Below are 121026 nucleotides of genomic sequence, written 5' to 3'. Positions count from 1 at the left end.
GGTGGTAGGAGGATTTAGTTACCTTTGGACCGAGCCAGGCAAGCTGTTTTCACCTGCTTCCAGTCTTTATGCTAAGCTAAGCTAACTGGCTTCTGGCTTTATCTTCACTAAGTTTCTTTCCCAAAATGTTGCTTTATTCCTTTAACAACTCAGACATGACAATGTAATATTTATCAATTGATTTGGGATTGACAGCTTGTTCTGATCCAGTGTTTTGAGTCTGGGGTGCATCTTTAAATGCCCAACAACACAGCTTCATATTAAACATGATGAGAAGTCCAGCATCCTCACTGTGCTGTGCCATGCATTTGAAATGAGTGTGGGAGCTCTTTCTCACCAACCCTGCCTTAAAGGGTGAGGCTGCATGATGTCACCCCCTCACATCAATAACAGCCTTATAATGGAAAACAATCTGCAGAGCTCCTATCTAAACGGGGCTGACTTCCTCCAACAAATGAGCCCCAGTCCACCGCCCACTACACAAGGACAGGACGTAACACTTTTTGCGAGCTGATTTACATCTGAATAAATACAGGCCTAGACGAAACAATGTGCGGACCCAAAAGAGGAACCGGCGTCTCTCCTCTGGGCACGTCCAATTTATATTGCCCGATCCAGCCAAGCTGCAGGGCACGATAAGACGGAGGGAGTTGAAGCATTGTACAGAAGTCAACTGCTCTGGTTTGCTGAACACAAAGAAACTATGGCAGAAGAATGAGGGGATGAAATAAGACTAATGCACAAAGAATAGTGCCTGTTGTCAAAACACGTATTTCTCCTCAATAAAATCTTTATTTGCGGTTGTTAACTGTAAATATTGTCATTTTCAGATTTAGCTTTTTGTTCATTTGAGACAATCTGTGGTCAATTAGATCCAGGACTTCTGCAACTTTCATGTGATAAATAAATGGAAAAGGAAAGAAGTTAAATAAAGTTCTTATAAACGACTTTTCTTTAATTAAATAAAAATATTAGGGGCAAATGTAACTGCTAACAACTCAAAGACATCAACCAGACAGATTTCTTTTTTGTGGGGGGGTCACACGACAAAAAGGTTCAGAACCACTGGTTTAAACTTTAACAATGCATTGTATTTAATAATCTTATCTTATGTTTTTATGTTAAATCTTGGTCTGAACAGTAACTATAGCTGTAAATAAATGTAGTGGAGTAAAAGTTACAATAACTTCTTCTGAAATGTAGTAGTATAAAGTAGCATAGAATGTAAATACTCAAGTAAAGTACCTCAAAATTGTACTTAAGTACAGTCCTAGAGTTAATGTACTTTACTTTCACCACTGTACATTGTACTTCATGGGACTGATTCAACACTAAAATTACAGCCGAGAATAAGGCAAGTGACCGTATGTAACTTACTGGCCGCAAGAGGACTACATCATTTCTGCTGGATGACAAGTTTAGTATTGTCTTTTACATACTATGTGAAACAGCCTCTGTATAACTCACGTCTTTGTGAACTTAAAAATGCATCTGAACCTCTTCAGCGGAACATAGTCAGCAGCAAAACTGTAAAACCTTTTTCTTTTCACGGTGGACTTTCCTGACAGCGATTCCTCTCCTGGGCCTCATTTGAGCATCACCAACAGAAAGGCCTCCAAAAGTCTTATCAGCTCCTCAGTCAGGTTCTGAGGCACCAGTAACGTGTTAATCCCATCCTTCCAGGAACACGCGCATGCAGGCTCCTCACAGTCACGGCCAATTACCGCCTGCAGGCGGCTAATGCAGGCCAGACTTCACCGGGCTTAGCTCAACTCCAAACCTGGAGCCTCCTAAAGCCACCAAACCTTTTTCTTCCTGTCTGTCCTGTTATGTCTTTTTATGTCTTACTGTCTCTTTTTTGAAATGATGTCCGTCAATCTCACTTTCATTTTTCTGCTCTTTTGTTTCATTAAATTATGACTTTTACAGTTATTTTACCACAGTTCAATACTTTTCAACTTGTTGGTATACAATCAGTCACACACTGTATATTACTTTAGCAACTTAGTTATTCATTATTAGGTGTGATACTTTTGGACTTTTTACAGTATATCAAACTTAGTCTGTTCTCCAAATTCCATCCTTGAATAATATGAATATGAATATAATAATAAATAATAATAATCCCCTAATGTCTGATGTAGATAAACTCTAATACAACATTTGGATGAGGATTATTCTTATTTTGGAAATTGGTTTCAGTGAAGTTATAGTGTTTGTTGTGTTTGGAGGCTGCGTTTCTTTGTGTGAATGCTGCTCAAGAAGAATACATTTGTGGAAGAAATGGACCAGAACCGCTTTACCTGTTGTGTGAAGAGATATTAATATATTATTAGAATAATAATGATATTGACTGATAAAAAAAAAGACAGTGCTGGGTAAAATGGAAAGAACATATGGGTTTTATGGCCCACACCATAGGCAATAGTAGCCCAAAGAACTATTAATGGTGTGGAAACTTTGTACTAACCCTTATTTTAAAGGGAAAACTCCCCAGTGGTCTATCCATAGCATAGTTTATCAGCCAGGGTCAAGCAGGGATTTGGGCCAGGAGCTCGGGGAATGCACTTAGCCAAGGTGGCTGATGTACCTCTGTTAGCAGGCTTGGGGTGTGGGTCAAGATGGCCGGTATCCACCCGTCCAGCAGTCTGGACGTTCAGCCGCCACTCGCCTTGTCCAGGAGACGCTCTTATATCCTCACATGCGAGCTTGGATTTCAAAATAGCGCCTTATGTCAAAGGAGCACTTGATAACGCAGCGCAGACATCTTGTGTGGTGGAGGTGTGTTGATGGAGGAATCATAGTGAAGACAGTAAGACACGATGGTGACGGTAGTCTACTTATCAAGTTCCACATTAACTGATCAGACATAAGGTATAACTTTGTGGCACATTTCAGTAAATGTTTTTGTCACAGACATTCAGAGTTGTAAACTTGGACGCGAGTCTGATTTTAGCTGGTTTTATGGCCTGCAAATTTACTGTTTTGGTTCACTCTCCCAGATCTCATGGACGTTGTTTCAGCAGGAAGCTGTTTTTAACAAAAAAAAGCTCTGATAAACTGAGGGAACGCTACCTGCTCATCACTAAACAGGACATACCGTGCCTAGAACGTTAGCAACTAGATGGCGAATGCAGTGAGACAACAGTGCTAACCACTGCACCACCGTGCCACCCAATATTTAAGAATGTGCATTGAAATGACTGACTATTAGCTATGTGAAAACACTATTACAGCTTTAAAAAATTACGTCATATGGCACATGTTCAGCATGCAGAAACCTGGAAGACTTTCAATTTGTTCGTGACAACTCGTGACTTGCCCCAAAAGATAAAAAATTTTGCTTGCAGTATTGTATATCAACTTTACTGTATCTTCATGAAAATGTTTGGCAATGATGGCAATGATCAATGCAAAAATCGGACCAAGAGAGCTGCATACAATACAGTTATACAGGTAAACAACACAGCCAGGTGTTTGGCACGTGGCTGGACTAGTCAGTTTCATCAGTACGTAGAAAAAGTGAAATCCCCTCCTCCTCCTCTTGCAAGATCCAACTCTCAAGGCCGTTGGAATGGAAACATTCCTCTGTCAGGCCCTTAGATTTTTAGTAATAAGCTATTATTGTTCTGTTCCCTTGTTGCTTTCGTGCCCCAGGATGTGTTCCCCCGAACGAGGTCAGAATTCCTGTTTTGTCATCATTATTCTGCTAGAGAATAGGCAACTCGCCCACAATGCTTTCTGGTCGCTGGGGTTCCTGGTACTTGTTTGCCTTCCATGGATACAAATAGACCTGAAATGGAATTCGGCCGAAACTAAGTAAAGCTATTGTGGCAGAGAATAGTTTGGATTCAGTCTAACTCAGCTGGAAGTTACACTGAAGTCTCTTGCTATAGATGGCGCAGCGGACAAAAAAGGAAGTTCTTTAAAATGAGTTTATAATGAAATAATGCAATAATATTGTTAATAATATTGTTAAGCTGCTTGTTAAGTTTTTTTTAGGGAGGATAACTGACAACTTGTACATATTTCATTTACAAACACAAAGCAATACATTATTAGAGTTTTTCAGATGTATTCAAGTTCTGCTGCCCTTTGACACGCCTATATGTATCAGGTATGCAAAGGTAGTGTTTTTGGATTGGCTGCAGTAAATGTATATTATCATACATGTTGATTAAGTGTATTTTATATGTCATACTTCATTTTTTAAATCATTTTCAACAGGTTTGAATGCTGTGTAACATTCTCTCTCCATATAGAAAAGCACGGAGTGAAGTGAATTAACTTAATTATCTTTTACATTAACACTTATTTTGTATTTCCCTCCCCTGCTGATGTGAGATGTAACATGTTCACACAAAAATGTAAAAAAACAACCGCTGGACTGGATGGGATGGGTTGTGAGGCTGCTGGGACCTTTGAATCTTGATACTATGGGACAGCTGCTGTGTCCCCCTGCTGAGAGGGAGCCTATTTTAACAAGGCAGACCTATTGTCTTTTCCCAAGAATGGCCAGAGAATGTGGCAACTTCTTGGGTCACATAGTCTTTACTTACGTGTGTGTGTGTGTGTGTGTGTGTGTGTGTGTGTGTGTTTGTGATTGGGGTGAGGGGTGGGACGTGGCTGTCATTCGCATCACTATAGGAGCACATGCCATCAGAGCTAATTATCTGCCTGGAAGGACCAATTAAGACGCCCTCTAATGCCCATTATCAAGGTAACATACAACAGAGGACTTATAGTAGTGCAGGATGGGAAGTGGGGAGGACTGATGAACAGGACAGTGGCATGAACAGTGACATTTGAAGTCAGCTGTGTAGAGACACGTCTCTGTTCGTCTCTGTTTCAGAATGCCAATGCACAGACAAATTAACACAAACATTTAATCTAATTGGGGGCGTCACCTTCACAGCAGAAAGTCTCCCATATTTCAGTACGCAATACTTTTTGTCAGTGGAGTAAAATGTTAAACATATAGTAATGCAGCAACATAAAGTAATATCAAATCCAAAAGTGTGTGCTCATCCAATGTCTTCGCATTGGTTCCATACTTTTTCCCACTTAAGAAGAGTGAAATGAAACCTTAATTTGAAAATATTCATTGAACTATTAAAAATGTTTTATTGCACTGAATTCTTAACTTCGTCACAAACCATTTCTTCTTAGATGATTTTCAATCAGGAACACTGGTCAGAGATTTAACCATTTATTGCAACAAGTGGAAACTATGTACAATTGTGCTTGGCGCTGATGTGAGGGAGTCATAATTAAAGGCCCTGACACACCAACCCGATTATCGGCCGTCGGACAGTCTGGCGAGGTCGGTGACCCGAGTCTGTTTGGTGTGTTCTGTGCCGTCCTCAGTCGGAGGAGCCGTTGGCATTCATTTGGGCCAATTTGACTTGAGCGTGACGAACGCCTCTCAAAATCTGACGAAAATCTTTTAAACTGACCTTTGTCGATCTGAAATGAAGACAGATTCAGCAACTGCACGGCCTATTTCTTGCTTAAAATGTTTTCAGAAACACGTTTCGGTGAACTATTTTCGTAAAATACGAGATCGTATTCCAAACGAGCCGCCATTATGGTCTGGCTTTGAAACTCGGGAGAAGCCAGACCCACGTGACGCGTTTGTCCAATCAGCTGCCGGTTTTCATTTTTTGGGCGACAATACAGATTAGGGCCGCCTGCTGTTATGGAGACGTATTACATCTCGCGCACATGCAGAACGTACGCTCAAGTCGATGTCGCTTCGGTGTGTTCCGAGGCACTTTTTGGACAAACTCGGGAAGACTGATCAGTCCGACTGCTTTTTCTGCCGACAGTCAGTCGTCGGGTTGGAGTGTCAGAGCCTTAAAAGGACCGCCTGGATGTGAGAATGGCTGTGATTGGTGTGTGTCTGATAGGAATGATAATACAATCAGTGGGCATATGACTTCAGTGTCCTGCATGAACGCTAATTAACTGTTTTCCCGTCATCTAAAACTGTATTTCTGGCATGAATAATGGTTTAAAATGAATGAGTAAAACAATTCACTTCATAATTTAAACCCCTGCCATTCTCCTGGGATAACTGTTTGTGCTGATCTCACATATAGTCTGATAAAAGAGGTCTTGAGAAAAGAAAAAGGCTTTTGAAAATCATCTGAAAGTTTGAAACCACTGGCCTCAGGAAACAGCACCTTTGCTCTTGACAAGGTATAAACAAGTTCCATGTAGCAAAGATTTATTGTTTTAATGGATAAAACTAAAATGTTCCCACCTCTGTGCTTCTCCAGATCTCCAGACTCCAGACTTAGATTATTCTATACATTTATTTAAAGTTGGTATCTGCAAGTTTTTTTTAAATGAAGCAATAAGGTAAGACAGTAGGTAAGACTTATAAAACTAACTTTCTGTCATATTTGCTGAAACTGACCCTATGTTAAAAGTAAAACTACATGAAGCAGGTAATAAAAAAAAAAATCCAGCTTCTCTGGCACCACCTACAGGCTGTAGTGCGATTTGCAAAAATCCACCGCTCCCTGTTCAGATTCACCAATCAGGGCCAGGGGGGGTGTCTAACTGCGTGTCAATCACTGCTCATCCACTCATCCGCCTTTATTCTCCCTTGTTGGGGGAGGGGCTTAGGAGACCGTTTTGGGCTTTAGCAGAAAGGGGGGAGGGACTGAGAAGTTGTCGATGTTCAAATTTTTGGGGTAAGTCCTGGATCTTCGCAATCCTACCTACAGCACCTTTAACAGGATGACACTAATTTCTCCCATTATAGAATACAGATTGGCCTATTGGATCACAACATTATCTGCTAAATAATGCCAATTAATCTGCTCAAAAACTACTTTTTTAATCAAAATCAACAGCATGAATCTAGTGGGATCGCACATTATGAACTGGCATATTTTCTATATATCCAGTGGCTGATTTAAATAAACAGTAGGCCTCCACTAACTCCAGTGTACCATGGGAATAGGCAGTTTCATTCTCATTCTCAGACCTCTTAGTGAAAGTATTATGTGTTGTAAATATACAGTAGTGCCTTAAGAATAAATCCATTGTGTTTTGGCTTCAATACAGCCCTTTCCTCTGGAGCTGCTGTGAAACTCAACACTTTGTTTAAACTGTGCTGCCTTTATCTTTTTTCTTACTGTATGAGTGAAGCTGTCACAGCTGGACTCCCAGCAGCACTGTGAGATAATTATGATAAGACATGGCTGAGTTGTTCTATTAACAAACATGGCTACCAAGGCCAGAGGATGGGAGGAACAATGAAGGCAAATTACTTCATGCTGGAGGTGTTGGCAGTCTGTCGTTGCAGTTACAGCAATGGCTGTTGGTTCACTGTTGAACTCTGACCTTCTTTAGTGAATGTTAATGAAAATCTGCTAATGAGCTTCTGCACATTCAGATGCTTCATTTGCTTCTTGCCCAAATATCTTCTGCAAATATTGGTTCATTTCCCAACTGAAAACCATATTTCATTTTTTACTAAGTGGACTATGGAGCATTGGTACCTATAGTCTTTTGTTTCTTTCTGTAATGTGTCATTGTCATTTTTTAAATAGAAATGTATATATATATATATATATATATATATATATATATATATATATATATATATATATATATATATATATATATATTGATAGTGGTTTGGCTCAGCAATGCAGACACTGTAAAATAACATTGATCCCAGAATGTAGCCTTGGGAGACCCCATGTTATATTTATATGGAAGTATAATGTCAACACCATTATTTAGGTCTCTAAATATTAAATCTTAGTTAATTATCCAAGCAGGACCTGCAGCTGAATGTTGGCGCTGCATGTCCTGTAATGAACCAAACATGTATCTCTCACGATCACATGTTGTTCCTCTAACATGTTATTCCATGATGATTCAATTGTGTTTGTTTTTAATGTATTATTTTCAAATGCAATCATAACATGGCGATGTAAAATTATGTTTATTTCTAGAAATGGAAAATAGTTCTTACTACTAGAACAAAGTGCACATGCTTTTCATTTCCCTTTCTTTATATCCAGCAGTGTGTCTGGCAGGTGGTCACGTTTGGACTTTAATACAAAGGAGCATGTTTCCATCTTTCAAAACCAATTCCTAATACCACCTTAAAGCTTCCCCTCCCTGCTGATGTCAGCGGATGACACTGATGAGGTTACTCAGGTGAAATACTGCTCCTGGATCTGTGGATAAACAGATTTGAACCAGGTTACCTGAGGCCAAATGTTCCCCTTTACAGAATTACACATTCGGAGCGTTGCCATCTAATTTCACCTAAATCACAATAAACTGTTACATTTGTCACTCAGAAAGGTGTTTTGTACGTGATGATGCATTTAATGTCAAGTGGATATTATCTTTACATTATTAGGCAATACACTAGTGTCTTAACTTATTTAACTTGGAGGGATTTTATTTCTTGTTTTATTCCATTTTTGGTTTCTTCTTTAGTTTGTGAATTTGTGTTTTGACTTTTTTGTATCCATCCTTCCAACAGCATGTTTATCTAATCCACACAGTCGATGTCATTTTGCAAGTCATTATTTAACTTTGTGCAGGGTTGAGATCATAGCTGTTTTACAGGTTTCAAAAGATTTTTTTTTTTAATTGTAGATGACAATAGCAGCATGGCTCTATGGATGGCAATCGATCGACCATCTTGACTGAAACTTTAACCAACTATTGGATGAATTGACATGAAATTGTGTACAGACATTCAGGCTTAGAGGATGAATCCTTCTAACTTTTGTGATCCCCTGACTTTTCCTCTAGCGCCACCATGAGGTTGATGTTTGGGGTTTTGAATAACATTTATTGTTGTAACTTTAATGGATTGCCACGAAAAATGTTCTTGTAATACTGACTGACTTGTGTTAACTTGAACTCTTTTCATCTAGCAGTATCATCAGATCAAGAACTTTAATATTTAGTCATAAAATATAATTTATGTCCAAATATCTAAGGACTAATTCCTATCTGCCTCATCTGTACTTTGTGTTTAGTCATCACTATGTTCCCAGGATCCCATATCTCTTGATATAAACTAACATTGTCAGAGATAGGTCAGGGTTAGCTTCGCAGTTCAAACTGCAAAAGAACGAATGGAGATGGACTCTTCAAATGCAGTTGGAATGGTAAAAATCTGTTTACCCACTGTGGAGATATCAATCTAAAGTCAAGAAAACAGTTTAGCACTAGTTAGCAAATGTTAGCATGCTAATTTGCTAAAAGAAAAAGCAAAAGAGATTAAACAGTCCCAATCCTCTTAAAATTATGTTTTCATTTATAAACTTTTCACTCTGATAAGTGCATTTTGATTGAGCTTTTTCTTATCAGACCAATAAAGTATTTTTTTTAAATGGGAAAGACTGACCCAACCACACAGAACCAATCTATTTGCAAAGACAAAAATTCAAAATATTTAATCACACAGAAAACATGACACCATTACTTCAACTGTACTCAACTGGAGTAAAAATTGAATAGCTATTTGTACTATTGTGTGACGATGAGCCAATGAATGATTCGGTTTCACATTTGTAAATAATGAAAAATCCTTCAATGGATCGATTGAAATGGAATTGAGTTGACCTCCAGGCTGAGGTCAGGTGACCCAAATGCCGCTTCAGCCAAACCTAACCCCCGCCTAGACACCCTGTGTGTCCTCTATCTGGTTTGACAGCAGCCGTTGTTCCTGGGGGAGGGACGGAGGAACTCGTGTCCCCTGACGGCTCACTCGAGGGTGACCGTTTGGAAAGTCCACTTTGACCTTTGACGTCGGGGCCACACACACACACACACCACACACACACACACACACACACACACACACACACACACACACACACACACACACACACACACACACACACACACACACACACACACATCTCAGAGGCTTGTCTCTGGCTGTTTGACCTTTCCAATGGCCTGTGGACACTGTCCATGTCAGTCATGCTTGGCTGTTGCCAATGAGCTTTGAACAGCAGCTAGATCTGCAGCTAAATAACATGAAGTTCATGTTGGTTATCTCAAGTCAGAGCCCAGTCTACACAGATGAGTTTTCTTTGTTTGATGCCGAGGTGCGTCACTGCTAAAGGATTACAAGGCTGTCTATTAGCCTTAAAATTTATGAAATGTTAAAAACACAAAAATGCAAAAGTTCACCTACGTAACCAAGCCTAATTTTCTCTGTTACTAAGCACCAAAATGCGCTACTCCACAAAAGTACGTGTCACTTGCAGCACTGTTTATTCTTACCTCAGAATTATACACTTTAAAATCTATATCCTACATTCAATCTATTATTATCCAGTAGTTCCTAAACTCAAGGTCAGGGGTCACAAAATGATTAAACAAATTAGGAAAGAAAATCTATATTTTTTGCACAAATTATGTCAATTTTTATCTGTTTTGCTTTTCTTTTCTTTTTTACCCATCAAATGAAACAATCTAAGCAGGAAAGAAACACTGGTCGCACTGCTCACGACTCATATCCACTATTAGGCCATTTTCTGAGACAAGGGGGTAAGTAGTAGCAGCAGCTAGTACTGCTTTGTTTTAAGGGCTCACAAACCATAGTGGGAATTGGAATTGGATATTTTTTATTTTACAGGCCCACAGCGCCCTCTAAAGCCTAACCAGAGTACAGCATTTGACACTGAAGGTGCATTTAATTGTTAATTTGTTAAGGTAAGGTTATGCTTAAATGACCATTTAAATGAGCTTACAAATACAACTTTCATCGTAAAAACCCACATTTTAAGTGTGACTTTAATTCTACTGTAAGATACACCCTATCTATGTTTTTGTTGCAGTACCCGATGAGCCAAAAAGTGTTTTTCTTGGCTCGTCTTTGGTTTATCCCTTTGAGATACAGAGATACATGCAATGGTAAATAATCCAATAAAGTTTCCAATGGAATGGTGTCAACTTGGTGGTTGTCATAGGAAAGAGTAGCAGCTACATGTAGAGTAGCATGTAGAGGAGTTAAAAACACTAAAGTTTGATGTAGAGCACACGTGTCAAACTCAAGGCCTGCGGGCCAAATCCGGCCCATTGCAGGTTTTGATCCGGCCCCGCATATCAATTAGGGTTCATAATAAATTTTGGCCCGCATAGTTTTTGTCGCTTTTTCAATGTTTTGCTGCTTTTTCTGAAGGTTTTTGTCACTTTTGCTGACGCATTTGGCGCTTTTTTTCAATGGTTTTGCCCCTTTTGAAGTTGCTTTTTGGCAAGTTTTCAGAAGTTTTTTTTCCCTCTGCTTTTTTCAACCTTTTTTGTTGCTTTTTTTCTTAGATGGCCAAGTTACTTTTTTGGGGCTTTATGTCAACCAAGCTGTAAGTGAAAAGACTATATGGGACATGCAATAATACAGTAAAAAATGTTTGACTTTTTCTATTAAATAAAGCATGTCAATAAACTCTACATGTCTGACCCTTGATGTGATTCTTAGTTTCCAGTGTGGCCCTTAGTGAAGTTGAGTTCGATACCCCTGATGTAGAGAATAATATTGCCAAACAGCCAATATCAAGTCAGGGGAGGTAATACCACTCTTAAAGCCCACTAGTCTCAACACTAACATTATCCGTTTCACATTCTGCAAATTGGTCTTTATTATTGATATTACTAAAACAGTTCAACCTACATGTTGCAACATGTAGACGAGCCGACTGAGAGACTACAGTATATGTGTGCATTAATCATCAGAAAAAATGCATCCTGGCAACACATTTAATATAAGCAAACAATGGCACACAAAAAGTTTCAAACTACATTTTTAAATGCAAGTACATTAATTTTATTTTCTAAAAATTTAAAGAAATCATAGGAACTGGCGTACTAGCATTATGAACAAAATATTTACATACGTTCAATACTGCACAAAGCTACAACAAAATGTGACTATACTATGTACACTGTAAGCAAAACGGAGTACTTTAACCATGTTCACCATCTGGAAGCGACTGTTAACTGCATAGTTTCTGCACTCGAGAGGTGAAAGACTGCGATTGATCTAATAAAGGCAGGACTCTCTGTGAGCGAGTCTGTCTGTCTCGCAAATGTGGTGACCCCCCCCCCCGCCGAAGATGTTATGATGTACGTTAGTAAACATGGAGGCAACTGTTCACCATCAGACATACTTTTGTGTGAATAAACTATGGCTGCCCCCTGAACTTGATATGTTCAATATAATAAACTGGAAATAAAACTAAGCAAACACAAGGACACCTGCACCTGCAGGGCTCAGGAAAACCGTTGATTTAATGTCACCAAGTATTTGTAACAAAATGCAAATTGTTAACAGGTGTAGTATCATAAACACACTGTGAAAGAAAAAAAAAGAAAAAAACAGTCTGGCAACCTGTACAGATTATTCATTTATTTTCTTTAAAGCCAGTTATGTGTTAAACTTTTTCCATTCATAATGTACAAAATTGTTTTTATTACAACCGATTGGAATAAAAATGTTGGTCTTAATAGAGCAGATTTTCATTCATCTTTTTGACGATCTTCGTCAGGAGGTTCTTGGATGGACTGAACGACGACACAATCTCCTCAATCTGTTGGACCCTGCCAATACATGAAAATATTTAATATTATTGTTTGTAATGAAACTGCAAACTGGGCACATTGTTTTTGTGTTTTAAAGTGCTTTAAAAAAAAAAATTGCATTTCCCTCTACCCAAAACCCAAGAAAGCACCACTCACGGATTTCTACTAAAAAAAGGTATTTTTGAGTGAAGCTTACGTTGTGTTTCCGATCATGTTTTTAAAGCTCTGCAACTGAAGGGCGTAGGGCTGGCCGATCAAACTGACCGAGAAGATCACCTCAAACTGGGAAAATGTCTTGAGACTGCTGAAGACAAAGTGCACTCTAGAAGAAGAAAAAAGAAAAGGATAATATTATATAATGTGGCTAACATTTTTTTTTTCTAGTTTTGAAAACAAAACTGGAATATTGTTTAAAATGAATGAAAGATTTGCCATCTTTTGTGATGTGGTTTTAATGAACTATACAGTTTCCATACAAATTAATTAAGTGCTAAAAAAAACTGCAAGCCCGAGCTATTCTTTGCGGGGAAGAGTTCTTACCGAGTGTCCACACAGCTCATGTTGAGAATGTTGAGCCTCACGCTTCCCCACGTTTTCAGCCGACGCAACTCCTCTCCCAGCAGACGACAGCGACTCACCACCAGGCTGACGTCATGGAGCAGCTACATCAACAGGAGACAGTGGAGAGTTTCAGTGTAACTAAAATGCAACAATCCAACAACTAGGGATGCACCGAATCCTGATTTTTGGGTATCGGCCGAAGACCGAATCCACTGGTTAAGACTCTGCTGAATCCGAATCCTAATCCCATCCTCAGTAAACACATTAATGAAGTAAAGAAATGGTTAACAAGTTTATAGCTGTGACTGTCTTATGCCGTACCTGAAGTTGCTGCATTTTGGCTGCTGTCTGGAGATTCCTTCACGCACAACTCGTATTCTTTTGGATGTTTCATACGCAAATGTTTCAACAGTGGCGATGTTGTGTATTATTTAGGGTCCTTGCCACCACGAGACAAATCGGCATTGCAAATTTAACATGTAGCTGGACTTTAATCACCTTCTTTTAGCTGAAAGTTCTGCCAAACAACACTTTCTGCTCACGAGTTCCATTTTCACTTTCCTCAGAGCCTGCTGCATTAAACGATCCACCTAGGTAAACACCTTCCCGTAATCAACGGCAGGGTCATTACGTCAACCAGTGTTGAAAAAATTCTAAAAAGGTTCGGCCGAACCCCGTCAAAAAGCCCAATATTGCTGGATTCGGTGCATCCCTACCAAGAACAAATTTGAGACCGAATGCTACGGGTCTACTGACTTATAAAACTTAAACACGTCTGACTATGAACAAGATAAGTATATAAGTACAACATGCAGCTGCACATGTGCCCCTCTGTCAATCAACACAACCTCTCCACTCACACCTACCTGGGGAACATGTCTGCTCGTTGGATATTTCTCCACCCAGTCAGGGACTCCCTCGATGTACCGAGAGAGCAGTTTGTGAACAAGGCGGGCATTACCCTGCGACTTTTCATCTAGTTAGAAACAAGAATGTACAGTAGTTGTTCAAATGCATTACCAGTTGCAAGAATATGCCCCATGCTCAAAATATAATTAATATTCATTTGACATCTAAGATTTGAGCTCATGATTATCTGAACACACAATGAGTCACAGATTCTGACAAAATGCCTACTCATGGCATACTACGTTTTGTAGTTTTTTTTTTCCCCTCACCGTCAAGTTGAAGCCTCAATGTGATGTGCGATATTTTCCTCTCAGACTGATTACCAGCATCATTTCCTTCAAAAACAAAAACGGGTAGATTCATTAATTGAAAATAAAAAAAATTTAAATAAATCAATCTTTGCAAAACCACCAAGTCTGAAAAGTACAACATGCTTCAAATTTTCCGCCTTAAGGCCTTTTTATGGTTCTGCGGAGGCTCCACGCAGAGCTTTCGCCGTAGCCTACGTAAGTGGCCTGATGTTTATACTTGTGCGCTGGTGTGTGCGTCAGGCCGGCGTGTGTGTGTGTGTGTGTGGGGAGTGGGTGATTGAGCGAGGGAGAAGTGAGAGAGTGACTGTGATTAGCTTTGGAGCTCTAGAGTCATAGCGAGAGAAACAAAGCGTCTCCCCTGTGCTTTCTGACCAACGTGGGAAATCTGTAGCAGGAAAAGTTAACCCTCTCCTTGATTTCATGTTTATGGAGAAGGAGAACCAGGAAATGAGCTGGAAATGCAACGCTACCAAGCCACGGCCGAGCGACGTGCGTCACTGTGACGTGTAGTTACATTATTCGAGAGGTGCGCGTCAGGCTACGGCGTAGGGTCCGGCGTAGACTAGACGCAGAGGGGTCTGCGGGGGTACGCCGTCGATTTGACGCACAACCATAAATAAAGGCCTTTAGAGCCCACCATGTAGAAGCCTTTGGAGCAGGTCGACTGTTACAGAACAATTCACTGCTTCCTCACTCTTTGGTGTCTGTTGAAGACCACTTACCATCGGATTTTTCATACACCAACTGTAGAATCAAGGTCTCATAGAGGAAAGTGTAGACACTGCAGTTGTCGTTCTTCTCCCCAAACTTCCATTCATTTACCCTGAGGTACGAAATGTACAAAAATAGGTTTTTACTTTAATATCTTTGTGTGAAAAAAATAAAAATTAAATTAAATTAAAAATGAGCTAAAAACAGAGCAATGCAATTTTATTTATTGTCAAGACTATTGACAAAAATAAACTACTGGCCCTCATTTAGTGACAGTTGAGAGTAACGGAGAAAACACTTTAAAAACAGTAAAATGATTAAAGGTTCAGCTTAAGCAGCTTTTTTGTTGGTAAATGAGGTCCTAGGTGTTTTGAAAGCAAGACTTAAAATCAGAAACTGACATGTGCAGTGCGGTGACGTGGCTCTCAAGGTTGCTCGTCTCCACTTTCAGCCTGCTCAGTTTATTTGAAGTCTGCTTCTTCTGCATCTCCAGTTCACATATTTGTCTGTGGCAGGATCAGAGAAAAAGAATAACAAACCTTTCTATAATTAAAGTGTCTAAACATGTAAAACACTATTCTCAACTCACCGGTTATTATCCTCCAAAGCCTCTGTGACTTTTTGCATTTCTGTAAAAACAACAAAAAGTCAATAACTTATTCAAGTCAAGCACATATACATGAATGAATAATTAAAATAATGAAGTGGTATTGCAAGTTACCTTTGCGACGTGATTTCAGACTTGGTTGGTCTTCGAAGCCTCTCTCTTCAACGGCAATAAGTTCTTAAGGGGAACAAAGAAGGTGTTAACCAGGCATGAAAACAGGTCAGGGGTGAAAAAGGTGAGAAGGATATTACCCCTGTAGGGGGTCCGGGGGCATGCTCCCCCGGAAGAAAATTTTAAATATTCCATATTTTAAAGCATCAATCTGATGCATTTTGAGATGCATTTTTTGCCAACCAACAATATTTCAATATGCACTCATTAAAGTTAATTTGACTGGCAAAACAGTTCAAGTTCTTCTGACATTACACAATAATAAAAGTCATAATTTTTAAAGACTAAAAAGTTTTGGATCAATTTTTACTTCTTCCAACCATATGTTAAATAAAGAGTCAATGTGGATTTACATATTGCCATAATATAATCCTACAATGAATCATTGTGAAAACAAATTTACTACTTTGGCCAGGTCATCATCAAAAAAGCAAATTAGTACATTCAAGATTTTGTCCATGTTGATATTAGCTGCTTTATTTACATTTATTAAAAACGTCGCATTGTTTATCTTTTCATATAGCTAGACGTCTAGACTCTGGGACAAGGCCGTTATGTTTAAATACCTGCCATGCTGAGTCCAAACAGACAGCTTTGTCAAGGCAGTTTGGGCTTCAGATAGCTTTTACAAATCATGTTCCGCTATGAACGTGCACACACGTATTGTTTGTATCACGGTCGGCGCAGTCGCAGTCGCAGTCTTAACAGTAGCGGTAACGTACTCGTATGACAGAGTGCACGGACCGAAGCTTTGTGACTAGCATCTAATGACTAGCAAGCACTGTCTTACCGCTGCTGCCGTCCAAAACATGCACTGCAGAAGCAAGCACCCAGCTCTCTCAAACTTAACTACTTTCTCAACTAAAGCTACAAGTTTGATAAACTTTGCCTACATTTTTTTTTAGCCGCGTTACCACGGAGAACACACCGGCACCGCACTCTGACATTTCGGCAAAGACCCGCCCTACTTTGCATCTGATTGGCTAGAATTAGTTTCATTGGTTGGTGGAAATTCGATGATTGGTTAAAGTGATGGTTCGGAGTAATTCACCCTAGGGTCCTTTGCACCATGAGCCAAACACCCCCCCAGAAGCTTTTTTCACCTGGGTCTAACATTGGGAGAGTTAGCTAGAGTAGCGTTATCAGCTGAATAGCTTAGCGTAGGGGCTAATGGACCCACGTTTGTATCTCGTAAGTTACCCCACTAATAATGCCCGAAATGATACCAAACGTCTACAAGTAGTACAAATAGGTTATGCTCTCATAAAACTATGGATTGGAAAGTTTGTAAGTACACCAGAAGTTTATGTAAATAACACTTGCCGGCTTGCTTCTGCTCTCTGCTGTTGTTGTTGCTGCTGTAAGACGGTGCTTAGGCCCGTCTACAAATTACAACACCCGAAAAAGATGCAACAAAAATATTTTTTAATTTAACTTTTTTTTTAAGTAAGTGCTGTAGTATAACTAGCAGGAGACAAGTAATAATTGAGGTAAGTTTGGAGACATTACCTTATTTAATCATTAAATTAATAAATATTTTTGTTGTTTTCGGTGTAGTAATTTGTAGACGGCCCTAAGCATTCGCCTAACTGCAGGTAGCAGCAGCAGTAGCAGCAACAGAGAGCTGAAGAGAGCAGGCAAGTGTTCATAAACTTCTGGTGTGTTTACAAACAACCCAATCGATCGTTTTATGAGTGCATAACCTATTTGTACTACTTGTAGACGTTTGGTATCATTACTCTAGCTAACTCTCCCAATGTTAGACCCAGGTGAAAAAAGCTTCTGGGGTGTTTGGCTCAAGGTCATGGTGCAAAGGACCCTAGGGTGAATTACTCCGAACCATCACTTTAAATCCATAGACAGTATGGTTAAATCCAGCGCATTAAAACAAATCCCATGTGGACTTTTTAATTTATTTATTTTTCTAAAATAGTCATACGCCAGAAATCGGGCACCAGGCCCGAGTACTTACACCCCACCCCTCTCCCCCCCTTAAACATTTTCTCATTGAATCTACACGATTCACGTAGGTCACCTATTTTGGTTTCAAATTGGCGAATTTCGCCGAAAGTTGAGTGATTTTCATGTCTGGTTAACAGCTGTTTCGCCTTCTACTCTCTCTCTGCCTGTCCCTTTATCAACACACCAACACAGCCTCATTTATCATGGGTCTGAATCATTTGCCTATTTATACAGACAAGGTGGTAACTGGAAAACCACGAGCCATTTTCCCCACAGTAGTCGTACCTGTTTCTAATTCACGAATACAGTCGTCCAAGCTTTTTATCATCCCATCTGCTTCCTCAATCATTCCTCTCGGCCTCTGTTGCTCCTTCTGAAAAGACGAAAAATGTCTTTAAAGCCTCTTAACACCCACACAGACACTTTACAGACAGAGTAGGTCTAGACCACACTATATCATTTGCAGAGAGCCAACAATTCCCCAAGAGAATGCATGCGGCAGAAACCTTGAACAGGTGGGCAGCCAGGGGTGGGAGAGAGATAGAGATGCACAGCAACTACAATAATACCCAACTATAATATTTATAGAAATATGACTATAAAATGTATAGGAGTGGGTATAATGTAATGACATGATACACAGTGGCAATTGTAGTAACCGTAAAGATAATAGAACTGTGACTTTAAAAAAAAAAAAAAAAGCTCGATGGGAGTTTATTAGGTTACAAATCTTCACCTACCAATAACAGGGTTTCTGCTAGTCAAATTTAAGACTTTAAAACATTTATGAAAGAAATTTAAGACCTATATCACGACATAAAAGTACAACGAAATGCAGTCACAACAGTACTTGCAAAAAAATAAAATTATTAAAACTGAATAAAAGCAACACAGAGTAATAATGATCTGTACATATATGGCAAATTATATTTAGACTAGTAAACCAAAGAACTGCAGAATATAAAGCAACATTTCAATGAGCATTAGAGGTAGCGTTACATGGTGGTAGGAAAATTTAAGACCGGTTTAAAATTATTGAAGACATAGAACACAATACCTTTGCAAATTTAAAGTGCTCATATTATGCTCATCTTCAGGTTCATAATTGTAGATAATTTAGACGTTATATCAGAATAGGTTTACACTGTTTAATTTTCAAAAAACACCATATTTTTCACCCTGTGTGTTGAGCTCTCCGTTTTAGCTACAGAGTGAGGCATCTCACTTCTATTCCATCTTTGTTGGGAGTCGCACATGTGCAGTAGCTAGGTAAGGACTACTAGCCAGTCAGAAGCAGAGTATGAGGGCATGCCATGCTAGCAGCTAGGTGAGCATTATAACGTGTGTTACAAAGTGACACGTTTGTCACGTAAGTAAAGGCTGTGCAGTGTTCTCTGTTGGAGATGGTAAGTCCCTTTGGGGTGGACTTTGGGCTTTTTCACTTTGTAAACCTATTACATGCACACAAAAAAGATATATAAACACAATAAAAGGAAAGGGAAAAAGCCAAAAAAGCATAATATGAGCTTTTAAAGACTTTTAAAAAGGCCTGAAATTTTGATTTTGAAATTTTAGACTTTTTAAGACCCCGCAGAAACCCTGAATATGAATGATGAAGGTGTAATTTGTCCTGCCCTAACAGGTGGAACAAAGCTAACAGGAGACTCAGGAAGATGTCTAATCAGCCAGATTAACAAAAAAAAATAAATACATAAAACTGTGGGTGTTCAGAACCTTTAACCTTACATGCTCTCAAAAGATCTCTGATGTTATCATCCAGTATTGCTGTGTGAAGGATCTTACCAGATTAGCCTGCACAAGATTGGAGTACAACACCTCCTTCATTTCATGCGACTGAACTTTGCTCAACTTTCTGAACAGGTTATGTCTCTCTTTTAGTTTGGCACCAAAAGATTTGAGCTGTGAATTCAAACAGACACAGTGAGGGTCAGGAATAAGATGCTACATCTACAGAATCAGCAAATGGCATCCGCTAAACTAAAAAACATGCTTTTTAATGCATCCTTTTAACAAAATGACAATCCTACTCAACAGGTCACATGAACATAGTCATCATGGTAACAAAGAAGAAAACAAATTGCAATTTGAAAAAATACATTGAGTTATCATTTTAATACCTCTTTCTCTGAATAATTTCTCACTTCTTCCCACAAAGGTCTATTAACAATCTTCAGTTGTTTGTCTAGGTCCCGCATTCGCTCCTTCAACCTGGGAAGAGAACAAAACAGGCCTGCTTTAGAACTTCAGTTGTAAGTAAGCACCTATTTTTTTTAAATTCTTATAACTTGGGTTGGGTACTGAAACCCGGTTCCACTATGGTACCGGTTCCTACGCAAACGGTAGTATTTGGACCGGATTAGAACGCGAATTTCGGTTACGACTGAAACTCTGTCGCTCCGGACAGCGGCAGACTCTCCCCCTTCTCCCTTACGTAAAAATATCACCCTCTCTCTGTAGTCTAACGTTAGCTAGCTACCGTAAATGAAGGCTACTTTTAAAATGGCCTATTTTCCCTCTGGGCTCACCAAAACGGACGTGAAAGCATATTAACCATTCACTGACTGCACGTGATCGCTAGTAAACATTACACTTACTCTGCTAGTCTATCGTTCAAGACAAGACCCTGTAGCCTGGTGGTGGGGGAGGCGAGACAGCCTCCCCAAATTGTCTGCCCTTTCAAACTCCTACCTGTGTGTGTACAGACCTCTTGGACAACGTCTGAGAGTTTTCTCCTATGCAGGACATGTCATAAGTCAGGGTAGGTGTCCTATCTTGCCAGAGAAGGCAAATATGGTCACTTTTCTGCAAAAGAACTGCTAGTTTGAAGCTGGTTGGCATACCAACTCAGCATCATTTATTTTGTTGTTACTTGTTAATAGTGTAACTGTTATTTGTTAAATTATTGTAGTTGTGCGTTAGGTTTTCTTATTATATATTTAAGTCCTTTAAAACGTTAATATATTGTCAAATTTAAATAATTTTCAATAAAAAAAAAGAAACTCCATAAAAAGCCTTTTTATGTCATTTTTCAGTTTTTCAAGAATCTGTTTAGGAATCGGAATCGTTTTAAAAGTACCGGTTCGGCATCGGAATCGTAAAAATCCAAACTTGATACTTTTGACAATTTTTTTTTATTATTATTTTTTTACCCCAGAAAAAAAAAAAATTATGCTTTTAATGCTTTCAAGATTATTTCTTTTTTTTTTTTTTATGTTTAACCCTCTCTTTTTTTTCCATGCTATTTTTTCAGCGTTTGTTCCGATGTTCTTTTTGGTGCTTTTGACGTTTTCTGTTTGTTTTCTTAACGCTTTTTTAAATTTTGGACTTTTAACGAAGTTGGATTTTTCCAACGTCTTAATCAATGTTTTTGACGCTTTTTCTTTCTTTCAAAAAAACTATTTGTATTGGGGCCAGTAAAAATTGACTTCGGGAAAGTACAATATTTTTTCCCTTGCCAGAAAGGACAAGTGAAAAAACAGCTTAACGTTAAACATCTGTAAATGTGTTAAACAATCTTGAGTGTACACACCCCTCCACCATCTCTGTAAGGTTGAGGACATCGGTCTCATACACCGTCTGTTTAGGACGGTTGATGTGCCTGTCTTTCAATAAATCCATCGGTGTGCGATCTGTGTCTGACAAAAGCTGCAAAAACAAAATAAAAAAGGCAAGTCACTACATTTGGTCAGTGTTTTTCATATATTCTTTAATATTAATGAAGATTAACCTACTCTGCCAGGAAGGATGCTTTGCCGAGGATTATGGATGACAAAGTCTATGTTGAAGAGTTGAAAGAACTCTAACAATGTAATGGTGCCATCATCGAGTTTCTGTAATCCAAACATTGAGGGCAATAAATAACCAGCGTAAAAAAAAAAAAAAAGAATATTTCAAAGATGTATTTTTAAAATATGTTAATAATATACCCTCTGAACATCATTGGCGTAGTCTTCCAGCTGGGATTCAAACAGGCTTTGTTTGTAAGCTGGAAAAAAAACAATAAAAACAATTGATTTTCCAGAATCTAGGGAAGCACAATTATGTCAGGACGGTACCACTAAACAAGGATCTTTATACTACACCAGAGTTTCTGAAGGTTACACCAAGTCAAATTTAAGACTTTTTAATTACTTTAAGACCATTACGAATTAAATTTAAGACCTTTCATCACAACATAAACTGAGCCCTAAATTAAAAAAAGAAAAAAAAGAAAAAGAAAAAAAAAGACGATTTTCAAACCAATCGCTAAACTTGCACTATCCCCAAAGCTGAAGAATAAAATCTGTTTTATGTCTATGGTACAATCCGAAAAAGACTTACGCCAATAACACAAAAGCTGATTGGCTGCAATATGTTGCAGGTTGGTCTCATTTGTAGTCGTAATACATCCATATTCTATTTGGACGAGCGAAAGAAAGAACTACAACACTAGGAAAAAATAAAAAAAATAAAAATAAAAAGCACATGCATGGATGTAGGAAAATTAAGACCGGTTTAAAAATTATTTAAGACATAGAACACACAACTTTCAGTGAATTTAAGGGGGCTTTCACACCTGAAAGTCCGGACCAAGGTTCATGTTTTTGTGACATTGTATACATTTGATCCGGTAAGTTTTGGTTTCACACTGCAGTTGTGCAAGCACATAAAAGATCTATACGTGACAAAACTACATCATGTACGTGAGCTGCGTCTCCAGATACTTATAATTGATTGGTTTGTAGACGGGCTTCCCTGTCCTCTCTTATTCTCTCTCTGTGTCGGAGATTTTTCAACCTACCGGACCATGGTTCAGTTTGATCCAGACCGAGACTACCTCTTTTGGTCGGACCAAATTTCGGTCGTTTGGTCCGGAGGGAGGTTTCACACCTGTAATTTTGGTTCGGATCAAACTGAAAAGTCCGAAGGTCCGGACCAAACAAGAAAGGTGTGAAAGTCCCCTAAAGACTTTTTGGGCCTAAAATTTTCATTTTGAAATTTTAAGTCCCCACGGAAACACTGTACAAGTGAGTTCATAACTTACTTGATTCAAATGTAGCTTCACATCTGATGCTGGCTGTGTGACTGCTGTTAGAGTAATCTGTGGTCTGTGTAGTCATGCTTGGAACTGTAGTAGCGTTGCTGTCACACTCCACAACATGAGACTGAAATCCCTGGCAACAAATAAAACAAAGGGGGAAAATAGAAAACAAATAACAAACCGTGATATAATATAAATTCTCAGATAAAAGTCGGTATTCAAGTGAAGAGCTGAACTACTGATTGTCTGCTTATGATATGGTAATAGATTAGTTTCTATCGGCATAGTACATGGTAAATACAGTCACAGCAAATGTCCCCTATATTTCCATTATATTCCTGTTAATTCCTGTGGAAATCTACTCTTTGTAAGTGTGGATGAGTTCCCATCAATTAATTTTTATTAAATAGACAAAACTGGTAATAGTTAATACAAACCAAATTTCTTCAAGAGAAGAAGAACTCAGAGTAGCAGATTGGTGAGAATAAGATGACTATGTATTAATGGAATCGGTGCTGAGGAAATGTACACAATCCTAAAATGATCAGGACCTCAGGTAAACATGGAGGAAGTATTGAGTTTGCATCAACAGGAAATTAAACCGTGAATAATAAATAAAAATAAATACATTTATCAGGAAACAGTGAGGTTTCTCACAAAAAAAATGTGATGAATATACTTTTAAATTAGGAAGATAAAGATTTAAAGCAACACTATGTAACTTTTCCCACTTCGGTCCCCCTACAGGTTGTCTCATTGGAACTACAGTTCGCGCTAAAGGTTACATAGTGTTGCTTTAAGGAATATTAAGATAAATAAAAAAAAAATAATAATAATAATAATAATTAAAAAAAAGGTAAATAAAGACCCTCTCATTATTTGAAAACATAAAATACTCTAACTTGACCTACCATTTCAACATCAGTGGTCGCCACGGTGGATACTTTCAGTCTCTTCTCATCCGCCACATTATTTTCATCTGCTGGCACAGGTCTCTTTTTTCCACTGACAGGACTAATAAAGTCCTTTTCAGATATATCTTGCTCTAAACACTCATCCATGTCTAACTCTTGGGAAGCAATCACTTTTTCAGTGGCTTTCTGAGGACTCATTATGTCCAAGGTTTCAGACATATCTTCATAGCTACCAAGCTCTTCATTGTAAATATCACTCATATCATCGACAAAGTTGCTCAGTTGATTAGTAACATTGACAGTGACTGTCCTTTGAGGTTTGTCCACAGAATTCCCATTCTTTGGATCATCCGGTTTGCTTTTTTGGGGGAGTTTTGCCTTAAAGGTTCCAATTGAGAGTCTGGACATAAGTTGTTTAGTTTTCAAGTTGAAAGGAGTTGTAGTAGCAGAGGGTTGCTCTCCTTGCAGAAGACATGGAGCTTGTGTATTTTCTTCTGTGTTTACCAAACCCATCTCAAGTTGAGGCTCTGTTACAGGCAGGGATTTGGTTTTGTCGTTTGAGGTTTTGTCCATGTCCCGTTCCAGGTGAGGCAAGGGTGCTGTGCGGCTGTCCATGGCAATAATATCAGGGGCTGTACTCACCATGTGACTCAAACGCCTTACTTTTGACTTAAGATCGGCTAAGCTCATCCGTTTGGACTTCCGTGAAGGCGCTGTATCAACATCATGGTCAACAGCACAAGGTGAATTCCCCATCTTCTGTGATAAAGTACAAGTCAGATTTTTTGATTTGGGTTCCTTACTGGTGCCAGTTTCATCTGAGTCAGGAGAATTGAGAAGGTTTGGGATTTCCACTCCGCCAGGGTTGGAGGATCCCAGTGCTTCATTTCTCTGTTGTGGAGCTGCCTCGGTTTTCTTCAAATGGTCAGGATTGGGGTACAAGTCCTGTGTGGAAGAAAGGCATTGAGGTGGCTCACCTGTATACGTTTGTCCCAAAATGGCGCCTGTTTGAGCTTCAGTCATATTCATTCTTACATCGTGCTCTGGACCGTCGGTCATGGTTTTATTCACTGGTCTCTCCAAGACAGCAGAAACAAAAGGTAAAGCTACCTTTTCAGTATCCACATCAGGCTTCTGTGTTTTAAGTTGGTCCAGTAAGCCATCTGTGTCTGGAGTTTCTTGAGGGGATGGTGCAGAAGGAGCCACTGCTCTGGCCCAGGGGTCACTCATCCTAGACAGGGAGTTTTTAAACCCTGGATCCAAAATGTGTGCAGATGAAGATTGGTTTCCGCGCGGACGATGGGTCTTCTTTGCAGATAAAGGAAAATCCACATCTTCATGGGTGAATAAAATATTAGAATCTCGGTGTGGAAGAAGTGAATCTGATACTGAATTGCTGGCAATATTTACAGTGAGACATTGGGTCACATCCATAGCTGCATCATTGTCAGTGAACCTCATTGTCTTCTCTCCACCAGCAGGTAAAATGTCCACATCTTGGTGTGACGGTGGTTCGAAATCAGTGGCAATGTTTACAGTGTGACTTCTTGTCACATCCATAGCTGCATCAGTTGTGTTAAATCTCATGGTCTTCTCTCCACCAGCAGCTAAGGAGTCCACATATTGGTATGGATGCAGTTTTAAATTAGTGGCAATGTTTACAGTGTGACTTCTTGTCACATCCATAGCTGCATCAGTTGTGTTGAATCTCATGGTCTTCTCTCCAAAAGCAGGGGAAAAGTCCAGATTTTGGTGTGGCTGCACTTTTAAATCAGTGGCAATGTTTACAGTGTGACTTCTTGTCACATCCATATCTGCATCAGTTGTGTTGAATCTCATTGTTTTCTCTCCACCAGCAGGTAAGGAGTCCACATATTGGTGTGGCTGCAGTTTTAAATCAGTGGCAATGTTTACAGTGTGACTTCTTGTCACATCCATAGCTGCATCAGTTGTGTTGAATCTCATGGTCTTCTCTCCAAAAGCAGGGGAAAAGTCCAGATTTTGGTGTGGCTGCAGTTTTAAATCAGTGGCAATGTTTACAGTGAGACTTCTTGTCACATCCATAGCTGCATCAGTTGTGTTGAATCTCATGGTCTTCTCTCCAAAAGCGGGGGAAAAGTCCAGATTTTGGTGTGGCTGCACTTTTAAATCAGTCGCAATGTTTACAGTGTGACTTCTTGTCATATCCATACAGGCATCGTCAGCAGTAAACTTCACCGTTTTCTCTATACGGAAGTCTTCAGCATCGAACTTGACCTGAGGAAAACAAATCGTAACTTTTATTAGGACACCGAGTTAAACATTATTTCATAATCAAAGCGGTTTGCTGTTTCAGTGCCACCATCCATAAAAGGTCCTCTATCCCTTTCTAAAGCAAATAAACTAGTAAGATCAGTTGTTCTTTACACCTTCAAAAAAAAAAAAAAAAAAAGGTATAGTGGAGGATTATCCCGAATTTTAGAAAGGAACCGCACTCTCCACTTTTTGAAAAAAATGCACATGCGCAACACTCTACCTGCTCCAGAGAGGGAACGCCTATTAAACGTGTGCACGAGAGTGCACCGTTTCCAAGTTGCTGTCGGCATGGCTCATACAAACCTACTTTCCCAAAGAAGATTTGCACTTTTTCACAAATGAAGAGGTTTACCGTGTCTGCGCGGTGCGTGACTTGTGCCAGGGCTAGCATCGCTAATCATAGCAACATCAACTTTTACTAGAAGTGATTTTAAATGGATTTCTCCAAATAGCATGCCAAACTTTACCTGTTGAGTAGAAACTTCGCGACTGAGGCATCAGTGGGAAGCCCAACCTGTGCTTTTAGCGCATGCCAGCGTGTGAAATATTCTCCCAAAAACACTCCGGTCTTGTTTCTTTCTTCAGAGGCCTTTCTCTTCTTGTCATACAATTTCTAGACACTTTTTCTCTTGCGACCCTCAGACATTTTGAAAAAACACGGTGAGAACGGCGAGCTTCAATGAATGGCTGAAACCGTAGCTCACTACCTATGCTCACCACACATATACACCTGAAAGTGCGCATGCGCAGAAAGCGAAAACTACATAGGGACGAGCACGTACGACGGCCTTACGTAAACATATCACCAGAATGATTGACAACTAGGAGGACCAATAGTCTTGATGATCCACCCGGAAAAAGAAAATCCTCCATAATACCTTTAACAAATGTGTTTATTTTGGGAGATGTGAATCAATTATCACTTAAGCGGGATTTATGCTTATGCGGAGGCTCTACGAGGAGCCAACGCCATAGCCTACATAAGTGGACTGAAGTCTAAAGATGCAGTATTCAGGACAAGTAGGCGGTATAGTTATTAATTCAGAACACAAATGCGCAAAAGATCAAATTAAGCTAAGGTTTAAGCTCACCTGATCTCTTTGCACCAATGAGGTATCCATACCTAAATGTGGAGATGGAAAATGAGTAAGAAGCAATTCTAACAAAGAAAAACTCAAGACGACTCCAATTCCAATATTTAAAGCATTATTAAACTGAATTGAAGCACTCAGTGGGTTTTTCTTATTTCGATCCTTACAATGGTTGTTCTCTGTTGCCTTCACTGTCAAAACATTTGAAGGGATTGGTGTTTCCATACCTTTACGGAACGTTCCCACTGTTTCATTGTGCTGCTGTCGTGAAGTCATCTCTGCTTTCTTCAAACTACCACTTTGGGGGTAAATGTCTTGTGTGGGGAAAAGACACTGAGGAGTATCATCTGTATCTGTGAGTCCTAAAATGCGGCCTGTTTGAGCTTCAGTCACATTTGCATCATCTTCTGGACAGATTGTCACTCCATTCGATGAGTCTCCCATGCTGTGTTGTGCAGCTGTAGGTGTCATCCTTTCGACCACAGGATTAACACTGGGCCCACTTGGTTTTGAGAGGCTCTTATTAAAGCTTGGATCCACACTGCGTGCTGATGAAGATCTGTTTCTAGGCAGACCACATGTCTCATCATCTTGTTTCTTCACAGGAAGAACTGATTCCGCAATATTTACAGTGAGGCACTTGGTCATATCCATAGAGGTATCATTTGCAGCGAGCCTAAATGTTTTCTCTCCACACATAGGCAAAACGTCTACATTTTGAAACGATTGCAGCTCGAAACCAGTGGCAATGTTGACAGTGTGACTTTGTGTCACATCCATACATGCATCATATGCAGAAAACCTCCCAGGTTTCTCTCTGCAGTCATCTTCCAGATCAAATTTGACCTGTGGAAAGAAAAAAAAAAAAAAAAAAAAAACACTGTTAGTGTACAGCTATATCACACTTCGATCTTGATGACATTTTTATCTAGCATTCCTAATTAATTATTACAACAAACCATTTCACCATGAAAATATTTGACATATATAATGTGACAACACATTACAAACCAAATGCAGCTCTAAAAACATAATGTCTTTAAGCTTACCGGATTTCTTTGCACCTTTGTCAAAGATGGCTTCAATGCAGTTTCCATACCTATAATGTGAAGGGGATTAAATAAAAAAGGGAAATTAGCTAAATCAATCATACCCAGATTCCACCATTTTAAATATAATGAACTAAATTAATGTTGTAAAATAGGTTTTTAAGTACATACATCATTCACATGATCAAAACAACAATTCTTTTTTTTGTTCAAATGTTTTGGTTAACGGTCTCATTTTAGTTTCTCTCACTCTAAGTTTTATAGACTACATTTGAGAAAATAAAAAAGGAAGGTTTGTAGTTTCCTTACCCGCACGGTTAGATGACCCTAGTGCTTCGCTGTTCTTCAGTCCTGAAGTCATCTCTTGTTTCTTCAGACCTTCACAGTGGGGGTACATGTCTTGTGTGGGAAAAAGAAACTGGAAAGGATCATCTGAGGCGGTGAACCCTATTATGCGGCCCGTCTGAGCTTCAGTCATATCCATGCTCACATCATTTTCAGGACAGATTGTACCTCCATTAAATGATTTTTCAAAGCTCCTGGATGTAATGAGGGACTGACGTCCTTTCCCAATATTACTTTGAAGCTGGGACAGGGAGCAGTTTGTGTCAACGGTTTCCTTAGAGGCTGGCTCCGTTCTGGCAATCGCAGGATTACCACTGGAGGCGCCTGGTTTAGAGAGACTTGAAAGGAAGTCTTCAAATCCTAGATCCAAAGCATTAGCTGACGAGCCAGGCGCACCACACGTCTCACGCTTTCTCTCCAGAGATGAAGCATTGTCCATTTTTCCACGAGTGTGAACAATGTCCAAGTTTTGGTTCGGAGGTGGTAATAAACTACTGGCAATGTTTACAGTGTGACTCTGAGTCATATTCATAAACTCATCACCTGCAGAGAACATTATCGTTTTCTCTTTGCAATCCTCTTCTGTATCAAGGTTGGCCTGAAGAAGAAAAGACATTAAAGAGCATTAAAACAACATTATCAAAACTAAACTCGTTAGTTTCAGTTCATGTCAGTACGGCATAAAAAGGATTATTTTCAAACTTAAAACTTTGGCAAGATAGGAAATTCACTAACAGAAAAGTAAACTAATTATAGAGCTGGGCAATATATCAATATTATATCCATATCGTGATATGAGACTAGATATCGTCGAGATTTTGGATATAGTTATATATAGTGATGTCATTTTCTGAACTTACCAGACTGTTGTAACTGTTCTATTATTTGCCTTTACCCACTTAGTCATTATATCCACATTACTAGTGATTATTTATCAAAAATCTCAATGTGTAAATATTTTGTGAAAGCACCAATAATCAGCACCACAATATCGGTGCAGTATCGATAGAGGTATTTGGTCAAAAATATTGCGATATTTGATTTTCTCCATATCGCCCAGCCCTAACTAATTATAAAACTCACCTTGCGTCTTTGATGAGAAGCATGTACAGCCGGATTCTTCAAGGATGCCATATCTAAATTTGGAAATTGAAATGTAATAAGATTAGGGTTGCAAAGGGTTGGACATTTTCCAGTAAATTTATTGGAAATATTGGAAACATTCCAATTTGGAAACTTTCATGGGAATTAATGGAAATTAGGATGGGATGTAGTCCTTGGGCTTAAATGCAGTACTGTCTCCAATCAGCTGCTGAATGTTGGATTCTAGAAATGATCTGTGCAGCAGGTGTGGCCTCAATAGCCCTGCAATAGGCTAAAGTAGTAGCCCAAACCACTGACCTTTAGCTTAACATATGAAGGCTGCTTCATATTTACTATGGTTATGTTATATGCGTGCTAAGGTAACCATCAGCACTGTCTATTGTTTCCAGCCTATCAAGAACAAGTGGGCTATACAATTAACACACATAGGTTAATAGCAATGGGTTATGTATTACTACCTGTTCCCGTTAATTCCCATGGAAAGTTTCCAACTTTGAAAATTCCCGGAATTTAGCAACCCTAAATAAGATGCTACTTGAACTACATTCAATCATAAGTTGTAAAATAATATCTGCATCCCCAAAACGCACAAGACATTAAAAGGAACACGCCGACTTATTGGGAATTTAGCTTATTCACCGTAACCCCCAGAGTAAGACAAGTCGATACATACCCTTCTCATCTCCGTGCGTGCTGTAACGTCTGACAGCTCCAGCATTAGCTTAGCCCAGCACAGATCCTGCAGGTAACTGGTTCCAACTAGCCTACTGCTCCGAATTGTGACAAAATAACGCCAACATGTTCCTATTTCCATGTTGTGATTTGTAGAGTCACAGCGTGTACAAAAAAAAAAACGTAACATGAGACACAGCCATCTTCTTTCTCATTCTCAGACAGGCTTGCTGCGAGCATATCACTCCGCCCAAGCACTATATTCTGCCGCCTGTGAATATAGTTCCCGGTTTGTTTACGCTTAGAAGATGGCTGTGTCTCATGTTACGTTGTTTTTTGTACACGCTGTGACTCTACAAATCACAATCTGTAAATAGGAACATGTTGGCGTTATTTTGACACTTATTCGGAGCAGTAGGATTGCTGGAACCATTCACCTGCATGTTCTGCTGGCCTGATGTCACTGGAGCCGTCGGACAGCTTTACAGCACGCACGGAGATGAGAAGGGTATGTATCGACTTGTCTTACTCTGGGGGTTACAGTGAATAAGCTAAATTCACAATAAGTCGGCGTGTTCCTTTAAGTATTATTGAGTCAAAGTCAATAATCAGTTAGTTAGTTGATACAAAATTAAATACCTTTAGGGTTGAATGATGCCAGTGTTTTACTGCTTTTCTGTGGTTGTTTGGGCTTCTGTGCTGTCTGTGACACTTTGTTGTCAAAGCAGGAATACATTTCTTGTGTGGGAAAAAGACACTGAAAGGGATCATCATCAGCGAATCCCAGCATGCAGTCCGTCTGATCTTTAGTCATATCCATGCTTAAATCATCTTCTGGACAGAGTGCACTTCCATAAGATAATTCACCAATCTTCCTGGATGTATTGAAAGACTTCTCCATCACAGCTGAAACTGAAGTTGGAGCCTGATTTTCTTTATCCACATCAGCCCTTTGTGTTTTAATCTGGGCCAGAGAGCGGTTTGCTTCTTCAGAGGATGTGCCAGAAGCAGGCTTTGTTCTGGTGATGACCGGACTAGAGCTGGGGCCACTTTGTTTAGAGTGACTTGCGAGGAATTTTTCAAATTCAGGATCCAAAGAAGGAACCGATGAGGATATGTTTCTCGCCATGGATGCATTATTCACAGTGAACATCTCAGTTTTCTCTCTTCTAGAGGGTAAAGGGTCATAGTTCTGGAGGGAAATATCTGCAAGTAATTCTGCATCACCGGCAATGTTTATTGTGTGACTGTGGGTCATGTCCATGAATTCATCATTTGCAGAAAACATCACGGTTTTCTCCCCTAAGTCACCCACAGTATCAAAGTTGACCTGGGGAAGAGAAGTAGCTTTATGTCAACGAACCGTACACAACTATCAGGTTTTACAATCAAAATCCTCTCATGAACATTATGATGAAACATTCTAATAATATATTACATATAGTCATAAGAAAGCATTTTAACAAAAGAGATTTCAAGCTCACCTTTTGCCCTTGTTGAGAAGCATGTAGAGGAGCATTCAATAGAGTTTCCATTCCTGAATTTCAAGATTTGAATTTAGTAAGTCATCCTACACTGTAACAGATAATGTTGAGCATGGGTTAATAGTGGTCTGAAGTTAAAAAAACAATTATCCCTACCTGTAATTTGTTGAATCCCATCTTCAGTGACTGCCACCTGGACCCTTATGAAAGGAAATGCACACATTTTCAGTTAATACAGAAAATTTTTGACTGGTTTGGTGAAAATACAAGTCAAAGATAAGAATCTAAAATCAACGATTTTTCGGTCCATGCTAGGGAGGTCAAAAGCTAAATATGTAGTACTTGAAAGGATCAAGTCACCATACCTATTTATTGTGGCTGCCGCTGCTGTGGAATAACAGAGGATAAATATTACAAGGCTTTCCTATATATTTTTTTAAATCACATAGTTATATGTACTAACATTACATACTTACTTGTTATTAACTCTTGTAAAGGACTTTTGGCAGGCGAGGCATTTTTTCCATCCCTGGAAAAGATAAAATACTGATTAGGTTTAAAAGGCCAGTGTCCTTGTGGAAAACAAAGCCGGACTGGTTTTCTAGTGTCTCACTTTGAGAACAGGAGAACATTGTTGGCAGGGGCAAAACTGACTCTTCTTGAATTCCTCTTTTCCACTGGTTTGGCACATTCCACCTAAGTGAAAATAAAAAAAGTGTAAAAATCAAACCATGAACAGATGTATTACCACTGAATTATATCCTTAGGGTGAGAATGTATACTTAAAAAATATAGTATGTTTGGAGCTTACATTTAAATTACATTAAAAATCCCCAATTTTACATATTAAATGTTTAAGCAATCCAGTTACCACATTTTCCTGTTGCACTGGTTCAGAGAATTTCATTGATGATCTCTGTGGAGCTTTCAAAATCTAAAAATGAAAAATCGCAGACATTATGGTTCAGGTCAACCATAATTTTTTTTTCTCTTTTTAAAGTATAACTACTTTGTCCATAAAATAATTTTTAGCACAGACCGAAGAAATGCGGCGCTTGGTGAATCCACTGCCTTCACTGTAACAGAGAGGATGAAACACAGTATTCAGCTCCGGTGTATGTGCATGTACGATGTTTATTATTATAAACAATGTAAATACAGTCAACCATCAGAATCCCCAAATTAATGTTAATGTCAGGTCTATGGATGGCCTTTAGGTAATATGTAGTCTGCTTTGAGGTTCAGGCACTGCTTTCTCACAACATACAGTATAACATAATTGTCACTCACTCATTCTTGGCAGGATCCAGAGGCTCCATTTTCAACTGTGAACACAGGAAAGCAGAGCTTAGTACAGAAACTCACAGATTCTGCCATATATGATTCAATTCAAGCCTTTTCAGTGACATATATGAAACATTTGCCTGACCTTTCTTCATATTTAGCTTGAGCATTCAATTAACAACCAAAGATATGATTTTTTAGGTGGAATAACTGAAGAAACTAGAAATTACTGGCCTCTAAAGTAGCCACTATAGTAGCCATCAGTTAAGCTTATGGATTTACTGCTTGATATTAAAACATGATGATATATGAAAATGTAAATTATTATTGTTTTAATAGCTTAGTATTGCAGGGCACCACCAAAGGGTATGTGTATAAACTTAAGGCCAACCTACACGGTATTGTAGGCCCAGTTTATTATGCAACTCAATTTTATACAATATATGTATTGGGGGGTCACTGCTCGTCTCTTTCAGGTTAGGGGTCCTCGGCCTAAATAACGTTGAGACCCCTGACTAAGATTATTCTTCAGAAGCCATGATAAGCTTGTTTGTTTGTTTGTTTATTTTAAGAAGGGACAACAATGCACATTAATTAACATGAGCATGTATGGAACCCCCTCGAAAACGAGATGATACATCTCAAGGGGTTTATCCTAATAAAAAAAATGTATTATACCAATATGTAAATGATCCAGATTTAGCCATACAGGCTCATTTTTATCCGCAATCACTGGCAGGTTGATGACATTAAAATAAAACACAAGAGCACGTAAACACAGATTCATATGCAGAACACACAAGAGCACAATCGAAGCTTACAAAAGTTTTAACTTCATAAACATTCGCCGCAAGGTATTCTATATTTGCACAATAAGTGATAGGATCGACACACAACTGAAATTATCAGCTAATAATTGCGATGTTGGCTGTACATGGATATCCCCTTTAACAGCTAACGTAAACTAACGTTAGAAGCTTGACGCTTCTTGCACCGCTTATTGTATTTGAAAAATCGCACCATACTTCATTCAAAAAAATCGGTCAATTTAAGCGAAATAGCAAATAGACGTTAGCTGGATATGCATTTCCTTTTTGTCAACAAAACAGCTTTCCTCCAAAATATTTAATTACTTCCTATTTATTTTAATTCATTACAGAAAACAAACTGACCTCGCTAGAAAGGATGAAAACATGAATCTGTGTGTAGCTAGCTAACGGTAACGTTAACATTTCTTATTTCACCACAGTTAACGCTAACGTCTGTCTGCCATTGACAATACACGAACATGAAAAATAACTAGCTATACACCAAAGAAGCATACGGTACATACCTTGTAGTTGTAGCTATTTGTAATGAGCTTAATTAGCTACTCGTGTTTTACCACGGATACGGTTGTGTTTTTCTTAATTTACGTTAACTTAAAATACTTTTCATGTCGATTATGTTTAGCTCGGTCGATGTGCGAACCTGCAAGCTCCAGCTAACGTCAACGAGCCTCGGTCAGATGTAATGCTAACGTCTTTAGTTTTGAATTTAGCCGCCTCCACGCATGCGCATTCCACTATTCTACTTTCTCGATTCCGCTGCTTCAGTTAGCTAGCCAGTGCAGTAAAGCCGGAGACGGTTTAGAGGATTTTTGGTAAAGTTAACTCAACATATCCACAATCAAAAAATAATACATACAACGATTAGCTCGACTTTATCAAGAAATACAAACCTCCTGACGACCAGTGAAACGTAGTTTTCTTCATACAGGAAATAGCGTATTTAAACCGGAATTGATCATAGAGGGCGGGACGTTTTTAAATTGAGGATCGGTTTTGACTGTTGACAAATCTCGCATTCAACTTATCCATAAAGGTAGGTAGTTGATGTTGTGTTATTGAACCATTTCACATATATTTTTATGTTTCAGGTATGTTGAACGTTTAACTAGCACCTAAGATCAGCTGATTAGACGCTTGATATGTTACTTTATTTGGAAAGAAGCACCAAACTCCATTCAAAATCCGTCCATTTTTATGTTCCGCGTAATATCACATATATATAGGGTTCGGTAATCCATGATTAAGCTCTTGAATCTTTAGAATACCCATAAACAGAACATGTTTGAAATTGTAGTTAAACAGCTGCTGGTTCATTAAAGATTTCCATGAATGACTAAACGATAGTAAATCAGATTATTTTTTCATACAGGTGCCTTTGGGGATTGTTCTGCCTTTCTGGCATTGTATTAACAGCACAACAGATTGTCAGCAAATTGAGCAATGTCTTCAAAAATCCCAAGAGGTGAGCATATTAGCTGGATTTTTTTGGCGCTTTATTGGTGATTATATTAATGTGTATCTTAATTTTATATAGTCAAACAAACCTGATGTCTGATTAACAAGATTCTGTTATTTTCCAGGTGTGCAGTTACCTGCAGGAACGAAAAAAATCGGTCATAAACCTGAATCCAGAGACACAGCAACTGTATCTGCATCAGCAAATGCTGCCCAAAAATCAGATGGCATCCTTAAACCTCAAAATGAAAACGTGCCAAAGTGAGACATTTCTTAACAACACTATACTGTGTTTGCTTTACAGTTAACGTTATTGAATTGCATTTTTCACTTTTGTCTTCCAGACATGTTTTTGCTCCAAAGGTTCACAAAGGGTAAGACATATATTTTATTGCATATCCTGAACATATTGTGGGCTCTTTTTTTTTTTTTTTTTCACAACTTTATGTTGCACCTGTCTGTAGGATCTCCAACAGGTATGGGCAACAGGCAGAGCTCAAAGAGCAAAATCAGCATCTGATGGCTACCAATGAGGAGCTGCAGAAAAACCTCACAGAGACACAGGTGCAGGGATGGATTTTGATAAAAATGTGTGGGATTGTAACGTAACAAAGTATTTTTGTTTATACTCCTCCTGGCAGGAGATGTTCACTTGTCTTTGTTCACTGCAATTTTACATAATTTCTTTCCTTGTTATATTGCAGCAAAGAGTAGCTGAGTTGGAGCTGCAGTACAGGGACCTTGAAAAAGAGAATACAGAGGTACAGAAAAACCTGAAGGACTGTCACATACTCCTCGTCTCAGCCAATATAGACCCAGGTGAATATGTAACACCATTTTCATTATTCTTTTTTTTTTTTTCTTGGCTTAAGTTCATTTGTTGCTTGATGGAAAACATTGTTTTTAGTTTTAGGAAAAATGGTTGGAGAAGCTTCACGAAACAATGAAGATCAAAGAAAAGAAGTTATGGTGCGTACATTTTATTTCAGTTTACTTGATGTTATAAGCACAGTCATGTTTTATTTATCATATACTTTATCAAACTCACACAAATAACTACAAACATGCACTTGTTATATGCCATAAAACCACACAATTAAAGACAAGTGACAAATGTTACTTGTTTTAAAATTTAAATATAGACTATACTTGAATCCTACACAAAGGGTTACAGTCTTTTGGCTATCATAGGCAGTGCCAACTATTAAACACATATTTTATTGTCTCCATTTCAGAGTGTCTCCACAGACCTGCTGAATGAATTAAAAGCGTTTGGAGACACTGCATCACAGCAACGTGCTCGGCTAGAGGTGAGTCACACTCCTTCGTATATTGGCCAATGTAACTTTGCGATTTCTTGTAGTAAATTTAAGGTATGGTTGGACTGTGTTTTTTGTTTTTGTTTTTTTAAATAAATGTTCCTCATTTTACACACTTCTAGGAAATCCAAGTAACAATGACAGAACTCGCTAAAGCACGGCAACATATGAAGCAGGAAAGGGAGAACTTTTCCCTGGAGGCTGCCGAAATGGAACAAGCTCTCAAGGAAGCAGAATCTCTCTTGTTGTAGAAGTAATAATTTCTCAACTTAAAATGAGTTTAAAAAAATAAATAAAAATAGTGTATGATACATAATGTATGTTTTAATGTTTGTGTAACTAAATAAAGGATTCTTATTTCCTCACGTTCCATCTTTTCATATTTCGAAGAGTTAAAACGTGCTTTTAAACACTGCAAGTTCTAATGGGTGGAACAGGTAATCTATCCACAACTATAGATATTTTGGATATATGTGGAAGATCAGAGGGCCCTGAACAAGTACTTAATCATTCAAAAGCATTTCATTTAAAAAATCTGTCAAAAATAATTACAATGAACTTTTGCATTACAAAAAGGTCTCAAAAGTAATTAATTAAACTGCATGACACACCCTTTTATGAGCCTTACTGAATGAAATTGTTAAAACCAAATTCTGATCCTAAGATAACCTAAACAAGGAGTAATATGTAGTATTGAAGCAATTTCCCTATATACACTGACTATCATATGTCAGGAAAGATGCATTTTACAAAGTCATAAAACCATACCTGTCCAGTTAATGTTTAGTACTTGCTTGTAGTCTCAAGTTACTTCAAGCTGACCTTTTTCATCGCTCTTTGGTCCCCATTTGGCTTTCAGGGATTTTTATTTCTTTTCTGGCGGATCAGTGTAGGGGTTCTCAAAGCTGCTCAGGCTGGTTTTAATAGTGTTGGTGCTGTTTGAGTTTTTATGACCGCTCGCACCGCTGGTTAGGTCTCCTGTGTGGCTGGTGTTATAGTAGTAGATGAACAGGAAGAAACCTGCCGGGCAAAGACGGATGGTCACTCATAGGGAAAGTTTGAGCCTAGGAAATATAATGCATTTTTAGTTAATCGCTAGTTTACACTCATTGCTCATGTAGTTGGGTTTTATTTTCACAGTTATCCATCCTTTTACTCCCATTGAATATGCCTTAATATGCTTCTCAGGTTTAAATGCAGTTAGTGGTGGAATGATACTGCTGTAGCCATCAAATGTTTTTTGCCATCAAAAGTATTGTACTTTTGTGCCCCCATTAGTTACCCTGCATTTATTTTTACACCAAGGAGATACAGAGCAACATTAACATTCACTTGGAGTTGTGTCTCTGGCTACCTTGTGAATTAAGTCCAATGTTCACATTCTTTCCCCTAAAGCTGCTAAGCGCTACATTATTTTTTACAAGCTAGTCTCTTTTTGTTGTCCGTCTGCCATTTGGTGCTGAGCAGGTAGCAATCGGTGAATTAATGAGCATTTCGTTTAAAAAAACATCTGCCAGCTGCAGCCAGAAATGATGCTAATGAGAGCTGTAAGAGTCAACCAAAACAGTAAAGTTGCAAACCATAAATTATGGCAGATTCAGGTGAAAAATAACTTTGTCACTACGAGTGATCCCTTTCGCATACAAATGCACATTTACACTCAGTGTCCAAATTATTAGGTAAACCTGTACAATCTAACGCAATTAAATGCAAAAGCTCTGCCATAAATTCTACCTTGACGAAGATTATGATGTTCAGTTTTTCTTGACATTGTCGGGAATGTGTAAATTATGTGTTGAGGTTGTAGTTTGCGATTGTGTTGTAATTGACAAAATCATATTGAGGTGTTTCTATTTTTTTGTCCCCTATTCCTATACATGAGGGGGGGGCAGAATATTAGAAACACCTCTCAGTATAATGCAGTCCGGTACAATAACACCACTATGACCTCAATGCTAAAAAATATAATGAAATAACACCTCCAGTGTCAAAAAAGCCTGAACATTATAAGCATCATAAAAGTAAACTTAACTGCAGAAAACAGTTGGATTGTACAGGTGTACCTCAAAGTGGCCACTGAGTGTAAATACATACATATATTTGACATACACAGAATAAGATAATCTGTATGAAGATATTAATTATCCTGTGAGTAAAAATGTACTTACATGAGCAGTGAGTAAAAAAATGGGATTAAGTTATTTAAAAAGATACAGATTAATACATTTCAAAATTATTATGACAACTGTGGAAACCTTGGAAAGAATTGAGGACTGTGAAAATGTAGTAGGAGGGGATCCGGAGGGCACCGTAGGCGAAGAAGGCAAAACCCCAAGTGATACCCAGCATGCAACAGAGTCCCAGGATGATTACAATCTTTTTGCCATGTGTGCTCGTTTGTCCGGTTCTTGTTCTCTTGAGAAAGAACAGCCAGGACAGTATGATGATGAAGGTAGTGAAGGTGAAGATGAAGACCAAAACATAGTAGCCTATGTTAACAACGTAGTGCACCAAATTGTCTGTTATCCAGCACCTTTGGAACAGAAAGACATGTCAGTAAAGGACAGGAAATGTCTCTATTGTATGATTCTATATATTAAATATGTAATACACAGACTCACATGGCCACGGTTTTTTCACTGTCACTAGTGTGAATGACTTGTTCACCATATTTTCCTAAAATGAGCAGTACAATCACAACTACACTTGGTAGTACTGTGAATGGGAAAAAAGAAAATTGACCAACCAACCACAGACTTTCAAATGTCATTTCTGCATTCAGATCAAACAGCAGAAAATAATGACATGTACTGTACTCACCCCAACTGACAATGGAGACTTTGAGTATGTAGCGACTGATTACAATCTGGCCCCCGGTGTATATCTGCAAGCAGAGGTGGAAGGCCTGCACAGCAAACCAAGTGAAAGTGGCCAACATGGAGTAGTGCATGAGAGCCGCCATGATCTTACAAGCCACAGAGCTATTCAGATTTGCCACAACGTTGTTGATTAGGAAAGTGAAATTAAGCAGGAACATGGCTGAAACCAGGTGGATGAGAATCCTTGTGGCATTGCTGGCCTTGGTCCTCCTGTTAGGAGAGATGCACAGAGAAGTCATGCTATGTTATATATATTTTTTTTGGGTGCCCATACCTTAATGATTGTAAATAGACAAATTATCATATTTTATATATTTTGAACAAAGAATCAGGCATTTAGTTGAATGACATAATATGGATTTGATAATTAGTACATTGTTTAACTCATATCTTGCAAAATTCACTGGTAACAGCTTCTCAAACATGGTAATGTTCTGCTTTTTTTCTGCTTTATACAATTGTAAATTCAAGGTCTTTTTGGTTTGTGGACTGTCAGAAAAAAACACATTTGAGGTACTTGATTATTTACATTTCATGACACTTTACTCAACTGCACAATACCTTACTTACTTCCGGTATTGTACTTGTACTCCACTACTACTATTTTATTTATGCAGCACTTTTACTTGTGATTGATTTAGATTTAAGCTAAAGTAAAGACACTAATTACTTCCTCCACCTCTTTAGCCATTGCAATTTATCATTGTCTCATTATTTGATATAGTATTAATGGAAAAGGAGCGAGCTGATAATGTTAGTCAGAATTGTGATCACAGAAGTCTATTGATAATGCACTTGTAACACCTTGCAACAGATTTCACGTCAAATTCATCCTTTGATGCAGTGTTATATGCATAAGGCATATAAAATGCAAACTCCTAAACTCCAAACTTGAGTCATATAAGTAATATTTACATATTACATGATTGTATGTATATTTATATACATAAGCTTATAATCACTTCACTGGCCTCTAAACAGTGTTTAAATGCAAAGGTAATTGTAGCAGTGGCCTTAAATCGTCCCCGTAATCATACACCGTATGGAAAAAGACAGATGGGATCTTCTTTTATTTTCATAAGGCATTCATTGGGTAAATAACACAGTTGTTTCCATAGCACTCTTCCAATGAAGCAACTATTCAACAGTCTCATTTCCCTACTGTGAATGTTTGAAATAACCTACCACAGTGTTCTGCTGTTCTGGAAAGGAAGGATTATTTACATAAACTTTCTCTACATTAACCGCAGCCAAACAAAACACAAGTATCGACCAGAGATGTTTTTTCGTTTACTTGTATAGTATATACTTTGCAATACAGATACAAAGTTTGTATTAAAGTGCTCATATTATGCTCATTTCCAGGTTCATAAATGTATTTAGAGGTTATATCAGAATAGGTTTACATGATTTAATTTAAAAAAAACACCATATTTTTGTTGTACTGCACATTGCTGCAGCTCCTCTTTTCACCCTGTGTGTTGAGCTCTCTGTTTTAGCTACAGAGTGAGACATCTCAACTTCTGTTCCATCTTTGTTGGGAGTCGCACATGCACAGTAGCTAGGTAAGAACTGTTAGCTGATCAGAAGCAGAGTTTGTCTCTGAAGTAAAGGCTGGACTACAACAGAGCTCTTTGGAGCAGTTTGTGAACAGTGTCCCTTTGGGGTGGACTTTGGGATTTTTCACTTTGTAAACCTATAACATGCACAAACGTTAAAAACGGTGGATATTATTTAGTTAAGTCCAGTTTTTTAAAAACTATATTTAAATTGGACTCATTTTTGGCCAACCAACAATTACTTAATAGATAAATGATTTAGTAATTCTACGACAGAATATTATTCCAACATGTGAAGATTTTGAAACAGCATGTAGACTAGAAATAAAGGTAACACTTTATTCTACGTGGGCGTAATTTCCTGATAATTTCCTGGAAGTTTCTTGGGGGAAAAAATAAATATCTGAAACTAATTATGGAGACATGTTATAATTACCTCAGCAGGAAGTGCATGAAGAGGACTATGCAGAGGAAGAACATGGACAATCCACAGCCAACTTGGGTGATGATGGTGAGGTTGTTCAGGTCAGAACTAGATATGGTTTCATTAAGAGGACTCTGCAAAAAGCAAAAATGGAATACTTTATCACAGGGATTGGCATTGGTAATCAGGATGGTATGATGAATTTCATTACACAGGAGGGAAATAAAAAATTAAGTAGCAATCAAGACGGGTAATGCAGAGCAATTTCTACATATTTGTATTCCACTGGGAATGTCAATTGAAAGGATGAAGCTTAGTTTGTCATGATAATGTTACAAAAGACGTAAAACTCACCATTAAGACAGCAAAAAATGTCAAATGCGAACACTCGCAGGAAATGTTCTGTCCATCATGTATTGTCAGACATCCGTCATCGGTCCAGTTTGGTTGACTCCCTAGAAGACAGAAACAGAACATGCAAGTCGTGCAGAGCTGAAACTGGAGTGCATTTGAGTGAGAAACGACAACACGCTCCAGTCAGATTTAATCTCATTTTCCCCAATGTCAGCCAGAATTTCGCTGGTTAGATGGTTTGTACTGCTGATGAGAGTAATACCTTTCTTCTTATTCATTTTTAAAGATTATTAATTATTATTAAATATTTTGGTCTTTTTTGGCCTTTATTTGATAAGACAGTAAAGAGGGGAGAGAATGTGGTTGGCCACTGCAGTAAGGACTGACTAGACCTTTGATGTAAATTTACAGCTAAAGTCTAGCAGTATCTTACTGTTTTAATGTTATACAGGATCATACTGTAAATAGCAATGCATTCAAGCGAAGCTTGATAAAAATGTTTGCAGCCTTGTGCAGTGCCCCTTCAATATGCATTTAGGTGTCCTAATAATGATGCCTATTGCTGTTTATCTTGCAAGTTCAGCCATCATTCATTTAATTATTTACACCTGCCTGTGAAAAAGGTATATTCTAGGCTTCAGAGGAACAACCTTTTTACACTAACATTAATTTGCATGGAAGACAATGACTAATAAAATCATAGAGAGAAAGTTGCAAAGCTTTGAGGGATTTCTTATATCAACATGCAAATTGGCAAGTGGGGGGGAAAATACCTTCACCATTCCATGATTGACAAGATGGAATTCCTTTCTGTAAACAAAACAACGTATGCATTAAAACAAATCTGCTCTTGGATAATAAAATTTGGATAATAACATTTTGGATAATAACATTTTTTTTTTTTACTCACGTATGTCATGTTCCAAAAATTTATCTGCATTTTGTCTGTGAGATTGGTGATAGTGGTTCCCATTTCAATGGCTAAAACCTCATTACCTAAAACAGTGCTATTCTTCATATCCTGAAAAAAAATCGAACAAATACAAAATAGTAACATGATCCAATATGTAAGCCTATACTGTATCATTGAAGGTCAATTTGAGATATTTTTCTTACCGAAGCCAGATTGAGGAATCGGATAACACTTGCAAATGGTATGGTAACATTCAAACTAGCTTTAACGAACGCTTCTTTTGACACTGTGACAGATCTTGAAAATGTAGCCAGAGTCTCTTTGTTTTCAATAATCTGCGGGGAAGAGCACAACAGGTTTGTTGACAAAATCATGTACAGTGCAGTTTTAAAGAATTATTAAACTATTCACGTTTACAGGGTCTAATTATAATCCAGGAAATTACTTTGTATTTATTTTATTTTTTTTATTTAGGAAACTACTTTTTTAAATAATGAAACAAAACTTTCTGACCTACTTTTAAAGATTTCCATCTTTACAAACCGATTAGGTAAGTTGGAAAGTATTGAGGGACGCACTAACACATAGTTGGTTTTGATCTTTTCGTGTGGTATCCATCTTCCCATCAGCCTCAGCGATTTTTTCGTGTTTTGTTTTGTTTTTCATGTTTAATGCTAATTAGCAAAAGTTAACATGCTAACACGCTACACTACAGAAAGATGGTGAACATGGTATACATTTTACCTATTAAACATTAGCATTTTAGCAAAGTCACTTACATTAGCATTTAGCTCAAAGTACTGCTGTGCTTACAGCCTCACAGAGCTGCTAGCATGACGGCAGCCTCAGTCTTGTTACATTTGAACAGATTTAACAGCATGACACAACATTAATTAGTAAGTTTAAGAGTTTTTGAATATTTTTTGACGGAGACAGGAGTAATACCCCCTGCCTCTTTCTGCAGTCTTTCTGTTAAGGAGATTGGTTTTGATCCTTTCACCTCACTCTTGGACAGAAAGCAAATAAGAGAAAATGGCTGGATAACATATCCCTAAAGACCAATACTTAATCACTCTCAAGTTAGCAAGTGGCTGAGACAATCATCACATCCAAAAAATACTGTTTTTGTGAAGTCTGTACACAGCACAAATAAAAGTTCACCCACACTCATGCTGTCATTCGAAGACCTGTAAGCAATGGAGACTTCCTGTACGTCCGCGGGCTTTGTTTCTCTCACTACGACACCCGTAACTCCTTCTGCCACAGTCACTGCAGCTGAAGACCCCGTCATGGATGTGACCAGGCCGGACACTTTGTTCATGATTTTACTGTTGACAGAATATTCAATAGCCAACATTTACAATATAAGAGTTCACATACATTGTTTTATGGTCAAAATATTAATACATTATGAAAAGCATGTTTAAATGCCTAATACATGTGTTCATTCTTAAATGTTCAAAGGAAAAGTTCAAACTATTACAGAGTTGTCAGAGCTTGAGCAGGGAGGAGATTAGCTTAGCTTAGCTTAAAGACTGGAAAAATGGGGAAAAAGGCTTCTTGCACTGTCCAAAGTAAAAAAGAAGTTAATTCACTAATTAACACATTGTATCTTGTATGATTATGACTTCCCAGGATACTGTGAGGTCTCCATGCAAATTGCCATTTTTACATTTCTATTTGTGTATCAAACAAACAAGTTACAACATGTTGGTTAGTGAGCATCTGAGGTGTTGGAAGGCAGATTTTTAACCATTGGAAAGAACCAGGCAATCCCTCCCCCCACCCCCCCCCATGTTTCCCCAAATTTCCAACTGAATTTCCTTTAATAAATTCATGGAGCATGTCTTACGTAGCTTGGGCAGCATCGAGTTTGTCTCCTTTAATGTCAATTGTTACATTCAACTGAATTTTCTCATTGGGCTGTTTCACGGGATTGTTACAGTTGACACAGTTGTTTTTTGTTGCTGTTATGTTGATGATGTATCTGTCTGTGACCGGGAGAACTGAAAGGAAAGGAGTTTTATCATAAGCGTTAGCTAGCATCTGTAAGGTAAAATATGCAGGGGTATGTAACACTTTGTGCCACTTAAAGCCATCATCCTAAGCATTATATGCATTACATTGCGCAAAAAAGCCAGAAATTATTGTCTGGAGAGCTACAGAAGAAACATTTCAACTTTCATTCTTTATTTATCTGAAGGGAACTCACCTATTTCCCTGCAGTTGTTTTCATCAAACTTAGAATGTTGGCATACATTCGCTGTATCCAAACATCTAATCTGGCAAGAGTCTATTAATGGAAAACATTGTCAGAATCTAGTTCCCATCCACAGTAAAGAAGAAATATAAGCCAAGAGGAACAAAACTATACTATATTCAGAAAGTAAACATCTAGAATGATTTAACAATATTATTGAAATTACTCATTTGGGTTTATTGAATTGATGAAGTAAGAGTAGCTGACTATATGAGGGATGGTAAAAAAAAAAAAAAAGTGACTACGTTTAATTGTTTAACACATATATAATGACCAAAAGAGACTTGATGTCCTCATTTCTTATGTTAACTGCAGATGTAATTATATTTTTATTAGCTCTCTTTTTAATCACAAAATGAGAACTGAATTGTATAAGAAGTTGGTTTACCTGTGACAGTGTAATTGAAGACACACGTTAACACTCGAGACTGATTGTTGACCTCTGATGTTGGGGATACACACACACACACACACACACACACACACACACACACACACACACACACACACACACACACACACACACACACACACACACACACACACACACACACACACACACACACACACACACACACACACACACACACACACACAACAAATAAACAGATGTAATTGCCCTGGTACACTGGATAATAAATACAGTAAATGTGAATAGAATGTATTTTGGGATGCTATCAACATTGAAATTGACATTGAAAAAAACCCATAATGTAATAATAGTGTAATATCACCTTTGAAGCCTGATAAACTTGCATTGCACCTCCCTTCCAGGACATACAGATACAGATTCTGATTGATATGCCATTTTGAGATGCGCACAAAATAAGAAAATTGTTCTTTCATTATTTGAGGCCACTTCTGGGTTTCTGTAAATTAAAAACATTTATTTGTTTAAATACTGATGTAAATGTTTAAAAACAATCCAGTATTCTGTGACAAGTATACTATATTTCTATACTCTTGTTATATAAATATACTCACGGTTATACTTATTTTGTCGAGTTTCATTTTTCTGCAGAAACACTATGCAATCTGTTGCTGAAAGGTAAAGAATGCAGTCTTTTTATGTCACATGGTAATTTCATAATATTCTTCTAATAATTTCTTGCATACTTTCACACAACATTTTACAGCAGTAACCCAAAAGCAGAATTATTCACAAATAAAATGTAATATCTACAAAGGATACAATCTGAATCTCCATACTTAGTTCAATGGATGCACAAGGAATTTAACCTCGTCATTAAGTTTAGACTGAGGGCTCATAGGGGGTTGGAGCCCTTCCCAGTATGCACTGAGAGAGAGACAATTACACAGAGCACAGGTTACCAGTCTAGTGCACAGCTTAAGGCTGGGGTATGCTCAAAACAACTTAGTTTGTACGAACGGTCTTCAAAGCACGTGTGAAGTCAAATTTATTTACAGCCGCACTCATAATGCCTGTCCTCATAGAGGGACAAGACAAGATAATTGTTCGCTAATACTTAAAGTACTGCCCAAAAAATTACAGTGTAAATATTTTGTAAATACAGGGTACCAATTAAATACTTACCAGCTACCTATACTTGTACAGGTAAAGAAGCACAGGGAAGAAAGGGGAAACTCATTTGCATTTAGGAGGGACCTAGCAATAAGTTAACCTTTAAGGCAAGACACTTCCTTGCAAAAACTTTTTTTAAATTTTTTATTAACGCACTGATTAATCTTGGCAATTTTGCATCCATAACATGTCTTCTTTCAGACTAGTGGAAAGAAAACAATAAAAATACACATTTAGGTGTTTATTTTACTACATTGTGTCTATTTGTGTCTGTAGATTTCTCCTAAATTCACCAAGCTAGTATTAGATAATGCCTCATTAGAACTCTTGTAATACAAAGAAGTATTGTCTTGATGTAAGTAATCAACTGGGGAGGTTTCATGGTAATAGGTCTTAGTTAAATATTGATTTAATAGTATCACCTGTAGTGTCTTGCAAAATGTATCTCTACAATACACATCTTTAAAGGCTTTGCAGTTTTCTATTTATACTCTGGAGGAGTTTACAGGAGAGTTTGTCAAATCTAATTCATAGCCTAATTCATACAACATGTTATACCTCAACGTGCTTTATGGAGTGACAAAAAGAAATATCCAAAACTCCCTCTGTAAAACTCTCTTTTTGACTCTAATAAGTCAACAAAATTAAACCGGAATTTAGACCTGGCTTTAATCAAAAGGATGTAAAAAATATATTACTGTCTCACAGTACTTTATAATTCTAAAAACATAAATACTATTATATATCTGTAAAGGTGCACCATTCCTCCCGGACTTAGCATGATGTTTTGTTCGCAAGCAACAATCAACAACTACTGTAATTAAAATGTTCATTATAGTTTGGACTCACTCAGATTCGAATAGTTTTTTGCAGTGATGAAGCCATTGAAGTTATCAACAACAACAAAATTGGTCTTTTTGGTCGTCAGACATGTGTTCGGGTCATCGGAGGTCTTCTTGGCTAAATGACCTTAATCAAATCAGATCACAAGTTAAACAAAATGAATGTCAGTACTCTTATTTTAATGCTCAAAAATGTCATTTCTTAAGAGAAGAATATATCACATGCCATGTGATATGTACAGGCTACTAGACTTTAGTATTTGGAGATCGTGTCTACTTACAAAGTGGATAAATCCACAGAAGGCCAACAAACGAAACCCAAGTAATCCAGCCCATGTTCTTTTGATGACATTCAGGATGTGTGACCCATTCACTGCTACAGTAGGAAAATAACAACTATTATTCCAAAGTACTTTTCTATAGCAGATTATCAGCCAAAAGTATTTTATTTCTTACCTTTCTCTGATAGAACATACAAGCAGTGAACAGCAGCACTAAACAAAATGAACTGAACCTTTTGGACAGATGAAGATGTTTTCTTACTGACTTTGCATAGCTTGCCGCTGGATGAATTTTGTTTTGCAAATTCACAGTTCCTGAAAATGACCTTGTGCCTATGCAAAATAACCAAAAGAACATTGTGCTTAGATGAATATCTAGGGATGATGTATGTAACCAAATTCAAGGAATGAATGGGGGTTGTTGTGTTGTACTTCTTGTGTAAACAACAATATTTTCTGCTTAGTACCAGTAGCAAATAACCTTTGACAAAAACCTCCTCAAGAATACCTAATCATTTTTCAGACAAGGATCACGAGGAAATTTGACCTTACATACCACATGAATTCATGTGTTTCTAATAGTTCCAACAGAGCTGGAGCTGGCAAATGTGTTGGGGTATTTACAGTATAGCATCAAGCTTTTCTGCAGCCGTCTACATTATGCCTTTCATTTAACAAAAGAAACCGCTGATATATGATCATTTAAATAACTTACTTCTAACTTTCATAGGAAAAAAAACATTTCTCTATAATGACCACAGGACATAAAAGAAACCATCCAGCTTAGTCCCGATCATGCTTCATTACTTTTAAGGAAAAGTTCAACATTTTGCATAATAACGCTTAGAGGAGTAGTTAGTCTGTAGTAAGTTAGAGGAGAAGCCACGATACCACTCTCATCCTGGACTATGCACCTGCCCAATGCACATATAGGATATACTGTATTTTGCACATTCTGCACTCAATCCATTCAGCCTCTTTTATCTCATGTTAAACAGCTATTTTGTATATATTTGTTTCTGTATTTATTGTTTATTTCATATTAATATTCAATATGTCTGTTTGTTTGTTATGTATATGCACCAACCACCAAGGCAAATTCCTTGTAAGTGTTACTTACTTGGCAATAAAAACTACAGCTACTAATTAAGCCGCTTAAATTACTTTTGCCTCCATTGCATTAGAATGGAGACATATATCTAATAGGCAGACATTTAGGCTAATAAACTAGAACTTAACTACATGGTATGGACCTTTTTTCACAGCAGACATTTGACCCTTGTCATAGTAGGAAAATCACAGCTGAAATTGATAACCTTAACTATGGCTCAATTCCATGAAGTGTCCCAGTAAGCTATTTCAGTGAGTCAGCACAATGGACCTTTTTCACAGCAGACATTTTAATATTTCAGTGAGTCAGCATGCACAATACCAGGGCTTCTCCTAAGTGGAATACAGCCATCATTAATGGGTTTGAATGCACCTGTGCTATTCCTACTATGACAAGTCAAAATGTCTGCTGTGAAAAATGTCACTTTTTTAATTTGGCTGAACTGACCCTTTAATGGAGAAACGACGTACATTCCTTGTTCGTCCAGAAGAGGGCAGCGTCGTGGTTTTGCTGCATCTGTTCTGACTCAAATTAAATGAAGAAGTACATGGCGGAAGAAGGCACAATATATATGTCAATGCAACAGTCACCCTGAGATAGAGATAGTGGGAATATTGATGTACAGTGAGTAAATAGCACAACAATAGAAGATACATTTAGGGAAGTTATTTACTGGCGAGATTAGCGTGTATCTCTGATTTGCATTCATGTTTTAAACCCAGGAACTTCCTTCGTGTGTAATTGGAAAACAAGGTAATAATCTAGGACAACTTGTTTAAAGTGGCCGATAGTTTATTAATTCATATATGACATTGTTTTCACAACGTGAGGTCTACACTAAAACTCAACCAAGATAGCTGTAACCGTTTCTCTCGGTCAACACCAGACTCCCATTTAAAATCTTACAGTTTAATGTGTTACAGGTTAATTCCACACCCAGTGCAACACAATGCATTTATCGCTAGGCATGTTGTGAATTGTTGAGTTTTGCTGGTCAGTTCGGCATAACTTTACTGAACATTTAATTAAATGTTAGCTTTTAAAATCTGCTTGCAGTGGGCACTGCCGTCAGAATGTTTACCTGCAGACGCTTGTTAGTTTCCTTGTCAGAATGCCAGGGACACAGTGGACCCTGACGGTTTGAAGCATGTCTTATTTGTCATGTGTGTGCGGTGACAGATAGGAAAGGCGAACTTTAATTGGCCGATGTTTTAAAGGGAGGCTGGCCAGGCTGGATGCAGAAGAAACGGGAAAAATACTTCACAACTGTCTGGCTGTCGATGGATTGTGTTTATAAGTTTCAAACGAAATGCTACTAATGATGCAGAGATGAAAATGAACATAACATCCATTAAATCATTTTGCGATATCGGGTCTGCCTAGCCTGTAGAGTCAGATGATATATGACTGAATATTAGTGTCATACAGTACACCCAAAGAATTTCTAATAAGACCGGCTTTGGTACACCCAAAGGTGCCCCAACCCACATGGGCTTGCAAGACATTACTCACATTACCTACAGAGGCGAGAGAGAACTTAAGGAAATACATTTTTGAGAACAGTCATATACAGACATATAATATGCATTTCGTTTTCAATTGTGGCCTTTTCTGGATGTATGCTGTTTCACATAATCACATTAGGCAGCTCAATTGTCCTGTCTTTTATTTTTTTGGTATATATCTAGGATATGTCTGCAGGTTGTGTGAGGTGGATGCTGAGCCATACAGTGAGAGCTGTGTGTGGTAGCAGCAGCTGTGGCTACTGGACACCAGCATCAAGATTGACCATATGCAGTGAACGATCCAACATCATTGCTTCCTCCTGGAGATGGTCTCCATTCTCCACTGGCGGAGACGACACAGAACAGACTGCCGCTCCAAAGAAAAAAAAGCCAGATCCCCGAGGTCATGCCACAATCAGCGCAGTCGGCCGTAAGATCCCGCAGCGTGAGATACAGGTGATAAGCGAGACAGGCGAGAACCTGGGCATCATGCACCGCGCAGATGTGATCAGAGTCATGGACGAGCAGGGTCTCAAATTGGTGCTGCTCAGTGAACGCAAAGATCCTCCCGTCTACCGGCTGATGAGCGGCAAACAGATCCATGAAGAGCAGCTGAAACTGCGGGAGAAGCAGAAAGCAAAAGCAGGTATGTGATGTCCTGGCAGGGACCCCATCAGACCTTTAGTTTTACATACTGGTTCCCAGCCTGGGGGTCAGGATCAGGGTCACAAGATGATTTACAAGTTGGGAAGAAAGAAAGATATTTCTCATATCTTTGCTTTTTACTTGTTAAATGCCAGGAGGTTTCACTTCTTTAGGGCTCTAAAAGATATTCAGATTCAACAATCTGAGACGGTTAAAAAATCACTTTTTGCTTTAAATGCTCACAGCTCATAGAAGTAAACTTTAGGGTCACAGGTTGCAGGTTTTTCATTTCAAAGGGCCACACGCCAAAAAGGTTGGGAACCACTGTTTTATGAGATATACGTCACAACCTTGAACAAATAGTCTTTTGTCTCTTTTGTGTCACTTGAAACACCTAATTTTGTAAAGTTGTTAATAAATGTAGAGTACACCGATTGGGAGCTGTTTATAATACCTAGATTCAATTCAACATTCAGTCACATACAGAGCAATGTGTGAATGGAATTTACTCCCAAATAATATTAAAGAACAAAACATAGAAATAAAAAATTAAAACTTAAAGAATATTACCCACTAATTCTTTGTAGTGAGTCAGTTACATGGGCTTTTTTGTTATCACTTATTCTTTAAAAATAGATTAATTCAGAGTAGTGTAATGTCTTTTTTCTTTCTTAGTTTTTGTAATGTTGTAAATATATGAGTGGTATTTTGTGAAATGTTGTGTAATGTGAAGTAGTGTCTAATGTGTGTGTATTGTGTAGGGCTGCCACCTCTTAGTCGATTAGTTGACTAATCGGTCGTTTTGGTCTTAGTCGACTAAGATTTCTTTAGTTGATATGTCATTTTTTATGCTTATTCATGCTTAATTACTAATTTCCAAGAAACTTTTGAGCACATTTATGGTAAACACAAGATTTAAAGTGGTGCTGCTTTTTCAGGATTAATTGAGGAGAAACTCAGTTTTACAGATGGTTAATTAACTACATTTATATTGTGCTTTTCTAGTCTTAACCACCTCTCTAAGCGTACAGCTCTGTCAATTAAATCAACTAATCGATTAGTCGACAAAATCGTATAAGTGTTAGTCGACTAAGAATTTCTTTAGTTGAGGACAGCCCTAGTATTGTGTTTGATGTGATGATGTAAATTGTATTGTCACATAAAAAGACCGCAGGACCACAGTAAGACTAGCTTCTAACTTATGCTGACGCTAATGGGGATCCAAATAAAACAAACATAACAAACAAGCAATTTGCAGACCATACTCTTTGTCTAACAAACCAGATCTGAATCTAAATTTATTTTAGGAAATATACATTTAATAAAATCCTGATAACCGAGGCTACGCTCTGTTCTGTTGAGCATACAGATTCTTCTAGCTATTGGAGGTATTGATTAAATCATTTTCAATTGGGATCTAATCTAGTCAAAATTGTTGTTTAAACAAGGATCTAACTCTGAAGTAAGTCATTACCTTGCAACCTGATAATCTCAGTGACATCAGTATTGTGAAATGAAATGTAGCATATGTTCTCTCCACAGCCCCCGTGCAGGTGAAGGAGCTCACCTTTTCATCCGGCATCGCAGCTCATGATCTCTCAACCAAGATGAAACAAGTGGAGAGTTGGCTGGAGAAGAAGAACCATGTTAGAATTACTTTGCGATCAGGGCGCGGCGGACCTGCAGTCAACCTGGTGAGAATAACCCCTTTTTTGTCTTTTATTAAATAGTGACTGTAGACAGATAACAGAAAAGGAGGGGGGGGGGTCAGCAGGGTGCATGGTCAGCACCTTCACCCCAAGGACACCGGTGCACCTACAGTAGAACACTCACTAGTTGGGCGCCTGGGTAGCTCACCTGGTAGAGCGCACACCCATAAATGGAGGTTTACTCCTCGACGCAGCGGCCGCAGGTTCGACTCTGCCCTGCAGCCCTTTACTGCATGTCATTCCCCCTTCTCTCTCCCCTCTCATTTCTAAAAAGAACACTCCTTCCTCCACAGCGCTGCGGAGGAGGGTCTGGCTAGTCCACACAGCATTTCAAGATGGGAGAAAAACGTGCTCTGGTTTACTGGCATTTCTTTTAACCAATCACTATCGTCTTAGGCGGTGCTATGCGCTACAGAACTTGTTTTGGTGGAACATGTGTACGTTCAAAGGTAGTTTTAGTCGTGCAAACAGAAAACTCAGATTGGACAGATAGTCTAGCTAGCTGTCTGGATTTACCCTGCAGAGATCTGAGGAGCAGTTAACCATAGTTTAAAATGCCGAAAAAGCAGAATGTGACGGACATCCAGCCGAAATGAGGGACATCTGGCGGAATTTCAGGCGGCACCTGAACAATCCCGGAAATGAAACACTGTCGATATAGACTAAACACTCACAAATTAGTATAAACCGCAAATTCAATTGTTAGTCAACTCAGTATTAGTGTGAATTGCGACAAAATACGTCTGGTTATACAGCAGACGCGGATACAAGAATTTATCACATTCATAAACAATGTTGACCGAATAAAATCCATATGACCTTCTTTGAACATTTGTATTGTTATAAAAATAATCATTTTGTATGTCTGTTAGTACAACTATTCACGTGACAGACAACATGACACTTTCTGTTGTCTACTCCGTCCACTGCACCTCAAAACGGTGTATGTGCATTAGACTTGTGCATTCCCAAATGAAACATCTGCATGCGTGATATCACAGATTTAATGTATATGTCTGCCAGAAATTTACAAATAAAATTGCAGTACGGAAATGTGTCCACATTAAATAGTTTGTCCATCAGAGACTACTGGGAAGTTGGTATTTACTATTCTATAACCAAAAATAACCAAATTTAAAAAAACTTGTGTTAGAAAACAAATATTAGACTCGAAGTGCTTATCAGACTTTTTTCAACACTTTCAAATATCAAATCAGAATTTGCCGCCAGTGTTGTGCAGGCTCTAATATGGAATGAACTAGCACTTTCATAGTTGTATTTTCATGCTGTATAACATGTGTATGTTACATTTAGTGGGTGAGGTTTGTAACTGTTAATGTAATTCTCCCATTCCCTTGATGCCATTTTCCCAAACAGCACTATTGACTTTTACCTTATTGGCAAAGAGGATGAGGGGCAATTGTACAAATATCTTTTTATTTTATTTTAGTTTTTAAAGATTATTTTTTGGGCATTTCCGCCTTTAATGGATAGGACAGCTAGATATGAAAGGGGAGAGAGAGGGGGAAGACATGCAGGAAATTGTCAAAGGTCGGACTCTAACCCTGAAGCTTCTGCATCTAGGAATAAACCATACAAACCAATACACGTGCGCCTGCTCTACCAACTGAGCTAACCCGACCACACAAATATCTTTTCATGGTCACATTAGGCATGTATCCCCCCAAAATTGTTTTCCTAAAACAAGTTTTTTTTAATTGTCCACAGGACACAACTCTGGAGCAGATAGTGCAACAAATGGAGGTGATGGTGGGATTTGTTTCTAAGCCAAAAGCCATACGGGACGGTCAAGCAGCCATGTGCATCCTCCGACCACCTTCAGCAAAGGAACTGTCACAAAAAGGGAAGAACATGGCCGCAGCTGCGCAGTCCGACGACTCAAGTTCGAACGCCACCGAGAGCAAAACATCCATTCCTCCCGTTAGCAACTCGGACACAACAGAAGGGTCTATACAGCAGTGATCCCATGGAATATAAAACATTCTCATAAAAAACTAATTGAAGTCTGTTGCTAAAATCTCACATTTTGGTGTCAACTTGTAGTGTATTTAATAAAGCTTGGTGTATAATAATGATGCATCCAGCGAAATGGACTTACCATTAGTCCTCTGAAAGTTTCAACGGTGGCAGAGATACACTAGTCCCAAAACGTTGTGCATGTGCAGAGTGAAGTTTTTAATAATGTATTCACTTCTACTACATCTGTACTGAAACATATCACAGCCAATAATCTGCCAACTGGTCAGCTTGTTGCTTTAGCCTTTTACTTTCATTTTATAGTTACCTAAACACTGAATTGTATTCATAAGTGCAATTCATCATTCACAGGTTTCATTCTTGAAAAAAAAAATACCAGTCGGGTGCCATATTTCCTGTCGTCTCCACTAAAAACACAAAAGCACACAATCTTGTAGTACTGTACTTGTGAGGACATTGTTCTGACGTAGTGAGGTGTTGGGCCACCACAAACCTCAAAAAGTTTCAAAGCTCCTTTACAGATTCTCCAAATGTGTGGACCTGTAGTGGAGGAAAGAGACCATATAAATGTCTCATAATTTAGAATAAAGTCACTCAGACATCATGATCCAAAATTGAGATCCACTGGGCCTTAACAGACTTTTGTACATGTCACACAGTATGTGAGAAAAATTAACTGCTTCATTATATGATGCAGTACTTCTGTATGGAATCATCTGCATTTGTTAGGTTTCTCTAATCATTCAGCTTTTTGCTTAAATTTGTCCCGCCTGTAGTCTCGCATTGCCAGACCTTCCTCCACAGCGCTGCAGAGGAGGGTCTGGCTAGTCCACACAGCATTCTGGGATGGGAGAAAAAAAACATGCTCTGGTTTATTGGCATTTCTTTGACTAATGACCCTAGCAGTATACTATGAACAGGTTGACCGCACAGGAGATGTGGATTTTTTTTGTCCACCTACTTGTGACCATTTAAGACCAGCTAAAGGATGATGAGGATGATGATGATCAAGTAATAAAAGTTGCCGATCTGTGTGAGCACTTCAATAATATAAACCTGATGAGGATTTTTCACAATATGTCAAAATTGCGGGGAGGAAGGTTTTTGATGGGATGAAGATATCAAACCAACACCAACTCATATCTTTCTCTGCTTTATTCAAGACTCATCTTTATGTTTTTGGTAGAAAATTAAAATAAAAGCAAATTTTGGCATACAGATACATTCACTTGTCACAGATAAATGTGTTTGCTTGACTGATGTGTCAGTTCCACACTTTATCTACACCTTTCTCTAACAGCAGAGATATACTGTCTTGGAACTTATATATTTTTTTTTTATTTTTTTTTTAACTAGAATCATACTTTTTCCTATACTTACAAAAGAAACCAAAAGAGAGAAAACAAAATTACCTCATGGCACAAAAAAATAAAATCTTTCCTAGATTGTGTTAGAAAACAATTGAGAACAATAGCAGCTTAGCTAGCCTGCATGAACAGCATTTGTCAATAAGCTTCGAGTACTTTGTAGGAGGAGAAAGGTTTAACAAAGTGATAGTCCAGGTTGCCGCAGTGAGGGCATTGCTGGACGTTGCTGTACTCAGAGAAATACTGCATCCCGACTCGGACGTCCACCACCGGCTTCCCGCAGTGCTTACAGTTGAGACGAGCCTGCAGACACACAGGAAGGACGCAGGTCAGTTCACAGGACGTTGAATAACAACTATTTTGTACACATTTGTCTTTGTTTCAGCATTTATTGTTTATGCTTATTAATGTTTAATATGTTTGTTTGTATGTATGTGCCCAATCACCACGGCAAATTCCGTGTAGTAGTTCCACTACTGTGGCAATAAACTGCTTTCTGATTCTGAATTAAAGCTGCGCAAGATTCGAGCATGGAAATTCAGAAGATGGTCAACTCAAAAGGCCCACTCACTTTCAACTGCATCTCACAGTGTTCATTAACACTACACTGGTAAAACAGCAATGACCCTGGACCCGGGTTGCACCAGCTGTTCTTAAGTTCAAACGTAGCCTGTAGCATTTACCAACTTTATATTCGTTGGCTCAAGCCAAAGAAGTTAAAACTTAAAGCAAGACAGAGAATGTTTCTGACTGTCTTCTGTTTCAGTAGCATCTACAATTTATGAGGTTTTGAGTTCATATGGCGAACTTGTTCGCAAAAAGCTGGTTATTTATACATTCAGCATACGGAGCACCATTAGCTTTTATTTGGAATCATGTTTCCTGATATATGTAATGATACGTTGCAGTTAGACTGAAAAGTCGAAAATGTCAATTGGAATAACCCTTGAAGTCCGATTTCCGACTTGGAAAGTCGGGAGAACCTCACCCACCCCAACATCACAATCCAACATGGCTGCTCCGAGCATCAACAGTAGTGAAAGCTGTGTGGATATACTGTCTGTTGGCACTTTTGTCTCACATGTGTCTCGTTAAATCAGTCGTACACACAGTACTGTCCATCATCTATCTGTGGACATGTTGCTACAGTTTTTGCACACGCAAAATGCATTGCTATCAACTGGTAATGCTAACAACGGCTAACCTGGCTAGAGGCTCCCTACCCCTATTTTTCTGACTTTTAACTGGAAGGCAGTCAACTATGGTGTGACGTCAATCCCAGTTTCAACCTCTGACTTGAGTGGTAAATGGAATGCAGCATAATTCCAATATTCACTCTCTTCTGGCTCTCTTTTTGGCCTCTAACAACTCTTGAGGGGAAATATCTGTCTCTTTAGCTGCTAAATGCACACTAAAATGTTCCATGGAGCTACGATGAACTGCAAAGTTTGGGTTGTTGGTTTGACACCTCTCACACATACATAGTAATTTGACCCATTGTTAACATAAAACTGATTAGTGCCGATCTAACTGTGGTGAGTAACAGAATAACAAGAACATTGGAAGGCACCACCGTTTGATTTCACTGCTGATTTAGAGGAATATATATGTCATGGTAGTCAGAAAGATCTGTTCCTACCTGGCAGCACGGTGAAGCAGCCAGTATATCGTAGGTGTACATGGTGCCCAGTTGGTGCCAGCTCCCATCCCAGCGTGACTTGCACTTGATGCAGACAATCTTGTGGACGCCTTCTAGACAGTCCACACATATGGCGTAGAGGTGCATTAACCTGCCTGTTGGAAATAAAGAAATATAGTTAGGTATTACATTCACTAAAGAACAACTCAGTCAGCTTGTTTGTTAATCAGCCAGGGAAACTTCTGAATGCATCCTTGGCTCATTATCATGCTGTCAGACCAGAGCAGCCTGGGGGATTGAGCTACTGGATAGTAAAGCAAGCCTGTCCACACATAAAAGTTGACTATGACTGATTACCAGTCATAGTCATTTCATTTCATTTCTTAAAAGGACAGCCTGGCATGAACCAAAGTAAAACTTTCCCAGCACTGTACAACTTCTGTGTGATTGCCACAAAAAAAAAAAAATACATGGGAAAATAGTCACAAATCATTTTATTAGGCGTGTTATTTTTAAATCCATGCTATCCAAGCAGACCTTTAAACCTTATTAAACTGAAGCTATGGAGCAAAAACAATGCAGTTTACCATCCAAATCACACTATAAACATGAAGGCATTCTGTTGTTGGTGTGTTTTCTGTGTACTTGTGTTGCAAAATAAGTCCCTGTACACTTGCTTTACCCTCTTAAGACAAAAAAAGCCTCTTAACTACCGTTCGATAAACAAACTGACAAAACTGATTTTAATCAAACCTTGCTTTTTTATTTAATTTTTTGGGGCATTTCTGCCTTTATTGGACAGGAAAGCTGAGATATGAAAGGGGAGAGAGAGGGGGGAAGACATGCAGGAAAACCGTCACAGGTCAGATTCGAATCCTGGACCTTCTGCGTCGAGGAATAAACCTCTGCACATGTGCGCCCGCTCTACCAACTGAGCGAACCGACCACTAAACCTCGCTTTTTAACTGTACAGCATGATTCAACTGTTTCTCTTTCACCAACATTTATATTCTGCCTGCCACACAAAAGCATGCAAAACAGAATAAATAATCCTTTCATGCTGATGCGTATCAAGCACCATACACATCAAAGCTTGTGGGCCAGCACATCAAAGAGGGTCCATGCGGCCATGGTTCTAATTCACATTCATGTTGGACTGTGCAGAAGCCAGCAGAAAACCTTTTATGTCTGTATACACAGTTTGGATCAGGCTTATTGATGGATTAACCAGTCATAACCTGTCTTTATAGAAAGGAAAGGTTGGACTTTTTAAATAGAAAGTGAATATATATATATATATATAATTGAGCAGAATAACATATTAATGGTTGCAATTCATGTAAACACTAAATATGGTTTTTTTTCCCTGATTTGAAGCAATCCTGATGTCCTGCAGATCCAGAGCTTGATAACTTAATACTTGCTTCGTGATAGGTTTCTGTTGGTTTTCAGATTAAACACTGTACCTGCATTAAAAAAATAAACAAAGTGTGAATAGTATTAACGTGTTTTCTATAATTCACAGATGGTACTTGTTTTTGTTGTTTTAAGTTTCCTGTGAGGCTGTACTTAGGCACAGTGGTGCTTCAGTCTTAATGCTAACATCAGCGTGCGAACATGCTTCCAATAACAAAGCTTACATGCTGATGTTTGGCAGGTATAATGTTTACCACGTTCATTTTCTTTAGCCTGTTAGCATGCTAACATCTGCTGATTAGCTCTAAAAGCAGAGTATGAATGTCTGCACCTAATTTTGGCTTGAGGGCATTACAACCCCCAATAATTAAAACTGGCCAATGCACCCCACTGCCCCCCAAAACCTATTATAATTTTCTTTACATAAATAAGGACATTTGCACCATACATTGATGCTGAAAAGGCACAACTTGTTGCAGAAACGTTCACCAGGATGCAGGCAATGAAGAGTTTGATGCTCAAAATTTCAATTTTGTTCAAAAGTGGTGATCTCAACCCCCCCCTTCCAATGTTGAACCCAAAGTTACGCCATTGAAAGTGGAGAAATTGCATTAAAAAAACTAAAATGTCAACCTCATGGTGGTGCTAGAGGAAAAGTCAGAGGATCACCAAAGTCAGTAGGATTCATCCTCCAACATAATTTCATGTCAATTCATCAAATAGTTGTTGAGATATTTCAGTCTCGATCAAAGTGGTGGACCAACTGAACTTTTATCCTGTTATCATCCATAGAGCCACAGTGCTAACATGTCTAATGAAAAAAAATCTTAACTTGTAAGTGAAGATTAATGTATTAATGTAATAATATCTTCAAACAGACATTTCTTTGTTTAATAAGGTTATTCCAAGCTCTTGCTTTTTTTGTACAAAGGAAAATGTGTAACTTAAAGGTTAACTACCGTTTTTTTTCAACCTGGACCCTATTTCTTATGTTTTTGTGTTTAAGTGACTAATGGGAACAACGATCTTTTACACTGGTCCAGTATTAAGCAAGAATGCTGCTGTCGGCAGCGGCAAAACAGGTTAAGTTAAGAAGGCAATTGTCCAGCTTGTATTTACCTTCACCATTGACTGATTGACATTCTAAGTGTCTGACAACATTATGGAAATTATCCCTTCATCGATAGACCTTTAAACCCTCTTTGAGACCTTTTTTGTTTAACCAGAAACAGCTCTGAAGTCGCCAGCGCTAAACCCACCAGACTCCATTTAAAAAAGCAATGCTTTTAGCGTGTATAGAGCCAACGTATTTTCACATGTAAATCGGTAAACTATGTGTTTATTTCAACCAAAACTAGAATTGTGATGGTTGGAAAAGTGGAAAGACGACCCAAAACGGCTTTTCGTAGTTTTATTTTGTTTCTGTCGACTTTGAATGAAGTGTATTTTACGATGCTAAACTGTTTATTTACATGGAGTCTGGTGGGTTTAGCTAACGCGATTTCGCAGATGTTTTTATGTTTAAATAAAGGATCTTACTCTTTAACAGTAAGGTCGATCTCCTTAGAAATCCTTTCCATAATGTTGTCACACACTTAGAATATTAATCAGTGGCAAAACAGGCACTTTTGTGAAGGTAAATACATGCTGGACAATTGCCCTATTTACTTACATTGTAGCTTGTTTCGCAGCAGCCAACTCCAGCAATCTTGCTTAATACAGGACCTATTTTAAAGATCGTTGTTCCCATCAGTCACTTAGACACAAAAACATAGGAAAATAGTGTCCAGGTTGAAAAATTGGCTGGAATGCTGGAAGACTGTTTGTTATGTTTGGTGGTGCAGGTTGGCCAGTTTGTTTTTGTTAGCGTATGTGGAGCCTGGGCTGTCTACAGAGACCGTGTTTTTTTTACAGTGTGTTCAAGGGACAGGCAGCTCACGGATAGTGAGGACTGAGGAGATGTTTGCTGTATGTGACAAAAAATGTTGCAGCCTAAAAAACGTGTGACATCGCTTAGAGCACCTTTAAGCAAGAGGTTTGAACTCTTATTTTTCATGTGTTTTTTTCAAATATTTTTTTTTAATTTGTGAATCAAATGTTGAAATTATTTGCAATATTCTGAGCTACGTCAACTCCATACACTTGGTATATGTATATTATTATGATTTTGAAACAAAGTCTGACCTTGAAGGTGGCATGGGACGTCATACTCAATCTCGTCGTGGCGTGAAGGGCTGAGAAACAGGGTCCCGTCCACCAAAGGAAACTGTTCAAACACAGGCAGCGCTCTGTGGCACAGCGCACAGTTGACCACGTTTCTCTGGCTCGCACTGAGGGCTGACAGGATAAACCTACAGGACAACATGGACAAAAACAACTTTAGCAAGCCGGCCTAACCCCTGAAATGCTGCTTTAATCTTAAACACACACATGCACATTTTTACTTTTCTTTTACCAGGATTTTATGTTGATAAGGCAGCTTAACCTTACTGCACATATTATGACGACTATTATGATGTGTTGCACAACAGCAGTGTGCAATTTTGTTGGCAAGTGGCAGGCTCTGCATGCAACATGCAGAGTGATGCAACAGTCTGTGTGTACTTCATGTATGTGTGTATACACTATGTTGAATTTTATTAAACAGCAGATATTGTTTGTTTGTCCAAGAAAAATGTACCTGCGGGACAATAAAATCTTATCTAATCTTATTTTATCTTATCTTATTACACCGCCCTCTACACTGAAAGGTTCTGGCAAGATTTATGTGACATGCTTTGGTTTTATCAGAGTTGACTTTATAAACAAGTGAAGTTGTACTAAATCTATAGAATTAACCTGGGAGTAATTTTCTAGGCTGATACTAGTAACATTATAAAACTTAGACTAATAACTTGTGTGCCTCTAACATGATGGACCACAGCTCACTAATGCCAATAAATGTCAATTCACAGTCTAAATGTAGCCTATGCCTACCCCGGAAATCCAGAGTTCTCACGAGAACACAGTTTGAATTCGCTCAGCGAGTCACTCTGGCATTGAGTAAGTATGCTCATTAACTTGTAGCCGAGCTGCACCAATCACATCGGTGTATCTGATATAGGCGGGCCAGAGGCGAAGCTAAACAGATGACGACAGTTTAATCTACCAGTTAGCAGCTCGTATGGGGCTCTGGATACGTCACCCCGTGTATTGTTGTGATTAGTCGTAGTGTTATCCATTTGCGTGCAGTGAGATTTTCAAATGCATGCTCGAGTTGGGCCATTTTCATTACTCAATGCCAGACCCTTAATCTTTCGGATTTGGGTCTGAATTTCCAGGCTAGCCTATGCCTGAAAATGTATCTTTGTATTTATAGTTTTTATGTCTAGTGAGACAAATCATTCCAACATGACCATTAGGAAGAAAAAAAAAAAAACACCTGCTTTTCAGTGGATAGCTTTAGTGTCTTATGACGGTTTACAATTAATGCTGTTGTTGCCTATTACACATCCAGCGGATGCGGAGAAACATTAGCATTCATTTGGAGTCCTGTTTGTGTCCACCAGGCAAATGTAAGTCCATTATTTACTCTCCTAATTATTGAGGTTTATTTTATTACGTATTGATTTGATTTAAAAAGTCGATCAAACTACCCCAAGTGAAGTAATCACAGCTACGTTTCTCCTATTCTCTACAATATTTATAACATAAATAGTGAGGGAAAATACTGTTATGCATAAACAGTGTCCAAGTTCATCCCATTATGCTGGCTGGCCTTTTGCAACATCAAAGCCACCATGAATATGAGTGCTGGCACGGATATGAACTTCACATAGATAAAAAGGATTTAATTGACCTTTTATTTTAAGCAATTTAGGATTCAGAAAAACTTAAGTATCCATTTTTTATCTGTGATGTTTGATTTTTTACTTAACTTATGTGTCAAAGAGGTTTGTCTGCTTTCCGACAAGAATAATGTTTCATTTGTTAAATTACTAATATTTATGTTACATGGTCAGAGGTATGTATTTATGATTTGACAATTAACGGGCTGAGAAGCAGGCAAATCTGGTTTTATAATAACACGTTAACTTAACAAAGGCAATGAAACAATCAATTTCTTATTAGAATCATCTTTTTAAACAAGCATACCAAATCAAATGAAGAGGCCCTGCGCTGTAAAACATCTTACAATGTTTTGGAATCAACTAAAGTTCATTTGATTTAAACTTTCTAGTTTTTATTTTAAGACCAAATTCAGAACATATTATCATGAGTTGTTTTGAACTGTTGGTTAGACAAAACAAGCCATTTAAAACTATGTCACCTTGTCGTGTGGAAAATTGTGATCAGCATTTGTTCTATTTTCTAACCAAATTAAGTCTTTTGGCTTGACATGATGAGTTGAATGAATGCACTCAACTCATTAGATAAAGTTTCTAAAGTTTCTAATGACACCTGATGATGGTATTAGCAGACTTACCAGCAAGCATTGTTTGAGTGTTAAAAATCTCTAAAGAACCCATTGTTGTGTGGTGTGAAGAACCTGCTGTGTGTCATTATTTTACTTACATGTTAAGTTAAGTCATGGTTGTTTCTTTTCATAATAATGCAAACGACGTGAACCATGGAGGGTTAGTATCGATTTCAGTCTTTACCCCAGTTATACTTCAACATGGTGACCACTAACTCGGGTACCAAAGCAGCTCTCCAGCAGCAGCCACAGCTGTAAGTTCTAAATTCAAAACGGACTAAGAAAATGCCAAATGAAAGCAAGTCTGTCCGTACATTTTGTCAGTTGAATGAACATTTGTTGATTCGACTTAATAGATTAAGTATCTCAAACTTGTTTTTAACACTTAATTCAGCTAGTTTTACATTTTCAAAACTCACAAGACAACTTTGAACTAATTATTTAACTTTAAGTTCAATGAACTCACATATTCAGGCCGAGGGGAAACATGTTTTTACAGTGTACCTGCGCAGCTCTTCTCCCTGGCCTGCCTGGGCATCGTCCTCCATGCGGACGTGGTAGGTGTTGAGCTTATGTCGAGGGACGTGGGTGAGGAGCTCCGAGAGGTCCAGCCTCCTCAGGAACTGCACTGGGGGAGAGTGGGCGCCGTCACCCACACTGCCGGAGGTGAGCCGGTGGTGGAGCGGGAGGGCGAAGGACAGCGGCAGGGGGATTACAGACCCGGGGTCGAGGTGAGCTCCGCCGCCGGAGGCTCCCATCGAGCAGCCGCCGCCTCGACCGAGAGCTCCCCCGACCAGCAGGTGTTTCCTCTGCGGGTCCATGTGGACGGCTGATTTGAGGAACTCTCCCAGCTGACGGGAACCTCGCAAACCTGCTCCTCCTGCTGCTGCTCCGAGGACAGCGGTGGGGGAGAAAGGGAAGCCAGTTGGAGGAGACTGTCCCGGGGAGTCACATGGAGACTTCTGAGGAGGCCCCAGAGAAAAGGGTCCTCCTGCAGGGAATCCTCCTGCTGCTGCTCCTCTCTCTGTAGAGTTCTGACGGTCCATTGATTGTCTCCGAGGTAACTCCTGACTAGAGGCTCTGTGGGGTAGTTTACCTCCTCCTCCTCCTCCTCCTCCTGCTCCTGGTGGCTTGCTTCTCTTGGGCTCTTCAAAAAGCCCGTCCCCGGGCCCCGCAGCCCCTCCACTGGACCCATTCCTGCCCGTGCTCCTCTCAGATGGCTTCTTCTTGCGGTCATCCTGCGCTCGTTTCACCTGATACCAGTCGGTGTCTTTTTTTAGATGGCCCTGGCCGCAGCGGCAGGAGCAGAACCTGAAGGCCAGGTCGTAGCCCTTCTTGGTCCACATGTTCTGCCGGCACTGCTTCTCGTTCCAGGACCGCGCACGGCCGATGCAGTTGAACTGGACGAGGATGGAGCTCTCCCACTCGTAGAAACACTGCAGATGCATCCAGTTGCCGTAAGGGCAGAGCTCGCTGTTGCAGAGCACCCGCTGGTAGTCGTCCTTCTCCATGTTGATGGGGCGGACCAAGCTGCAGCCGAGTGGGGTCGCACACTGGACCTCTAGATGCGTAAAGACAGGGGGAGGGGGTTATTTTGTTGTGTTCTCATTACAATTTCCCACAAAAGCTAAAAAGCCTAAGAATTTTACTGACTTTAAGGCTCATTGTTCTAATAATAAGTAAATTACTTTTATATAACATAAAATTGTGGAGAAAAAAAAAACAAGTAGCATCTTTAAATTGCTAATTTTCTTAGTCCAAAGCAAAAAGGTATTCAATTTAGGGCTGCAACTAAAGATTATCTTCAATATTGATTACTTGGCCAATTCTTTCTCGAAAAATCGATTCATTGTTTGGTCTATTAAACAGATCATCATAAATAAAATACATAAAAATGTCCCTCACTGTCTCTTAGAGGCCAAGGTGATGTCTTCAAATGTCCAAACCCCAAAGATAATCAAATTTACTATGAAATAAGACAAAGAAATTCTTACATTTGAGAAGCTAGAAACATGAAATGTTTGACATGTTTTTGTTCTGTCTGAGACAACGGTAAGGTTACAGCGGTGTCTCCACCATATGTTACATTGTTTCTGCAGCACAGAATGAGGTGAAAATGTTAAAAGAGAGATACGAGTGTCCTTGCTGCCTCACCGCCATCGATTTATTAAATTCAACTAGGCCATTCAAGCCTGTGAGCGCCTCTATTCAAGCTCTGCCAACTGTCAAGTCTGGCAGTGAATCAAATGTGGGCACACAGTCTCTACAAGAAGTAGCTCATGATAATACACTGTGGGTGTGTGTGTGCGGGGGAGAGTTTCCTCCTTCCTTTTCCGGTAGAGACAGTGTCAGCACTTTTGTTTTCTCCCCTCGAAAGTCACCACAGTGGAGAAAAATACACTATCCAATGCATTTTTACCCCTGTTCATCATTTCAGTGGATACAACTGATAGAGTGCTACGCTGAGTTCAGCTTGGAGGAATCTTTAAATGAATCTTGCTTGGACACAGAAACCCAGAAATAAACAATAGCTCCATAAAGATGTTTTCTAAGTTGATTTTACTTATTTTATTGCCCTGAAAAGGTAATATACGTACATTTCGAGCTGCAGCTACAGATTTGTCCGCTGATTATTTTCTTGATTAATCGATTTATTTTTGGTCAATATAATGTATTCAAATTGCTTGATATGTTCAACCAACCAACAGTCCAAAACCCAAATATAATACGGTTTACTATAATTAAGGACAAGAAACACAGAAAATTGACATATTCAAGAACGCTTTTGTTTGGATTTTTACCTTTTTAGAGCAATACAGGTATAACAAGTCAGCTTTTATAGCAATGTAATAAAATGACTCAGATGATATTGTACCATTAATATATAGAGTGCAATAACCTGTTCTGGTCTGAGATGCTGTTTTTACAAACAAAATTGTATTTTAAAACAAACGTGTATAGGCCTACCACATGTAAAAGCCCAAGAAGCCAAGCTGGGTAACTTTTTCCATCTATTCTAAGTCTGTATGGGATGAAGTTGAACTTGAGTGCGCAGACAAGCGGTGAGGTGTTAGTATTACCCTCGATTAAGGCCACAACCAGATAGCCTACTGTGTGGTCAAGGTGTGCTTGAAGAAAAGGCAGCTGAGGCCTGCATAGTAACCTACACACCAAATGTAACAACAATCGATCAGTAACGTTGATGTAATGGAATTCAAATGCGTTCATTGTGTAATTAAGACTCGCCGAGTCAGCATTTGACAACAAGGAGTACTATTTTCACATGTGATAATGCTTATTTCCAATAAGAGCTCGAGGTGCAAAAATTCCATTCATAAGTCAGACAATTTTAACATTTCTAGCGTGTCGGGTACTACTTAAACATGTTGAAACGAGACTTAAGACTGATTACGAAAAACCAACAAGCGCTCTCCTAATCGGCTAACATCCAACACACCAAGCAACACCTGTCTCAACAACATTTCAACTTGTTTGCCTGCTGCTCCCACAATCTGCTCGCACCAAATCAAACCACGGTGGCCCTTAAAAATCAGCTAAACCAGTTACACAATCAAGATTTTCAGTGCAGTGGAGTAGGCTAACTTGCTGGTTCACATATACAACGACGACCCCCCAAAAAATCCACTCCATTAATAGAAGGCCTCGAGTCGTGATCGGCCAACATAGCCTATATGTGACGACAATCCAAAAAACTCATTAAATTGATACATTTTTAAATCGATGTTTGGCACGGTGTTCTCTCCAGAGTGGAAATAAGTAGAGGGGGGTTGGTAGAGCAATTTGTAACGTCGCAGTGCATGTATGTCACAGTCGCACAGACAAGACAGAGCTTTCCCCTGGCAGGAGGGGAGCATCACTAAACTTCTACATCTGTGTCCGTTTCCTCTCTTACCACTTGAGCGCTCGTGTCTGGGTGCAGCAGCCGCCGAGGCAGCGGCCGCGCCTCCTGTTGCGGCCGCACAGGCTCCATTTTCCTGCTCATCTCCGCTACTGTTAGTGCGTTTGCTTTTCTTTCCCTTGTTGTTCTTCTGGTTGGGCATTGTACAGGATTCGGATGTCAGTGTTATTTTCGACCTCTATCAACGCTGGCTGCTGTCAACACCACTGTCTGACATTTCTGTGGACTCCATTTCTGCAGTGGTGCTTTTTTTTTTTGCAGTTTTTTTTCTTTTTGTGTTGCCGTTTTTGGTGTCCTCGTGGAAGACAGGCAGGGTTTAGCGCAGCTCTGACAGAAGCAGTTAAAAAAGAATAAGCTGCTATAACCTTTAAGAACGAAGGCGTGTCCGTCTCTTGTTTTGATTCCTGCTCTGCTGTTTTCTTCCACCCCCTGACGTCACGGGACCCCGCCCCCCGCGTTCGCCGTCGGTTTATGCTGCGTTCAGGTGCTGTGAGAACGCTCGGATTTTACAGCATCAAATGCTCGTGTTAAACATCTAGAACTAAACAACACAAACATTTAATCGTTTTATTTTGTTTGTACATCACAAGCAATGATGGAAGGAAGAAAATAAAATGAGCCTTTATTGACACAAGGGTATATATAGTTCCTGTTTATACCTGCACACATCACAGTATACATGTAATTTTATTTTACTGCACATTCTAAAAATATACTGAGAGTGCTCAGTATGCAGAATGGCCCATTTTTTAGAAAGACATTCTATCAATGGATTATTATAACTGATACGTTCATGTGTATAATTTGTATGTCGCAGCTGCTAAAGGTGGGGCTAATTTTAACTACTTGCGAGGTAGCTTAATCTATAATTCATCATAAGTTATTCACTGATTTTATTTTGCATTAATAACCTGAGTTTGGAAACTGGTAACTAAAGCTTCAGAATAAATGTAGTGGAGTTAAAAGTACAATATATCTAAAATATAGTAGAGTAAATATACAGATTTATAAAGTCCCTAATCCCTAAAAACTTGTTGTTGCTGTTGCTAACACATATAAAAAGTACTTAATAAATAATAATAAATTAATAAAACGTCATCAAATCAAAACAAATGTATAGCAGCTGGACCAGATATTCCCACAGTACCTGAATGCAGCAGTACCCTCAGCCTTGAGACATAAGAAGTTGATGAGAAGTAATAAGTATCACATACCTTTGGGGAGACATCACTGTCTTATTTAGCCGTTATGACAGCACATATTTCATCGGCCTGATGTTTGTAAAAGATAATCCCTGTAGGGTAACTGGAGCTTCGCAGTAAAACATTACTTTCAAACAGGTAAATCAAAGTCCCTGTATAACAATCAATGGTATTTAAATTCAACTGATTATTACAACAACAGAGTAAATGAAAGGTATGACAAGAAAATATAAAACAATATCTTTTCCCTGTGAAGATTGGAAAGCCAAACTCCATTTATAAATCCTACAATTATCAGGTAGGCCTACTGTTTAAGACGGTTAAAACATGACTAAAGACGATTTACAAAACAAACAGCAGGTGCTCTCCAATTTGGCTTAAGTCCAACACAAGAAGCTGTAATATTTCAACTTATTTGCCTGCTGATGCCACTATCTTCTTGCACCAAAACACACCATAGTGGCCCTTAAAGGTCCCATGGCATGAAAATGTCACTTTATGAGTTTTTTTAACATTAATATGCGTTCCCCCAGCCTGCCTATGGTCCCCTAGTTGCTAGAAATGGTGATAGGTGTAAACCGAGCCCTGGGTATCCTGCTCTGCCTTTGAGAAAATGAAAGCTCAGATGGGCCGATCTGGAATCTTGCTCTTTACGAGGTCATAAGGAGCAAGGTTACCTCCCCTTTCTCTGCTTTGCCCGCCCAGAGAATTTGGCCCACCCGTGAGAGAGAGACATCATGGCTTTCAAAGTGTCAGTTGGTCAAGGCCACACCACCCCCTCTCTCCTCCTCAATAGCTATACAGAAACCGAAATGGCACATACTAAGGAAAGCTCATTGTAGGACTGGCTCTAGTGGCTGTAATTCTGCACCAAGGCTGAATTTTGGGAAAGCGACTTCAGATACAGTATTAGGGGACCACTAAGGCCTAAATAAAAGCATCCAAAGAGCACCATGTCATGGGACCTTTAAAAATCAGTATACATGGAGTGTGATTCCAAAGCAGCTGAGAACTAGCTACTTTGTCAACCAAAAGCTCCACTCCATTCATAGCAGAAGTATATAGTATTCAACTTTAACCCAAACATGTTAATCACAATAAATGAAAAATTAGGACATACAAAAAACAAAACTATCAGCTTTTTCATGCTCACTACAAATCAACACATTCCAATCATGCAACAATGTAGCGTGCCCAGTCTCAGTTGCACATTTAAAAAAAATATATACAGTGTATCAAGATTTAGATTTGTCATAGAAAACACACCGCAAAGCAGGTTCAAGGCTTCAAGAGTAAAGATTTTATTTCTCGCAGCGTATTCCACAGTAACAGAAACCTTTGTTATTTTAGGAATGTGTTATTGCCAATACAAAAACAGACAGTAATGACACACATGAACACATCATGCAGGCATCCCAATAGTTCACAGAAATGGCTTGAGGTATTGGGACCGCTCTGATGATAACTTTCTCCTCTTGCTAAGTGTTAACTTGTGCTGTAATTTGCATTTATGTTCAGCTCACTCCAGTGCAACACACAGCAGGATAACCCTAGATGACAGTGATGCAAGCAGCATGGTTTATCCTCACTCTAACTTTTCAGACCTCTACTTAGCCTATTGTTTCGTATTCTGATGGTTACATTTTGTTTTCTAGGCTTCATTTCAGCTTCATTCATAATTAGCATACGATTAAGCTCATTCTGTTTTCCTGATTTTGACAAATTTCGGATCCATGATATATGCCACTAATGCTGTTTAGAGCACAATCTCCTATACGTTTCAGGAAGAAAAAAAAAGAAAAAAACAAAATCACATAATTCAAGTCAAAGTGAAGCAAAACAGCCCCCACCTGAGCCTAAAAAACTCAGGAAGGTTAATACAACAGCAGTGAATGTGAACAGGGTCTTATAAAACTTGCAGATGAGGCACCCGGCGATCGCTTGCCTCTCTTCTTTGTGATATTTAATGCTTGATATTATGCAGCGTAGCACAAAAAGCTGCCATGTAGGAGTTGTTAGATTCAGCCAAACACTTGGAGATTGTTGGTCCTTCTAGTGTTTATCCAAGACAAATATTTCTTCTTGCATCCAAATACATGCAGCCACTTATCTAAACTATGGAGACCCAAAGTGGTCAAAATTAAATAGATATATTGTGAAATGTATTATGTGAATGAACTATATGAATAAAGAGAAAATGACAATTCGAACCATTAAATTGTTAAATATTCCAGTACAGTTTAAATTCAATCAAAATAGGATTGTTTTACAGGTTATTTTACAAAAGGTTTTTATTTAAAAAAGTAATTTACTAACTAATCAAAGCCACGTTTCATCACAAAGTTTTTATGAAAAGACAAACAGGGCCGAGCCAGGTATTTGATTGGCTGATGCTTTGCTCTGAATGAGTGAACAGCCAATCACGTAGCTCTATCTGTCATGCCAAATTCTTTATGATCAACAATGAGATTTTGAAATAAAATAGTCACTTGGAAAAATGTCATTTTGAAGTTAAAAACAGACTTTATGAAAAGGACATTTTGAGAAAAAAAAAAAAAAAGCCTAAGAAATTACCTACAATGTTATTGTGGAGTTCATTGATTGGAGTTTTAAAAGGAAATTGGATTATTTCATTTTTTATTACATATGGTCTGTATTTGTTCATATTATTATTCACTTCATGTCATATTTTAATTCATTTTAATTTTCACCACTTTGGACCTCCACGCAACAAGCTGAAAGTGCTTGTTCAGCAAAATGAAAAAACAAAAAGGACCTTTGACACAATAAAACAAGTGATGAGTTTTGATTGTGGGAAACCAAGCAAAACCAAAGTAGGCACGCCTGATCTGCAAGTATCATTTGACCTACAGTACAGAATAAATCGTGGTAAATAAAAAATAAAATGAATAAAACTATAAATGCACAACTTGCGTCATAGGTGAGACACCTAATTTAAGCTACAGGACAATTAAACATATTTTGGTTGTGTTGATTTGGTCCTGAGAAACATCACAAATTCATCTTTTTGCATTTGGCACCAATCACCCTGTAATTATTATACACTAATAAAAATTGCACAAGAAATACATTCGCCATTTGCTCATCAACGGTTTCTTATGAAAGGCAGGTTTTGGAGTTTGTTTAGCAGAGAACATTCACTATTTACCACACCACATGTAAAAAGATGGAATAAAAACTACTCTAGCAGATTGCAACGAGTACAAAAAGGTGCAAAAGTCTTTCTTGAAATGCATTCGTCTTTGTAATTTCTATGAAGGAATTGTTCTCATAGATCCAAAAGCACTGGTCTAACAGCATCTTTTTACAAAGTCCACAAGAGGTAGTAGAAATGGCTCATGTAAATAAATGGAACTGCCATTTGTTGACACGGTTGGTGGAAATACACTACCCATTGTCTTAAAGCTGCACTAGATTTAACGTGAAAACACATTATATGAATTCAAGGTAATGAGATCTTAACTCCCATTGCCACTTGAGACTGATAAGAGAGACTAGTGCAGCTTTAAAAACAAGTACCCATTACAAACAATTTGTCAAAATCAGAGGGCTCTAATTTAAAATGTGAAGAAAAACTTTGTCAAAGTTGCTAAATCTAGCCAGTGTCTTGCTCTGTGCTACTGTATCCTGACACCGATACCATCAAGAGAGGCATTTGGTTGTGATAGTTACCTTATACTGTAATTTCTCCCAGAAATGAACAAAATATACCCAAATGAATGAGTTACACAAAGAATTACATTCCTGATTTGTGCGCTCGTAGTCTTAAAAGTGTATATCAAAATTATATTTCAGACCAGTTTTTGATATAACTGCAGCGCCTGAGAAAGAGATTAACACCATTTGTCCTTGTCATATGAAACTATGAATGTGGCCGTAATTCAGCCCCTGAGAACCTAAAATATTCTCAAATTATTTTTTGTGATACCGTTTGGCACAGTGAAATCAAATTAAATCATATCCAGACATGCCAGCTGAGCCTGTAAGTGTACTTTTTGTTCTTATTTGCTTGGTCATTATGTTTGAATTCAAATACTGAGCCTTGCACATGATGGAAGAGAACTGAAAACAAGCTGGTACACTGCAGAAGCTCAGTATTTGACTAGGACTCAGTGAGTCGCTAGAAGGCCATCTGGTTCAAACTTTAGCCTCATTCCTAGAGCAGGACGATATCAACGTTATCGTGGACACCTTGCAGAAGCAACTCGCCCTGGAAATTGACCACCTTCTTCTTCTTGGCGGCCTTCAGGGTGCCCACCAAAGCCTCGAAGATGTTGGCACACTGGTCGTCATTAAATAAGACCCCGAACTTCACGCTGGTTTGACCATCAGCATCTGAAATAAGACAGCAGAGCAGATTGATAAAGTTATTTCCACATAGGATGGATTATTATCTTAAAAGTAATAAAATAATAATAATAATAATAATAATAATAATAATAATAATAATAATAATAATAATAATAAAGTGTTCATGCATAAGATAATTATCATTTTTTTTTATTCATTTATTAATCGTTTAGACTAGAAAAAGTGAGAAAACTCTGGAAAAGGCTCATAACAATTTCGCAGAGCACACAGTGATCTCTTAACATTTCTTGTTTTGTTCTAACCTATTGTCCAGTAACAAAAGATATTTAATTTACAATAATAACAGTTTTGCTGCTTATTTCACTGTAGATCAACTAATTGATTAAGCGACTAATCGTTTCAGCACTAGGTGGCTGGCTACCACAAAGACAGAGCATGAGATAAGTTATTACATAGAGTTATTGTGGGACTAAATACAATAAGTGAAGACTGAAGGCAGAACTTATCAATATCTCATGTTTGCTGTTCATTAGAACTCATGGCATGAACAAAGCTTCCAAAGCGTCCATCGAGGGCTGGCAATATATCAATATTATATTGACATCGATATATGAGGCTATACATCGTTTTAGTTTTAGGATTTTGTAATATGACACAAGTGTTGTCTTTTCCTGGTCTTAAAGGCTGCATTACATTAAAAGGGATGTCATTTTCTGAACTTACCAGATTAACTTTTATTATTTGCCTTTACCCACTTAGTCATTGTATCCACATTATTGGTGAATATTTATCAAAACTCACTGTATTAATATTTTGGGAAAGCACTAATGGTCAACCCTGCAATATCGACATTGATGCATTTGGTCAAAAATATCGAGATATTTGATGTCGCCATATCGCCCAGGTCTACGTTCAGCTATGCCAAAGTACTTCGAGATGAAAACACACCACCCTCCAATCAGAAAAATCAGCACAGACTCACTTTTACTGCCGAGGCGGTTAATCTCCTGCACCAGCAATTGTATTTCATGAGTGACATTCATTGTAGCTAGAAGGGAAAACAAAACAAAAATCAAGAGAAAAATGTATTAACGCAAATAGACTGTTTTGGCTTGCTGCTTATTTTCTTAAAGCATCAAATACACCGTGTACATGATACATGCCACTCTCTTACAGGGAGAGACCACAACGCCAAATTCCGTTCAAAATGGTGTCAGTGTCATGTTCGGTTACTTCCAGGAAAAAATAAAAGCCTTCTTAAATGTTCGATCTTTTTAAGAAAGGTCCATACCTTAATTCGGTGTATGCCTAATCCACCATCAGCGTTTATTTCAATATAAATTACATTTTCCTAATTGATATGGGCATCTTGGACCAACGATGATAATGTGTATAGGTATTTAAAAAAAGTATTAAAAGTATTAAAATATAATTTAATTTAAATTAAGTGGACTTGGTGATTAATTGCATTGCCGAATTTTCCACAAGAGGGTAGTCATTTCTCTCCCCCCCCCATGATTATTGATTATCAGCAAGGCAATTCCAATTTTGCCAGATGAGTGAACGGATTTTGGAACTAGGATTCTCTTCTTACAAGAACACGGCTGATATGGCCATAACACCAATACAAATGCAATGTTCATAAATCAGATATACACAAAACACACTACCCTAGTCAATCTAGGTAATTAAAAAAGAAACTCGACTGCACCATTGAGATTAATGGAACAAGCAACAACATGAACAGGGCGGACTATCAATGCGGAAATAGGTGGATTAGCACCCCCAGCTAGCCATCATAGAACGCAGATCCTTATTGTAATTCATTCATTTTTAGTGATGTTAAGTAATTTTTCGGTGCGGGTTAATATTCACGATGCAGATAGGTTTTATACACACCTTCAGGTACAATAGAAAGTATTAAAATGTGCAGCAGAAGAATGTACCGGGTGAGGGAGGACGGAGGAGTTTCAGACTGCTAGTAGCCTAACGGATGAATATGTGATGGCCAAACGATGTCATAAAAGTTGACCACAAAAAACAGTTTTAAAATGTAACATTAATGTGAACATATTTACCTTTGAACTCTTCTTGATTCTAATACAACGATGGACGACTTTCTGGTAAATCTGCTCCGGTGGATAATGTTGATGCGTTCAATGTGTGCTCGGAAAAGTCCCTCTTCTTCTTTGCATTACCGCCTTTAACTGGTATGGAGTGTGCCATTCCATGCTGCGGATTGGTTGGCTTTGGCTAAAGGAAGTCCCGCCTAGTTCCCAATGCTAGTTCCTGGGGTTCCCTGCGATGGTGACGCTGATTGGTGCGAGCTCCAGTAAAGTCCGCCTCCTGCTCAAATAGCCTGCTGACTGGTAGCATAGATATATGGACTGGTATTTCCAAGCATAGACAGTATATCCAAGGCACCTGTTGGACCTGATTAGCTTGTCTCGTTGGTGTAGCCCAGGGGTGTCAAACTCATTTTCCCAGAGGGCCACACTGGAAAGAGAGAATCCAAAAAAAAAAAAAAAAAAAAAAAAAATTATTTGTTTTTTTTTTGGTTGTTTTTTTTTTTTTTTTTTTTTTTTTTTTTTTTTTTTTTTTTTTTTTTTTTTTTTTTTTTTTTTTTTTTTTTTTTTTTTTTTTTTTTTTTTTTTTTTTTTTTTTTTTTTTTTTTTTTTTTTTTATTCAAAGGAAAAAGAGTTTTTTTTTTTTTTTTTTTTTTTTTTTTTTTTTTTTTTTTTTTTTTTTTTTTTTTACTTTTTGTCAGATTTTTGTTGATATGAAGCCCTACAAAAGTCATCAAAAGAGTTCCTTAGCCATAGAATTTAGCAAATCAAGCAAAACAATGATTACATTTTTCTTTAACAACAACCAGTTTCTCAGCCTGAATATTAAACTCTCTCTCTGCTTCTTCTGGGGGGATTTCTGAGCCTCACAGTCGGAAAATCTGCCAAATTTTGCTTTGAATGTCAGGTAATTGCAGTTTAAAAAACACTTTCCTGTGTTTTTGGTTTGGTGCACAACTAGGCGGGCCAAAATTTATTGTGAACCCAAATTGATATACGGGCCAGATAGGGGCCGGATTTGGCCCGCGGGCCTTGAGTTTGACACATGTGGCCTATGTGTGTGTGAGGAAGTGGCCAGGGTTTGAGTTTCAAAACTGGTATCACTCTTGCACTCAACAGGTTTAGTTACACTAAGGTCCAGGGGTGCTGTGCACGTTGTGTTTTAGTTTTTTGCAAAGTATTTAAGTTAGAGAGGATTTTGGTTTATCCTTTTGTTTTCCTGTAGCTGGAGTAGTAGTCTTCCTTTTGAGAATCTCCTTCCTTTGTTGATTTCCACAGCACCCATTGGCCCATTTTTCCATTGTGAGTTCTGTTTGCCTTGTTCTGCATAAATATTTTTTCAAAATACCAATTACATCTGGTTTAGGTTTAAATGTCCCGATACCCCCTAGCACTTCTCTTCTTTGAGGTTTGTTGGCGGTTGGCAAACAACGATTTGGTACATTACTGCCTTTAACTGGTATGGAGCGTGGATCAAAGTATCTTATACGTACAATATACAAAAATAAAAAGTAGCAATGATAAATAAAAAAAATAATTATATTAATACTAACTAGCTACTAATATCTTAATCATAGAAATGTGTCTAAGACACTGAGAAAGCACTTGACACTACATTACTTGAGAGTTCTTCTGTAATGTATTTATTAGATCATACTGTTCTTTGAGGTTTTGAATCAAATGCCTTCTTTCTTTCTTTCTTTCTTTCTTTCTTTCTTTCTTTCTTTCTTTCTTTCTTTCTTTCAGAAACCTGGTGCATTTCTTCTCCTTCTAGGGTTTAATGGCAGCTTGCACCCGTAATGTTGTACTACTGCCATCTTCTGGAGAAAATTAACTCCTACAGTGTCCAGTAGACTATGTACGTATATTGTATACAGATTGTAATGTATTTGTTCAAATGTGCTGCATGTGACTATTCAAAATAAAACACAGGACCATGTGGCTGAGAACTTCAGAAAATTTCAGTAAGTGACCTTCTACTAAAGTGGCAATTGTGAGATGTCAAAATGTACTTACATTTTCCCATAACACCTGAAGGCACCATTAAAGCTCAACTGACTTCATCGTGACACAATGCGTTACTTCCAAGCACTACTCCATATATGGTAAGGAAGGTGGGACGCCTGCCTCTAGAAAATAAGTTACCTTTCCTAGTCCTAAAAAAGTGTCTGGCGAAGGAGTCTACATCCAACTACGAAATAAAAAACGTTTTTTTTGTTTGTTATCAGGCCTTCAGAGCAGTGTTCATAAAGTTAACCAGTACAATAGAGACATTTCCTTCATATAGAACATTCCCATCCAACGTGTAGGCCTATGTAACAGACAAGTGAGAAAGGGTCATGTAGGCTAATTACAGTATGGAAGCTGCTTACAAGACCAAAAAGTAAACAAATGGAATTCCTGTGCGCAGGGCACAGCAGCTCCATGTCTCTGATCCTTTTGCTTATTATTTCCATATTTACCCCCCCCCCCTCCCCCCCTCTCCTATATCCCTTCCTCCCCATCACTTCTTTAGCATCCCTTCTCTCATTTTCATCTCCCCTTCCTGTTTTTCCCTGTCTCCTCTCCCCTCAACTAGGCTACTCCTGCATGACATTACTGATTAGTTTCAGTATCAATTGGCATGATGAAGACCTTAAGATGGTTTAAGGCATTGTCTTGAAGAGGGTCCCTGTGTCAAAAATGTAGGCTAGTTTTAACACTTTCTCGATTCCCGTTTTGTGCCTACATGGTGCATATTCCAAAACTGACCATACAGGAAATATGGGCCAGGTAGTATTCTAACAGACAGACAAATTGAACACATTTCTTTTGGCTGTATTGTCACTACAGTAAAGTGTCTCGTCTGTCATAAATTATAGTATCAGTGTGAGTGTAGCTTTTATTTTGAAATGACTCATCCGGGTCCTTGCCCTGCAGGCCAAGCGAGCTCGCGCTGACCGTAGCCCAGTGACGCCGCGAGACATCAAGCTAGCCGTAAGCAACCTGAGATATGACCGGAAATTTGTCGAGTTTGTTTTTCAAAACAAAAACCTAACTTTATGTTTTTTTTTACTAGTATTTATTTATTAGATATAATTAAAGTTGAACATTTTGGGGGACGTGGGTGATGATTTGATTAGATGGGTTTTTGTTTTGTTTGCTTTGTGCGTTCATAAAAACATAGGCTATTTAAAAGACTCAGCGGAAGAAAGAAGTTGTAAGAGCTACTCTAAAAAATGTTGTTGGCTCATCACAATATTTAGTTTTTAACGAGATCAAATTAATTGTTTTCTTTGTAAATAAAGACATGACATGTGAGCAAAAAGGAGCTGCAAGGCCCCTAATCTAGATGTCTTTTCCTGTTTTCTGTGTAATCGAAACAGTTTTTCTATGCTGGAATACTAATTGGCTCCATGGTTTGACGTATTGTACTTTAAACACAATTACATTTTTTACAGAAGCTAGCGCAGGTTTAATGGTACACGTTCCCAAATACATTACCACTTAGCCTGGATGATGGGTGTGGGGCATTCAATGGAGATTGCCTGTGAAAATTTTATTATATCTTGGGGTTGAGTAAGGGGTGTAAACTTGCCACTATACATATTTATTTCTATGCCCTACTTGTATTTGTTTAAAATGTATATAAACACTTGACTTCCATATATACATTGTGTTGGTCATTGTTGGTTTATATATGTGTCTTTTTCATCGACTTCTTGATCGTTTTATGTTAATATTCAGGGCCGATCCTGACTAATTTGGTGCCCTAGGCAAGATTTCAGCTGGTGTCCCTTCTATATATAACAGCCAATTCCACCACCAATCACTGTGTTCATACACTCACACAAGAAACTGCATATCTTTATGTGTTCGGGGTCGTTTTTATTTAAGAAACATAACAAAAGAGACCATTGATGGTGCAGAGGGATCGAAACATTAGTAATATCAATAGATTGTGATGCTGAACGAGAGCAGTGTTCTTTTCTCAATACTAATTTTAGAAAAAAACACACAAAAACAGGAGTCAGAATTCCTTGTAGCCTATACATGTCCAATGAAGCTGATTTCGATTCTGAAGTGCACGTCAACGGGTGTTTAATTTGAAAAATCCTACCGGAAGTGTTACTTTAACTGAGTAGCTTGACACTGGTGGCAGGAATGGCGGCTAAGATTACTAGAGGAAGGAACCAAAAGAAACTTTACTTCTAACGGCCCCACTGAGGAATTTATTTTCAACGACACGCAGAAACACCATCCCTTAACGGATTAAAGGGATACGAAGTGCTATAACGTGAGAATAACGCGGTAGATGTCCATGCTAAGGAGGTGGACGCACTTTGCGACTTGCTAGTTAGCTTAACGTCAGTGACACTGACTTTGATTCAAGGTAGCTGTTAGCTCGATGTGCTACTAGCCAGCTGTTGGCTACTGGGCTTGGCTGGCCCAACAAGTTAACTAGCGTTAAGTGATTAACTGTATGAAAACATTCCTTATTTGACTATTTGAGCGGTCATCAGCTGTCGTTGTCAACAGATAGTGTTAGGGTCTTAACAGAGAGTGGGATTAGACGACAACAAGAACATTATTACTGCTGACCTAGCTGGTGCAGTAACGCCTGAAGTCTCGCCCATTTTTGGGATCCTGCCCCAGCCATTGGCTTAGGGCTAATCAACAGCCAAGTAGTCTGGTTTTCAGGGTCGATTTGTACTACGATGGAAAGTCTAACGCTGACTGATGTCGAACAGAAATATTACTCGGATTTGTTCGTCTACTGCGACACGGACAACACCAAAAAAGTGGCTTCCAATGGGAGAGTTCTTGACCTTTTCCGGGCGGCCCAGCTACCCAGCGAAGTTGTCCTGCAGGTAAGCTAGTTTCTGAAGTGTTATCATCAGACTGGGAGGCTGGCCACGAAACGTAGCGCAGCTTAGGGATATTTAACAAACTTGCCTCGGCTGTCAGAGCTGACCTGTCATCCACAAGAACAGTTTCTTCCCGACTGCGGTGGGCCTCATCAACAAGGCCCACTGACTGACAGACAGACTCCTAACCCCACACCCACAGTCCCTATATACTAGCTATACGTTACAGGCAAAAACATAATTTTTCAATTTCAAGGTTTTGAGCTATTTTGCTTCCATAGTCTTCTTTCAGACTAGTGGGGGGGGGGGAAACATCAAAAAATACACATTTAGGTGTTTATTTTTCTACACTTTGTCTATTTGTTTCTGTAGATCTTTCTCCTAAATTCACTAAAATGTAGCATCAGACAATGCCTCATTTACATATTTAAACATACTTTTAATGTAACTATTAATGTAACTGATCAACTGGGGAAGTTTCATGGTGAGATCTATTAGTTAAAAGATGTTCCCTATTCACCTGTAATGTCTCCCCTTAACACACATGGTTGACTTCTATCTTTGCCATGAACAAGTGAGGACGATTTTGATAGGAAGTTACTAATTGGTGAAGGCAAATAATAGAACAGGTAGAGCAGTCAGGTGAATTCACAAAATGACATCACTTGACTGTAATGCAACCCTTAAAACCAGTAAAAGACAACACTTTGGTCATATCCAAAAGCTAAGACGATATAAGTGCCCAGTGCACATACCATTGGAGCACATAATGTCCTCATCAGCCTTTTGCTTCAGATTACTGCCCACTCTTTCCTGTCTTCTCACTTCATTGAAATCTGTTGTTTTGCTCGCCACTAGGTTGAGCTGACATGATGGAAACGCAGACCTGAATGTCACAGTGTCCACTTGTCAATATGATGTATAAAAGTTGGCACCTTGCTCCGTTAACCTAGACTGTATGATAAATGCACGACTGAGGAATCGTTCAACCAGCCTTCACACAGACCTTGTAAACAAACCCACTGATAAATTTGCCACTTGTCAGATTACTTTCACGTTATGGTCGCACCAACCACGATGCCATCCACGATGTTAACTGTGAGTAATGAGCAGCCAGTTCACTTGCAGCAGCTCCATTTCTTCGTGACTCCAGGTCTCTGAGCAGACCAGTATTTGCAGTTTGTGAGTCAGAATCCTGATCAAGGTCAACAAGGGGAGCTGTGCGGTGGAAGAATTAGGCAGTGTTGTAATCCTCCACTTTCCAAATGTAGACGGTGGTAGCCAATGAGACACACACAGCTACAGTGTCGTGTTGTAACAGGCGGAGAAAAGTGAGTGGTGCTTTGTATCCCGACATACTCAGAATAAGTCCTTTGTCAGCAAGAAAGGGATCAGTCTGCTGTGGCGGTCTGTCGGCGATGTGGCTCTCAGCACTGAAGGACTCATCTTAATGTTACAAAGTTTAACTCCCTGGCTGGGTGTTAATAGTCCACAGGTTCCTTGTTTCCACACGTTATTCATACGACCACGCTATGTACAGTATTATACACTCTCACCAAAAAAATCTCCTATGTGTTTCAGTGTTTCCTCTAGGATTCTTTTTAGCAGTGGGGGCAGATCTGTCGGACCCCCCCCCCCCTCCCCCCCGTATTAAACAGAGCTGACACTTCGCTGCAACACAAACAAATATATTTATTCACCTCTATTCACACACACTGAGGCATATTTTCATTTTGTTTTGATTGAACTGTATTTTTGATTTTTGAGGAACTGTAGGTCTACAAAATGAATTTTACAAGAAATTCTTCATAGGGAAACCAAAACCCAAAGTAGGCTCTAGTATGAAACCATTCATAATGAAACTAATTGCATCTTTGCCTCAGTGTCAAAGTTGGCAGCCTTGCTGTGTGCTTTTGATTTTTCTTGGCTTTTGGAAAAATAATTTCAAGGCTCGGTTATAGGGGAATTCAGAAAAAGGTGGCCCATTAATGCTGAGTAGCATACATGCTGCTAGATGGTCCCCCTGTGGCCTAGAACGGCCTGGACGGTCATTTTGACCGTTTTGAAATTTATATGTGTAATAACTTTGCTAAATAAAAAAATACAATCCTGCTGGTACCTGACTTTTCCTAAAAGAGTCTATTTTCATTTAAAATTGTTTTTAGGCTATATACATTACACAAAAGGCAAAGAAAATACAATCACTTTTACCTATTTTGGCCATACTAGAGAGAGAGAGAGAGAAAGAGACCCCAACGAACGGTATTGACCGCTTGGATTTTCGCGGTTTTGTTTTTAATCTTTTGCGTGGTTGAAGATGCATCTCGGTTGCTTAGTAACTACCATAGTCTCTGTCAGAGAAACGTAACTAGCGGTCTCGAGTAACAAGTGTGGGCATCACCGATGGGCCGAAGGCAAAGCCAGAGTCGGTAACGTAGGTTACTACGGCGTGGATGGACTCGGTTCTGAATCAGAAGAAAAGCACCGGGCACTCGCTCTATGAAAGGCGCGGTGTACACGTAGATGGCCGGTAGCTGTCTACGTGTTCATATAACTTTATACATGGCATGCTACAACTGGCTGAAATCATATAACTTTATACATCATATAACTTTATACATGCTACAACTGGCTGGAATCATATAACTTTATACATCATATAACTTTATACATGCTACAACTGGCTGGAATCATTACACACATCCTCTCCAAGGAGTGCACCAGCTGTAAAATGTCCCGGAGGAAGTTCATGCAGCAACTGGCAGAGGAGCTGAAAGCGGAGTTTATGGAGGAAAAAAGGGAAGCGGCGCACAAATAACATACTTTTAATTGTTATTTGGCTGTGAATTATGTTTCGGGACATGAATGTATGAAATAAACACGGTTTAGCCTACTATGCCGTGATATGATATCAAGGGCGTTGTATTGAATCAACAGCCACGTGCAATAGCTCGCAGGTGAAGGTGAAACTAAAAATGTGCAAGAACTAGGCCTATAGAATAATACAGGCTTGAACTGACAACAGAAGTTATACGACTTACAGTTCTCAAGGATGCACACATGCCATCTCAACCCTCCGGACAGCCGGTCTCTTTTTTCTTTCTCCCTTTTCTCCGAGTGGCACACGTGCCCACTCGTGTTGTGAAGCTATTCTCCGACTCTCTAACAATCACAGCTGATACACGGCTTTTTGTACATTTCTGATACCGTGGCGGGAGAAATCTAACCGTGGCGGACCGCCACTTGCCAATCAACATAGAGGAAACACTGCGTTTTCTGTGCACATTTAAACCCATGTGTAGTGTCTGTTGTGCCGCCCAGTCTACCATTCTGGACAGATCCGATTCAGCATGACATAGAGTACAACAAAATATGTGATAATCAGGCTTATTAGTGGCGAGACCCACTGAACGTCTGCCAATGAGCTGAGTAAATGAGATTGTTGCTTGTGCTGTTTTTTTGTGTGATTTATTTTTTTTTTTTTTTAATGCAATTAAACCACATCACATTCAGTCAGTAAGTCTTTGGGAAACTTTAGTACAGCATATCAAGTGTTTACAGTGTGACAGTGCTTGTGACCACTGATAAGAAAACAATGTAGCCTCTTGTTAATGTAAACCCTAAGTGTTAGTTATATATTGTTTATTTTGTTGTTTAACTATTCCGTGTAAAACTCTCATAAATTGACAGAAGGAGATCTGGTCTTCTCTTCTCTCAGTAATGGTTGATATCAAGAGTTTCAGGTTACAATGTTGTTAACTGTTCTCCCTTGTCCCTGTGTGTGTGGGTGTAGATCACCGAGCTGTGTGGAGCCACTCGGCTGGGCCACTTTGGGCGGAGCCAGTTCTACATCGCTCTGAAGCTCATTGCCATTGCCCAGTCCGGTCTGCCGCTGAGGGTGGAAAGCCTCAACTCAGGTGAGAGTCCACTAGTTGAATTTTTAACCATTGATGAACCTCCTCTCTAAACAAGAAGGAACGCATTCCCTCTCTGTACCATCATGTAAAACAAACCAGGTTCTCAGACAAGTGGCACTGGACTCAAAAGCTTTTTGGTGTAACTATTTCAGAATCTTGTTTTTTGTTTAGAAATTATAGCTTAATGGATTTTAAGGAGGTCATGGGACAGTAAGCAAGGGGCCAGTATGGAAGTCTTTTAGTTTAAACTCTCAAAGAATGCAGTCTTTGTTGCCTATTTGTGCAAATGATGGCCGTACGTAGAACGTGAAGCTTTTTATTCTGTTTTTGATGCTTAAAACTTGCAGGCAGCGGACACATTGTATGCCAGCTAAAATAATTAAATCACAGTTCCATCTTATTCAGTTGGTGGAGAGGGGTCGGCCATTATTGTTGGTGGTTCGACCCCCTCCTTCTGTCGCCGTGTGTGTGTGTGTGTGTGTGTGTGTGTGTGTGTGTGTGTGTGTGTGTGTGTGTGAGATGCCCTGCCTGTGTCTTTAGGCAGGACACATCGCTCTGTGTGCGTGTGGGAGGGGGATATTTGTTTCATCAGACAAAAATGTAATGTAATCCAAAATGATTTGATACATTCTGCATTGTGTGGTGGCAGTAGCCCAATATTTGTGTTTTCAGGTACTTGACAATAAGAGCTGTTTCTACTTTGTATTTACTAAATAGAGTCTGTTGTCTAAGCCCTCAAAGGGCGTGACTCCTCTCAGAAAACAAAAGGGATTATGTTGCTTGTTTGGCCTGAAATATTGCAACATGAAGTTGCTGACATGATTTCGTAATTTGATGTAAATATAAGGAAGCACGGAGGCTACTTCCTCATAGCAAAATGGACGCGATGTAACGTGATGCTTATTAAATTTGGGGATGTTTGGAGGACTTAAGAAACCTTTCTCTCTTAAAGATAAGGCTGTTTCAGAAGAAGTTGTTATGATATGAAAAAATGATGCTTGATCTCTATGATTTTGCACTCTACATCTTACCTTTTTTTGTCTGTTTTACTCATTTATGCTTTGCTTATTTTATTCTTGTATTATTTGGTATTGTTTATTTTGTGTAAAGACCTTGTAGCATTGTTTTTTTTTAGCAGTCTTTTACAAGATGGAGATAAAAAAAATATGTTTTCAGTTCTGCCATGTTGGAAGTTAAATTTGGAAAAAAAAAGCACTTGCCTGAAACAGGAAACCTTTGTTGTCAGTTCTATGGCAAACCAATAGTGAGGAATTTTTATGTTTTTACTATTTCGTTCTGACATTCAAAATCATACACATCCACTGTAGAGGAGAAAAACACACCATTTACTGCAGCGTCAGTAGCTTCAATAGACCAGCACTCCGTGCACGTTTTATTTTGAGGAAGGCAGTACTCTCATACTGTCCTCATTATACAGCTGTCACTCTCTTCACAAACACCTATAAACCACAGCTGATTGCAACAAGTCTATGTCCCTTCTCTAGGCATTCTGGGAAATGTAGGAAGTCATTATCTGAAGTAGAAGCAGATGAGGCTGGGCGCCTGGGTAGCTCACCTGGTAGAGCGCGCGCCCATATATATAGAGGTTCACTCCTCAATGCAGTGTCTGCAGGTTCGACTCCGACCTGGTGCCCTTTGCTGCATGTCATTCCCCCTCTGTCTCCCCTTTCATGTCTTCAGCTCTCCTGTACACATAAAGGCCTTAAAAAATGCCCCAAAAATAAGAAGCAGATGAGGCCAGACAAAGGAAAGTGGTTACACCAAAAAAGTAAACTTCACAGACTGATGTCATTTGACAATTTTGGTGCAATGGAGAGGGATTTCAGTACTCAAGTTTATTGCGTTAAAGCACCTGACAATCAATTTGAAACTAATCTGTCCTCTTAATCCTGTGAACTGATTCCTGTCTCACCAGTCAAAGACCTGCCGCTGCCCAGGTTCGTGGTGGGGAAGAATGAGGCAGAGGCGAGGCACGCAGCGCTGTACCAGGACGCAGACAGTCAGGGGTTGTACCCAGCCTCTGCCGCTGCAGTAATGCCCAGACCACCAGGCCGGGGTTTCCAAAACAAGAAAGCTCCCCCAACATCCACTTCACTTCCTGCCCACGAGGTCATCCAGCCCCTGGTACCCAGCATAGACCCACAGGTTAGTCGTTTTACTTTCCTCATTCAGACACTTACTTAAATACTGTCATTTTGTACTTGTTGATGTTTTATATCCTCACGTGTCTATGCACTTTTCCTTTTTAATTGCCTATCCTAGGGTATAGAAATACATGTATGTGAATAGGCAACAAATGAAGGTATTGGGTCAGGCTTTGGGTTGATGTTTAACGACTATCATGCCTTCTTTCCCCACATGTAGTCCTGCAATAACTGCATTAAATATGGACTTCTATTCTCTTATCTTTTGGGGAACATCATACACACATTGTATTTCCTCCTGCAGCATAACCCAGCAGTTAATAGAGATATGCCACTGGAGAACTGCTGTGTTTCCTGTGTTTTTTCCCGTGCATGTTTGTATACAGTACTTCTAGCTCAAATGACACTGAGGTTTTCTGCCGCTGTCTCTTGCAGCAGTGTGTTACGCGTCGGTTACTTAGACTTCTAATCTATTTGAATCTATTGTGAAATGTGCATTTGCTGGTTGCTTGAACGTCCCATATCTGTGATGAGCAGATAAAAGCTTTGAAGCAGTATTTATTGGCTCAGAATCGGCCGCGTTCGAGACGGGAAATCTTGCGGTATTTGAGATGGGATCTGCTGAAAAGTTAATACCCATAACGCATGAAACCATAATAACACTTCTGCACACTGAACTGTTTCTTCACTGTGTGTAAAATTTTAAAGGATCGTATGTATGAAGATATTTATTTTCATTAAATCTGCAGTCGTTTACTGAATGCCTTTTTTTTATTTATTTTTTTATTTTCATGCATATTTCATTTGTTTGATTGTATTTATATGTGTTACCAGCCCGAACCGACGTCCCCCGTGGTCTCCCCTCACCAGTCTCCCCCCACCTCCCCTCCCTCGTGGAGGAAACACAAGCGGCAGCCCAGTGGAGGGAACGCAGACAGACAGCCGGTGGTGGTACCAACTGGAGCTGTGTGGACGCAGTTCAGAGAACCACAAACAGGTAACATCCACCGACCCCGCCGCTGCAGAATAGCAGATGGTGATGATGAATTAGAAATGAATGAATGAAAAAATGCCCAAATTCTCTGGTGTCGGTTTCTCCAGTTTCTCATATTTCCTGCTTATCTCCGTTATATAATGTTAAACTGAATATATTTGGGCTTTGGACAGTATGTTGGTCAGACAAAACATGACCTTTGAAGGTGTCACTTTGGACCCTGAGAAACTGAGGTGAACATTTGTCACCATTTAACAGATTAACTGATACTGAAAATGATCGTTAGTTGCAGCCCTGAATTAATTCAATGGGAAGAGGCCACAAGGTGAAATAATGGCTTCATTGAGAGTGTGTTTTCTAAATTTGAAAGCAAAGAAGAGGCAGGGTTTCTTCTCTTTTTGGGCCATGACCACAATGGTGGAAATGTGGCAGACTTGGTAGAAAAGCCAGCACGGGCCATATTGGGTTGTTTTTGTGTGACTTCCTGGTGTTTGCAGCTTGTACGTACATGATGATAGTTGAGAAAAGCAGTTACTGCAGTTAGTCATTAGAGGAACAGAGGAGTCACCATGTGCACAGAATGTGGTGGAGATATTACAAAAAAAACTAATGATATGAAAACGATCCTTTTTAGAGCTGCAACGGTATATCGATTAGATGATAGTTTGCAGTCCTTATCCTTTCCTTATAACACTTGCAGTATATTTATTTGTGTTGCGTGGGATGTCTTCCCTCCAGGTCCAGTGCCCGGTGAAGGCATGTGGCCGTCCCACTCGCCCCCGCCTCTGAGTCAGGAAAGCTGGGTCAGTTTCACAGCAGACACCCCGCCATCCAGCGCAATCCCAGGAATGCATCCCTCGTCAGTCCAGGTAGGGCAGTGTGACGCTTCTCTCCCTCAGTACTATGCCGGGTCAGACATACTCTTTGGTACAGCAATTTAGCTTTAAATTCCTCAGTTGACATGCACACCCCTACCTTTTCTTTCTGGCCCTGATGCTTGAACATGTTGGGGGATTTACTCAAACTACAGACTTCTGTTCATGCAACAAAAAAGGTTGCTGTCAAACAACAACCATCAGCTAATCACACAGCAGAAACGGGGCCGTGCTGAAAAAGAAAATCGAAACAAAATAAGCTCACATACTGTTGCGACAGGAGGTAACACAATAAGTCATAAATATAGAGTATGAGAATGACTAAGGAAATGTGCTGTGTAACCATGATGGTAAACATCATCAACCTCGTTCATCAGATGAATTGCAAACATAGACCTTGAGATATCTCACTAACCACAGTGGTGCCTCAAACATGAGCCAACATTTTATATGAGTGCTTTTACTGCCTGCGCTGCTCGACTAAAACTCAAGCAAGCAACTTGTGTGACCTTGCTCAGGCAAAGCCAACAACTGGGAAGGCCTCTGTGTCTGATTTTAGACAGGCGTCATGCAGATTTTTTTTAGCTTCTTAGATAATGTTATTTAATTTGTAATTTTTTTATTGATGGATGGGATCTGATGATGGGCTTCTGTTTGTCCCATTAGGCCAAATTCCCAGAATAATGTGAAGTCTTTGCTAGAATAAATGTAAAAACCTTTTGCAATGCATCACCACATTGATAAGAATTAGTTTAAAATAGTTTCAAGTGTGACCAGTCCAAACTGACCAGAAAGAAGCATACAGTATGCAGCCACTGAAATAACTGCACTTGAGTACATAGAGGTTTTATTGTAACCTGATCTACTTAATTATGTATTTAATCATATATTACTTTAAACCAGCGCGGTTTTCTTAAATGTTACTGGAAATGTCCCATGTTGTTTCCCGTAGGAAAGCACAACAATACGAACTGTGGCCTCAGCAGCAATGACCAATGAGATCCAGCGACAGTCCAGCGGCTACGACGATCCGTGGAAGATCACGGACGAGCAGAGACAGTATTATATTAACCAGTTCAAAACCATCCAGTCAGACCTCACCGGCTTCATACCTGGTAGGAAAAAAACAAACACACACACAGACACACACACACACACGTACAAATAAATCACCTGTTTCCTTGTTTTCCAGGTTCAGCTGCAAAAGAGTTCTTCACCAAATCCAAACTACCGATTTTAGAGTTATCACATATTTGGTGAGTCGTCACTATTCTGCTGTGTTTGCCTGTCTTGGAGACATTCAGTGTAACCTGTAGGTGTCTGAACGACCTGTGCAGCTAATACTATTATTTATGACCATCATATTAAAAGTTGATACTTTTCTTTAACATGATAGGTTAGGGCAGGATGACAGTAGATGCAGATTGCAACCAACTGATTACCCCTTTCCTCACCCCTCCCTTTTCAAGTATGTATGGTGGCCTTCATGTAACGTAATAATGCAAAAGGACCTCTCTAGAGCCAGTGTTTGTTTTGTCCGTTCTGGGCTACTGTAGAAACATTACGTTGCGACATGGCGGACTTCTTGCAAGAGGACCCGCTACCTATGTATATATGAAGAGCTCATTCTAAGCTAACAAAAACACAACTTCGGTTCTTACTTTCATTAAAATGCTATAATGGATTGGGCAGGAACCAATCATGACCAGTGTATGTTTGATAGGGCTGGGTACTGAACTCAATACTTTTAAGGCACTGACCGAATTGCCTCTAAAGTATCAATTGGCGAAAAATGCCTCGTCATTCGGCGCCCAATTTCAATACCTAAGGAGTAAATCTCCTCCGCGTCAGTGAGCCAGTAAGCATGCAGCATGTTTCTACCAAGATCTAATGCTGGTGATTGGTTGCCTAACATTACACCTTATAGAGGCATGCAGGAAAAACTCTTACCCAGCCCTAAAAACATTAGTTACCCCAGAACGATGCCCAGCCCTAATGTTCGATATGAGATGAATGGAGAAAATCAGCATTTTCTGATGAATTAGAGGCTGTATCTTGATAAATTACATAAATTAATAATAATAATACAAATATCAGTGTCTGAACCCCAATCTACCATGCTTATGTTGTTTTAAAGGGGAATAACATGTTCCTGGATCATTGCTCAGTTAATTACTGCATATCAAAAACCAGCTGTCAGCTCCTGTTACCACTCTTATATGCTCATATTTGTAGAAGCAAACCTTAATTTTGGTTGTTTTGAGTAGGACTTGTTACTATTAATATCACTAACACATCATAACAGTGTGAACTTGTCTGTATTCATCACAAAATGTTGTATTCAGCTCTAGTGGGAACGGGCCATCTGAACTATCAAGACAAGACTAAACCTTTTGAATGATGCAGGGAAGATAAAGTCAGATTAAAAGGCATCTGAATCCATTTTGAGAAAAGCTCCCTGCTGCGGCTACAGTTGCCATCGTGACACGTTTTGTGAGGACTGCAGACTCACTGATGTCTAATGTGTGTTTTGAAGGGAGCTGTCAGACTTCGATAAAGACGGAGCGCTGACCCTGGATGAGTTCTGCGCCGCCTTCCACCTGGTTGTGGCCAGGAAAAATGGCTACGACCTCCCTGAGAAGCTGCCTGAGAGCCTGATGCCAAAGCTGATTGACCTGGATGACTCAGCAGGTATGCAGTCTCTCTCTCTCTCTCTCTCTCTCTCTCTCTCTCTCTCTCTCTCTCTCTCTCTCTCTCTCTCTCTCTCTCTCTCTCTCTCTCTCTCTCTCTCTTTTTCTTCCCTAATTTCCCACCCTCAGGCTTCATAAAACCTGTAAGGTTACAGCACTGCAGTGTGCTGACAGAAATTTGAATGTAACCTTTGCTGAACAGCAGCCACTCTGGCCACAGACTGCACTTACAGCAACATGTTAGATGCCTAAATGTAGTGTAACAGTAGCACAGCCATGAGGTCAACAAACTGACTGTCAGTTACACAGTAGTATCTATCTTAACTTTACTTATCAGCTATCTTTAGCTATAGTGTGCTTCCGGGGTCACTTCACAGTGTGCGACTCGAGTAGGCTACCCCTCCTGTTTGGGCGAATTCTCTGTGGTCCTATTATGTGTTGTTATTTATATATAACACACAAACACACACACACACACACACACACATACACACACACATTTTGAAGTTGTTTATGACTGGGTAAGCGGCAAATTAATTCTGATATAAAAATGTCTTAATACAAGACCAATTTAAGCTCTACTGCAAAACTCCTGAGTGAATTGATCAAGGGTGTGTTTTAATGATTTATAAATTAAAATTTAGATTTATAAGAGGAAAAATGTGCTATTTGTTATTTCAAAAGTTACATAGTCTCACTGTAAAGACCTAGACACAAACACAACTGATGTTTTATGCAACTTTCTGAAGAAAAAAGCCTAAATACACTTTTTCAATACTATTTATTGCATTTTGTCTACCATCTGGACCCTTAATATTTGTATCCTTGGTTGTTGTTGTTGTTGTTGTTGTTGGAGGAATTATTGAGGAACCTGGCTAACCTGTGTCTAATTTTTGGTTTTCAGAGGTTCCGGAGCAGACTGCTGATGTTGGATACTCGGGCTCCCCGGTGGAGGTCACCCCCAGCAAGTCTCCCTCCATGCCTTCCCTCAACCAGGCCTGGCCAGAGATGAACCAGAGCAATGAGGTTCACGACACGCATACAACACACACGATCACTTATTGTATCATCACACATACTGTGAGCTCCATGCTTGTTTGCTTTTGCTGTGTCTGCATTTGATTCATCGTAATGAATTGCTCAGGTTTTCTTAAGTGCTTTGTCTTTATCCATCCATCATGGGTTGACTGCCACTTCATCCTCTTCATTATCAAAACATAATCGCTGCTAATTCAGCACCTCTTCTCTCACTTCCTGGGCTGTGGCGATAGCCTGCTGTTCTGTATGAAAGTCTGTTTTGTTTCCATGCCCACCGATGTTGTCACATCACCACGTCGTCTGGCCATGGCTGATGATGTCAGATGAGGGTAGCGGCTCAGGCTGATGATGTATATGTGTGATGTCACTGCACTGGCTGACTGACATGTTTTTTCTCACTGTCTGTCTGTCTCCTGCAGCAGTGGGAGACGTTTAGCGAGCGCTCCTCCAGCTCACAAACTCTGACCCAATTTGACTCTAACATTGCACCAGCTGACCCTGTAAGTCAATCACTTAGTATGCATGGTTTCACCATTAATGGACAGACATTAACCCTCTCTGGATCTCCATGCCTCCTCTCTTTCTCTATCTCTCTGTCTCTCTCCTGGCGTTATGCTATGCACATATTTTTATTCCCATTCTAGTATCTAGTATATTAGAAAAGCTGTATGGAAACCGCAACATTTCGATAAAAGGTTTTACGCTCTCTTGAGGTGGTTTTCGAGAAAGAGTTGATGCGCTAAATGGGATATGGAAGCGCCTTTGCCAAAAAAGTTCTGACGTAGCAAACATTTAACTAACAGGACTGATCAGCGGTTTCTGCTGTCAGCATCTTTCCACATATTCCCATAACGTGTCTTCATCTCCAGACAGCCAATACTAGCTGACATGAAAGAACAATTCAAATTTGCACAGTTTAACCAAATTCCTGAAGACCTCTCTCCATCTTTCTCTCGTATATGGGTTAGATGGCTAAGGCGATTTGTTTTGTTTTCGGTGGGCAACCTCTACTTCTTCTACTTTTGCGTGTAGCTTATAGCGCCAAATTCTGACGAAACGACACTGAAGCCTCGTTAATTCACTCCAAACCAGTTGATGGAAACGCACATAATTCACATTTCTTCAAAAGTTTGCTTCTAATTCGCTTGACAATTAAATGGAAACACATCTTTTCTCTCTCTATCTATCTATCTATCTATCTATCTCTCTATCTCTCTATCTCTCTATCTATCTCTCTATCTCTGTGCATGATGTTCTTTTAAAGTGCAGTCTGCTGCATCAGCAGTGGCCAGTGTGTGTTGTGATTTGGCTGGCTTAGCTTCTATTGGACATCACCTTCTTTTTCTACAGTGATCTCCACCAATCGCTAGTGCATTTTCAGATTGTGACAGATGCATTTTTCCATTTATGGTCAAATGTTGTTAGTACTTAAACTTGTGTGATGCTTTGTCATTTACTGTTGAGGTGTCTACGTTTTTTGCCCTTCAGGCAGAATTTCTTTTCCTTACAGCAATAAATGGCTCACGGATAGCTCTCCACTATTAATCTGGCAAAACGTGCAGTATTGACGACCACAATATGCCTTATTGCAAGAGTGCATCTTTTTCAGATTCCTTTTGAGTGCTCTGAAATTCTGGGCAGAAATCCCAGCAAAAAAAAGAACCAGAACAATGATGTAAAATGTCCCCCTTACATTTTTGGAATGGACAATAAATTAGCTGTTTTTAATGAAATAACACCGGTAGACGTTTTACTAAGATGGTGTGGGTGAAAGATGTATTCAGATCTTTTACTTGAATAAAACTTGCTATACTGCATTATAAAAACACTCTTTTACAAGTCCTGCATTGAAAATGTCACGCAAAGGTACATATTATAATCTAAATGTACTTAAAGTATCAAGAATAAAAGTTTTCATAATGCAGAAAAATGGCTCCTGTGAATGTTATCCTGTTATATATTAAATCATTGGATTATTATTACTGATGCATAAGTGAGCAGTGGAGATCATTTAAACTATTTCAGACACTGTTGGGTAGTTCAATCTATAACATAACATATTTTATAAAATCATATGTTTTGTATGTAAAATCTTAGTCTGCAAAGTAAATATTAACTAAAGCTGTCAAATGACTGAAGTGTAGTCAACCTTACATATGTATATAAGAGTTCATATCGCAATATTTCAATTAGAAAATAAAAAAAAGAGTTAAATCATTGTCCTCTCAAATAATGGCAGTTGAAGCAAATATTAAGTCAAATCTTCAGATTTTTTGCATTTGATACACACGCTGTTATGTATCAAACCAAGTCAATTGACAGATGTAACTCCAAATGTATCTCCTTCTGTGAAACTTGTCTCTTTCCCTTCATGAATCTGTCTGTCTCACCCCCTGTCCCTTTAATCTGCCCTTCAGGACACGGCCATCGTGCACCCAGTTCCCATCCGGATGACACCCAGTAAGATCCACATGCAGGAGATGGAGCTAAAGAGAACTGGGAGCGGTGAGACAACCCCCGCATTTAAGGCCGACTGTCCACATCATAGTTTACAATTGCATAAAAGAGTATAATCAGTTTCTGTCGTTAGAGTGTTCAGCAGCAAGCTTTTTGAAACACAAGCTTTTTATTTGCTTATTGGCTTTTTATGGATAGCATTGTGAAGGGCTTGAAATAACTTACAAGTGTGAGTTAAAGCTTATATGCAAAGTTAATTTAAACGTACGTAAGAGAAGCCATATCAGCACATTTTGGAGATGTAAAGAAAAAAAAAAGCAATCTGATTTTGAATGGCTTGCATAGGATTTGTGCGATAACGTCCTTGTGGTACATTCAGCACGAGTACATGTCAAGTACACCGCAGAACATTGTGTCCCCTTCTGGTTTTGTGGGTCACATGTTTCTTAAGCTGCTACTAAAGATATTTTGGGATGAAAGTAGTAAGACTGCTAACCGCTTTCCGTTTTTGTCGTCACCCTTTAAAATTCAAGATTAACTTTATTGTCCCACATTGTGGGAAATTTGTCTTGAACACTTAACCCATGCTGCAGCCATAGTAAAAAGAAATAAACACAGACAGCATGCACAAACAACAGATACTGTACAATACCATACAACAGACCGTACTATGGTCCTGATGGTGTATAAAACCCAACATGGTGTCATGCAATGCATTAGTTAAACATTACTCAAAATAAATAAATTAAATAAATTAAAAAAGAGAGATCACAAGTTCAACAATTACAAATCTCCATCGTCATGCAGGCCTGTTCTGCCTTTTACTTGGGGCTATTTAGGAGCTTAATAGACACTGGGTTAAACGAGTTTTTGAAACTGTTAAGTCTGCAGCAAGGAACTCTACCGGATGGCAGCAGCTCATATTCTGCGTACAGAACGTTGGACGCGTCGCTAACAATTCTATTTGCTTGTCGCAAAGAAGCCTGTTCATAAATACTTAGCATGGATAAGATCAAATTGACTCCACACTTATACCCTCCCTGTTATTTCTCAAACCTTTAGACCACAACCACCCGACCAGTCCCCTGCTGGCTAAACCTCCCGAACTGTCTGAAGAAGCCCAGTTACCTGCCTCCATGAAGTTCGTAGCCGCCAACACTGTAGGTGAGTAAAGGAGTGGCTTCACCGTTGCATTTCTAAAACATGTGCATACTCACCATAGAAAATAATTTTTTTTAAAAGGATGCATTAGAATCATAGATAATGACTTTTTTTATTCCACACATTACTTACTTGTCAAAACCTGGCACCTACGTTACCCACAATGCAACTCGACCGCAGGCCGTTCAGTCTGAGGTTCAGGTGTGTTATGCTAGTTGCAGCTAATGTAGCTTCAGGCAGTAATGAGCAGCGGGCTACAGAGGTTTGCCAATCTCACTCCATACTTCCTGACTTTTTTCATTTTTCAACTTGTGGTCTTCAAATTACCTGAATGAAGTGTATTTTCATCAGCGTGGCCAAAGTGAAATCATTTGCTCCTTTTTAATGTCATAGAAATGATGCTGAAAATGTTTTTGGCTCACTGTGAGTTTCGATCTAACTATATATATATATATATATATATATATATATATATATACTATTATTTTCCTTCTTCTTCTATCTCTCTTATGTTATATGTATATGTATATGTGTGTGTGTGTGTGTGTTATATATATATATATATATATATATATATATTATATATATATATATATGTATATATATGTATGTATATATGTATATATATATATATATATATATATATATATATGTATATATATATGTATATAAATATATATATATATATATGTATGTATATTATATATATATATATATGTATATATATATATATATATATATATATATATATGTATATATATGTATGTATATATGTATATATATGTATGTATATATATGTATGTATATATGTATATAGATAGATAGATAGATAGATAGATAGATAGATAGATAGATAGATAGATACTCCTGTTTCTATACTTTCTGTTGTGAACTGCACATATTTGGGTTTTTAGGTCAGTACGTTGATCCAATGTTTATGGGCTGTTGTGTTTTGTCTGCCATGAAGGTGATGGTTACAGTAGTTCAGACTCCTTCACCTCAGACCAGGAGCCAATCACAAGACAACGGTCAGTGGCTTTCACGTTTTAATTTTGTTTATGGACAAGCGCTGTGGACATGTCTCTGCATATTGTATCTGTTTATCTGTACCCTTGACCAGCTTTCCACTTTGTTAACATCTGCTCTGACAAATGGCATTGTAAATAGATCAAGTAGAAAAATGTATATCCTATGCCTAATTCCCCAAAACACAAATGCTTGTGTTCAGGTCTCAGTCGGGAACGTCTCCAGAGGCTCTGAAGGTGGTAGCCCCCCTCCCCCTCCCCCCGCCCCCACCCCTCTCACTCTCGGTCGTCGTCTCTCGACATGAACCGCACCTTCGCCGCCGCGTCTGCCCCAGGACAACCACAATCCTCTACGATAGCTTACCCGCCCGCTGTGCCCCCTCGACCGCTACCCACACAGGTAAGACAGACAGCAAATCATGAGGTCTAACTGCATCATCATCATCATCATCATCATACATCCTGCATCAAGTGCAGACCTTGACAATATGAAGGGCCTTCACTTCTCCCTCTCTCCAGACATCAGCACCACACACCGGGCATCGTGCGGAGGCAGAGGGCGCATCAGGAGGCGGAGCGGCGCTCACCACCACCTCCCCCCAACAGATTCCCCAGCAGCCCAATTTCGCCGACTTCAGTCAGTTTCAGGCCTTCGCTGCATCTGAACAGCCTTCCAGCCTGCCGGAGGTCGACATGCACAGTGAGCCTGGACAGGTGGGTTGTTGCCTCGACTGCGTGCGTCTCTATTTCTACGTAGTTGTTTATGGTAAACATTTTACAAATGGTTTCATAACTCTGCAAGCCAGTTTAGTCCTGTGAGAAACACATCAACATCTGCTATTTTTTTGTTATTAAACTTTTTATTTAAAGAAAAATAAGTTATACATGTTGCTCTTAAGTCTGTATACATGCCATTGATCAAGAAAGAAAAATTCACATCATTACAAAAGCACCCACACTCTCTCCCATCACAGTACTTCTATGCCGGTTCTGGACTGGTAGGGAACTTAAGAATCCAAAAAATAAGAAATGGTAGTGATAACTACAAAAAAAAGTAAAATAGGATTAATAAAATAGGTAAATATACAGCAGTAAGTAAAATAGACAATAACCTCTGTAAAATGAATACATTTGTCTTCTCCATATGTACTCATTCCTAAACTTTTCCTGCAAATAATGACATCTGCTATTTTATTGACAATACCATTCTATGTTCAAAGTTTTCACAACAATGAGTGCTGATACCAATATTGAGCTGTTAACTGTGAAATAAGACTGCGTATTTTAACTTTATATCTACCAAAACAATAGCACTTAAGCATTATTTAGATGGTTTCATCCAAAGTAGTCTAATATATTTTTATTTAGATCAAATTCCAGTGTGTTCTGATCATTAAAAAAAAGTAAGTTTTGATGTAAAAATTTACTTTTTGTCATGGTCAAAAATGACATCTGTTGTGCATGAAATAGTACATTTTCACAAAGACAAGTGTGGTGTCCTTTACAATTTTGTAATCATGCTTAAATATGAATCTCACCAATTCCTCTCGCAAGAGCCATAATTCTATAGTTTTTACCCAAAGGTTTTTCATCGTCTGGTGCTGTGTTCAGAGGTCCGTGTTTGACCTGTCCTGTTTGTTTTGTGTTTACAGGTGGAGAAGTCCTCCGAGGGAGCCGGCCCTTTAAGAACAGTCAAGAGTGACGGACAAGTAGACGATAGAGTCTCAGCTACTGTCAACTCTGTAAGTCAAGACCTTCGGAAACTGTCAAATATAAACTGTATGGATGGTCAAATACTTCCAACAATTCACTGCACAGCTAACGAATATCTTGTCTTGAGTAATTATTTTTGAATACACTGTGAGAATAAGCATACATTTTTTTTAATTGAGACCAGTGCAATGAGCCCTTCACAGGATAAAATAAACACAGTGCACCTGTAAGTGAACACAACACCAGAAAGACCCAGCAGCGCTTCCACTCTTTGTCTGCACATTTGATAATTAAATATATATTTTTTTTATTTACTCATATAAGTTTATTTAATTTTTTTTTTTTATGCCACCGATTGAATCAATGTTTTTGTCGACTTTTCTCTTGGTTTTGTCTTCCCATTAGGCCAAAGGTTCTGTGTCTGGTCCACTAGGGCCTCCTCCAAAACCTGTGCGCCGAAGGTTGAAATCTGAAGACGAGCTACGACCGGAGGACGAGCAACACGGTCCACAGAAGTTAAACGTCATAGCAGCTGTCCTGGCGACTCAGCCGTCCATCCCCAGGTAGCAAACTTGGTTGGTTGGTTGGTTGGTTGGTTGGTTAACAAGACTTTGGAAGATCCTGTTAAAAGTAAGTTGTTATTTTATTTTTATTTTTTTATCACGCTTGAGTAAAAAGTGTGTATTTGTGTGTTTTCAGGTCAGTAGGAAAGGACAAAAAGGCGATCCAAGCTTCAATCAGAAGAAACAAAGAGACAAACACAGTGTTGGCACGACTTAACAGTGAACTGCAGCAACAGCTGAAGGTACGTAGGATTACAGTGTTTTCTTTCCGACTCCTGTTTCCACACACACACAAAAAAAAAAATATCACACATAACTTGTCCTTTTCCAGGACCTTCTTGAAGAGAGGATATCCCTGGAAGTCCAGCTGGAGCAGCTCAGACCTTTCTCTCATCTTTAACCAACGTGAAGAGGCAAACTCAGCTGTAGTCCATCTGAAGCAAAGCTGTGGCCCTCGGCGTGACTCTCCCTCCATCCCTCCCTCCTCCTTCCACCATCTCGGCTTTCCCTGGAGCCTCCGACCTGCTGCAGGGCGCTCCGTTAATACTCTACTGCTCAACTAACACTTGTATTAATCATAAACCGGAAGGACATGAGAGCAAAGTCTTGCCAAGAGGAGGAGGTGACAGGAGCATTGGGGGGGATGGGGTGAATTTTACAAACTGGCACTTTTCAAATTTCTCTACAGAGAGGTGAACGCGAGGACAACAGCGGACTGAGAAACGGTTAGGAGTGACGGACAAGCCGCTCCAACTGCGAGTGCCGTCTGAAGACAAACTGCTGGTGTCTGATGACTCTCTGAATGACTGAAGTAGGAAGGCGGAGTGTGTTTGGCGTGTGTGCGTGTGTGTGTGTGACCGTTTGTGTATTTGTGTTTCTGTTTAGTGACTTGAAGCTAGCAACAATATGTTTATTCTGTCTTGGGGTGTTCTGTCGCACAAAACTCCTAAATTAATAGAAGCAGTTTTGTATTTTTTTGGGGGATGCTGCTTGGCTTTCTTTTTTTAGAGTTGGATGAGAAGATCCATATCAATCTCATGTGTGTTAAGTACAGAAATGGGAGTCTGGATCAGCTTAGCTTTAACTTAAAAAAAAAAAAAAAAAAAAAAAAAAAAAAAAACAGAATAAAGACAGGTAGCAGAAAAAAAGGGCCCCCCCCCCCCCCCCCCAAAAAAAAAAAAAAAAAAAAAAAACAAAAAAAAAAAAATTAAAATTTTTTTTGCTTTTTTTTTTTTTTTATAAAAAAAAAAAAAAAAAAAAAAAAAAAAAATATAAAGTTGGGGGAAAAAAAAAAAAAAAACACCTGGATATGAAGGAAAGCGTGTAAGTGTATTTCCAAAAAAGTAGAACTGTTCCTTGGTCTTCTCACTTATTGGCGTACCTACTTTTCTACTGCTGATAATACCTAGTCAAAACTGGCCAATAATTGTGGAAAACAGGACTCTAAAAGCATTTCTGCTTTAAATATCATCAAGGGCCGTCTCTCTCCTGAACATTTGCCTCCCGAATGTCACCATTTTCAAACAATCTGTTAAAAAATGAATCGCAGAATCACAGAGACATGCTGCAACACATATTAGAGGCTTTGAAAACATGAAAACCTGTACACCAGGAATCTGCCAGTAAACAAGGAATGTAAAATTTACTTTTTTCTTTTTTTTTTTACTGGAGTTTTGGTGTAGTCAGTCTCTCCATAAAACATACTGGGCTACTTCTGGACAGGATTGTTTTGTGTATGTTTTTGTGAGGCCTTTATTGGCCAAATCATTATGGTGAAGGCTTTTTTTTTTTTTTACTCATCTTGTGACACAAATTTAGCCCACCCTCTCTCTCTCTCTCTCTCTCTCTCTCTCTCTCTCTCTCTCTCTCTCTCTCTCTCTCTCTCTCTCTCTCTCTCTCTCTCTCGTCTTACTGCCCCTTGAAGTCCACATATGTGAGTGTTGATGGCATGATGCGGTGAATGAATGTCTTGTTTTTTTTTCTTTTGTTACAGTGTTTGGGGTTTGATGTGACTGAATGGTTTAACTTGATGCCAAATGACTGAACTATCACTCTGCTCTTTCACCTCGACATGGGCTTTGTTTTAAAAAAAAGAAGGAAAGAAATGACAACTCTTTTCCCCTTTCTTTACGTTTCGATTGATTCATTTCCAAACATAGCTGTGCGTCAACATCTCAGCTTTCTTTTTAAACATGTTCTAATTGGGTTGCTGCCGTTATTTCCCCTGTCTTTTACCTTCACCTGGATGGGAAACCATTTAGCCAAAACAGACATTTACTTGAAGGGTTTGAAGATATACCAGCTGCTTGACTGCAGGAGGCGGCAATTACTGTATGAAGAATTGTGCTGCTGATCAGTGAGAAGTTTTCCCTGTGACTTTCCGATCAGCAAAAACAAATGCACAAATCCGAACTGATGGTGCAGATATGAGTTTAAGATATTCAGCTGTTTTTTTCAATCGGGCAGTCGGCACTATGCAAGTACGGGCGATGCATCCTCACACACCACCTATACTTAGCTGTTTGTACTTGGTCATTGTCATTGGTTTGTACTATGATAGTAGCAACTGTGTGAACAGTATAATCTGGTTTTTGTATCTTAGATCTTCCAGAACAACTGCTGTATGCTTGTGATTCATTTTGCCCCCACACACACACACACACACACACACACACACACACACACACACGCACACGCACACGCACATGCACGCACACTGCAAGATGTGACCCTTGCTGGGTGTAGATGAAGCTCAACACGACAACAGACGGAGACCAGTCAACAGAACGGGAGACCTGAATGACCCAACTGCACTTTGAACTTAACCTCCCTACCCTCCTTATTTCTTTTTGTATTTTTTTTGTTACATCCCTCTTCTGCTTTCTTTTAACGTTTGCATTTTGTTCTTGTCTTTCACATGTATTTAAAAAAAAAAAAAGATGCTTTAAGAAGAAAAAAAGAAATAATGAACCACTTAAGTTTTTATTTCTTCAGTACATCCTTGGAAACTAAGAGGTTTTTGTGCCAGTACCCTTTTTTTATTTTTATAAATGTTTTTGTCCCTGGAACTTCCTGTGTGTTCTTCTAAAGCCTTACCCCGTGTAAGTTGTTTCCATGGTGACTGGCTGACCTCTCTTCCTTGTTGTATCAAGGCTCGCCTTCTTTTTTGTGTGTGCGTGTGTGTGAGAGAGTGATAGTGAGGTGTGTGACAGTGAGTGTGAGTGTGTGTGTGATAGTGAGGTGTGTATGATAGTGAGGTGTGTGAGAGAGTGATAGTGAGGTGAGTGAGTGTGTGTGTGATAGTGAGGTGTGTGAGAGAGAGTGTGTGTGTGTGTGATAGGTGTGCGAGTGTGTGATAGTGAGGTGTGCAAGTGTGTGATAGTGAGGTGTGTGAGAGTGTGTGCGAGCGAGTGATATTGTTTCCAGACCTGGAACTAATACCATTTAAAAACCTTCATGTTTGCTAGCACAATAGCTCCCCATTCATCCTCAAACCCTAAAGGCAATCCAGGCAGGCAGAAGCAATCACAAAGTCTTTGGTGGGATTTGAATGCTATTTGAACCCAGATCTGTGTTGTATATTGTACATGATACACACTTTTGGACTCGTGTAAATTTGCATTAATTGCTGACTAACAGCGAAAGAATATTATATTTAATTCCTTCTCTCTTGGCTGTGGGATCCTAGATGTTTAACTGCATGGATGTACTGTATCTCTGCAGAGTCAACTAGCAGCTGTGTGATTTTTACACAAAAATAAAAACGGCACAATATTTTAAATGCTGCTCTCCTTTACTGACTTCTTTGTTCGAAGCCCTTAAAACATGTCTTCTCAAAACGCTTCTTTTTATGAGCAATGAGATACCACATGAACACAAGTTGGTGCCAAAGTTAGAACAGCTTTTGGATATTTTACACGAGAGATTTCCTTCTGTGCTGTTTTGTCTTTTTTTTAAAGTGGACCGGGCTAAGTTGAAAAAAAGTAGTTGTAGCCTATGTTATTTTCTTACAAGCGCACAGTCGATGAAGCAGATTACCTGAGTTTCTGACACTGAAATTTGTGATGTTTTTGCTTTACTAACTTAAACTGTGTTGCTTATTTAGTCACGGATAATAAATGTTGTATAAAAATACTTAAAAATAGAAGGAACAGCCAGGCACAATTGTTCGTTTAAAAAAATAATCTAAACCAAATTCTGTTTTTTCACAGCAATATCTTAGATAAGGGAAGAATTTAGTACCACAGTGACAACAGTCGTTTTTCACAGCAGACATTTTGACCATTTTGTTATAGTAGGAAAAGCACATGATAGCTGTATTCCACTTAATGGAGGTATTCATGCTGGCTCACTGGAAGAGCTTACTGGCACACTTAATGGAACTGAGCCATCAATGTTATGAATTGCCCCTGTGCTTTTCCTACTATGACAGGTCAAAATGTCTGCTGTAAAAAAATAAAAAAATGAAGATGCCAGGGAAGTGGCAAGAAAGCAGATGCTGCAAAATCTTTGACTAAAACTAGTCTAATTATTTATCAAGTTGTAGAGAAATCTCAAGCACCTGAACTTAATTTGGAGCTCCATCACACAAAGGTGAGAATATTTAAGTTAGAGATTTCAGTTTTGACCTTTTTAAAACCACGTTTTTGCTTTTTCGTTTTGGATATCTGTGTGGCCTAAAAGTCGATGAAATACATTTTATGGAACATCTAAAACGCACAATAAAATGTGCAAAAAGTCAAAGGATTTGAATCCTTTACAAGTCGATCCAAAATGTGTCTCAAAAGTTGCGTGTTCAACTGTTTCTACTGAAGCCATCTAAGACGTCAACTTAAAGCAACCGCCTGAACTCTTTTAAATTTAGTATTTCTACAAAGCATTTCTAATAATAAAATATCTTTTATTCTTGAGATTGCAAGATCCCTTTTTAATAGTCCAAAATCTTCATTTCGGCAGTTTGATAAATACAGTCCCTTGCCACCATTTTGTAGCATAGATGTATTTTGATTCCATACATGAGAAAAGCTTTGTTTGACAAAGGTGTTAATGCCTCTTAAATGCTTAAGTCAACTAACAAAATAATCCTAAATACTGAAAACTGTCAATAACACAAAGACACTGAATGGGTTTGAGCAGGTTTTTATTAGATCTGTATGCATTGCTTCATTGTTACTGTTGTACAGAGGGGCTCAAAGCAAACCTTAACATAATCAACTTCTTATTTCCTAACTTTAATCTCTCCAATCAGTGAATTTAACTCCTGCAAACCAACTCAACTCAGATAACAGATGATCACAGATCTGTAGAAGGGAAGTCACTTAAACCGCTTAAATTTACTCACTCTAAACTTTTACTTTAACCACAAATCTTTGCAACAAACCAAATCTCTATTTCATTGAACTGAGGTGGAGGAAATATCAGTTTAATCTGCATGTGTTAGAAAGTCTGAATGTAGAGAATAAACCCTTTTAGAGCCAATTACATATATTTTGGCTTTTAACAGAAACTCAAGCAGAAGTCCTATGGCTCCTTTTTTTGCAAAAGCCCAGCTCACATATGATACAAGGCCTGCTATCTACATCTACTGAATATCTTCTCTTACAGCAGGACAAAGAGCTCTAATGTAACAATATAAATATCTGAGGTTAAACTGTATCATTTGCAAAAGCAGGACTTGGAGGATTTACAACAGAATCAGTGTGTTGGCTTCAGGTTTTTTTCCCCCCGGGTGTGTTTTTGAGAAATTCAGAACATTCACTTGTCAGCAGACAGCGCAGGTTGGGACCTTATTTAACCACACTGTGAAAAAAAACAAAGAGAATGAGATCAGAGATTGTCAGTGATTCTTTTATATCCCATCGTCCTAAGAAAGTTATTTTTCATTCCATACGATCCATCTGGTGTTTTCCCACAATCTAAAGTCATATAAATAAGTTACAAGAAAACATACAAATGCTTAAAGCTATAGTGTGTAGTTTCTGTCTCCCCCATGAGGAATTCTAAGTAATGACAACAACACTGTCGGCGTGTCCACATGATACAAGCTTTAAGTGACAGCGCACAGTTCACACACAGTTCACACAGTTGCTAGTAGCCAAGGAGGACATGGAAGACCTGTAGCTTCATATTTACCGTACAGACAAGAGAATGGTATAAATCTCTCGGGAAGAAAGCAAATAAACGTGCATGCTAAAACCATTCTTTTTTAAATGTGGTTACATGTGCGCGACACTCACACGCTGGTTTCCTTGTAGCGGTCCAGAGCCTTCTGGGCCACCACCTCAGAGAACTTGGGGTCGGTCCAGGGGATGTCGCCCGGCACGCTAAAGGTCATGGGTGGATTGTCGAAGAGCTGCACAGACACGTCTGTTTCTCCAGGCTGCTTCTTCTCCCCCTCACTGGGCTTCTCTTCAGTGTCCCTGCTGTCCACCTGCAGTACAGGGACACTGCACATCTTAACAGCCGAAACATAGCTGCATTTCCAATACTGATATACTGTATGCTGTGCATATGCAGATAAACTGGCTTTTACTGCTCCAATTTTGGTCATTTGGATCTTTTCACTTTAGTTGCGTTATTGCTTTAACCGGTACAAAAAAAGAGAAGTAACTGTTGATAGCATAAAATCCAACTTGCGAGGTGTTCACCAAGGTAAAAGTAAGATTTCATTGTCTCTTTAAAAGAGGAACTTGCCATGATTTACAGGTAGCAAAGAAAGCAGGCATGTCACAAATAGACACTTAGACTTGCAATCATTTGAAATAACCACTTAGTCCCCAGAGTATGACTTAGTTTGTAGGAAAAATAGTTCAAATGGCTTTCCATACGGCGACGTAGGGCCGGTGGGCAAAGGCTCAATATACAACTTATTCCCGTCGCATTTTGATTGCATGGCCAAGACGTCATGGCGACGTATGGGTGCTTACTGGGACACTGTTCACAAAAAACATTTTCTGTAGCAGCTTGTTAGAAATTTACGCAAGAGGATTAGGGCCACATGTAAAAACATTTATTGAGTTCTGAGTTTAAAGTCAGAATTCTGACCTTTTATTCTCAGAATTCTGACTTTTTTTAAAAATTAAAAACAACCACAGAACTCATAAATTTTTTTAAAATGTGGCCCTAATCCTCTTCCATAGAAATTCATACAGTATGTTGTTGAAAACCCCATCACTGACTACAAAACTAACATAAAGTAAAAAAGATGTCCCAAGTGATAATGATATTGATTTCAGCTACAAATTGCCCCCCCCAGGTCTACGTACCGTCTGAACCCGGAAGATGTCGTCCTTGGTGTTGGTGTTGTTGGCCAGAGATGACACCCAGCCGAACTCTCTGTTGAGCAGGTCCAGGATGGAGGAGGTGTTGAACATCTTCTCCTCGAACGTCTTCAGGAGGCTGTTGTACTGCTGAGTGAAGCGCTCGGCCATGGCCAGCGCCTCCTCCAGCTCCTGCTTCAGCGGGCCCTCCAGAGGTCTCTTCCCGGAGCAGTCTGTGAAGGCAACATTATCACGGCGCTCGAGTGAGCTTAGAAAAATCATAAATTCATAAAAGTTAATTGGAAATTAATCAGAGCAGCATGGCGATATGTCAGGGGAAAAAAAAACTTTTTGGAGGTTTTACAAGTTGGGGATGCGGGGGTGGGGGGAGTAGAGACTTGATACCCTCCTGATAGTATATTGTTAGATTTCTCATTGAGGGGACACAGAGATTTCAGGCTACAGTGTTTATACCAACTTTATGAAGCATCCCTCTGAATGTGAAATCAGTATAAACCTTATTATATTTCCCAAATGTCCCAATATCTCAAATGTAGACGATGTTTATGCTGTCAGAGGAACAATAATATCATTAACACAAAGGAATAGATTACATAATTAAATCGCATTCATTTCAAGCCCTTCCTGTTTCCAACATTATCATGAATCCTTATGGTATTGCTTTAATAAAAAAAAATCTCTGGATCGTCATTAAGGTCTCCACCTCTGGTTTCCTGCATGAATGGACACAGCTGGAAATAATTTTGGCCACTTAACCTTTTGAACTGTTATGATTAGTTGTTTAATGACATCTTACATAATACATTTAATTAACAAGGATGTTATTCATATTTGATTCTGATTGTTATTTTTTTCCTCAGTATTTCTTGTCATTTGTTTCTTTTTGCAGCTTTACACATCTTACACAGTCTGTATCATCCTCATCATCTCTATTATCATACCTTTCTTGTACTTATCTTGGACTGATACTAAAAAAAAAGAATAAAACACTTCACCAGAGCGTTATCTTACCAATATGCTGGATCTCTTTGCATTTCTGACACTCTTCGCGGAACTTGAGGCAGCCGGCCGAGTTGCGGCGAATCTCTCTGCAGGTCATCCTGCCGTTGCCAAACGGTTTGGTGATGACCACGTCCTCGTTCACACTGCCGTCTGTGACCAGGCACAAACACAGAGTTTGGAAAAATTTTCTTTTTTCAAAAACAAAGTGATCATTCTAACTTTACATGCATGGTTTTAAATTAAAGGTGCCCTGCCATACAAAACCGTTTTTACTTGCATTTTTCGAAATATGTTAGGTCCATATGTGTTTGTGTTATGTTGTGAATGTGAAAATGAACTGCTACCTCCTCTGCCAGCTCTAGCCACTGAAAAGAAATAAGCAGAGAAATCAGGCCAATTACAAAAGCTGGTCAGTCTGACATCATATTGCCTGAGCTCATCACTATTCATGAACTTGCCCAGTTGGGCTGGGTAAAGGATTCTGACAGTCAGGCTCTCATTGGCTAGCTGTTAGCCAATCAGATTCAAACAGCTTAGCTTGTTGAATATTAATGAGAACTGGCAGAAATTGAGCTGAGTCTTCCTGCAGGCTTTCTATACCACGCTAGAATGGCTTGAAACAAGGTAACCAAGGCATTTTTTCCACAAAAAAATGTTGAGTCCATGGTAGAACTTCAGACATTACCACAAAGTAATGAAATACGTGTGGCAGGGCACCTTTAACTGAAAAACTCTGCAGGAACGCTGACTTTAATGGGACGGATTTTTTGCAGACAGTCACATGAAGTAACGTTTTAACCAATTTATCTACAGTTTGGAAACGGGTAGTTTCGGCCTCTTTTAAGCTCTTTGTTCTTTCATATTTATTTGAAAACTCACCTACTACAGTGCTAAATGTAAGACAAATTTTATAGCTGATACAGCAAATGCTATTAACAGACATTACCCTAACATGACCTGATCTTTGTAGCAGCAGTGTTTGCAGATGACTTTTAGTTTTCTGAATCTAAATCTCTCTTCTTCTCTTCTTCTTCTTTTTTTTTGTTTAAGTCTACTTCCTGTATAAGAAAATTTAAAAGTTTACCTAAAAAAGATCTTTTAGACTTATAATAACAGTCAAAAGACCAATAAACCACCTGCAAACCGCACAAAAGCTTTCTGAGTACTGTTGTAGTTGTGATTTAAGTAGAATATGTCAGAAAATGTACCTTCATTAGGAGCTGCGTCTGAGTCGATGTCCATCATGGAGCCCATAGAGCTGAAGAAGTTCCTGCTCATGTCCTTCATGGGGGAGAACAAATCCTGGAAGCCGTGGAACGGATTGTGGAAGAGAGAGTGAACGCTTCTGCTCCGGCGAGTGTACGGCCCCAGGAAGTTGGGAAAAAAGAACACTGGAGGGTTGTAGTGCACGTGATCAGCCACCTGAGACACGCCGACAACACACAGAGAGACAAGGCCTGTAAACGGAGTGCTCTGCAGTGAGTGCGCTGTTGTGTCTGTTTCACTAATGTTGACACATACAAATACCTGGGATTCAAGATCCATAATTAGGATTCACATTTGTACTTTTCTCTAAGTAAAGTTTAAATGGCCTTTACTTGTAACAGAGTATTTCTACACTGTGGTATTGCTACTTTTACTTAATTCAAATATTCAATTTTATTGTCCTTGACACAATGTGCAGGCACATATGTAACAAAATATAGGTCATTGCCTTTCAAAAAACAGTGCACATACACAGTAGATTTAAAAAAAACACTAACATTATCAACAGTAGTTACAGACTACAGAATTATTGCAAATTACATTGTATTATAAACGTGCAACTTTTCAAAATGTACTTGTGCCGATGGCATAGCATATGGAAATATAAGCATATAAATGTGCCAATGGCATTGTAAACATGGCAGAGAATCATTAACGTGCAGTAACAGGAGGAGGAAGGGGCAGAGGGGAGGGATCTGGGTGAGATTTTGATGGGTAAATAAATATCTGAATAATCTTTCCACCACTATTTATAATAACCTGCAAAACGCACTGAAGGTAGATTATTTATTCTGTACAGAGATTCTAAAGCTTTTAATTATCAGACGTTTTTTATGACTTGTTAATTCTGTTAAATATTGTTGCTGCTTCAATGATGATCGTCTGAATTTATATATATCATTTATATATTATTTAGGTTGTCTCTATTTAGGGTAAAAGAGATCCTCAATGAGGTGATTTGATTTAATCTCAGTGTACTGTATTCCCCTAATGTTAAAGTTAGTTTAGTTTATCACTCATATACGTACACAAGCAAATTAGTATCTCTGTGTCCAGTGTTTACCTCTCTGGTCTAACAGGTCAACCCTACCTTCATGCTGTCTGAAAATATGCTGTCCACGCCGTCGGCCATCTCGGAGTATTTTTCCTCCAGGTTCCTGAGCTCTTTGCTCTGCCGCTGCCCCTCTTGCTGCAGGACGTCTATATTCTCCCCGTTGATCCAGATGGAGAAGGGAGACGTTCTGTTGAGCACCTCCTCCAGCTGCAGGTAAAAGGACAACTTTTGATTTTGAATCTCAAATATTTCTACTTTTTAGCTGACTGATCAGTAGATGGAAAAAGAGAGAGACGGGATGGGTAAGAGTGTTGTGGTAGGACAGACTATTGTTTTTGTGTTTGTAGTAGCAGTATCTGGATTTGTGCCACGCAACATCCTTACATTTTACTATTTACATGCCACTGAAATTCCAAAGTATTTGCTATGTTATGCTTGTCAAGAGAAGACACTGACACTTTTATTTGTATCTAGAGATACTACTCATAATTTGGTAAATGGTGCACACTACATACTTACATACTCAAAGAAAAGTTGCATTAGAGTCACTTTAGTTTAAGGGGTCCCTATGAATACCCAGCAGTATTGATTGATTCTCCAACCCATATGTAATCAATGACTTTTTAGTTATGCCGTCAGGCCGGTGCTATTATGTTCCTGCACGGAAAACTAATTGGTATGCAAATTATTTCATTCCTTCAGCCATTAGGCCACTGAACACAAACTGTTGATCTGATCTATGCTCTTGTTGTCACTGGCATGTTGATGTGGATGCTGATTGTTGTCGTTACTCTTGTACTTATTTATTACATGGATGGGCTAGACCGTACAAATGAAGTGCCCCTTGGGGACTAAAAAAGTTTCCTGAATCTGAAACTGCATTATATCCATTATAAAAGATGGCATTGACAGGCTAATACCTGGATTATAATCACAGCCCCGTATATATAATCTAGTATGAGTACATGTATGTGTACATGCGATGGTCTGACCTGGCGTCCCACCAGTCCAGATCCACTGCTGCAGGTTCGGGAGTAGTATTTAACGCAGGTGTTCTTCAGGCAGGGCTTACACTCCTCCCACAGGGCCGTCATGGTCTCGTTACAAACCTCCTCTTCCTGCTCCAGCTTGGCCTCCTTCTCCTTAGCCACGCGCAACGCTTCCTGTCCAGAAACAGAAACAAAGACTTCAAGAGGCAAGCTTTTATTTTGGTGGGATCCTTAGGACTTAGTGGTTATTACCAGTTATTATCGTTGCATCATGTTTTCTAGGGATCTGTATTGGCAGATTTTAAACCCTTATTCACTTCAGATATTGTTGTACAGCCTAAAGAGCTTGTCTTTTTTTGTTTGCCGTGTGAAAGTGTTTAACTGTTGCTTCCCGGCAAATGTTATTGGAAGTGAAGCCGTGGGATTCAGCCTTCAACTCTTGATTCCCAGCAGACAGAGGCAAGTGTTGATTAAAAGACACCTGCGAAACCTGAGCAATAAGGGATGTTTGTCTGTGTAAGTGCCAGCATCTGAACTTCAGTATCTCTCAGCCGAGCGAGCTCAGTGGTCCATCTGCCAATGTTTGACCTAACACTGCAATAAAGCTCTGAAAGACAACTTGCTCTTCGGGAATTCATCTTTAAAGTGCCACCACAGATCACATTTCAGTAAGTTTGAGATTCTGTTAGGTTAGAACAAAATGATTCTAAGATAATTATGTATATTTTGCTTTTATTTGTTTGAGTGAAAGACACTTCTTACTACAACTGGTTAACCAAACACTAAAAACTGGATAACACCCTGATGGTCTTTCTTGTTCTATGTCGCCAAGAAAGTGGGTACCGTACTCAAAAAATGAAAGATATAACATTTCTTCCAGTTGCTTTGCTGTAATTTCCCATTTTGGGATCAATAGAAATCTATCTATCTATCTTTATAAAAAGGTATATACGACTGGATGTAGCACTTTGCTGTGACTTTACAGTCACTCTGCTTTGTCAAAAAAAAAACATTAATTCTTCTACAATCAGCTCTACCGGGACAAATTAAGCCTAATTATTTTCCTGTGGATCATATTTTAACACTTACTGTCTATGTATGACAATTACTATCTGGCATCAGTGCTGATACTTGGGACAAAACGCATCGTCAGTCATGTTTCTACCTCTTTCTGCTCCTTTGTTTTCTCCAGGGCATCCAGAAACTTCTGGTGTTCCTCTGAAGATTTCTGCATCACGCTCTTCATCTCCTTCACTCCGTTAACGGCGTTTTCAATCTGTTTATCCAGATACTTTTCTCCCAGGAGTGAGATCTCTGCAAAAAAAAAGTAGCACATATTAATTTAATGCAGATCTTCTTCTTCTGTAACAGACTTGCATTTCTGCCCTCTTTGACCAAAATGATAATGTAAGTAAATTGAACAAATATGTGGGTAAGATATTTTTGTTGTGTGTTTTTTTTTTTGGTTTAACTTGACTCATATGTAATATTATTTGTAAGAAAATGCCCTTTTACTTCTTTCTGCGCCCTCTGATACTGCCACATCCCCTAATTTCCATTTTAGGCATTTTCATACACACATGAAAGGAATAACACTTGCACTTTAGGGTATTCATCTTTTATTTCGTAAAAGCTTTATTCATTTCTAAAAGTTTGAGTTGTTTTAAAGGACCAGTCCAATCAAATTGCAAATGTATTGTTTTCTTTATTCAATATTTTGTATTTACTTATGATATCTATATATATATATATATTAAGTAGCCTACTGTAACTTTAGTTTGTAGTTATCCAGGCTTTTAGAAAAAAAAACAGCTGCTTGTTATTTAAAGACTCTGGATAATGCACAGACTTCACTTTGTACAGCTTTTACTGAGAAATAAAACAAAAATAATAACAAAAATGAAAAATACTCAAACACAAAAAATGTTGTTTGTAAATTTGGGTGAACTTATGTTTTCTGATGCAGGTGCGGAGAGACACTTACGGGTAAGATCTTCTTTTGATGGAAGGAGGATACAGTTGGCTGAGGCCAGAAGAAGAGCCACCACGGCCAGAAACTTGGACCCCTTCTTCTTCATCATCATCATCATCATTAACATCCTCTCTGACTCTCACAGGGCCAGCGGGCAATGATGAAAAAAACAACTGAAAAACATCCAGCATGAATGAACAGATTTAAATTCCTGACTGTTGGGATGTTGTTGTTATGCCCCTCCATTCTCCTCTAGAGGGCGACACAAGCTGTAAAGAAACCAGAGACCTACGCAGTGGAAAATAACCATCACTGCTCAGCAGTTTTCCGCCCTTACACAGCAAAACATAAAAATAACAGCTCTGATCAACACTTATGAATAATTCAAAGGGATGTCTGCTTTATGATCATTTCCCTCGTCTCTTGTTTCATTCGCTAAAAATCATCAGCAAGGACATTATCACCAAACTGACCTCAGACCAGTGTTTCCTGTGACTTTGACCAACTGTGCATTATATAAAGAGAACAGCGGGCCCTTTCTCTGTTTACCCATTTTTTTCTACTAGCGTGTGCTTGGTCAGCTGCCCGTATATTCAACAATGACAGCTTCAACAGAGACCGACTGTAGCTTTTCTTTTTTTTTATTCCCGTTCTCGCACACACACACAAGAAATAGACAGAGAGAGAAAGTCATCAGACAGATGGACCGGCCTTCTCTCCTCTCTCTGCAGCTTTCCCCAGGCAGTATACACCTCTCAGTCTCTGCGAGTCGACTCTCTGTTGATTATTTCTGCAGCCAGATATAATCCTCCCTTTTCCTCTAAAAACGCAGCACGGCGATGTCATCCTGCACCAATCCATACGGCCTTCTTTTCTTATTGTTAAGCAGTTAGATTGTTTGGTGACACTTTACTTGAAGGTATCTACATAAGAGTGACATGAAACTGTCATGAACACATGACACTGTCATGACACAGTCATGATACATTAACCCTAACCCTAACTCTAACCCTAACCCTAGCTTGTCATGACAAAAAAACGAATTACACTTACTAAAAGAAGCGTTATGTCATAAGCGTTATGTCATAAACGTTTACGACTTGTTTATAAGGTTTATGACATGTTCATGACAGTGTCATGTCACTCTTATGTAGATACCTTCGAGTAAAGTGTAACCGATTGTTCATTTGTTTATTTATGTTATCATCTCTTTTACATTTATTGTTTATTTCCTTTTAATATGTTTATGTTGATGTATGCACCATCCACGTGTTACTTATTTGGCAACTGATTCTGAAATGCACCAATCTTTTTGCCATTGTTTTATTTTATTATTATTATTGTTTTAACGTGCATAAGACCATGAAAAGCATAGAGTGGGGAAAGTGAATAACACTTGGTTCATTATACTGTATAGCCAAAAGTATGCGGACACCTGAACATTACACCCTTACAGTATGCAATTGTTGCATCTCATTCTAAAACCATGGGGCATGCTGCGATAACAGCCTCCGCTGTTCTGGTTTCAGGCTTTCCACCACATTCTGAAAGCTGGCTGCAGGGGTTTGCTACCATTCAGCCACAAGAGCGTTGGAGGGGTCGGCCTGGTTCGCAGTTGGCGTTCCAGTTTGTATCCCAAAAGGTGTTGGATGGGGTTGAGGTCAGGGCTCTGTACAGGACAGTTACCGCGGACCTCACTGTGATTTTTTTTTTTTTTTTTTAGCCACATGGGACACAGCAGAAACAAGCTCTTACTGTAACACACAACACTGACATTGTATTAAGATTAAGTTGATATGGGGAACCTTTTAGCAAACGGTTGCTTATTTACACATCCAGCAGTTACAGAGCAACATAATCATTCATTTAGAGTTGTGTTTCTGGCGAACGTAAGTCCAATATTCACTCTCCTGTCAGCTCTGTTTTTGGTCTCTGCCAACTCCTGAGGGGAACAGCAGGCTCTGTCAGGCTGCTAAATGCTCCACTATGTTCACCATAGTCGCTGACTTTGTCTGTCAGCTGTTTGGTGTTGAGCAGGTAGCGTCTAAAGTGGCTTTATTAGAGCTTTGAGACTGAACCAAAACAGTAAACTTGCGGGCTGGAAAACATCCACTTATGTTTGACCAGATAGTGTTGAGTTAGGCGTAGCTCATTATATTGTTCAAGCTAAGAGGGATATTGACCCATATAATAACAGGTTATTGGTTTAATGTCCGATCTCTATGTTTGTGAAATGTTAAAAATAAAAAGTACTGAAGACAAAATATATCTTATGCAACTTTGTTTTTCAGATTCATCCCCTGCTCAGTGATGTTTGTGCTCACCCACCGTCTCCTGTTCCTATGGAAACAAGCAAAGTACAGTATGCACAGCATGTCCATTCAACACAAAAGATGTGTAACTTTTACGTGTATTTGTTACTTGACCTATTAACATACAAGTTCCCGACTTTGTTTTATCTTATTCCACACTGTCTGACATTATCACACATAAGTATATTCAGAATCGTCCTCTTCAATCTTTACATTGAAGCTCTACGATTTTTACACATAAAGACTTTTTATAGCTGCACCATTCTGGTTGTTTTTTTGCATCAATGCATCATTTAATAATAAATTATTATTATAAATTTCAGCCTGACATATTCGGCATCTTTGGAAACGTTTGGATCCCTCGAAATCCCTTAAAACTGTGGGTTTGAACAATTGATTTTCTCAGCTTTCAGATAAATCTAGTAGCAACTGTTAGCAATATTATAAGGAAGATGAATTCAATTTAATGATGGGTATAACCTCTTTGAATCTCTGTCCTGTTAATCTGCAGTAAAAAACCAAAACAAAAAGGACTGGATGCCCATCTGGGGGCTAAAAATAAACGTCCCACTTTCTCCTCTCTATAAAAGCTTGTGTGCTCGTGTTTAACACGTACTGTGCGGCAAACTGCATCTGCTTACACAAGGAGGTCGTTATTCATGTGACAATAAGCCTCTTGCTGTAATTACATCACAGATGTTACTGGAAGGTCTACAAACATGGGGGCGGACTGTGACCGGTAAGACCTTTTTTATGAGAAAAAAAACAACCAGAATGAGTAAGACTTGAGGTGCAGGGGGAGAAAAGAATGAGCAATGCATTAAAAAAAAAAAAAACAGACACACACAAAGACAGAGCCAGTTAAACAGTCAGAGAAAGGTTGACAGAGAGAAAGTTAAAGAAATGGAGAGAAAGAAGAAATAAGCAGCTGCGAGGATCCTGTTACACAACTCAAAGAATGCAAACCAACCCACCGTCCAGATGTTGCCTGCAGTGCCTTTCTAGAAAGTTCAGTTTCAGCTTCATAAAGTCAAATACAGTAAAACATCTGCATCGGACGCTGTCCATGTCTAAAACCATATTACTGTTCTGAATCGTATTAATATTGTATTTCTATATTATTATCTTCCATTTCTATTCAGTATACATTTCATAGCGTTGTATATGTGTGTGTATATTACACATAATGCACATATTATATACAGTTTAAGACAAAGCTGAAACGTTTTGTGGATGAATTGCTTAAAATTTATTGGAAAGGATTTTGATAATTAATTTATCATTTTTAAGAAAAAATCTCAAAACTTCACTGGCTCCAGCTGTTCTGATTCCAGATGTCAACACTTTGTTTTCTTGATTGTTTCCTGATAATTCTTGTAATATCTTTGAGTTTGGGACAGTTGGTCGAACAAAACATCAAGACGTGCCCTTGGCCTCAGGGAAACGATAGTTTAATAACTGACATTTTATAAATCAAACAATTAATCGATTGATTGTGGAAATAAGCATTTGTTGCAACCATACTCTGATATATTATTATGCATGTTTTATTTATTATTCATACTTATATTAGGCTATTGTTTATGCATCATGGCTGCCAGGAAGTATTTGTGCAATTCACTGATGTAGTCTGAAGTACCGTATGTATATATTGTAATTTATATAGCTTTTTAAATGTAATTTGTTGAGGAACATTTTTTTTTAGTCTAATCTGGATCATCTGAGCACCATTTACAACAAATGGGACACTGGCACGTGTGGCCTAATTTTGGTCTCAGTGTTTGGGGATTTCTGCACCCAAAGGACTTATTTTTCATGTGCTTATGGAGAAATTAGGGTCAGTTTAAACTAGAAAATGAACAAAAAAATTCAATTTTTAGAACTGTCAAAATTGCAAAAAGCTATACTACAGTAGCCTATATTTGGATTAGAATATTGAGAATGTGAATGTGAATGCTGTTTCACTGCCAAAATGTTCTTTTAAAACCCTGTATTCCTTCACTCAATTATCAAAAGTTCACAATCAAATGGCATGTTTATATTACAGTTAGGATTGCTGCTGGGTGTGCCTAGCCTAAAGTGCATTAAAGTGAACCAACCACAATGTGATGTCATCTAACCTAATCCAGTTGTTTTGATCCAAAGATGAAGGTCACACCCATGAGTAAGCAAAACAAAAATGGCCTTGTCAGCCACGAATAAGTCATCATAAAGAAAAAAACTGAAGGGACCAGATTAAAAAAAAAAATAGAATAAAAACATATAGCCGAATTAATGTTAGGAAATGTCGACATTTCATAAGGTTAACCTGGAAAATGCATTGCATTCTATTCTATTCTGAACTGTCAAAATAACATCATCACAACTTGCCTTTGAAGAGACTATTTTCCTCTGCATCACCCAGCTGCAGACTCTCAAAAAATAAAAGCCCCTCTGACTCACCTCTGTTTGTTTCCTGAGACTCCAGACCGTCTGAAGCTGCTCCAGTCTCTCTGCTGCTCGTATTTATACCAGCGGATAACTGGGACGGTGCAGACATGTGGTTCATGCTGCCCGCCGCCGCTACAGTCAAGCCACAGCAAAAAAAGACAACTTCCTGTATTACCCTTCAAAATAAATCGCTATTATGAACGTTTCTTCCAAAGTTTGGACAGAAATTGCCATATAGGGGGAAATGAATTGAGTAGGTTATCTTAAATTATCTTATCTTTTCTTATCTTAGCTAGTGTTAGTAGCAAAAAGTACTGCTTTAGTGCTACTGAGTAACTTTGAAATTATTTTATTTTTTGGATGAATGCATTTCAGAAAAGAAAACACCCTCAGTTACTGCTGTTTTTTTTATAATTATTCTACCTTTTAATGTAAGTGTAGTTTTAAAATATTTTTTTAATTCTTGTCAAGTGCCCTGAGACTAATGTGGGAAGACAACAATAAGGCTGATTGGCTGTTGCCTCACTGCAATTTGATTGGCTGTTTGCCAAGTACTGTTGTCGTAGTAGGTAGACGTTCTTTTAAAGAAGTAACTGCGGTCGATATGGATTATCTTTTGTTTCACACATTTTAAAGTTTGCCTTTTAAAGAAAAACTTGCAATTAAGCACACAGTACTCACCAGACACAGGATATTGTTATAAACCAAACCGCTGGTAAAAAATAATCACATTAGCTAGTGGTTCCCCGGGGACAAAATGGCTAACTGCTAGCTTGTCAGAGAAGATGTTTTTTTATTTTATTTTTTATTTGATTTGTGTCTTATTATTTAGAGGGGATGGTGCCTGGTCAAGAAAAGACTTTCAGGATGTCAAGGACTTTTCTGAGAGGATTACCAAACATGAAAGCAGCAGGACAACGGTAAAGTTGGGCAAACATAGCTGACATTACCCAAACTGACCGCATGGGGCAGTGCTTGGTCGGATTATCACCTGTGGTAAACTGTTTGGAAAACTGTGTAATATTCTGGTTTTGCATCTGTCCAAAGTAATTGTTAAACCTAGCACTTTTTCAGTCTGAAAGCCACTGTATAGGTAACATTACTGCATGTAATATACTGTTATTTCTTGGCTGTAGATACGTTTCACTGAGGCTACATACATTATATAAATAGATATAATGGATATATATGGGCTTTATTTTTGGGTTTTCCTGTCGTATAGTGTAACTCTGCCTGACTTGACCGTGGTGAGCCTGAGGACTTTTCCAGAAGTTTTGTAATTTATTGGCAGCAGCATTCAGTGCTGCAGAGTAGAGAGACAAACAGTTGGACCGTGACTCAACATTTAATAATTTAACTTTCATGGTTCATAATCTTAACCATTTAGTGATTGCAGGAAAATCAAGGCTTGGAGAAGCTCCAGCTTCACTTCACTTATTTCACAGCCGACATGTCATATCAGCAAAAGCACATGATAATTAATGTCATTAACGAAGGTTCTACTAACATAAATGCAGTGCAGCCATCTTTGAAGTTATTAATTACACCTGTGCTTTTCCTGTGTGACTGTGTCATAAGGACGGACACACACACACACACACACACACACACACACACACACACACACACACACACACACACACACACACACACACACACACACACACAGCCAACTTGTGATATTTGATATTTGAACTCTATACTTTTGAAACTGTTAGGCTCTTGCAAGATTAAAAAAACAAACAAGGTTTGTCCGTTTTGTTTAGATTTTTTTTTTTTTCCAAGTAAAGAAACCCATTCTTTGAATCTGGCTGCTGTTATAGTCATTATTGCCTTACAAAGTTTAGTTGAAGACAGAAAAGTTCTCAAATTTTCCCTTAAAGGTCCCATATTGTAAAAAGTGAGATTTCCATGTCTTTTTATTATAAAACAGGTTGAGGTGCTATATAATAACTGTGAAAGTAGTGAAAGTATCAAAATGCTCAATCCACAGAGAAATGCACACAGCCTGTATTTAGAAACTTTACCTTTAAACGAGCCGTCAGGACTTCTGTACGGTTGTGATGTCACAACTAGACTATAGGTAGAAAGTGCAATGACGGTGCAGAGGCTCTGACCGTGCATTCATGGACATCGGAAAAACATTTTTCCGAGTGAAAACGTCACCATTCACGTCACTTCCTCTGGGAATCAGAGGTGGGAAACTCAGGCTGAATTTTTCTAACCGAGTTTCCCAGTTGGTGATGCGTTGTTGACAACTGACGTTTGATGGAGGCGACTTTGGTTCACTGAACATATTTCAATGACAATAAACTGTTTATTGTGGACAAATGCCTCTATCAAGAAACATAAACAGACATAATATGTTTCAAATTATTCATAAATAGGCCCATGTATAAAAAAACAACACCTTATACACCTGTCCATGTTCTGTTTCTATGCTCGTATAAGAAAACAGCAGAAAATCTTTTGTTATTGTGGCCTCCATGTTTTCACACACCTAATGCTCTAGGCTATGGCCAACCGTCGGTGGCAGTCATGCAAGAAGTTGTTATGCCAAACGACAATATAACAGAAGAAGAAGAACACGTATGCCGACCATGTGAACGCTGCCAGTCGGAAAAACAACATAACCACGGGGGCGGTCCCTGTTATTCCGAGGTGGCATGAACGCGCCACGAGAGCGCAGATGCAGAAGACTCGGAAATGCTGACCAATCAGAGCAGACCGTGTTTTTTCTGGGATGGGGGCTTAAAGAGACAGGCGCTAAAATGGTTCGTTTCAGACAGAGGGCGAATACAGGTATATTCAGACAGACAGTATGAGGAAAAACTATGTTTGTTTTTTTTTTAACATTAAAGCATCAAACATGTTATAGTAGAAACCCCAAATACAATATGAACCTGAAAATGAGCATGATATGGGACCTTTATTAAAAACAAAGGTTAATTGTTATCTTCTGAGTCTTTTAGAATATGTTTTTTGAGGGATCGATCTGGCTGTCTTGTTCCTCAGTGCAAAAGCCAAATGTGACACTAGGTGGCAGGGGCTCCATTCTTATACAGTAAAATCTCCTCCATAGAGATCCCAACACTGTATAGGCAATAACTGATATTTATTTTGCTACACAGTACTTGTAAACATTTTCTGGAGATAATTAAGTCCAAAAATAATAAAAATATTTTACTGCTGTTAACATTTCAGTCTTGTTCATGCGCCACAATGAGTCAGTTTGAGCCTGTTAAAAGCATCTCACTGGATCCAAATAAATCAGCAATGGTGACCAGAACTAATGTGTAAAAATAATGAGGATTGAGAGAATACTAGACTTATAAATATGAGTGAGACACTGTAAAAAGCCCTCTATATTTTGTCTAATATGGCCCCTATGTGTGAAATTCTAACCAGCCGTGACACAGCATCCCTCGTTTAACAGTGGCTCGGCTGTTGGCACAACAGCAGCTTTAGTTGATTCAATCTATCAAACAAAGTTTCTATCCTTTTAAAACATGGAAATAAGACAGTATTTAAATTACAGTGATTATGTGGTGACGAGTGATTCCAGGCTTTTTCCTCTTTTTCCTCCCTCGCTGTCTTTATTTCTAGACACGTATTTGCTTTACGACACACTCTGAGTGGAGCTTCAACAAACCAAGATGGATGTTGTCACAAAAGAGCAAACTGCTGTTAGACAGCAGTGCAGAAGATGGGATTCTTGGAGCATCTTGCAATGTTTATCCTTTTACCCTGATTTACTGCCACACTCAACTCACACACACACACACACACACACACACACACACACACACACACACACACACACACACACACACACACACACACACACACTTACAGCGTGGAAACTCCTGAAAGATGCTCTTCATCCCATACATGCATAACTATATAAAAATAACTGGCTATAGTTATTTAACAGACACATTAAGTGACTTAGTGTTGTCTTTACTATGTCTTTTACTCTTCCAGTATTTAACTGGGTCAGAACTACAGACTTCTTTCTAACACCACATCTCCAGATCTTTTCATTTTTAAACTTGTTTTATTCATCAAACTTCACACAAAAGGTGCCCAAAACCCACAGTATACTTAAGTCAAAGTCTTAAATCTCTACAAGTCTACAGATCTGGCTGATCTACCACTGATGTGA

General features: G+C 38.9%; 8 protein-coding genes across 10 annotated transcripts; 3 read left to right on the top strand and 5 right to left on the bottom strand.

The window, feature by feature from the left end:
- Positions 1-12388: 12388 nt before the first annotated feature.
- On the bottom strand, positions 12389-34864 carry knl1 (kinetochore scaffold 1). Of its 2 annotated transcripts, none has more exons than XM_039781433.1 (32): positions 34808-34864; positions 33094-33128; positions 32843-32879; positions 32675-32737; positions 32417-32499; positions 32280-32332; positions 32169-32190; positions 31960-32003; positions 31804-31856; positions 30959-31649; positions 29627-29679; positions 28508-29141; positions 28199-28248; positions 27377-27995; positions 27150-27181; positions 23761-26019; positions 22853-22982; positions 21756-21814; positions 21561-21659; positions 21359-21474; positions 19947-20037; positions 19612-19728; positions 18094-18181; positions 15790-15852; positions 15658-15697; positions 15470-15574; positions 15080-15180; positions 14316-14381; positions 14004-14113; positions 13117-13238; positions 12773-12898; positions 12389-12594 (listed from the first exon to the last, which is right to left on the bottom strand). In XM_039781433.1, the coding sequence occupies exons 2-32, from the start codon at positions 33120-33122 to the stop codon at positions 12498-12500; spliced, it is 6252 nt and encodes a 2083-aa protein (XP_039637367.1). In that variant the 5' UTR covers positions 33123-33128; positions 34808-34864; the 3' UTR covers positions 12389-12497. The 2 variants fall into 2 exon arrangements, with proteins under 2 accessions (XP_039637367.1, XP_039637366.1); XM_039781432.1 differs by lacking the exon at positions 34808-34864 and adding an exon at positions 34421-34693.
- On the top strand, positions 34835-37007 carry knstrn (kinetochore localized astrin (SPAG5) binding protein). Its single transcript, XM_039781437.1, has 9 exons — positions 34835-34950; positions 35287-35379; positions 35498-35633; positions 35717-35746; positions 35837-35936; positions 36077-36191; positions 36280-36341; positions 36608-36682; positions 36814-37007. Exons 2-9 carry the CDS (start codon positions 35358-35360, stop codon positions 36940-36942), a joined length of 669 nt encoding a protein of 222 aa, XP_039637371.1. The 5' UTR covers positions 34835-34950; positions 35287-35357; the 3' UTR covers positions 36943-37007.
- On the bottom strand, positions 36337-50012 carry LOC120546493 (adhesion G-protein coupled receptor G6-like). The gene is made up of 19 exons (XM_039781434.1): positions 49939-50012; positions 49305-49378; positions 47747-47841; positions 47473-47592; positions 46065-46121; positions 45815-45949; positions 45469-45522; positions 45033-45113; positions 44673-44826; positions 43986-44148; positions 43024-43155; positions 42818-42928; positions 42681-42717; positions 41908-42008; positions 41566-41687; positions 39512-39780; positions 39313-39406; positions 38947-39224; positions 36337-37711 (listed from the first exon to the last, which is right to left on the bottom strand). Exons 3-19 carry the CDS (start codon positions 47799-47801, stop codon positions 37557-37559), a joined length of 2118 nt encoding a protein of 705 aa, XP_039637368.1. The 5' UTR covers positions 47802-47841; positions 49305-49378; positions 49939-50012; the 3' UTR covers positions 36337-37556.
- Positions 49378-55321, top strand: mtif3 (mitochondrial translational initiation factor 3). The gene is given in 7 exon segments (XM_039781438.1): positions 49378-49437; positions 49439-49481; positions 49580-49595; positions 49597-49610; positions 50559-51008; positions 52550-52701; positions 54445-55321. Coding segments are annotated over 7 exon segments (975 nt in total). The 5' UTR covers positions 49378-49392; the 3' UTR covers positions 54700-55321.
- Positions 55322-55851: 530 nt separating this feature from the next.
- Positions 55852-67961, bottom strand: heca (hdc homolog, cell cycle regulator). The gene is made up of 5 exons (XM_039781435.1): positions 67506-67961; positions 64097-65153; positions 61321-61487; positions 57721-57875; positions 55852-56384 (listed from the first exon to the last, which is right to left on the bottom strand). Exons 1-5 carry the CDS (start codon positions 67651-67653, stop codon positions 56220-56222), a joined length of 1692 nt encoding a protein of 563 aa, XP_039637369.1. The 5' UTR covers positions 67654-67961; the 3' UTR covers positions 55852-56219.
- A 2029-nt stretch (positions 67962-69990) lies between these two features.
- Positions 69991-75260, bottom strand: abracl (ABRA C-terminal like). Its single transcript, XM_039782466.1, has 3 exons — positions 75124-75260; positions 74028-74093; positions 69991-73069 (listed from the first exon to the last, which is right to left on the bottom strand). Exons 2-3 carry the CDS (start codon positions 74086-74088, stop codon positions 72891-72893), a joined length of 240 nt encoding a protein of 79 aa, XP_039638400.1. The 5' UTR covers positions 74089-74093; positions 75124-75260; the 3' UTR covers positions 69991-72890.
- A 3967-nt stretch (positions 75261-79227) lies between these two features.
- Positions 79228-99534, top strand: reps1 (RALBP1 associated Eps domain containing 1). The gene is given in 20 exon segments (XM_039781269.1): positions 79228-79961; positions 83752-83875; positions 85812-86041; positions 86875-87037; positions 87773-87903; positions 88862-89024; positions 89102-89165; positions 90446-90600; positions 91504-91625; positions 92057-92137; positions 94055-94142; positions 95157-95258; positions 96223-96283; positions 96484-96523; positions 96525-96680; positions 96800-96994; positions 97933-98022; positions 98399-98556; positions 98693-98798; positions 98888-99534. Coding segments are annotated over 20 exon segments (2451 nt in total). The 5' UTR covers positions 79228-79808; the 3' UTR covers positions 98957-99534.
- A 4145-nt stretch (positions 99535-103679) lies between these two features.
- Positions 103680-116993, bottom strand: clu (clusterin). Of its 2 annotated transcripts, XM_039781267.1 has the most exons (11): positions 116874-116993; positions 112132-112292; positions 111313-111461; positions 110151-110321; positions 109195-109365; positions 108047-108260; positions 107183-107203; positions 106848-106988; positions 105822-106048; positions 104793-104986; positions 103680-104355 (listed from the first exon to the last, which is right to left on the bottom strand). In XM_039781267.1, exons 2-11 carry the CDS (start codon positions 112244-112246, stop codon positions 104343-104345), a joined length of 1416 nt encoding a protein of 471 aa, XP_039637201.1. In that variant the 5' UTR covers positions 112247-112292; positions 116874-116993; the 3' UTR covers positions 103680-104342. The 2 variants fall into 2 exon arrangements, with proteins under 2 accessions (XP_039637201.1, XP_039637202.1); XM_039781268.1 differs by lacking the exon at positions 107183-107203.
- Between the last annotated feature and the right edge of the window lie 4033 nt (positions 116994-121026).

This window comes from Perca fluviatilis, chromosome 18 (assembly GCF_010015445.1).
Source record: "Perca fluviatilis chromosome 18, GENO_Pfluv_1.0, whole genome shotgun sequence".
Classification (NCBI taxonomy): Eukaryota; Metazoa; Chordata; class Actinopteri; order Perciformes; family Percidae; genus Perca; species Perca fluviatilis.
This window is presented reverse-complemented; position numbering and strand designations above follow the sequence as displayed.

Excerpts from the sequence above, each read along its gene's own strand:
- abracl (XM_039782466.1), bottom strand. The coding sequence starts at position 74,088 with ATGAATGTCACTCATGAAATACAATTGCTGGTGCAGGAGATTAACCGC. Across the intron at positions 73,070-74,027 it reads TAACCGCCTCGGCAGTAAAA|ATGCTGATGGTCAAACCAGC; the intron begins GTGAGTCTGTGC and ends GTCTTATTTCAG.
- knstrn (XM_039781437.1), top strand. The coding sequence starts at position 35,358 with ATGTCTTCAAAAATCCCAAGAG. Across the intron at positions 35,380-35,497 it reads GTCTTCAAAAATCCCAAGAG|GTGTGCAGTTACCTGCAGGA; the intron begins GTGAGCATATTA and ends GTTATTTTCCAG. Across the intron at positions 35,634-35,716 it reads CAAAATGAAAACGTGCCAAA|ACATGTTTTTGCTCCAAAGG; the intron begins GTGAGACATTTC and ends TTTGTCTTCCAG.
- knl1 (XM_039781433.1), bottom strand. The coding sequence starts at position 33,122 with ATGGAGCCTCTGGATCCTGCCAAGAATGA. Across the intron at positions 21,475-21,560 it reads AAAGCATCCTTCCTGGCAGA|CTTTTGTCAGACACAGATCG; the intron begins GTAGGTTAATCT and ends TTGTTTTTGCAG. Across the intron at positions 13,239-14,003 it reads CGAGCAGACATGTTCCCCAG|CTGCTCCATGACGTCAGCCT; the intron begins GTAGGTGTGAGT and ends CTGTTGATGTAG.
- heca (XM_039781435.1), bottom strand. The coding sequence starts at position 67,653 with ATGCCCAACCAGAAGAACAACAAGGGAAAGAAAAGCAAACGCACTAAC. Across the intron at positions 57,876-61,320 it reads CGTCCCATGCCACCTTCAAG|GCAGGTTAATGCACCTCTAC; the intron begins GTCAGACTTTGT and ends TATTTCCAACAG. Across the intron at positions 56,385-57,720 it reads CTGCTTCACCGTGCTGCCAG|GCTCGTCTCAACTGTAAGCA; the intron begins GTAGGAACAGAT and ends GTGTGTCTGCAG.
- LOC120546493 (XM_039781434.1), bottom strand. The coding sequence starts at position 47,801 with ATGGGCTGGATTACTTGGGTTTCGTTTGTTGGCCTTCTGTGGATTTAT. Across the intron at positions 44,827-45,032 it reads AAACAACTGCAGGGAAATAG|TTCTCCCGGTCACAGACAGA; the intron begins GTGAGTTCCCTT and ends CTTTCCTTTCAG. Across the intron at positions 37,712-38,946 it reads AGTCCTCAATTCTTTCCAAG|GTTTCTTCCTGTTCATCTAC; the intron begins GTTTCCACAGTT and ends TTTGCCCGGCAG.
- clu (XM_039781267.1), bottom strand. The coding sequence starts at position 112,246 with ATGTTAATGATGATGATGATGATGAAGAAGAAGGGGTCCAAGTTTCTG. Across the intron at positions 110,322-111,312 it reads AAACAAAGGAGCAGAAAGAG|GAAGCGTTGCGCGTGGCTAA; the intron begins GTAGAAACATGA and ends GTTTCTGGACAG. Across the intron at positions 107,204-108,046 it reads AGACGCAGCTCCTAATGAAG|TGGCTAGAGCTGGCAGAGGA; the intron begins GTACATTTTCTG and ends ATTTCTTTTCAG.